At 49.2% G+C, this 120,595-nt stretch overlaps 3 protein-coding genes, 1 long non-coding RNA gene and 1 other non-coding gene across 6 annotated transcripts; 1 reads left to right on the plus strand and 4 right to left on the minus strand.

The window, feature by feature from the left end:
- Positions 1 to 9,918: 9,918 nt before the first annotated feature.
- Positions 9,919 to 73,528, minus strand: ARFGAP3 (ADP ribosylation factor GTPase activating protein 3). Its single transcript, XM_064368155.1, has 16 exons — positions 73,369 to 73,528; positions 66,182 to 66,300; positions 56,496 to 56,568; positions 50,338 to 50,469; positions 49,089 to 49,172; positions 46,438 to 46,525; positions 43,491 to 43,550; positions 39,047 to 39,093; positions 37,698 to 37,837; positions 31,928 to 32,056; positions 31,357 to 31,479; positions 24,854 to 24,985; positions 22,344 to 22,467; positions 20,320 to 20,410; positions 12,713 to 12,834; positions 9,919 to 10,983 (listed from the first exon to the last, which is right to left on the minus strand). Exons 1-16 carry the CDS (start codon positions 73,435 to 73,437, stop codon positions 10,966 to 10,968), a joined length of 1,551 nt encoding a protein of 516 aa, XP_064224225.1. The 5' UTR covers positions 73,438 to 73,528; the 3' UTR covers positions 9,919 to 10,965.
- Positions 49,300 to 49,405, minus strand: LOC135271359 (U6 spliceosomal RNA). Its single transcript, XR_010339457.1, has one exon. It is a non-coding gene; the product is annotated as a U6 spliceosomal RNA (small nuclear RNA).
- Positions 73,529 to 83,903: 10,375 nt separating the features above from the next.
- LOC135271317 (translocator protein-like) lies at positions 83,904 to 93,890 on the minus strand. Of its 2 annotated transcripts, none has more exons than XM_064368346.1 (4): positions 93,834 to 93,890; positions 88,012 to 88,222; positions 86,252 to 86,390; positions 83,904 to 84,337 (listed from the first exon to the last, which is right to left on the minus strand). In XM_064368346.1, exons 2-4 carry the CDS (start codon positions 88,191 to 88,193, stop codon positions 84,149 to 84,151), a joined length of 510 nt encoding a protein of 169 aa, XP_064224416.1. In that variant the 5' UTR covers positions 88,194 to 88,222; positions 93,834 to 93,890; the 3' UTR covers positions 83,904 to 84,148. The 2 variants fall into 2 exon arrangements, with proteins under 2 accessions (XP_064224416.1, XP_064224417.1); XM_064368347.1 differs by lacking the exon at positions 93,834 to 93,890 and adding an exon at positions 89,761 to 89,825.
- Positions 93,891 to 94,612: 722 nt separating this feature from the next.
- LOC135271318 (uncharacterized) lies at positions 94,613 to 96,846 on the minus strand. The gene is made up of 2 exons (XR_010339425.1): positions 96,108 to 96,846; positions 94,613 to 95,422 (listed from the first exon to the last, which is right to left on the minus strand). It is a non-coding gene; the product is annotated as an uncharacterized LOC135271318 (long non-coding RNA).
- A 1,944-nt stretch (positions 96,847 to 98,790) lies between these two features.
- Positions 98,791 to 116,754, plus strand: LOC135271291 (tubulin--tyrosine ligase-like protein 12). Its single transcript, XM_064368314.1, is given in 16 exon segments — positions 98,791 to 98,839; positions 99,312 to 99,511; positions 101,426 to 101,490; positions 101,492 to 101,572; positions 103,855 to 104,053; positions 104,789 to 104,951; positions 105,041 to 105,174; positions 108,140 to 108,216; positions 109,858 to 109,974; positions 110,083 to 110,277; positions 110,632 to 110,743; positions 111,903 to 112,054; positions 112,535 to 112,616; positions 114,828 to 114,896; positions 115,487 to 115,625; positions 116,208 to 116,754. Coding segments are annotated over 16 exon segments (1,986 nt in total). The 3' UTR covers positions 116,360 to 116,754.
- The last annotated feature ends 3,841 nt before the right edge of the window (positions 116,755 to 120,595 follow it).

Consider the following 120,595-nt stretch of genomic DNA (forward strand, 5'->3'; position numbering starts at 1 on the left):
ACAGGGCCAGGCGCGGTGGCTCACGCCTATAATCCCAGCACTTTGGGAGGCCGAGGCGGGTGGATCACGAGGTCAAGAGATCGAGACCATCCTGGTCAACAAGGTGAAACCCCGTCTCTACTAAAAATACAAAAATTAGCTGGGCACGGTGGTGCGCGCCTGTAGTCCCAGCTACTCGGGAGGCTGAGGCAGGAGAATTGCTTGAACCCAGGAGGCGGAGGTTGCGGTGAGCTGAGATCGCGCCATTGCACTCCAGTCTGAGTAACAACAGCGAAACTCCGTCTCAAAAAAAAAAAAAAAAAAAAAGAGTGGGGAACATAGGGTTAAGAGAAAATCAATTCACATTATAGTTGGAAGGACTGAAGCCGTTTCTTCAGAGGAGCTAATTTTTTTTTTTTTTTGAGACAGAGTTTCGCTCTTGTCACCCAGGCTGGAGTGCAATGGAGCGATCTCGGCTCACTGCAACCTCCACCTCCTGGGTTCCAGCAATTCTCCTGCCTCAGCCTCCCGAGTAGCTGGGACTACAGGCGCGCGCCACCATGCTCAGCTAATTTTTTGTATGTTTAGTAGAGACGGGGTTTCACCATTTTGACCAGGATGGTCTTGATTTCTTGACCTCGTGATCCACCCACCTCGGCCTCCCAAAGTGCTGGGATTATAGGCGTGAGACACCGCGCCCGGACCTATTTTTTTTTAAGATGTAGTCTCACTCAATATCACCCAGGCTGGAGTGCAGTGGTGCGATATCAGCTCACTGCAACCTCTGGATTCTCCTGCCTCAGCCTCCTAAGTAGCTGGAATTACAGGCGCCTGCCATAGAGCCCAGCTAATTTTTGTATTTTTAGTAGAGACGGGTTTCACCATGTTGGCCAAGCTAGTCTTGAACTCCTGACCTCATGATCCACCCGCCTCAGCCTCCCAAAGTGCTGGGATTACAGGCATGAGCCACCACACCAGGCCAGAGGAACTAATTGTAAAAGATGAGAGGCTGACAAAACTAATGTGTGACCAACACGTTCTGCCTCAATCTCTTTAAAATCAAAAGGACACTTAACCATATTCACTGGGCTCTTGACAACAAAGGCCCTTTGCTAAATAGAGAGTAGAGAGAAGAGATGAACAAGGCAGGCTGCAAACGGAAGGAGGCAAGAGAGAGAATCTTGGAACATTCCAAGTGCTCAAGTTGGGAGAGGTCAGTTCTGAATGACCTTGAGGCTGGAGAAGGTGGCATTTGAGGCTGGCTTGAAGATTCAAGGTGGGTAGCATTCATCCATAGGGGAGCAGGGGAGGCAGGGGAGGCAGGGGAGCAGTGAGGTCGTGGCCAGCGTTATGAACTCAGAGCAGCTTTCAGGAACACAGGCCGAGTGCCAGGCAGGACATGAGGTACTCGGGCTAGGAGACGACCTCCTCTGGCTGTGATTTGTCATTTCCTCCATCTCTAACTTGCCCGGGGGACTCCTGCCAAGCCAGAGGAGCAGGGCACGAATGGAGGCAGGTCCTGCTGGAGATGGGCATGCGGAAGGGACTGAGACAGAGCACCCCCGGCTGCTGTTAGAGAGCTGTTCAGTCAGCCAGGCGTGGTGGCTCACGCCTGTAATCCCAGCACTTTGGGAAGCCGAGGTGAGCAGATCACCTGAGGTCAGGAGTTTGAAACCAGCCTGGCTAACATGGTGAAACCCTGTCTCTACTAAAAATACAAAATTTAGCCAGAAACGGTGGCATGTGCCTGTAATCTCAGCTACTCAGGAGGCTGAGGCAGGAGAATCACTTGAACCTCGGAGGTGCAGGTTGCAGTGAGCCGAGATAGTGCCACTGCACCCTAGCCTGGGCGACAGAGCAAGACTCCATCTCAAAAAAAAAAAAAAAAAAAGAAAAAAAGGTTTTCAGTCATCATACCTGTTACCCACTAGTCGCCCAGTCGGTCGGGTCTGCCCAGGTGCTGTGACTCACCTTGCCGGCTCTGAGGAGATGCTTAGTGGCCCCGTGCAGGGCACAGGCTGGAGTGCTGTGACTGTGTATTCGGCTTTTGCTCTGCTAATCGTCCAGTCCATTAGGGGGGTCTGTGGCTCCCCAGATTTCCTTCTTGCTGTTTTGTTTTTGTTTATGAGACAGAGTCTCCCACTCTCTCTCCTGGAGTGCAGTGGTGCCAGGTAAGAAGCCCTGGACTGTGACCCAGTGTCCCTGAAGGCCAGCCCCCCAGCCTCCTCCCACAGCCAGGGCTGGGGGCCCCTCTCCCAGCGGAGACAGCACATACAACCCCCAACCCTAATGACTGCTCTCTCTACGTCTCCCCCCAGTCCTCCTCCACCTCTGCCTCTAGGCATATGCCTCAGGAGGAGAGGCTTCGGGAGCTGGGGCGGAAGGCTGAGCTCCGAGCGGAGCAGGTGGAGGCGCGCTGGCAAATCCCGGATGCCTTGCAGGCCCAGCTCACCACCATCAGCTGCGCACTTTCCCAGAACCATGGGCTCCTGGAGCAGCTGGCTGAGCTGCAGGCGGCTTTAAGGAGTGGGTGCGTGGCCCCACCTGCGGAGCCTGGCCTCCTCCCTAGCCCTCAGGGTCTTTGTTCCCCACCTGTGAAATGGGGCGTTGTATCCCTCACGTAAAATGGTATTTTGGGCCAGTCGCGGTGGCTCAAGCCTGTAATCCCAGCACTTTGGGAGGCCGAGGCGGGTGGATCACAAGGTCAAGAGATCGAGACTATCCTGGCCAACATGGTGAAACCCCGTCTCTACTAAAAATACAAAAATTAGCTGGGCGTGGTGGTCGCACTCCTGTGGTCCCAGCTACTCGGGAGGCTGAGGCAGGAGAATTGCTGGAACCCAGGAGGCAGAGGTTGCAGTGAGCCGAGGTTGTGCCACTGCACTACAGCCTGGAGCCTGGCGACAGAGTGAGACTCTTGTCTCAAAAAAAAAAAAAAAAGAAATGGTATTTTGAGGGCACCTGTGAGCCAGAGCCTTGGGCCGATGGCATGGGGTAGGGGAGATGATTTTTCTAACCTGCCTCTACCCTTCCAGGTGCCACAGGAGGCAGAAGGCAAACACCCAGTTCTGGGGTCTCCGGCTGCAGTGGGTGGCCACCAATTGCTTCTCTCTGTCCAGGACAAGGAGAACATGGAGGGAGCCAGTGCACTGCAGCTGGAGCAGCGTGGCAAGAAGGAGCTGCAGAAGCTGGGGAGCTGAAGGAGACAGTAACCCTGCCCCATTCAAGAAGGGCTGGGAGGCGGGTACCAGTGTCTGGCAAGGGGAGGTGTGGGGCCAGAGGCAGCTCCAGTGTGGGAGATAGTGACCCCAGCACCTTCCAGGGCAGTCTTGTGACTGTTTCTTGCTTCCTGCCCTCTGACTTTGAGAGATGGGTAGCCCTGGGCTCTCCCCAGATCTGAACCTCATCATCCCAACTAGAGGCATAGAGCTGCCCAGTCATAGGGAAAGTAGTAGAAGAGGCTCCTTAGATTCAGCTGGACCCGGGCGTTGGCTCAGGCACCGCCCACCAGCAGCAGGTGGTCATCATTCAACTACTTGGCATCTCTAAGTCTCGGGTTCTTTAACTTAAAAACAGGAAGTTAGTATGAGGTTCAGTGGCTCACGCCTGTAATCCCAGCACTTACGGGAGGCCAAGGCAGTCTGATCACAAGTTCGGGAGTTCGAGACCAGCCTGGCCAACATGGTGAAACACTGTCTCTACTAAAAATACAAAAAATTAGCTGGGTGTGGTGGCACGAATTCGTAATCCCAGCTAATCGGGAGGCTGAGGCAGGGGAATCTTGAAACCTGGGAGGTGGAGGTTGTGGTGAACCGAGATTGTGCCATTGCACTCCAGCCTGGGCGACAGGGCAAGACTCTGTCTTTAAAAAGAAAAAACGGAAGTTAGTATCTTCCTTGCTGAGGATGAAATGCGATAATACATGGAAAGCATTAGGAACGTGGCACACTTAGCAGATGGTGGTTGGCTCCCTCTGTGTTTCCACTAATCTGTGGCCCATGGTTCAAATGGTGGGAAGAAGGGTGTGAGATTTGAGGCTGGGGAAGGAGGCATGGGGCTCTAGGCAAGGGAGGCAGTCACTGAGGCCTGGAGCAAGAGGCCAGGGGTCTGGGCAGGTGAAAGAGCCCTGCAGACCCTTCACTACCTTATTTATGGGCCCAGAGTCTGGAAGCCAGCCACCACCTGCCCTCACGCCCAGGGTCTTCCTGCAGGTGAAGCTGAAGAGCCAGGAGGCTCGCAGTCTACAGCATCAGCGAGACCAGTACCTGGGTCACTTGCAGCAGCACGTGGCCGCCTCTCAGCAGCTGAGCCCCGAGAAGGAGGCGCGGCATAGGCGGTTACTGCTGCAGGCCCAGCTCGTGGACCAGCTCCAGCAGCAGGATGCTCAGGCAAAGTGGTGGCCGAGTCGAGTTGCAGGAGACCCAGGGGAGGGAGTTGCTGAGGGCGGGGCCCTGAGGGGACAACCTGGCAGACTCCGTGCCTTCTCACTCTCTTTCCTGGCCCCTTAGGAGCTCCTGGAAGCTGCCAACCAGCAGAACCAGCAGCTCCAGGCCCTGGTGAGCCTCATGGCTCTCCCTGGGGAAGGTACAGGAGACCGCACAGAGGAAGAGGAGAGCCCAGGAGGAAGCGGGGACTGTTAGCCGCATAGAATTGAGGAGTTGCAAGTGACCTTTAGAACATTATGCTGGTCATTACGCCAACGGGGTGTCCACACCAAGTTCAGTACCAATAGGGTGACCTCCTGGGAGCAGGGGGCCACCAGGCCGCCTAAGGACAGGTGAACTGGCCCAGGTCCGAAATGGGGCAGGTCGGTACCCCACCCCCGTGCTGATTAGTAGTGGGGCTGCTCCTGGCAACATATCGGGACCTTGGTTCTTAAAAAAAAGAAAAGTTCACGTGTGGTGGCTCATGCCTGTAATCCCAGCACTTTGAGAGGCCAAAGCGGGCGGATCACGAGGTCAAGAGATTGAGACCATCCTGGCCAACATGGTGAAACCCTGTCTCTACTAAAAATACAAAAATTAGCCAGGAGTGGTGGCGTGCCTGTAATCCCAGCTACTCTGGAGGTATACAAAGACTCCACAAAGGACAGCATGGTGACTGATTCCCAGCACTAGAGGTGAGGTGGTCAGCCATGTGTAGGTGTGTCTATATGTGAGAATTGATAGATATTTATAGAACAGTGCAGGGCATACACAGAGGGGGCACAAGTTTTTACCAATGGTCATGCATGGAGGTGTCAGTGCACCACGACACCCAACTAAGTCACAGATGAAGGGGGCTGGCTTTGGGACTTGGGGAGCCACTGTCAAGTTACAGAGCAGCTGTCTAGGCAGGCTTGGAAAGGGAGATCTCTGAGACGGGGTTTCGCCATGTTGGCTAGGCTGCTTTTGAACTCCTGACCTCAGGTGATCCACCCACCTCAGCCTTCCAAAGTGCTGGGATTACAGGTGTGAGCCACTGCAGCAGGCTGAAGACCCCGTTTCTACTAAAAAAATAAAAATAAAGAAGATAAAGGTCGGGCATTGTCAAGACCAGACTCGCTAACATGGTGAAACCCCATCTCTACTAAAAAATACAAAAATTAGCTGGGCATGGTGGCTCATGCCTGTAATCCCAGCTATTTGAGAGGCTGAGGTAGGAGAATAGCTTGAACCAGGACACGGGAGGCGGAGGTTGCAGTGAGCCAAGATCGTGCCACTGCATTCAAGCCTGGGCTACAGAGTCAGACTCCATCTCAAAAAACAAACAAACAAACAAAAAAAACCAGAAGATAAATTAGCCTGGTGTGGTGGTGCACACCTGTGGTTCCAACTACTTAGGAGGCTGAATGGGGAGGATCGCTTGAGCCCAGGAGGTTGAGGCTGTGGTGAGCAGTGATTGCGCCACTGCACTCCTGCCTGGTAACAGAGCGAGACTATGCCAAAAAAAAAAAAAAAAAAAAAAAAAAAAAAATCCCAGCTCCCTGGCCAGGCGCAGTGGCTCACACCACCTGTAATGCCAGCACTTTGGGAGGCCAAAGCGGGTGCATCACCAGAGGTCAGGAGTTCAAGACCAGCCTGGCAAACATGGTAACACCCTGTCTCTACTAAAAATACAAAAATTAGCTGGGTGTGATGGAGGGCATCTGTAATCCCAGCTGCTTGGAAAAGACAAGGAGGAGGGAGATTACATCTTGATTTCCCCTAAACTTTAATTGAAATTCAGCATTTCCTTCCGTGGTGAATTTTGCTGGGAACAAATCTCATTAGTGTTAGCAGCACCTGTTACCTTGTTACCAACAGAAATCACAGATATTTTCACATCACACTGCAGCTGTTGCAGACATCTTGAGATAATGTTTTTGCTTATTATTACCTCAAAATTATAGTAATTAGAGCCAACTCTGGATCTTGTTATTTAACGTGCCAGTAGAGCATATCACGTAATATCACAAATATTTTCATAACCTCTATTTTGATGTAATTTATATCCATTGCTCTCTGTATTCTATTTGGGCACTTAAAAATCTGAGAAGTCAGCTGGGCGTGGTAGCTCACGCCTGTAATTCCAGCACTTTGGGAGGGCAAGGTGGGCAAATCACAAGGTCAGGAGTTTGAGACCAGCCTGACCGACATGGTGAAACCCTGTCTCTACTAAAAATACAAAAATTAGCCAGGCATGGTGGTGTGTGCCTGTAGTCCCAGCTACTCAGGAGGCTGAGGCAAGAGAATTGCTTGAACCCGGGAGGTGGAGGTTGCAGTGAACCGAGATCACGCCATTGTGCTCCATCCTGGACAACAAGAGTGAGACTGTCTCAAAAGTAAAATAAAGTGGGCTGGGCGCGGTGGCTCACGCCTGTAATCCCAGCACTTTGGGAGGCCGAGGCGGGTGGATCATGAGGTCAAGAGATCGAGACCATCCTGGTCAACATGGTGAAACCCCTTCTCTACTAAAAATACAAAAAATTAGCTGGGCATGGTGGCACATGCCTGTAATCCCAGCTACTCAGGAGGCTGAGGCAGGAGAATTGCCTGAACCCAGGAGGCGGAGGTTGCGGTGAGCCGAGATCGCGCCATTGCGCTCCAGCCTGGGTAACAAGAGTGAAACTCTGTCTCAAAAAAAAAGTAAAATAAAGTAAAAAGATTCCCAGCTCCCCTGCTTGTTGGCTCTATGACTTCACTGTGTCTGTTCTCCATCTATAAAAATAGAAGGGAGAAAAAGTACCTACCTGGTAGGTTTCGGCAATTCTAGAGCTACTCTCTGCAGTGCAGTGACCAGGAGGCTCAGTGCACCTGCAGTAAACACTAGTGGCCATCATGATTCACCCACAGCTGCAAGTCATCTGGGACTGGGAAGTCCCCAGAATTTGAAGTCCCTGTCCCTAGCAAATTTCCCTGTGCCAGGTTCTCCTCTCTCAAGAGACTGCTTTTGCTATAGCACAAATAGATGGTAATGGATTATCCCACAAATGACTCTCTCCTGAAGCTGTTCAGCCTGGCTTGCCCTTTCAGGAAGCAGGTTGAAGTTTCTCCGGAAAGCTGCTCAGAGGTAGTATCTCTCCAGGTGTTGCGACAAAGGCCCATTGAACGTGCCCTAATCTAGCACTGACTCTCTCACTTCTTTTGAGCCTGTGCAGCAGCCGTATTCGTTGCCAAGTGTGACTGGCAGAGCCTGGTGGTGGAACACCAAAGTGGACGTTTCAATAAATGCCCGTCGCGTGCCTGTGTTAGCCTACGCACACTACATGTAGCCCTAAGTTACTTCATTAATAGGCCTGAACTAGTTCTGTAATATTAGGGATTGAAGAATGAACGATCCTATTTTTTTTTCAGTTTGTCTAGCTCATTTTCCACGGTATCCCGTGCCTAGAATAGTGCCTGGCACAGGAAGATGCTCAGTAGGTATATTTTATTTTATTTTATTTTATTATTTATTTTGAGACGGAGTCTCCCTCTCTTGCCCAGGCTGGAGTACAATGGCACAATCTCGGCTCACTGCAACCTGCGCCTCCCGGGTTCAAACGATTCTCCTGCCTCAGTCTCCTGAGTAGCTAGGATTACAGGCATGTGCCACCACGCCCAGCTTATTTCTGTACTTTTTAGTAGAGACAGGGTTTCACCATGTTGGCCAGGATCACCTCATGATCCACCCATCTTGGCCTCCCAAAGTTCTCGAATTACAGGCGTGAGCCACCGCACCCGGCCTTTATTTTTTATTTTTGAGACAGAATCTTGCTCTGCTGCTCAGGCTGGAATGCAGTGGCCAAGATCTTGACTCACTGCAGCCTCTACCCACTGGGCTCAAGTGATTCTTCTGGCTGCAGGAGGCCCTGTGGCAGGCACGGGGCTGCGAGGTGGGGGCATCTGATCCTGTCTCTGCCAAGTCTAGATCGGGCTCCTCAAAGGGCCCAGAGCACAGATCCTCGTGGAGATAAATGAAATTATAGTCGTAGTAGAAGTCGCCTACAAACATATGCCCCGGCAGGCCTAGCTCTGGGGCCTCCTCCTCAATGGCACTGCCATGCTGGCTGGCGCAAGTGATGAGGTGGGTGAAGGGCATGGGGCCAGGTGGTGTGGGATGAAGTCAGCCTGGCTGAAGAGCTCGTGGCTGGAGGAGCCCCTGCCTCAGCCTTCAGGGCCCAGTATGTCCAGGGGCCGCTGACAGGGTGGCAGAGAGCAGGTGACTGCCCTGGTTCGCTGCTGGGCCTCATCACAGGGACACTGGTGTCATTGGTGCAGAGGACACTTTGGTGCTGAGTGCCCTTCCTGTGTGTCACTGAGCACTGCAGGGAAGCCGGGGGAGGGGGCTCAGGCTGGGAGGTGGGCTGCCAGGGGATGCTGGGGCAAGGCTGGGTAATCTGTCCACTGCCCGATGTCAGAGTGGCAGAGACCCTAGCCAGTCCTCTTTGGCCCTGCCCAGCTCAAGGCCATGGCTGTGGCCACAGCTCATCAGTGGCTTCCTGATCCCTGAGGCTTTGGAGTCAGGGGCTGGACCCTGGAATGCCCCAGGCTCCCTCCCACCAGGCAATAAGGGCTCCAGGAAGGCTGTCTACCTCCCAGTAGCCCAAGACCAAGGGTGGAGCTGGAGGCGGGCCCTTTCCCACCCTGAGACCAGCTCCCCACAGCCCAGGTGGCCGGACAGGGCACATGGCGGATGCAAGTGGTCTCAGCAGGGGGCCAGGGATGGTGTTCACAGGCAAGCGGTGCCAGGGTGGATGCAGAGCACTGCCTGGCGGGAGGGGCCCCCACACCCCTGCCTACCACCTCTTGTTGCCCAGGCTGGAGTGCAGTGGTGTGATCTCAGGTCACTGCAACCTCCACCTGCCAGGTTCAAATGATTCTCCTGCCTCAGTCTCCCGAGTAGCTGGGATTACAGGTGCCCACCACCACATCCAGCTGATTTTTGTATTTCTAGTAGAAACAGGGTTTCACTCTGTTGGCCAGGCTGGTCTCAAACTCCTGACCTCATGATCTGCCCAACTCCCTCCCTTTTTTTTTTTTGAGACAGGGTCTTGCTCTATCACCCAGGCTGGAGTGCAGTGTCGAAATCACAGCTCACTGCAGCCTTAACCTCCTGGGCTGAAGGGATCCTCCTGCTGCTGCTTCCCGAGTGGCTGGGATTACAGGCACAGGCCACTGCGCCCAGCTGAATTCTTTCTTTTTTGATAGAGGTGGAGTCGCAATCCTCTCGCCCCAGCCTCTCAAGGTGCTAGGATTACAGGTGTGAGCCGCTGCACCTGGCCCAACGTCCTCATTTTCAGCCAGGGCCTCCCGCCTTGCTCCTGTGCTGCAAACAACATCCCAATTCATGACAACTGCACATCAGCCCCAAACATGCATTAAATACACGCCCATATACAGCTGCTCACAATTCAAATGTCCATCAATGTGACACCACAAACCCTGATTCGCAATGATGTGTTACAAAAGCTTTCAGAAAAAAGTGTAGGCAACACCATCTGCTGCAAATGTTTATTATACTTAGAAGTCTACAAATTTGAGCTGTTAAGAAAGATTCACAAAATATTCAATCAGAACCACATTTTTGTCTTATCAAATTTCAAATATATTTTACTGTGCTGAACAATATATTCTAAGGCTGTCTAAAACACAGCTAAATTATTTTTCTTTATTTATACATATTCTGTAATTTTTGAAAAGCAAGGTTTAAAACTATTCACAAAAGTACCCAATTACAATGACTTCTGCCATACGCTGCACTGTTTTCTGTAGCTCCATCTTCTTGCCTCATTCCATTTTAATTCTGTATACCACGTTGATTTATAAATACCCTTAGGGAGTCCTCATCTTACATCTCTCATCAATTCAAACAGCAACACTTGTCACAAGGTAACATCAATTCCCTTGGCAATGTGGAAGCTTACGTTTGTTAAAAGCACTCACTGAAAAATATTTTTAAATTTATAGATCATATAAAATAAACGATTTACAAAGAGATGACTTTAAATATTATTTGGAAGTCATCTGAATATGTAGAAATAGAAAAGAAGCAATCTGTCAATAAGACACCAGTCACGTTTGGCCTTTTGTTCTGGCCCCTCGCTCCCTTCTGGAGGAAGCATGCGTGTGTGAATGTTGTGTCTGAAGGCCCAACCCGCGTCTGCTGATTCTGGCAGCCCTGAGCCCATGCGTGGCATGGACGCCTCTCCTCCTCTCCCGGATGAAGGCTCCTGGTTCACGGAGCAGGAGGAGCCGATGTCTCCAGGCCCTCAGTGTTGAAACCAAAGGTTCCAAGAAAATAAAGCAAGGATATACCCAGAGATGCCAAAAGGAGAGCATTGGGGGAAGTAACGTGAAACAGAAATCACAGTGAAGCTCCTACTACATCAGAACTCAGAATTTCTCAAAAGGAATACTAAGAATCAGAAATATATACCATACGAAAAAGTAGCAAAACAATCTGGTCTTCATCGCTGCCTGTGATGTGGTCACTGGTTCATTTAAAGAGGACTTTCTCCGGGAAATACACATCATGACCTCAATATTAAGAACCGTAGCGATCCTGAAGAGAGAACCAAAACAGAAGTTTACGAGCATTCAGCTTCGATCCCTCACTCCTGTGCCCCGAATGATCAGCATCACTGAAACTGACACTGTCACCAGTGTTGGGCATGTGACGTGCACACTGCCCCCCGAGGGTGTGCTCATGTGGAAGCAGCCACTGCTGCCACTACCCAAGGCTGAGGGCAGGTGTGGGCTTCAGAAGCCAACAGGATTCACATCCTGCCTCGGGCATCCATGTCCACAATCCTGGGATTGGGAGGCAGGGAGCAAGGTGTCTGGGTGGGAGGATGCTCAGTGGGCCAGAGGCTACTTGCTGAGCCCTGTGGGAAGCAAGTGTGATGGGGAGGACAGGGGAACACATTTGGTGTCTGAAACCCTGAAATTTTGGTTCAGCTGCTAATCTTGCAGAAGTGACCTAATCTTCTGTACCTCAATTCCTTCACCTGTAAAATGGGGATATAAAAGGGATTAATCTCTAAAACAGGGATGACCATCTATAAAATAGGAATGTTACCTATTTGGAGACTGATGTGGGCTTAGCTGACCTAAGGGACATGAAAGAGCTCTATGAATTTTAACTTTAGGGCCAAATGAAAGGGAAGACTGTGCTAGCCATAGCATGAAAACGGCTATATCCAGAGTCTGGGGGCTAAGGGAACTCTCCAGAAGGGGAGGCACCTGCAACCAGAGCAGCATCTGTCTGGGGACCAGGAACCTCCTTTAAAGGCACCAGAGTCCACATTGTTTCAGTTCTGCTTCCTCTAGCTGCGTTTTACATGAATAGAATCCTTCTTAAATAGCCTGACATAAACAAGAAGGTGCAAAGAAACGAGCCATTCATATAATCAGAAATGGCCTCGGCTGTTATGTGCACGCATCGGCCATGCTTGGCTTATGTTTTCACTCAATAGAATGTGGTTTTAGAAGAACTTTTAATTACATGGAAATGCTCATAACATTACAAAGCAAAAGCAAGATATAAAACTCTATATACAATACAATCCCTTTTTAATTTTAAAAAGATACGTATATCTTTATCTATGTATAGAAGAAAATCCTTAAAAATCTAGAGCTAAAAATATACCAAAATATTAACAGAGATTATCTCTGTGATGTGGCATTATAGATAATTTCAATTTCCTTCTTAGTACTTTTCTGTTCCAATCTAGGAAAAAAAACTGAACAATGATCATGATAATTCCTATAACAATTCCCCTAGAGTCATACATTAGAAAATGTTAAACAAGGGCAGGGCGCGGTGGCTCACGCCTGTAATCCCAGCACTTTGTGAGGCCGAGGCGGGTGGATCACAAGGTCAAAAGATCGAGACCATCCTGGTCAACACGGTGAAACCCCGTCTCTACTAAAAATACAAAAATTAGCGGGGCATGGTGGCGCGTGCCTGTAATCCCAGCTACTCAGGAGGCTGAGGCAGGAGAATTGCCTGAACCCAGGAGGCAGAGGTTGCAGTGAGCCGAGATCGCGCCATTGCACTCCAGCCTGGGTAACAAGAGCGAAACTCCGTCTCAAAGAAAAAAAAAGAAAATGTTAAACAAATATAAAATTGTAATTTCTGGTTTTCATAATGTCCTGGGTTATATTGTAGCAAAGATATAAATCCAATAACAAACTATCTAATTTTCCAGCAACCGAAGATTGAAGCAAGTCTCACTTTCAAAATGATGACATAGCGTCATACTCAGCAAGCACCGTCCCATTTCACTGACCTGAATGGAAGTCATAACTCCATTAGCAAAGACGGAGAGTTTCCCAGCGACGGACCTCACTCCCTGCTTGAACTGTGCCATGTCGGGGGCGTTGGGCAGCACGTTGGAGAGGCTGTAGTTCCCTGCACACACAGAACAGACGCTGGCTCATCACCGCCTTGGCCAGGGTTGTGGCAAACCCAGTGCCTGGAGTGCTCGGTGGCTTTAGAGAACCTGGATCTCTCCCCTCCTGCTGCCTCACAAGGGGTCCAGCAGTGGGATGGAGACTCAGGCTGAAGAGCCAGCCCTGTCATGATCCACATGAGAGACCCCACATGAGAGAAGATGCAGTATGGGGGACTTAACGCCACCATGGGTTCAAATCCTGGCACTGCCACTTCCAGGCTGTGTGCCTCTAGAGAAGTTCCTTGCTCTCTCTGGGCCCATTTCCTCAAGGTGCTTAACAGCCCTGGCAGGTAAGTACCCAGCAAAAAGCAGATGGGCCAACATGGGTGGCCTGTTTTGCATTGCCTCCTCCCTCTTTTGGCAACAGTACTCTTCCCTTCCTCCAGGAACCACCTCTCCCTTTACCCCGTCCACAGGCGTGGGCACAAGACCCAGGCCTGACCAATCTGAGCCTTCCCTGGGATTTACTATCCTCAAATGAGAGGAGCCATTTGCTTGCTCTGGGGTTATTGGCAGGGACAAAGCAAAGTAGCAGCCATCTGTGACTACGACTGCCCCTCCCACTCACTTGGGGGATGGAGGAAGCTTGTTACAGTACAAGAGAATGGTGCTCCCTCAGGGAGGTGGGCCAAATGGACCCGTCACTGATGCTGTCCGACTGTGACTCGGTGACCAAATTCGTCTTCCCAGGTACAGAAGTTCACACTTCCACCTTCTTTGCTAGGGCCAGTGTCAGTAGGTTACTCGGGCTTAAGTTTTGGTTGCCCTGACAAAAACATCACCGTAATTGCTACCAATGTGGGTAAAGTTCCTCAGAGCTATCACACATAAAGGAGGTCTGCCACACTCCTAGAGCTGTCAGTCAGCAGTTCATAAACATCTGTGTCCCAATTGTAGTAAGACATGGGAAGGGCTCAGTGAGCTGAACACAAACCCTGCAGGTCCTCAGGGGCAGCCACACCTGGCTACTCCCTAAGCCCCACATGGTGCCAACTGCTCCTTACAAAAAACAGAAACCCAACCAGGCACAGTGGCTCACACCTGTAATCCCAGCACTTTGGGAGGCCTAGGCGGGAGGATCACCTGAGGTTAGGAGTTCAAGACCAGCCTGACCAACATGGTGAAACCCCATCTCTACTAAAAAATACAAAAAATTAGCTGGGCATGGTGGGGCACACCTGTAACCCTAGCTATTTGGGAGGCTGAGGCAGGAGAATCACTTGAATCTGGGAGGTAGAGGTTGCAATGAGATGAGATCATGCCACCCCACTCCAGCCTGAAACCCTTGGTCAAGTCCCTCTCTTAGAACAAAATAGAACTGACAAGTTACCCTGTAATGTGTCCCTTGGAAGAGACACTGCATTTGCCCACAGCACTCTTCCCATGCCCACCACAGATGCAGGTGCTCCATCTCCACCTCCAGCTGACTGTGTAAAATCTTGTAGGCCTTCACCAATGAGAGAGTGGAATTTCAACAGTGATGGGATTGGGGTGCTGCATCTCTTCTGAGGGCTACCTGGGAAGGCTGGAGGGGCCAGGTGCCCATGGTCAAAGACAGCCCTAGTGTGCTCAGGTTACACAGTGAGCTCCAGGAAATGACAGCTCCAGCCACCTGCTCAGGAAGAGAGTCCTTGGCTCATGGACTCTCTCCCCGCTATCTGTTCCCAGAACACTCACAGTCTGTACTGAGGACATCGCCACAGACCTGCTTTTCCACAGCTTACCACCTACTGAGAAAGCAGGCAATTGATACCATCACTAAAGTGTGACCTGCATCATCTGAAGGGGACACAGAGCAAACTCAGTTGGGCAGCTGGGAGGTAGCTGCAGGGGTCCAGGTGTTTGGGGCGGTAGCCAAGCCTGAGCAGGCGGCAGTGGGGATCAGGAGGGATCAGGCTGAACATCCTCAGGAGGCAGGTGTCACGAGGCACACTGACTGACTGGCTAAGGCAGGCTGGGAAGCCGGCGGATTAAAGATGACTCCCAGGTTTCTACCTGAGCAGCCAGGAAGAAGACAGCGGCTCCCCTCTGGGAAAGAGGGGATGCTGAGCTACACAGGGGTCCGTGGTTGGAACTAACAAACAACCACAACTGACGTTAGCTGTGCTCAGTGCAGGTGGGCAGGGGGTTCTGTTCATCACAGTCACTTGCAGTCCAAGCCCATGGGGCCACCTCTTAATTCAAGCTTCCTTGGCTACTACCATAGGGAAAGAAACATGGCAATGCACAAAGCTCTTTTTTTTTTTTTTTTTATTGAGACGGAGTTTCACTCTTGTTAACCAGGCTGGAGTGCGATGGCACGATCTCAGGTCACCGCAACCTCCGCCTCCTGGGTTCAGGCAATTCTCCCGCCTCAGCCTCCTGAGTGGCTGGGATTACAGGCACGCGCCACCATGCCCAGCTAATTTTTTGTATTTTTAGTAGAGAAGGGGTTTCACCATGTTGACCAGGATGGTCTCGATCTCTTGACCTCGTGATCCACCCGCCTCGGCCTCCCAAAGTGCTGGGATTACAGGCGTGAGCCACCGCGCCCGGCCACAAAGCTCTTAAGTCTTGTGCTGGAGGCGGAACACATCGCCACTGCAGACTGGCACTGGCCAGGAGATGCGGGAGGTAGTGGGAGGCGTGCTCCAGCCTATGCTGGCCAGTGGGTCATTCATCACCCCTCTACCCATTCATCCTCAAACACCTGCAGGAGGCTTCCTCTGCCAGGCTCTGTCAGGTGCCAAGGGCACAGAAATGAGAACTGATGGTCTGCTAGAGGAAAGTGATAGGAAGGTCTCATCCTCGGTGTAAGGCACAAGAGTGGTGCAGGGGGGCCTAAGTAGGCCCCCTCTGTGAAAATGGGAGAGAAGAGCATTCTGGTCTGGGATCTCCACAGGCTCAACAAAGCTGGAGCAAGCCACAGCAGTAAATGATGAGAAATGTGGCTGGAAAGGCCAATGGGAACCACGGTCCTGGAGGTGGGTTTTGGGTGGAGAGCTGTGCTTAGAGCTGATGGCAGGATTTTCAATAAGGATGACTGTGTTTTGAAAGATCCCTGTGGGAGGAGTGAGGAGAGGGTGATCAGCAGTCAAGACTGGAGGCAGGAGGACCAAGCAGGGGGTTGTGGCCGTGCTTCAGTTCTGGGGAACCCAGGAGAGACGCCGACCATATGGGTCTATGGTGTGACGAGAGAGGTGGAGGGTCCAGGACAACTCCCAGCCTCCTCAAAATCAGTTTTGTTTTCTGTTTTGAAACAGAGTCTTGCTCTGTCGCTTAAGCTGGAGTGCAGTGGCACAATCTCAGCTCACTGCAGCCTCAATCTTTCGGGCTCAAGTGATCCTCCTGCCTTAGCCTCCTGAGTAACTGGGACTACAGATGTGAGCCATCGCACCTAGCTAATTTTTTTATTTTCTAAATTTTTTGTAGACATGGGGTCCCACTATGTTGCCCAGGCTGGTCTGGAACTCCTGGGCTCAAGTGATCCTCCTACTTTGGCCTCCCAAAATGCTGGGATTACAGGTGTATATCACTGTGGCCAGCCAAACAACGAGCTTAACAACAAAAAGTGCTCCAATAGCTGCTTGTCAGACAGGCGTGGCAGATGCCAGTTTGCTACATACATGCCATTCTGGATTTTTGACTGAATCTCCATGGGTGGCAATAACCAAGCCAGATCACCTGACCGTAGACTGAGTGCGGTGCTCTGGAGGCCAGATTCCCGGACCCTGGGCCAGAGCAAGGAAGAAGACAGTGGTCAAGGGACCCCACAAACAACCAGCCATGTGACCCCCACAATGCACACAAGAAACGGGAGCCTGGGGTGTAGGAACAAAGGGTCTGCAGGTGTCTGCACTCCCACACAGACGTTCTCATTCAAACAGTCAGAACTGGCCTTCTGGAAAGAAATATGCTGAGGGGCAGTTGGGTTTCAAGCTTTTTGTTGTATCCTGACTCTCACACAGCTCCCTCCGCTCTGTCATCTGGTGTCTGAGTGCCCCATGCCTGCCTGAGGCAGTGCCCAACTGATGGTAGTCCCCCAGCTCCAATGAGCGTGCCCCATGGGTGTGACCACAGGGACGGCTGCTGTGCCAGGTCAGGTTGGCTGCAGGTGCTTACATGTGCTTCCCATTCCATCCTTCAGCTACAGTGAAAGAGAGTGCCCGTGAGAATGGCCACAGGGCTCCTGGGCTAGACACACCCCAGAAAGCGGCTTACCTCACCAGAAGCATTTCAAATTTAGAAATTAAGGAATACCAAATTGTTTCTTTTTTCTTTCTTTTTTTTTTTTTTGATACAAGGTCTGACTCTATTGCTCAGGCTGGAGTGCAGTGTCACAATCTCAGCTCACTGCAACCTCTGCCTCCTGGACTCAAGCCATTCTCCCACCTCAGCCTCCTGAGTAGCTGGGACTACAGGCATGTACCACCATAGCTGGCTAATTTTTGTATTGTTTGTAGAGATGTGCAATGCGTCCTCCTCAGCCTCCCACAGTGCTGGATTACAGAGGTGAGCCAGCACACAGAAGTTTCCTTTCCCCTCCCCTCCCCTCCCCTCCCCTTCCTTCCCCTCCCCTCTCTTCCTCCCTTCCTCTCTTCCTCTTTCTCTCTCTCTCTTTTTTTTTTGAGACAGAGTCTCATTCTATTGCCCAGGCTGGAGTGCAGTGGTATGATCTCAGCCATTGCAACCTCTGCCTTCTAAGTTCAAGTGATTCTTGTGCCTCAGCCTCCTGAGTAAGTGAGATTACAGGAGACCGCCACCATGCCAGCTAATTTTTTTTTTTTTTTTGAGTTGGGGTCGTGCTCTGTCACCAGGCTGGAGTGCAATAGCGCGATCTCGGCTCATTGCAACCTTCGTCTCCTGGGTTCAAGCAATTCTCCTGCCTCAGCCTCCTGAGTATCTGGGACTGCAGGCAAGCACCACGACTCCTGGCTCACTTTTGTATTTTTAGTAGAGACGGGATTTCACCATGTTGGCCAGGATGGTCTCGATCTCTTGACCTAAACATCCATCCGCCTTGGCCTCCCAAAGTGCTGGGATTACAGATGTGAGCCACCATGCCCAGCCTAATTTTTGTATTTTTAGAAAGGATGGGGTTTTACCATGTTAGCCAGGCTGGTCTTGAACTCCTGACCTCAGGTGATCTGCCCACCTCGGCCTCCTAAACTGTTAGGATTATAGGTGTGAGCCACCATTCCTGGCCCAGAACAGTTTCTTAAAACAAGCTTTTGCTTGAATAGGAAAGTATTAAAGACAAAAGAAAAAAATTTTATAAAAGAAAACAAGCTTTATGGAGGCAGACAGATAAAACTCTTTGCTGAAATATGCTCTAAATAATAAAAAGTAAATATTTAATAGAAGTTGCTGGTGCCTGTAATCCCAGCTATGTGGGAGGCCGAAGGAGGAGGATTGCTCAAGGCCCAGAGTTTGAGATCAGCTGGGGCAATGCAGTGAGACCCCAGCAGGGGCAGGGCGGTGAGGGTCTCTAGGTGGCCTCTCACCCCAGGGTGCACCTTACAATGACCACGAGGTACCAGGGACCAGGGTTTCTCTGGCACCCACACAGGGTCAATAACATTTAATGGATCTTTGTTCTCTGAAAGGGAACAGGAAAGTAAACACAGGCTGGCCACAATTTTCATTCAATAACTGGAAAGGCTGCTCTCATATGATTTCCAAATATTTTTTTAAAACAAACAATGCTTCAGAGTAAAATTTCTATTGACTTAAATTACAAAAACATACATCACAGGGAGTCGGGGGACTCAACAATGCAGGTCTCTGGACTGGTCTGTCAGCTGTGCCAGGGTTCCTACAAGGTGACCCAGCACCGACTCGTGGGGCAGCAAGGCTAGGACTTCTGGGGGCCTCCAAAGGTGGCCGGAGTGCCTCTCTGCCAGGGTGACCCTGACAAAAGGCCAGGACGCTGAGAGTTTGGAGATGGGAACACAAGCTGGTGAGCCCCACCTGCCCTCACCAAGACTCACTGCCAGGAAATGCTCAGTCAGCAAGGGACGGACTGACTGAGGGAAACGAGTCCCCTCTGTTCAAGTCTGGGATGAGGCACAGGGTGTGCTCCTCCTGGAGAGTAGCTCATGGGAACCTGGCCCTGGGTGCCCACCCCCGGACACCCCCACACCCTCACTGGCAGCAGACGTGCCGGGGCTGTTCCCCTACGGCCCTGGCCTCTCCTTGGGCTGCCCGGCTCTCTGCCAGCTGCTCTGCCAGCACACACCCTTGGCTCACTTGGGGCCACCTGCCTAGGATGCTCCCTCCACTCCAGCACAGTGCCTTGGCAGTGCCCACTGCACGCCGGGGGCCAGTGTGTTTCTATAACATCCCCAAACCGCAACCCAGAATGTCCCTGACACTCAGGCCTTCTCTGTTGAGGCTGTTTCTCTTTGGACTTCAAAAACAGTTGTTATCTGTGACTGTAAGGCCAAGTGGTCGCCCAGATTGGTCACATCATGGCCTTCCTAGAGCCACACCCAGCTCCTCTAGGCCTAGAAATGAGGTGTGCCAAGGGTCCCCGGCCTGGAATGCCTGGCCCCTGAGAGTCCTCCCTCCCCTTGGCTCTCCTGCTGATAAATGGCTTCCTGAAATGACCTCAGAGGATGCTGCCCCTTTCATGTTAACCACAGGGACCTCTCCTCCCACTTGTGTCCTGGCAGAGGCCTGTGTAGGGCACTCTCGCAAGGCATCTCTCCGTCTGGGGATGCAGAAGTAGAAGCAGAAAGGCCGGCTCCCTGAGGCCCATCCCTGAGCTCACAGGCTGCCTCATCCTAGGCCATCCCAGCCCTGGGAGGACCAGACACCTCTTCGCTGGGGTCTGAATCCTGAAGAGGGATACAGGAGACAGACAATTCCTCTCCCCCTGCTCATGCCCAAAGCTGTGTTCTGTCTTCCTGGAAGACGGACACTGGTAGAGTCGCATGCTTCTATCTGCCTCTGCCCATCCTTGGGGCCTGCTGCGTGCTAAACACTTGGTGGCACTTCACATTTCTCATTTAAGCCTCAAAACAACCTTCTGAGGTGGTTTTATCGACCCACGTTACAGAGGAGGAGACTGAGGCTAAAACCGCCATGACACACTCAAGGCCTCACAGCTAGAGGAGGGTCAGGGTCACACGGGAGCCCAGGACTGTCCACCTCTCAGGTTAAGACACCACGTGGTATTTCATAGCACGTCCACACTCAGCTAGAAAACACTCCACTATGATAGTGTTTTAGAAGGATGACTTGCCAGGCAATGTTGGGGATGCTCCTTTAATTTAATGACTTAAGTCTCCTCATGCGTGAATCCTGGAATAGTAACTTCTGCTCTCCCTGTCTTATGGCAGAGATCAGAGCATCAAATATTGGTGGCTAAAATATCTTGGAAAAGGAAACGGTCCTATCTAGACAAAATGTGTTTATACCGTAGACACGACGAAGACCAGCTCTTGTTCAGTGCCCCCTACCTGCTGCCTGCTTCCTCTGCTCCTCGAACAGATCAGCCGAGCTTATGGAGGAACTCGCTGAGAGCCTCTCAAGGCGGGCCCTCGTCTCATACTAGAGAAGACAAGGAAAAGGAAACGTTAGGCTCCAAAGATTGTCGGAAGTTTTGCAAAAAGAATCACCGAAGAGCTGTCATTTGAAAGGCTCTTTCTCTCTAACAGGTACTGAATGCCACTGCCAAGGCCGGGTCCTGGGGGACAGCACAAAGCTCATGCCCTGCATGGGAAGCAGGTCACAGGGGGACAGATGGACACAACACCTCAGCCAAGATGGCCAGTGCAGAGACAGCGAGAGGGAGGGATGGAGGGAGGGCGGCATCTCTCTCCCGGTGCTGCTTCTAGCCAGCTGTCAGCAAAGGCCTCTCTAAGGGGCTCTTTTCCAAGCCCCATGACACTATTTTAAAACTGAACTTGAATGTCAACTTTGAAGCCAGGCAGATTTTATGGACTGTGGGAACAGCAAGGGGCAATTCTACTCTCGAAATGATAGTGAAAAGTTATACTTGCAGAAGTCTGAACTTCTGCAAAACACACTCAGCACATTTTAGGAAACCATCGTCCATACAGTCAGAGGCACACTAGCAGTTCAGGGTGAGAGGGAAGACTCAAACCTCCCCACTTCCACTTGAGTCTTACAGCTTAGCAAGGCTCCACTATGATGAGTTCATTAACATTTTTTTTTTTTTTGGAGACAGTCTCACTCTGTCATCCAGGCTGGAGTGCAGTGGTGTGATCTTGGCTCACTGTAACTTCTGCTTCCCAGATTCAAGTGATTCTCTGCCTCCGCCTCCCAAGCAGCTGGACTACAGGCATGTATCATCATGCCCAGCTAATTTTTGTATTTTCTGTAGAGATGGAGTTTTGTCATGTTGGCCAGGCTGGTCTCAAACTCCTGGCCTCAAGTGATCCACCTGCCTCAACTTCCCAAGGTGCTGAGATTATAGGCATGAGCCACAGTGCCTGGCTGAGTCCATTAACATTTCTGAGAAAAGCCAACAACCTGAAAATAAATAGATGCACTTCCCAGAAACATATCTGGCCAGACACAATGGCTCATGCCTGTCATCCCAGAACTTTGGGAGGCCAAGGCAGGCAGATCACCTGAGGTCAGGAGTTTGAGACCAGCCTGGCCAATATGGTGAAACCCCATCCCTACTAAAATACAAAAATTAGCCAGGCGTAGTGGTGCACGCCTATAGTTCTAGCTACTTGGGAGACTGAGGCAGGAGAATTGCTTGAACCTGGGAGGTGGAGGTTGCAGTGAGCTGAAATTGTGCCACTGCATTCCAGCCTGGCCAACAGAGCAAGACTGTATCTCAAAAAAAAAGGATGGGCCAGACTCAGTGGCTCACGCCTGTAATCCTAGCACTTTGGGAGGTCAAGGCGGGTGGATCACGAGGTCAAGAGATCGAGACCATCCTGGTCAACATGGGGAAACCCCGTCTCTACTAAAAATACAAAAAATTAGCTGGGCATGGTGGCGCATGCCTGTAATCCCAGCTACTCCGGAGGCTGAGGCAGGAAAATTGCCTGAACCCAGGAGGTGGAGGTTGCGGTGAGCCAAGATCGCGCCATTGCACTCCAGCCTGGGTAACAAGAGTGAAACTCCGTCTCAAAAAAAAAAAAGGAACATATCTATGTGCTTCATTTCACTATGGTTAAAAGTTATTAAATCAACTAGAGCTACATCAAAAATTGTTTGAAATATATTCAAAAGATATTGGATAATGGCTATTCAAAACAGCAAGAGAAGAATAAGAGAACTGTGAGGTACAGTCCTTGTTTTGTAAACACGCCTCTTGCTGAGGCAGCAAGCACGTGATCACTTAGACAGACCTTGGTTCGAGTCCCAAATCCAGTACCTTCAGGCCAGAGGGCCTCTGGCAGCCTGAGCCCAGCTCACTCAGGATCTCCTCCCCCAGTAATGCCCACACCCACACTTCCTTTCTGGATTATGGAACACCCAAAGAAACTCTCTGGACCCTTACATCAGCCTGGGCTTGTCTCCCAAAGTACATATCTGATGAAATGGCCTTGACATTCCCAAACTTCTTCTGGGCCTCATCTGTATTTTCACCTGGCTCATAATCTGGCTTGCGGCGAGCAGTAGGTCTACAGTGAAAAACAGCCAAAATCGGTTAAACTAATTTGAGGTGAAACAAATGTGTTTCAACTCATTTTATTTTTTAAAAAGCCAACAGCAGTAAATTTTGTAAAAGGCCATTTTTAAAAGCCTGAAAATTCTAATGAGAAAAGAAATACAGCCAAACGATACAACATTTCCAGGAATTTGTTTAAAATGGGTCTGTTATTTCACATTTCAGTTCAAATATGTCGCTTCACATTTCAGATCAACTGGTAAACACTGACTACATTGTCTGGAATGTCCGAAGGACACTGCTATCTCTACATGATATATATTGTACAGGATATAAACTGTCCCAGTTACCTGGGACAATTTCAAGTTACACCTGTTATCCTAACATATTAGTAGTGCCCCCTTGTACTCTCAGAAGTCCATAATCACCAAAAACTGGAGACAGTCTTTTAATAGGTGAATGGATAAACTCAGCAATAAACAGGAATGAACAAAAGAATGAATGAGTCGCTGGGCGCGGTGGCTCACGCCTGTAATCCCAGCACTTTGGGAGGCCGAGGTGGATGGATCACGAGGTCAAGAGATCGAGACCATCCTGGTCAACATGGTGAAACCCCGTCTCTATTAAAAATACAAAAAATTAGCTGGGCATGGTGGCGCGTGCCTGTAGTCTCATCTACTCAGGAGGCTGAGGCAGGAGAATTGCCTGAACCCAGGAGGCGGAGGGTGTGGTGAGCTGAGATCGTGCCATTGCACTCCAGCCTGGGTAACAAGAGCAGAAACTCCGTCTCAAAAAAAAAAAAAAAAAAAGAATGAATGAGTCTTGACCAAGTATACTAAGAAAAGTTAAACCAGGGTAGAAAGGCCAATTACCATGTGACTCCATTTATATGACATTCTGGGAAAGGCAAAATTGTAAGGCCAGAAAACAGACCTGGGGTGGCCAGGGGCCGAGGGAAGGGGAGGGGGGACTATAAAGGACATGGGGAAAATTTAGGGGTAATGGGAACTGTTCTGCTTCTTGGTTTTGGTGCTAATTACATGAATGTATGTGCTTGTCAAAACTTGCAGAACTACAGGTTTAAAAAGATGAATTTTGGCTGGGCGCGGTGGCTCACGCCTGTAATCCCAGCACTTTGGGAGGCCGAGGCGGGTGGATCACGAGGTCAAGAGATTGAGACCATCCTGGTCAACATGGTGAAATCCCGTCTCTACTAAATATACAAAAAATTAGCTGGGCATAGTGGTGCGTGCCTGTAATCCCAGCTACTCAGGAGGCTGAGGCAGGAGAATTGCTTGAACCCAGGAGGCAGAGGTTGCGGTGAGCCGAGATCGCGCCATTGCACTCCAGCCTGGGTAACAAGAGCGAAACTCCATCTCAAAAAATAAATAAATAAATAAAAATAAAAATAAAAAGATGAATTTTACCATATGTAAATAATACCTTAAAATTGGGGAAAAAAGTGAAACCTTCCTGGCCTAGGCCACCCCTGACCCATGGATCAGAATCTTCAGGGAAGAGGCCTCCACATACACATTTCTTGCAAGGTCCACAGAGGATTCTGATGTGCACCTCCTATTTAGAATCAGTAATTTAAAATCAACACAGGCCAGGCATGGTGGCTTACACCTAGAATCCCAGCACTTTGGGAGGCTGAGGCAGGTGGATCATTTGAGGTCAGGAGTTCAAGACCAGCCTGGCCAACATGGTGAAACCCCGTCTCTACTAAAAATACAAAAAAAAAAATTAGCTGGGCATGGTGGTGCGTGCCTGTAATCCCAGCTACTCAGGAGGCTGAGGCAGGAGAATTGCCTGAATGGAGGTTGTGGTGAGCCGAGATAGCGCCATTGCACTCCAGCCTGGGTAACAAGAGTGAAACTCCGTCTCAAAAAAATAAAATAAAATAAAATAAAAATTAGCTGGGCATGATGGTGTGCAGCTGTACTTCCAGCTACTCGGGATGCTGAGACAGGAGAATTGCCTGAACCCAGGAGACGAAGGCTGCAGTAAGCCAAGATAGCGCCACTGCACTCCAGCCTGAGCAAAAGAATGAGACTCCATTTCCAAAAAATAAAAATAAAATAAAATAAAAATAATATTCCTGAAATAGTAGAACAAAATCATTTACTAGCCTTACGAAAGTTTTTTTTTTTTTTGAGGGACAAGGTCTGTTCCCCAAGCTGGAGCACAGTGGTCCGATTGTAGCTCACTGTATACGGCTTTGAACTCCTAGGCTCAAGTGATCCTTTGACCTTGGCCTTTTAAAGTGCTGGGATTACAAGAACGAGCCACTGTGCCCAGCCCCTTATGAAAGATTTTCATGTCATCATCTTATCAGTAAATTTTTCCCAGAAATGCATGGATTCACTATTATAACCCCACAGTTTTGTCATACATACCTCTCTGAATAGCCTGTGGTTTTCAGAACTGTTTCAGTATCTTTGCTGGTCTCTTTTTTCCAATAGGAATCTGAATTGTCATCCCAGCTAGAGAAAGAACTGCTCCTTAACTCCACTGGTTCATCAAAGTACCTGTATGAGCAAGAGTACAACAGTGACTTGGGAAGCCCTTGCTGACATTCGTCCTGGGCTCTCTCACTTCTACGGATGTGGGGGATGCCTCCTTGAAGTTAGGGGCAGCCATGTATCTAGGTCTGGCCAATGAGACAGAAGCAGACACGAGGTGTGTCATGCCTGTGTTCAACCTTGCCCCATCCTATCTTCCCTAGCTACATGGAAGAGATTGTGCCTTCCAGGTGCTACAGTCTCAGGCAGATGAAACCTCCATCAGTCCGGATAATCAAGGTGACACACGTAGGACAGGAACCCTAGAGAACCACCTGTACCCTCAACTGACTTTACGTGAAAAAGAAATCAACTGCCATTGTGTTAAGCCCTTGAGATCTGGGAGGATGTTTGTTACCTTAGTATAACCTGGCCTATCCAGAAAACAAAGGACATCTTTAAATGTTATCCACCACAGGTTACACATTTCATTTTCTTTAGGTCTCGTTCTGCCTGGTTAGGCAGTCACAAATAACACTGCTGGGCCTGGAGAACTGACTCCATACAAGGAGCTTCTCGTTGGCAATCCCTTCCATGTTACGCACATTGAATGAAAATGATGTAAATGATGCTAATTAACCTCCTCCTGGAGTTGGATACAAAGCTACAGATCATGGATCACTGGACCATTCTGCAGACACTCTTTCAGCCTGGAGCCTACAGCAAACTTGATCTGATTTGCAAGCATCTCTGGAGAGCCTGGCCTTGAGATCAGTTTACACTTTAATTAGCCAATTATCACTGAGCAGGGTATTGCTCAGAGAGCAGCACTCAGTGGCAGCTTTTGGCCCTGTGTGATTAGAGAAAAATCTTTGACCAAGAGCAACAAAGTCTGCCTGGAACAGGAGAGACTGACAAGTGAGGTGGGTATGCCACAGCCTTGAGAAAAAGTGACCATCGACCAGCCAGGCACAGAGGCTCACGCCTGTAATCCCAGCACTTTGGGAGGCCGAGGCAGGTGGATTGCTTGAGCCCGGAGTTCCAGATCAGCCTGAGCAACATGGCAAAGCCACATCTCTACAAAACTGCAAAAACAAAAAAAACATAATTAACTGGTTCCTGACCATCTCTGGGGATTAAAAGAAAAAAAATTAATGGGCATGGTGGCACACCTATAGTCCCAACTACTTGGGAGGCTCACCTAAGCCTGGGAGGCCGAGGCTGTGGTGAGCTGTGATCACGCCACTGCACTTCAGCCCGGGAGACAGGATCACCTGAGCGTGGGAGGCTGGGGCTGAGGTGAGCTGTGATCATGCCACTGCACTCTAGCCCAGGTGATAGAGTGAGATCCTGTCTCAAAAAAAAAAACAAAACAAAAAAAACCCAAAAACAAACAAACAAAAAACAGTGACCGTGCCATGCCAGAATTCATGACAGCTTAGGATGGAAAAGCAGTCTGATCCGATATACACACCTCATGGAGGCAGTCCAAGAAGTTCAGAGAAGAGAGGCAGATCCCAGGGAGGTGTTAGGAAAGGAAGGGTGACAGAAGAGCATAGAGGCCTTAACAGACATCATCCAGGCTTTCTCCAGAGGGTAAGGACAGGAGGCACACAGGAAACAAGGTGAACACCAAGCTCTGTGCTATAAGGAGCTGCACAAAAGACGGAGATCATAGGAGGTCAGAGGGGCCAGTAGCCAAAGGCCAATCTAAGAGGGAAGCAAGAACCCTAAGAGCAAAGAGGCCAGGGACCTAGGTGAGCTAAGATCTGAGTGGAGGGAAATGCTCAGAACAAATTTACTCTTTCTTGGCAGAGAACAAAACAAAAAAGAGACAGAGGATAAGCTTGCTGTTTAGAACAGATGGTATGATATTACATCCTTAATAGAAAGTAGAATTTCTAAATGTGGCTTCTGCCTTCTCTGGCAAGAAGGTCATTAAGAACAAATCTTGTTACACTAGCATCTTCTCCTTGGGAAAGAAAACGCAGTGTTCAAAGTGTATCTGGATTTCAGTTAGAAACCAACCAGACTCTCCCTATGGTTATGAGTGGATCTGTACTGTACCCAGGCTCTGCTTCAAGGAACAGAGACAACTGATCCCCTTTCAGAGAAGAGAGATCACGACACCGAAGGAACTGGAAGTTACATTAGAGGAAGGTTCAAAAGATGTGGGATGTGTGCTAGCCTGGAAGGTGATATTCACATGTTTGAGGGGTTTATTTCAAGGGACCATGAAAAAACTAAGATCAATTCAATGAGGACTTTTAAAGCCACTTAATAAGCACCTATGAGGAGTCAGGCGCTCTGCTAGGGGAAGACAGGGCAAGAAGGCACATTCAGCTTCTGCCCTCATGGGGCTTGTGAACTGGCTTATGGAAGGGAGGCTAACTTGAGCACAGAAGCCTCAGAAGCAGTGTTCATGAAAGGCAGAATTTCTCATGGAGCTGCCCTGGGACCAAATGGCTGCCTTGAGGAGAAGGAAGGATGCAGTAGAGGCTGGATGGCCCTGGAGTGGGAAAAGTGGGTGTCAGCACTGGACTGGTGCAGGGTGAGGGTGGGTTGGAACTTCCAGGTTCTTTACGACTCTGAGATACTGGCACTTAGAATTTTGTAGATTTAGCAACACTCTAAGGAAATAACATTCTTCATTCTTATAAGCCACTGTGTTTATAAGAAATATCCTGAAATTAGGGGAATCCGATTACTTTGAAGTGACTGGACTATTCAGAAGTCTGAGAGAGAGAGAGCCATCAGCCTGGGTCCCCCTGACCAGCATGAGCCTGTGAGGCAGCAGTCTGTGCATGGGCTTGTGGCACCTTCTCTTCCTTCTCGTTGCCCATGAGAGGCTCTCTGTTTTCATGCTAAGCAGGAGCAACTCAGCGCAGGGGACAGGCAACTCACTAAGGGGACAGACAGACCACCAGCCAGGCCTCCAGTTGACCCTTGGAAGGATGGGGTGAGTGGGATGACTAATGGCCACTAGTCCCTGCCCAGAAACACACAGACTTTACTTCCTCATCTCCAAACCTTTATTAGCTTTCTAATGTTTTGACTGTATAGCTCTCAATGCTTTTTAACTTTTCTTTCTCTCCTCCAACTCTGCCTTTACCCAATGCTGAAAACATTCCTTAAAATCCCTTGAGAAGAGCACCCTAACATCACATTCTGTCTGATTTACAGCTATAGACAGTTGTCTATTCTAATGACAGTCACGCTGACTTTATAAGGCTGAGCAAATTGTTCTAGTTTCATTATCTTGTACTCAAGATATAATTATACTCTTTATACCCTGGAAATAATGGAACTCAATCATAAAAGAAAAATAAGGACAGGTTTTACCTTATTTTTAATAGAAACAGAACTCTTTCATAATTCATAATATTCAAGTTCTAATGGGCTAATGAATCATTTGAAAGCAGTAAGAGCTCTTCATGGAACTAATATCTTTGCTTTCAGAGTCCATGTTTATTTTACCTCAGTTGCCAAAGTACCTAATAGTACCCCCATTCTACTAATGGTGGTCACCCTACCAAAGAGGACTAGAGAGGGCATCTGTGTTCCTATTAGACAATCTGCAGGTCACAAGAAACGACACACCCAAGTCTCTCTGGCAAGAGTCCAGGAAGTTTGGTCTAGATAAATATGCCATCTGCTCCCAGGTTTTAAACCATAAATCACTGTTTCATAGCAACAGTGGCTGCTATGGCTAACTCTTTTGATTAAGCCCTTGAAGAAGGAGAAGTCTGAAAGATTGCTGAAGCCCCTACAAGGCAGATAAAGCCTCACAGCAGCCTGTCAGTGGCCGGGAGCCAGTGAGAATCTCTGAAGTTTTCATTAGGCACCTCACTTAGACCTCCCTTACCAACCCAGCTACCAAGCAACAGTACTGATTTAACTTAAACTTTCTCTTTTTTTTTTTGAGACAGGGTCTTGCTCTGTTGCCCAGGCTGGAATGCGGTGGTGTGATCTAATCTCACTACAACCTCTGCCTCCCAGGCTCAAGTGATCCTCCCACCTCAGCCTCCCAAGTAGCTGGGACTACAGGCATGTGCTACTATGCTTAGCTAATATTTTTGAATTTTTTTTGTAAAAATGAGGTGTCACTATATTTGGTCTGGTCTTGAACTCCGTGGGCTCAAGTGATCTTCCTGCCTCAGCCTCCCAAAGTGCTGGGATTACAGGTGTGAGCCACCATGCCCAGCCTAAACTTTCTTTACGTTCCTACACTATCATCTGCAGAGGTTGCTAATAAGCAGTGAAATAATGAAAGATGCTGTAGAGAAGCCACACAGGCAAATACAGACCCCGTACTGCCAAGAGTTTCCTCTGACCCAGACTCAGTCCCTCATTTAATATTCATATTTGAAATGATTTCACATGCATGGTTTCCAAATCAAATAAAAAATTTAGTTTTATTCTGTGTAAAATCTATTTATGTACCTTTAAAAGGCATGATTTTGGTATCACTTCTGAGTGAAGTGAAACTTGGTGCATTATAGAGGCTGCAAAGGATAGGCAAATATAAAACCACCCAAGTCTCTGAAAGTACCAACATGGAACACCACTAAACTACATTTTTTTTTTTTTTTTTTGTAAAATCCCTGGACTTGAAATAATTTGGAGCTAGACCTAGAGACATTGTTAAGGATAGTATTCTTTATAAAGTTCCTTGTCTAAAAAATAAAATAAAATAAAAAAAGTTCCTTGTCTATAAACATTGATTGGAAAATTTATAATTTCACAATTAGATTCTAGTTAATATATTTATATCTGTTCTATATATGAAGTGCGTGTGTGTGTGTGTGTGTGTGTGTATATATATATATATTTTTTTTATACAAATGAAAACCTCTCAAGCTATCAGACAACTCTAATGTCCTTGGAGACATAAGTGATGGAGCCTTCTGGTAAGCACCGCCCATTACTGACAGGCACATCTTCCATTTTCATGAACTCCTAACCCAAAGGTGGTCCTCAATGTGGTTAGTTTAACTACCTAACAATAGTAATTAAACATTTAGGATCATGACTGTAATCCCAACACTTTGGGAGGCTGAGGTCAGCAGATCACTTAAGGCAGGGGTTTGAGACCAGCTTGGCCAACATGGCAAAACCCCAAAACCTTTACTATAAATACCAAAAATTAGCCGGGTGTGGTGGCACATGCCTGTAGTCCCAGCTACTTGGGAGGATGAAGCACAAGAATTGCTTAAACCTGGGAGGTGGAGGTTGCAGTGAGCCGAGATCATGCTACTGCACTCTAGCCTGGGTGACAGAGTAAGACTCCATCTCAAAAACAAACAAACAAAAACATTTAGACTGAATCACATGTCTCTTAAACTGAGTTTCTATATTATCATATAGCAGCTAAGAGCCAAGCACCATTGTAAATGTGCTATGGTATTTGCAGTATCCTCACACAACCCTAAGGGGTAGGTAATACTAGGGTCCCTAATTCACAGATGAGGAAGCTTATAGCACAAAGAAATTAAATAACTTGGCCTAGGTCACACATGAGTGAGAGCCAGGATTCAAACCCATGACATCTGGCCCCTGGGCCCACATTCTTACCCCTCTGTTCCTGAGCTGTGCTGTGCCCTTTCCAGTGAAATCACAGGTTCATTTGGTGTCTTTTTAGCAGACCTCCCCACTGGGCTGGGCAAGTTCTTGAGGGAGCCTTACAAAGTGAATTGACTCAAGTTTAAACGTGTTCTCTTTGCCCTGACAGGCCACTTGACCGTGAACTACTTTCTACAGTCTGCTTCACACTAGAGTTATGCGTCTTGTCTCCATCAGATAGTGAGTGCTGAAGGAGAGGAACCTAGGCTTTACTCTGGGATCCCCTCAAAGTGCAATCATGTTCCTCATTAGTCAATACATACACAGAGAGAGTTTATTTAACACTCTATTCTGCCAACTGGAGTTTTCTGAAACTGGCATTCTGAAACACAGAAATCTGCTGAAGCCCTGAGAAAGAGCAGTGTAATATTCCAACTGCTGGACTAAAACTAAATAACATATACCTTCAGAATTAGGCAGATTTCTCCAATTTCATAATTTAAATAAACACATCTCTCCTACCTCTAATTTTAATCACAGTTGCTGATTTTATTATCAAACATTTTAATATTAGCAAACATTGTCCTTTCACAAATGTTTCTCTAATTTTTATTCCAAAGAATAGCCTTGGCTCCAGCTAAAGCTTTTAAAAACAATGAAGTAAATTCATTTGGAATTTCTCCTAATGCAAATAAACTAATAAATCCATACTATTCACTGCTTTTCAAAATGACACTTTAACAATGATTTTTAATAGAATACCTTGAGCTTTAATAAATCCATACTATTCACTGCTTTTCAAAATGACACTTTAACAATGATTTTTAATAGAATACCTTGAGCTGGAAGTAAAATATGAATCATCACTGTCATCATTATACTTTTTCCTTGGTTTTGCCATGATGGGTGATTCTTGTTCTATGGTCTGCATATCTGAAGTCACTGAATGTGAAATACCACTTGAAAAAACAGAAAAATATATAAATCAGTAAGTTCACAAACTTTTGTTTTTCCAAAATAAAAAAAGCATTAATCTATATTTTGAACAAAGACAAATTTATGAGAGGGGTTAAAAACATAAGCAATAAAACAATGTGCAGCTATCAAAAGTGTTAAAGTTCTGTGAGGACTGTATCTACACAAAATACTGTCACAAATACTGGTTATGTTCATGGCTTCCACTCTGCTGTGTGCTTCATGAAGAGTCAGACCTTTTTCCTTTTTTTAAAGACCCAAATTTGAAATTTTGCATGTCATACTGAATAACAGCAAAGCAAAAACAATTAGAGAAGATAAGGAATAACAAGAAAGTATCTCTAAAGTTGAAAGTAACACAGTCCAAGAAAAATCCACTGATGATTTGTAAATTGGCTTCGATTCTAACTCCGAGAAAGCAGTCTCACATACCTTCTGCAATTTCCAAATCCCATGCCAAGTCTGTCTGAGTCAACATTTGTTTTGCCACTCATGTTCACCTTTTCGTCTTTCTTCATTTGAATTTCAAGATCCTTATAGGCTAACCGTAGTGATGAAACACTGCCAAAAAACCAAATGCTCCTTAATTTAGCTTTAATCCTTTGTTCTTATATTAAAATAGTAAGCAAAATAAAACATGAAATGTATACTTTTAGCTTCATGATTTTTTTCTATAATTAGCCATTATGAAGGCAAGTTGGCATTTTTTCTACCTGCCTTTTTTGACTGGACGCTTAAGAAAATTTGAATGAGCTTACAGCCACTTTCTCATTGCTGCTCAACCTGTATCACTGTTCAAGTTTAGTTTACATTACCTGTTATTGAATAATAACATAATGTTTACCCAAATCACTTCTATATGGGATAATGAAAAGCAGGATTTCTTACTTGGACTAATATTTTATTACACTTCCACATTACATATCAAAGCATGAGGTTAGTCTCACTAGTCTGTCTTGATTTAAGATAAATAAATAAACATATAAATTTGACTTCACAAGTACATCAATTAAGGAGCAGTTACATAATTGTAAAAGGATCCTTCAGTTCACAAAAGAATTTCTTGTAGGAGACCTCTAGACAATCAGGCTTCTGAGAGCATTTAAAATGGGATAGTCACTTATCAGCCAATAGTATCCAATAGTATCTTTAGCACTACTAGTCATATACTGCTCTTTTTTTTTTTTCTTTTTTGAGATGGAGTTTCACTCTTGTTACCCAGGCTGGAGTGCAATGGCACGATCTCGGCTCACCGCAACCTCCGCCTCCTGGGTTCAGGCAATTCTCCTGCCTCAGCCTCCTGAGTAGCTGGGATTACAGGCACGCACCACCGTGCCCAGCTAATTTTTTGTATTTTTAGTAGAGACGGGGTTTCACCATGTTGACCAGGATGGTCTCGATCTCTTGACCTCGTGATCCACCCGCCTCGGCCTCCCAAAGTGCTGGGATTACAGGCGTGAGCCACCGCGCCCGGCCCATATACTGCTCTTCTATTTAAAATCAAATACCTGCTACAAGCAGGACACCAAAGGGGTAAAAAGATGTACAAAACATTGTCCTTGCTCTCAGATTTCTAAAAAATACAATAATGACTTAATTTTTCATAAAGAAAACTATGCCTGTATAGCAAGAACAGTGGTATTGTATCATATTTTAGTAAGACAGCAACATTTCAGGGCCCTGAAAAATGATATACCTACCTTACAAGGATTTCTAAGTTATCATCCACTTTACAAAAGCATGTAAAATGTCACGAATTCATGGTAAAAGAGGCATTGTATAAATTCCTAGTAATATAAACAAATTTCTCTGTAGTAACAGGGAAGGACAACAGAATTTCTTTTTTTTGAGACTGAGTCTTGCTCTGTCGCCCAGGCTGGAGTGCAGTGGCATGATCTCAGATCTCTGCAACCTCTGCCCTGCAGGTTTAAGTGATTCTTCTGCCTCAGCCTCCCGAGTAGCTGGGATTACAGGCGCCTGCCATCATGCCCGGCTAATTTTTGTATTTTTAGTAGAGACAAAGTTTCACCATGTTGGCTAGGCTGGTCTCAAACTCCTGATCTCAGGCAATCCACCTGCCTCAGCCTCAAAAACTGTTGTCATTACAGGCGTGAGCCACCATAACTGGCCCAGAATTTCTTACTAGGAAAAAGTAATCTTGCTTTTGCTGTTTCTTTTCTTTAACGAGTCTAGCAAGATTTCTTTGGTCTGTTTTCACATGGCAGTTTGTTTTCCTTACTCTTCCTACAGAACAGGTTATGGCTATTTTATTCCTTAACAAATAAATACTACTCTTTCAAGCATAATTTTTGGAGGCAAAGAATAGCTCTGTTTAAAATCATGAATACATATAATTATAGCAACAGATTCCTATGGAGAAGATGAATGGGGATGAAAAGGTTCTACTAGAAAGATGAGAGATGGGAAAGTTTTCCTTCCTAGGTAATCTGACATGGGACTGGGTCACTCACTAAAAGCATGCACTTTTACATCCAGGCTTATGAGAATATCTCTCTGGAAGCACCAGCAGAGTTAAGAAGTCAGAACACCCCAGCACTTTAGGAGGCCAAGGCAGGCGAATCATTTGAGGTCAGGTGTTCGAGACCAGCCTGGCCAACATGGTGAAACTCTGTCTCTACTAAAAATTAAAAAAAAAAATTAGCCAGGCATGGTAGTGGGCGCCTGTAATCCCAGCTACTGGGAGGCTGAGGCAGGAAAATCACTTGAACCCAGGAGGTGGAGGTTGCAGTGAGCCAAGATAGCACCACTGCACTTCAGCACAGGCGACTGAGTGAGACACTATCTCAAAAAAAAAAAAAAAGAAGAAGAAGAACACGGTGTTTCTCAGAACTCCAGGAGTGTTTATGGGTATTGGCTCAAGGGAGGACTGCAGCTCGAGGAGCTCTGCCTTTTCCTTCTTTCCTTCCTTCCTACCAAGTGGGCACACTGAGTATGGGCTGGGAAACTGCTAGAAGGAAACCAGGACACTGCATGGGCCATTTAGTTTCATACTCTGACAGTACAAGAAACAACACTGCTCTGACAGTTTACTGAGCTGAAATAACTTTTATTTACAGCCATTAAGAAAAGTAACTTGCAGTCGGGTGCAGTGGCTCACTCCTGTAATCCCAGCACTTTGGGAGGCTGAGGTGAGCAGATCACAGGTCAAGAGATCAAGACCATTCTGTTCAACATGGTGAAACCCCATCTCTACTAAAAATACAAAAACTAGCTGGGCATGGTGGCATGCAACAGTAATCCCAGCTACTTGGGAGGCTGAGGCAGGAGAATCGCTTGAACCTGGAAGGCGGAGGTTGCAATGAGCCGAGATCGCACCACTGCACTCCAGCCTGGCAACAAAGGGAGACTCTGTCTCAAAAAAAAAAAAAAAAAAAAAAATTAAGTTGCAAAACAACACTCATGTATTAAAGGATAAAACAGCTGTACTTTCTACAGGTTTGAGTGGCAGTGGCGGTAATTAAGGCACAGTGGTGTGGTTGTTCTGAACAAGGCCACAAAAGTTGCCGAACTGACTTCTCAAATCGAATTCATAAATCCTCTGATCTGCATCTTTGTTTTTGTGATGTATTAAACACTCCTAATGAAAGATACAAGTAAAGGCTGATTGTTGCTTCTCGTTTTCAGGAAGATTAGCATGTTAATATTTGAAGTAACAACCATACTTCACTGCATCCAGCTTACCTGCAGCTTTTCAATCCAGCTTATCTGCAGGAAGGGAGCTGATCAGGCCCGATTTTACACATGCTCTGGGAAAACTTCAAGCATGAGTAATCTGGACAGAGCCTACTCCCAAATACCAAAAGAAGCCATTGAAACACTCAACTCTAACTTTTCCCTTTACCAGGAGCAAAAACTTAGTAAGAGAAATAACGTCTGTGACAAGCCAATATAAATTTTTACACAAAGCATTTCAAACCATATTCAACCTAAATACAGTTCAGTGCTGCCCTCTATGTTCTGTGAGTTAAATGACAAGGAGAAATAACTACCAATTTCAAATTACTTGGGCTTACCTTATAAACACCTTAGCGATCTATCAGTATGAATAGTAAGACAGTATGAAAAGTAGTTGCACTTACTGAGCACCTACGCACCTACTATGTGTCAGGTACTGTTTGATGCACTTTAACGAGCATCTACGCTATTAAACTAATCCTTAAAACAACCTCATAAAATAGGTGTTACTATTTTCTTCATCAGTCTATAGTAACTCAAGCTAAAACAGAAAAAATACACATGAAAATAAGAGAAAACACCATTAAAAAAATGCATAAAAAGTAGGAATCCAGGTTACTTTTCCTTTCTGAGGGCATGCACCCCCTGCCTTCCTTCTCTCCTGATCTTTAGTACGCCGTCACAGTTACTAGAAGGCCATCTTTCTCTTCTGACTTCAACACAAGAGGAAAGCTCTCAAGAGCCTGACAAATGTCTACTGAAAATCAGTCTCTTCACTGGCCTCCTGGCTTCCAGTGTCCTCCCCACTCTTCCTGGCCTGGATATCACTACCAAACTCACTTTCCCGAGATGCCCCTTCATCACAGCACTGCTTAAGGAGCTCTTCCTGACTCTCGGGTAAGTGGACAACCACAGCCTCACTTTAAGGTGCTCCACATTATCGTTCCAACTCCTCCACTTCAGGCAGGCCCCTGACACACGATAATTCCACCTTCTTCATTCTCGGAAACTCTTCCTTCTCTCTCTTCAAGATCCAAGCTCAGAACCTCTGGAGACACCACCAGAGCCATAGTCTTCCATCATATATTCAGAATTGAGTCACAGAGTCCAACAGGGCTTCACATTATAAATAATCTTTTCATTATGGAGATATAATTCACATACTGTAAAACTCACCCTGTTAAATACATGATTCAGTGGCTTTTAGCACATTCACAAAGTTGTGCCACCATCACTACCAACTCCAGAACGTTTTCAGCAGTCCAAAAAGCTGCCTGCACGCATCAGCAGTCACTCTCCCTTCTCTCCTCCCCTCAGGCACTGGCAACCACTAAGTTACTTTCTGTCTCTATGGATTTGCCTATTCTGGATATTGCATATAGACAAATCATCATGCGATCTTTTATGGCTGGCTTCTTTCTTAGCATAAATTTTTCTACGTTTATCCATGTTGTAGCACATGTCAGGACTATATCCCTTTCCGTGGCTGGGTAATAGCCCACCGTATGGATGTACCACATTTTGTTTATCATTTATCAGTTGGTAGACACTTGGGTTGTTTCTACTTTTTAGTTATTAGGATTAATACCACTGTGAACATTCAATTCATGTGCAAGTTTTTGTGTGGTTGCATAGATATATGTTTTAATTTCTCTTGAGTATATACTTCGGAGTAGACTTGCTGGGTCACATGGAAACTTTACATTTAACTTTTTGAAGGACTGCTAAACTGTTTTTCACAATAGTGGCACCATTTCACACTGCCATGAGCAATGTATGAGGGTTCAAATTTCTCTACATCCTAGCCAACATTTGACATCCTGGCCAACAGCTGTTACTGTCTTTTTTTTTTTAGATGAAGTTTTGCTCTTGTTGCCCAGGCTGCAGTGCAATGGCGTGATCTTGGCTCACTGTAACCTCCACCTCCCAGGTTCAAGCAATTATCCTGCCTCAGCCTGCCGAGAAGCTGGGATTATAGGCGCCCACCACCACGCCCAGCTAATTTTTGTATTTTTAGTAGAGACGGGGTTTCTCCATTTTGGTGAGGCTGGTCTCAAACTCCCAATCTCAGGTGATCTGCCCGCCACAGCCTCCCAAAGTGCTGGGATTACAGGCATGAGCCTCTGCGTTGGGCCCTGACTTTTTTATTACAGCTGCCGTAGAGGGTACATAGTGGTATCTTATTGTGGCTCTAATTTGCATTTCTCTAACTCTAATAATGTGAAACATCTTTCATGTATAAACATCTTGATGCATCTCTGTCTTTCCCTTCTCACTGATGTCACCCCAGTCCTACCCTTATAGCTTCAACCTTTACAGCTTACAGCTTCATCTCTTTCCCTTCCAATCCATATGACAGTGCAATATCAGTTTTCATAAAACTAAATTTTGCATTACCCTTCCCTCCCTCCCCACCAAAAATACATGGCATTTGGAAAGCAAATCTTGGAGTTCTATAATAGTTTTATTTCCTGAAAATGTATTAATATAATGAAATTGAACTTACATTGACTCTTCTTTAGGTGCTGCCTTGGCCAGGTCTTCCTGCTCCTTCATTTTATCCACAGCTTGAGCTTGTTTTTCAATTTCATTAAAGCATGTATTTGCCAGTTTCTGAGCTCCCAAACTTCCTTTTTTGGCCCCAAGCTAGAAGATGCATAAGACTATAGTCTACACGAGCTGTCAGAAAGCTTTTGTAACTACAACTAACATTCCCTGAGGGTTAGGACCTGCCAGGCACTGTGATGAGCACTTTACACTTGTTCTGTGGCTTAGTCCTCACAACTCTGTGAAGTTACTATTATAGGAGTCCCTCAGCATGGGGGGGTTGGTTTCAGGATCCTGTAGATGACAAAATCTGCAATGATCAAGTCCCTTATATAAAATGCCATAGTATCTGCATTTAACCAATGCATATCCTCCAGTATACTTTCAGTCATCTCTAGATCACTTTTATACCTAAACAATGTACATGCCACAAAATAGTGCTACTTCTGTGTTTTATTTGTATTATTTTTATGTTGTATGGTTACTTTTTATTTTTTACTTTTTTTGAGACACGGTCTCAAGCTGTTGCCTAGGCTGGAGTACAGTAGCATAATCTCGGCTCACTGCAACCTCTGCCTCCTGAGGTAAAGCAATCCTCCCACCTTAGTCTCTTGAGTAGCTAAAATTATAGGCACAGGCCACCAAACCCGGCTACTTTTTGTATTTTTTATAGAGACAGGATTTCATCATGTTGCCCAGGCTGGTCTCGAACTCTGGGGCTCACGTGATCCACCTGCCTCGGCCTCCCAAAGTGCTGGGATTACAGGTGTGAGTCACTACACTTGGTCTATTATCTTTTTCCCCCCAAATATTTCAGATCTGCAGTTGGTTAAATCAATGAATACAGAACCCCTGGATACAGAGAGGAAAATAAAGCTCATAGAAGTTAAGCAACGTGACCAGGATCACACAGCCAATAAATGGCAAGGCCAGGATTCAAACACTGCACCTGCCTCCAGAGTTAGTGCTCTGCAACACAACACTGTATCTGAAAGCTCACCAGAGGACTAACCTCTAAGCCTCACGAGACATCATTGCTTATTGAACCACACAAGCAGGAGAGAAATCCCCAGGGAATCTTTGTTAATTTTTTTCAGAATTTTGTCATAGAAAAAATGTTAAATAATCATTCTAGAAAAAATTCACTAAGTATAACATTAATCTCTCTGAACAAAACATAGACTTCTTATATCAAAGCCACATTTATTATAAGATGGTTCAAAAGAATAAAATTAAAATGACAAAACGGCTTTTTAGTTTTAAAGCTTAACTACCAGATATTTTATATATAAAGTATGAAATACTCACGCCTTTTTTAGCTTGATTTGGTTTCTTTTTTATGATAGAGGAAACCTCTGCCAAAAAATAAAAATTAAAGTCAGACCAATAGAAATAAATTTTCTTTTTTAGTGTGTCTTTTAAAATTCTAAGACAGTGCACTTTATTAATTAAGAGATAACATTTTCTACATTAGTCTGTCATCCAGAAGACTCAAGTTGATGATCATATTTTAGATTAACAGAGCTTCCTCAAAATGGAGTCCTCAGTATTTCTATGCAGTCTCCAAACTCAGAGAAGATGGATTTTTTTTACACCACACAGAAGAGAAATAAAGAGCCTGAGCTTGCCCTATATTCAGTACTACCTCAGCCTCCCGGTGCCCATCACCACGCCCAGCTAATTTTTGTATTTTCAGTACAGATGGAGTTTTGCCATCTTGATCAGGCTGGTCTTGAACCCCTTACCTCAGGTGATCTGCCTGCCTTGGCCTCCCAAAGTGCTGGGATTATAGGTGTGAGCCACCATGCCCGGCCCACATTCAGTACTTTCTTCAGGAACATTTAAAAAAGTGTACTACAACAATTTTTTTTTTAAGACAGGGTCTCGTTCTGTTGCCTAAGCTGAGTGCAGTGGCATGACCTCCCAGCTCAAGGGATCCTTCCACTTTGGCCTCCTGAGTAGTTGGGATCACAGGTGTGCACCACCACATCTGGCTTTTTTTTTTTTTAAGAGATGGGGTCTTGCTATGTTGCCCAGAATGGTCTTGGACTCCGGAGTTCAAGTGATGCTCCTGCCTCAGCTTCCCAAAGTGCTGAAATTATAAGTATGAGCCACCATGCTGCAACTCTTATTAAGTTCTACTCGTCAAAATCTTTAAAAAACTTTTTAAAATTTTTGTTATTTTTTAGAGACGGTCTCACTCTATCACCTAGGCTAGAGTGTAGTAGTGAAATCAGAGCCTACTACAGCATTGAACTCCTGTACTCAAGTGATCCTCTCGTCCCAGCCTCCCTAGTAGCTGGGAATACAGGCATATGCCACCATGCCTGGCTTTTTTTTTTTTTTTTTTTTTTTGTAGAGATGGGAGGATCTCAGTATGTTGCCCAGTCTGGTCTCAAACTCCTGGCCTCAAGTGATCTTCTGGCCTTGGCCTTCCAACTTGCTGGGATTACAGGTATGAATTATCATACCCAGCCCCAAAACTTTAAAAATTATTATAATTTCCCATTTTTATTTTAGATTCAGGGAGTACATGTACAGTTTTGTTATAAGGGTATATTGTGTGGTGCTGAGGTTTGGGCGTCTCTTGATCCCATCACCCAAGCAGTGAACACAGTATCCAACAGGAAGTTTTTCAGCTCTTGCTCCCCTCTCTCCCTCCCTCCTTTTGGAGTCCTCAGTGCCTACTGTTCCCATCTTTATGTTTGTATGAACCCAAGATTTAGCTCCCATTTATAAGTGAGAACATGTAATATCTGGTTTTCTGTTTCTGCATTAGTTTGTTTAGGATAAATGGCCTCCAGCCATGTTGCTGCAAAGGACATAATTGTTCTTTTTTACAGCTGCATAAAAATTGTTTGAAAATTTAAAGTTAGCAGCCTGGACAACATAAGGAGACTCCATCTCTACCAAATACATACATACATACATACATACATACGTACATACATATGCAAGCCCAGTATGATGACACCCACCTGTGGTCTCAGCTGCCTGGGGGGCTGAGGTGGGAGGATCCCTTGGACTGGGCTGCAGTGAACTGTGATTGTACCCACTGCACTCCAGCATGGGCAATAAAGTAAGACTCTATCTCAAAATAAAAGTTAGCTAGGCAGTATGTATACAATTAAAGCAGTCAGTGATGTGCTTTTTCAACTTGGCTTATATACAGACTTTATCACATTAGCCAAAATAAATATAAAGCATTCTCGGCTGGGCATGGTTGCTCATGTGTGAAATCCCAGTACTTTGGGAGGCCAAGGTGGTCAGATCGCCTAAGGTCAGAAGTTTGAGACCAGCCTGGGCAATATTGTGAAACTTTTGTTTCTACTAAAAATACAAAAAGTTAGTTGGGCGTGGTGGTGCACGCCCAACTGTAATCACAGCTACTTGGGAGGCTGAGGCATGAGAATCACTTGAACCTGGGAGACCCTGTTGCAGTGAGCTGAGATCACACCACTGTACTCCAGCCTGGGCGACAGAGTAAGACTCTGTCTCAAAAAAAAAAAAAAAGAGAAAAGAAAAGAAACATAAAGCTTCTCTTATTTTAATAACAGCACTTTCTAAATTGCATAAAAATACTTTTTTTATAGAAAGTTTCTTAAAAATCATTTTTTAGGCCGGGTGCAGTGGCTCATGCCTGTAATCCCAGCACTTTGGGAGGCTGAGGCAGGTGGATCACCTGAGGTTGGGAGATTGAGACCAGATTGACCAACATGGAGAAACCCCGTCTCTGTTAAAAAGACAAAATTAGCTGGGCATGGTGGCGCATGCCTGTAATCCCAGCTACTCAGGAGGCTAAGACAGGAGAATCACTTGAACCTGGGAGCTGGAGGTTGTGGTGAGCTGAGATTGTGCCATTGCACTCCAGTCTGGCAACAAGAGTGAAACCTCACCTCAAAAAAAAAAAAAAACAAAACTTTTTCTAAGTACATTTTACTCATAGGTTATATATTGTCTTTAGAATTATGTTTAAGAAACCCAGCTTGGTTGGTTCTTTAAAAAAAGAAAAGAAAAGAAAAAAGAAACCCAGCAAAATTAAAGTCTGAATTTTTTCATATAAAGATAAGAATGTGCTTTGATAGGAAAAGAGCATAAAACCACAAACAGCAAAAGATTACAATGTTTAGCTGTAAGTAGAAAATATTGTCATTTATTACATTTCAAGTGTGAAAAAGATGTTTGTGGGAGTTTTTCTTTTCATCACTTTCTTTTAGATTTGTATTATAATAGTCACATAACCTGCTTCCAATCTCTGACAAGTCTAATACATGATGAAAATGTCAGGAATATTTCTTTTTTTTTTTTTGAGACGGAGTCTTGCTCTGTCACCAGGCTGGAGTGCAGTGGCGCAATCTTGGCTCACTGCAACCTCTGCCTCCTGGGTTCAAGCGATTCTTCCGCCTCAGCCTCCCGAGTAGCTGGGACCACAGGCACGTGCCACCGCACCTGGCTAATTTTTTTGTATTTTTAGTAGAGACAGGGTTTCACCATGTTAGCCAGGATGGTCTCGATCTCTTGACCTCATGATCCACCCGCCTCAGCCTCCCAAAGGGCTGGGATTACAGGTGTGAGCCACCATGCCCGGCCAGGAATATTTCTTTTGTGTGTGTATGTGTCTGTGTGTGTGTTCATGTTTGTTTGTTTTTTGAGACAGTCTCGCCCTGTCACCCAGGTTGGAGTGCAGTGGCACGATCTTGGCTCACTGCAAACTCCGCCTTCTGGTTTCAAGCAATTCCTTGCCTCAGCCTCCTGAGTAGCTGAGATTACAGGCGCGCACCATCATACCAGGCTAATTTTTGTATTTTTAGTAGAGATGGAGGGTTTCACCATCTTGGCCCGGCTGGTCTTGAACTACTGACCTCGTGATCCACCCGACTTGGCCTCCCAAAGTGCTGGGATTACAGGCGTAAGCCACTGCACCCAGCCTGTCAGGAATATTTCTACCAGTTTAGTTATTTTTCACCAAAGCAGCTGCTTTCCAACGAATGCAATGTAATATGCACCAATTAAAATATAATTCCTTGATAATGAAAAGTTTAAGACTAAGTTCGCCTATGATAAAATTAGAAAGAGAAGAAAATGCTGAGTTCTGAGTAAAAAGGAATGGTATAGGTGTTCTGACCACTGTTTATTTCGGGAATGTGAGCCAGCCCAACATAAACTCGCCAATCAAAAACACCAGCAACCATATTGGCTAAATGTACACATTGCTCCCTTTTTTTTTGTTTTGAGACAAGGTATCACACTGTCACCTAGGCTGGAGTGCAGTGGTGTGATCACGGCTCACTACAGCCTCAACTTCCCGGGCTCAAGTGATCCTCCTGCCTCAGCCTCCCAAGCAGCTGGGACTACAGGTGTGTGCTACCACACCCAGCTAATTTTTTTTTTTGGTAGAGACAGGGTTTCACCACGTTGCCCAGACTGGTCTCAAACTCCTGGGCTCAAGCAATGCAACCACCTCAGCTTCCTAAAGCGTTAGGATTACAGGCCTGAGCCACTGCACCCAGCCACATTGCTGGATTTTATATTATCAAGCTGGTTAAAATGTGGCATCTTTGTTGGAAGCTTGAGAGATGAATAAAAAACATATATATAGCATCTTTTGCTTAATGAAATCTGATTAACAGATTCGGTCATGATGCTGTATTACTCCATCAGGTGAGACACCTAGGCCAAATGCAAGAGGATTTATTTTTTTCTTAATGAGTCATATACTTCAAATCAGAATGTAGGCTTTTAAGTGTATTACCTAAAGTAGCCTTCGTTGGTACATTAAGACCTTCCACACTTGGTCCTTGTTCTTGTCCACCTGAAAATTCAAAACATTGATATTAGTGCAGAAAATAAATTCACCTAATTTGCTTTTGAATGTATAATAATTCAACTTGCTCAGTGCTATATATCTTATCCAATTTTGCCAATGATCACTTATCTTTTTAGTTCCATATTCTATTTTATTGTTGTAAGAATTTTGACGTAAAAGTCCATTAAAGTAGAAGTGTATTTTTAATCCAATGGCTTTATAGAATAAAAATGTTAGTGGTCTCTTCAACTGATAGGATTCAAAATTCTACCTTATGATCTGGTGTTTCAAAGTGACCTGTCATAAGATACTTAGTACGTCTGTGTACTATATACCCAATGTATATTAATATTTGGAAATTCTAATACCAATTACATTGATGATAGAAATCTAAATTTTCAGTTGCCAAGAAATCTGCCTTATTTATTCTATTTTAACTAAAAAAGGATCCTGGTTAGCAACTCTATTAAGCCTTCATTAAAGGCCAGATACAGTGGCTCATGCCTGTGATCCCAGAACTTTGGGAGGCCAAGTTGGGCGAACTACTTGAGCTCAGGAGTTTGAGACCTCCCACCTTGACCTCCCAAAGTGTTGGGATTACAGGCATGAGCCACCACGCCCAACCGTACTTTGAGGTCAGGAGTTTGAGACTAGCCTGGCCAACATGGTGAAATCCCATCTCTACTAAAAAATACAAAGATGGGGGCCAGAAGCGGTGGTTCACATCTGTAATCCCAGTACTTTGGGATGCCAAGGCAGGCAGATCATGAGATCAAGAGTTCAAGACCAGTCTGGCCAACATGGTAAAACCACATATCTACTAAAAATATAAAAATTAGCCAGACATGGTGGCAGCCACCCGTAATGCCAGCTACTTAGGAGGCTGAGGCAGGAGAATTGCTTGAACCTGGGAGGCAGAGGTTGCAGTGAGCCGAGATCACGCCACTGCACTCCAGCCTGGGTGACAGAGCAAGACTTCATGTCAAAAAAAAAAAAAAAAAAAAAAACCTGAACAAAGATTAGCCAGGCATGATGGTGCACACCTGGAATCCTAGCTACTTGGGAGGCTGAGGCAGGAGAATGGCTTGAACTCAGGAGGCTGAGATCGCTCCACTGCACTCCAGCCTAAGCAATAGAGCAAGACTCCATCTAAAAACAAAAAAAATTAATGTAGTATATCCATTCAATGGAATATTATTTAGCTATAAAAAGGAATGAAGTACCGATAGCGGTTATAACAAGAATGAACCCTGAAAAAAATTATAAGCTTAAAAAGCCACTCATAAAAGACCACATATTGTATAGTTCTATATAATATGAAACATCCAGAACAGGCAAATCCATAGGTACAGAAAGGAGACTCATGAATGCCAGGGGCAGAGGGAAATAAAAAGTGACTATTAATGGCTATGTAGTTTCTTTAGGCTGTTGAAAATATTCTTTTGTTCTTTATTTTAGAAATAAATGAGATGGGATTTTTTTTTTTTTTTTAAGAGAAGGGGCCTTGCCATGTTGCCAAGGCTGGTCTTGAACTCCCTGGGCTCAAGCAATCCTCCTGCCTCAGCCTCCCAAAGTGCTGGGACTAAAGGTGTGAGCCACCATGCCCAGCCAGAAAATATTCTGAACTTAGATAGCAGTGACTGTGTGGCATAACCTTGTGAATATACTAAAAACCACTGATTTGTATATTTTAAAAGGGTGAATTTTATGGTAAGACAATTATTTTTAAAATGTCAGGCCCAATAGTGGTTTACAGGAAACTCTACTGTTTCATTTATGTAAATATTTAAAAAATAAGCTCTGGTTAAGGCATTTAAATAGGCCAAAGAGGATGAGTGAACACAATGATATTTTATAGAAAAACAACTGATCACATGTTCATTTATTGGAGTCAGGACCTGCTCTGGGCACTGAGAAACAGCAGTGAACAAGAATACACAAGCAGAGCATTTCACGTCCCATACTGCTATTTGTTAAAGTTCTTTTGTTTTCTCCTTTCCACTCTGTAATCTAAGTTCACTCAAGACTGCACTGTATCACCCAGTTCTAAAGCATGAAATTCTAGGTGAAGCCTCAGGCAACAGGTCTTCTTGATTGCTTAAAAAATTTCTGGGCACAGAAGATGAAAGTACTGTTGCAGGTGAGAAAAAAAATGAAATTCTAAACAATAAGCTTTTATAAACGAACTCTTGAGCTATGAATGACAATTACAATAAAAAAATCTTAGGCCAAGACAGGAGAATTGTTTGAGCCCAGGACTTTGAGACCAGCTTGGGCAACACAGTGAGGCCCGGTCCATATAAAAGAAATTTTTTAAAAGTTTCAAAAATCTTGTTCTGGCTGGGTGCGGTGGCTCATATCTGTAATTCCAGCACTTTGGGAGGCCGAGGCAGGTGGATCACTTGAAGTCAGGAGTCCAAGACCAGCCTGGCCAATATGGTGAGACCCCATCTCTACTAAAAATTAAAAAAATTAGCCAGGCATAGTGGTGCATTCCTGTAATCCCAGCTACCTAGTAGGCTGAGGCAGGAGAATCACTTGAACCCGGAAGTTGGAGGTTAAAGTAAGCAGAGATGGCACCACTGCACTCCAGCCTGGTGACAGAGCAAGACTCCATCGCAAAAAAAAAAAAAAAAAAAAAAAGACAGAAGGGTCTACATTTTAATAGGTTTCAGGTGTTTTGTTTCATTTTATTTTGTAGAGATGGGATCTTACTATGTTGCCCACGCTGGTCTCCAACTCCTGGGCTCAGGCGATCCTCCTGCCTCAGCCTCAAGAAGTGCTGGGATTACAGGCATGAGCCACAGGGCCCAGCCCATCTTAATTTTTAATAGTTTCATAGCATGCTATTGAAACATAGAATAGTATTACATGACAATTCTAAGCACTCCACCTTTGTTATTTTCTGAAGTGGTTTCCACAGGCCTTGATGTTAAAGAAGCTGGTTCTGCTATTGCTGATGCCCATGCTGTGTCATTTGCCTGAAACAAGGTGAGGAAAGTCATTAGCAGATGAAGCAAGAAAAGAGCCATGAAAAACAAATCCAAGCATGGGAGAAACCTAACAATTTAAACATCCCATTCTGAGTCCCTGGTAACGGAAAGGAAGGCCTATCTATTTTTTTCTTTCTTTCTTTTTTTTTTTTTTTTAGAAATGGGGTCTTGCTCTGTTGCCCAGGCTAGAGTGCAGAAGCACAATCATAGCTTATTGCAGCCTTGACCTCCCAAGCTCAAGCGATGCTTCCACCTCAGCCTCCTGAGTAGCTGGGACTGCAGGCATGTGCCACCACGCACAGTTAATTTTTAAATTTTTTGTAGAGAAGGGATCTCACTATGTTGCCCAGGCTCCTCTCAAACTCCTGGGCTCAAGCTATCCTCCCACCCCAGCCTCCCAAACTGCTGAGATTATAGGGATAAGCCACAATGCCTGGTCTGTTCTCCTCTTTTTCTTTTTGATAACCAGTTTTGGTAACTATTGACTGTGACAATGCTAGTAAGTATGTGCAAATTATAATAGCAAAAAAAAAAAATACAAAAAACAAAAAATAAGGTTTAACAACTTATATAACTTTATGTAGTTTTAAATGGAAAATTAAAGAATAAGCTGGCCACAGTGGCTCATGTCTGTAATACCAGCACTTTGGGAGGCTGAGGCAGGTGGATCACCGGAGGTCAGGAGTTCGAGACCAGCCTGTCCAACATGGTGAAACTCCGTCTCTACTCAAAATACAAAAAAATTAGCTGGGCATGGTGGCGCATGCCTGTAATCCCAGCTACTCAGGAGGCTGAGGCAGGATAATTGCTTGAACTTGGGAGGTAGAGGTTGCAGTGAGTTGAGACCGTGCCAGTGTACTCCAGCCTGGGCGACACAGACTCCATCTCAGAAAAAAAAAAAAGAAAGTTAAAGAATGGATTGAGCAAGAGTTCAACAAATTGTGCCCCTCAGTCAGTGGGACTGGGCAGAGGTAGGGTAGCTGGCAGAACATATGATGCTCTAAGACAGAGGTAGGCACATGTTACCTTAAAGGGCTAAATAGTAAGCTGGGCATGGTGGCTCATGCCTGTAATCTCGGCACTTTGGGAGGCCAAGGAGGGCAGATCACCTGAGGTCAGGAGTTCAAGACCAGCCTGACCAACATGGAGAAACCCCATACTACTAAAAATACAAAATTAACCAGGTGTAGTGGCACATGCCTGTAATCCCAGCTACTCGGGAGGCTGAGGCAGGAGAATCGCTTGAACCTGGGAGGCAGAGGTTGCAGTGAGCTGAGATTGTACCATTGCACTCCAGACTGGGCAACAAGAATGAAAACTCCATCTAAAAAAAAAAAAAAAAAAGGGCCAAATAATAAATATTGTGACTTTTTAGGCCTTACTTTCCTTAGATCTAAGTGATCTGAGGAAAGGCCATAGAAGTACTGTGGATTGCTGTCACTGCTGCTATCAGGTCATAAAGATGAAGATAGTGACATTTAGAGCACTTACTGAAGACTTACTTTGTGCCAGGTACTAGTACTTATATCTATATTAACTCATTCAATAGCTTTGAGATATATACTACATAAACACCAGAGCTAGTGTACTGAGAATGAAACCCCTATTAAAAATGTCTTCATTTTTTTGTCAGTTTCAGAGCTCTGAACTGAACTGTGGCATATTGTTAGTAATAATTTCTCAGTTCTCCCTGGCAGTTAGATAAGACATGCAACTAAATTCCAGCTCACAGGACATAAGTAGAAGGATGGGAGCTCCCTCTAGACTTTTTCTGTAAAAACATAGGGCATTTGTGGCTGGGTGAGGTGGCTCACAGCTGTAATCCTAGCACTTTGGGTGGTCAAGGCAGGTGTATCACCTGAGGTCAGGAATTCAAGACCAGCCTGGCTAATGTGGTGAAATCCCATCTCTACTAAAAATACAAAAATTAGCTGGGTGTGGTGGCGCATACCTGTAGTCCCAGCTACTCGGGAGGCTGAGGCATGAGAATTGCTGGAACCCAAGAGGTGGAGATTACAACGAGCTGAGATCGTGCCATTGTACTCCAGCCTGGGCGACAAGAGCAAAACTCCACCTCAAAACAAAAACAAAAATTAGCTGGGTGTGGTGGTGCACACCTGTAGTCCCAGCTACTCAGGAGGCTGAGGCAGGAGAATTGCTTGAATCCAGGGGGCAGAGGATGTAATGAGCAGAGTTTGTGCCACCGCACTCCAGCCTGGGCAACAGGGCCAGATTCAGTCTCAAAAAAAAAAACGAATAGGGCATTTGCTCTCAAGGATGCTTGTCCTCTTCCTTTAAGCTGGGAGAGAACTGGAGCAGCTGCTTTAGACGCTGAAGGGAAGCCATATGTTGAGGACAGCAAAGTCAGTCCATCAGTTAACAGCGGATAGCCTAACCTTGGAATTGCTGATAATGTCATTTCTCTCTTAAGTAGTTATGTTTGAAGACTTTTTATTACAACAGCTTAGCCTACATCCTAGCATTTTAAATGTGTACCTTTGTAACTGTCAGAGTAAGCGCACTTTAAAATTATGTGAAGCATAATACATACCTCAGGAGAAACATGAGAGGTAAAAAAATCTTCCTCCTTTGGTGGAGGGGACGAAGGTGGAATGACACAACTATCAAGCCACAGCTAGAACAAAAACACAACACAGGGCTAAGCATTTCATCTGGCCTGTAACGGGTTTTATTTGATACCCTTCACTTTCCTTATAGAGACCTGTTTCCTAAAGATTGGCACTTTCCATTCTTTTTTTTTTTTAAATATAGAATGCTTCACGAATTTGCGTGTCATCCTTGGCAGGGGCCATGCTAATCTTCTCTGTATCGTTCCAATTTTAGTATATGTGCTGCGGAAGCGAGCACAGCACTTTCCATTCTTATAAAATCAGTAACATGCCTACAGGGGATCTCTGAGTGCGCTTTAGTAATCTATCATCCAGTAAATTTTGCTTCCAAACCTTGAGGAAGTCAAGTACCTCAAATACACAAACCATATCTGAAAAGGAAAGATCAAAGACTTCATATCTAAATGTAGGTTCCAAATGATAATCAATCCTCATTTTTCATGGATTTCATATTTAGGAATTTACCTACTTGCTAAAATTTACTTTTAACCCCAAAATCAGTCCTCATGGTGTTTTCAGTCATTGGGAGAATAGTGCAGCAAAAAATGACTTCCCTGAGAAGCACGTTCCCCAGTTAAGGTGGAACAAGACACACTCTGCCTTTTTGTTTCAGTTATCATAAACAATGTCCTTTCTGTAGTTTATTTAGTGCTACGTCCTTCATATTTCTGTGCTTTTTACTGAGGATGTCATTGTTTAAGATGGCTCTCAAGTGCAGTACTGAAGGGCTATCTAATGTTTGTCCCCATGAAGCACATGAAGGCTATGATGTGTCTTATGGAGAAAATCCAGGTGTTAAATAAGCTTCATTTAGGGCTGAGTTATACTCCTTGGCTGTGAGTTCAATATTCATGAGTCATCAATACATAATTAAAAAGGCATCTTTAAATAGAAACACATATTAAATAAGGTTATGTATCAGTCAGCTGACGAAAATGAGACCAGAAGCTCATAGAAACCTAATCCTGTATTTCTCCTAGGAGCAATGCTTCAGTATTCACTAATCTGGTGCTCATGCAGAACATAACTATTTCAAATAATAATAATCTACTGTACATTATTTCCTTGTAAGACAACTCAGGTAGAAAAGTTTTATTATTCAAGATAAAAATCACTTTCTACTAAGCAAACATGTATCTAAAGGAAACAATCCAGCCTCTAGTGACTTACATCAGTGCCGTGCTTCCGCGTTGCTTGGGAAGCGAGTGATCTGATTTTCTCCCTATAGAGCTGAGCAGCGCGACTGTTGTACTTGGCATTGGTGTCATTGGTGGCACACCCATGTTGATGAAAAAAGGAAGACTACAGAGAAAAGCATGCAGATTAATATTTTGGTAAAACTAGCTATGCTAATTGCATTATAACATGAAATAACTAGTCCTCATTTGCTCAATAAACCACCTCTGTCATTGTGAAATTTATTTGGGGAGAAACTTTCTACTCAGGACTACTTTTAATTCATGAGCAATCAATTTCTTTTCTTTTCTTTTCCTTTTTTTTTTTTTTTTTTTTTTTTTGGTGGCGTGACTTGGATATGTCTACTTTTTTTTTCCCCCCTTTTTTTTTAAGACGGAGTTTTACTATGTTGGCCAGGCTGGTCTCAAACTCCTGACCTTGTGATCCGCCCACCTCAGCCTCCCAAAGTGCTAGGAATACAGGCATGAACCACCATGCCCAGCCACTTTTTTTTTTCTTTTCTTGAGACAGAGTCTTGCTCTATTACCCAGGCTGCAGTGCAGTAGCTCCATCTCGGTTCACTGCAACCTCCACTTCCTGGGCTCAAGCGATCCCACCACCTCAGCCTCCCAAGTAGCTGGGATTACAGGCATGTGCTACCACACCTGGCAAATTTTTGTATTTTTTGTAGAGATGGGGTCTTGCTATGTTGCCCAGGCTAGTCTTGAACTCCTGAGCTCAAGGGATCCACCTGCCTTGGCCTCACAAAGTGCTGGGATTATAGGCGTGAGCCACTGCTCCTGACCCTTTTCTTTGTTTTTGAGACGGTCTGACTCTGTCATCCAGGCTGGAGTGTAGTGTGGCATGATCATGGCTCACTGCAGCCTCCAACTCCTGGATTCAAGCAATCCTCCCAGCTTGGCTTCCCAAAGTGCTGGGATTCGAAGTGTGAGCCACTACACCCAGTCCACAATCAATCTCAATTTGGATTCTACTAAATCAGAATTTTTGACAAATTAGGAGCTACATTAACATTTACCTTTTTCAGCACTGTTTTGTCATTAACAGAGACTACAATATAGGTAAGATGATAAAACAAGTATTTAAACAATTAGAAAAAACTGCTTTCACCCACTTCATGAGGATCCATGTATAGACATAAATTATAGAATTCAGATATTAATTAAAACAGGTTTTCTAAAAACCTATACAAGTGATCCTTTTTTTTTGAGACAGAGTTTCACTTGTTACCCAGGCTGGAGTGCAATGGCGCGATCTCGGCTCACTGCAACCTCCACCTCCTGTGTTCAAGCAATTATCCTGCCTCAGCCTCCCGAGTAGCTGGGACTACAGGCACGTGCCACCATGCCCAGCTAATTTTTGTATTTTTAGTAGAGATGGGGTTTCACCATGTTGACCAGGATGGTCTCGATCTCTTGACCTCGTGATCCACCCACCTCGGCCTCCCAAAGTGCTGGGATTATAGGCATGAGCCACTGCGCCCAGCCAGTGATCCTTTTATTAACAATTGACTAATAATGATATTGGTCACCCACATGTTCCAGATCCTGTCCCAAGTGCTTTATGGGCATCATCTCATTCAATCCTCACACCAACACTTCAGACAGTCGCTATTACTATCTACACTTTACAGATGGGGAAAATGAAGCCTCAAAGGTTCGACAACTTGCCCCAGGTCACATGGGTAGTGAAGGACAGAGTCAAGATTCAAATACAAAAAGGATGGTTCCAAGCCCATATCTCATAGCTCCACTGGGTAAGCTGAATGACCACTGATGTGAGTCTTCCCTCCCCATGTCCCCTTAACCCCTGCTGGCTTGAAATGAGAATGCTCCTTTCTGGAGTTTGGAGGGTGACTCTGCAACCTTGGGAAGGCTTAGAAATAAAGACAGGTAAGTCAAACCTACAGTGCTAAGTTTAGGAACAAGTTTGTAAACACCATGATAATGGGCAAAGGTTTCTAATAAGATGCTTGAGGCTGGGCACAGTGGTTCATGCCTGTAATCTCAGCACTTTAGAAAGCCAAGGCAGGAGGATTGCTTGAGGCCAAGAGTTTGAGACCAATCTGGGAACCAAAATGAGACCATGTCTCTACAAAAACATAGAAAATTAATTAAAAAATTAATAAGAAACACTGGCCGGGTCCGGTGGCTCATGCCTGTAATCCCAGCATTTTGGGTGGCCGAAGTGAGCAGATCACTTGAGCCTAGGAGTTCGAGACCAGCCTGGCAACATGGCAAAACCCTGTCTCTATTAAAAATGTAAAAAACTTGCTGTGCGTGGTGGTACTTGCATGTAGTCCCAGCTACTTGGGAGGCTGTGGGAGAATCACCTGAGCCCAGGAAGCTGAGGCTAGCTGCAGTGAGCCATGCTTTTGCCACTGTACTCCAGCCTAGGCAACAGGAGTGAGACTTTGTCTCAAAAAAAAAAAAAAAAGAATATATGGCTTAGCTATTTCAAGCTTTTTTTTTTTTTTTTTTTTTTTGAGACAAAGTCTCACTCCTGTTGCCTAGGCTGGAGTGCAGTGGCAAAAGCATGGCTCACTGCAGGCTCAACCTCCTGGGCTCAAGTGATTCTCCTGCCTCAGACTCCCAGGTGGCTGGGACTACAGGCATGCACCACTATGGCTAATTAAAAAATGTTTTTGTAGACTTTGTTGTCCAGGCTGGTCTTGAACTCATGGGCTCAAGTGGTCCTCCTGCCTCAGCCTCCCAGAGTTCTAGGGTTACAGGTGTGAGCCACCATGCATGGCCAGGCATATATTTTTCATTAAGAGGGGCAAAAATTGTTTCTTGAAAAGTAAAAAAAAAAAAAATCTTGGCCAGGCGTGGTGGCTCATGCCTGTAATCCTAGCACTTTGGGAGGCCGAGGCGGGTGGATCACGAGGTCAAGAGATCGAGACCATCCTGGTCAATATGGTGAAACACTATCTCTACTAAAAATACAAAAAATTAGCTGGGCATGGTGGTGCGTGCCTGTAATCCCAGCTACTCAGGAGGCTGAGGCAGGAGAATTGCCTGAACCCAGGAGGCGGAGGTTGCGGTGAGCCGAGATCGCGTCATTGCACTCCAGCCTGGGTAACAAGAGCGAAACTCCGTCTCAAAAAAAAAAAAAAAAAAAAAAAAAAAATCTTAGTTATTACAATGGTTTGTGGCCTTCCAAAGGTCGCCTCTACTTGATAAAATTGTATCCCTTAGTATTTAATTTCTCTTATTAGGGAAACATTAGATCCAATTTATTTTATTTTATTATTATTTTTTTAAAGACGGGGTTTCACCATGTTGGTCAGGCTGGTCTTGAACTCTCGACCTCAGGTGATCTGCCCGCCTTGGCCTCCAAAGTGCTTGGATTACAGGCGTGAGCCACCACACCCGGCCTAGATCCAAATTAAATGGAAAATTATCTAATTAATTTTTCTGCTTAGGGACAATGATGAAAAAAGATTGAGAAACTAGCATTTTGAAAACTGCTATCTTAGACTTACAACTTTAACAATTTAATTGATAAGCATACGTGTGTGTGTGTGTATACATATACATATGTGTGTGTGTATATATATATAATTATTATTATTATTATTATTTTTTTTTTTGAGACAGAGTTTCGCTCTTGTTACCCAGGCTGGAGTGCAATGGCGCGATCTCGGCTCACCGCAACCTCCGCCTCCTGGGTTCAGGCAATTCTCCTGCCTCAGCCTCCTGAGTAGCTGGGATTACAGGCACGCACTACCATGCCCAGCTAATTTTTGTATTTTTAGTAGAGACAGGGTTTCACCATGTTGACCAGGATGGTCTTGATCTCTTGACCTCGTGATCCACCTGCCTCGGCCTCCCAAAGTGCTGGGATTACAGGCGTGAGCCACCGTGCCCGGCCTATACATAATTATTATTATCTTTTTTTTGAGACAGGGTCTTGCTCTGTCACTGAGGCTGGAGTGTGATGGCATTATCACAGCTCACTGCAGCCTTGAACTTCTGGGCTCGAGTGATCCTCCCACCTCAGCCTCCTGAGTAGCTGAGACTATAGGCAGGCACTACCATGCCTTACTAATTTATAAGTTTTTTGTATAGATGAGGTCTTACTATGTTGCCCAGGCTGGTCTCATACTCCTGGACTCAAGTGATCCTTTCACCTCAGCCTCCCAAAGTGTTGGAGTTACAGGCATGAGCCACCATGCTGGCCATAATTTTTATTTGAAATGTATACAAATTTGAACAAAAAAAACAAAAACAAAAAAAGAAATGTATACAAATTTGATTTCTTATACTTTAGCATATAAGAAATGTCTAAAAGAATTCCATTTACTCAACCTACACTATTCTGGCCTGATAAAGAGGCTACCAGTGCTTTGCAAGATTTGGCTGGTTAGATTTGTAAGGCTGCCAGTTCAGTGTTTCAGATAATCAAATATATTGAATTTGTAAATAAAGTTTAAAGTGTTTGAAAATCCTTCATCAGGTTTGTAAATGGAGTTTAAGGAAATCTGTTCTTATAAAATTATAAACTAAACAACACACAATATTAATATTTGTGTTTAGAAATTAACACACAATATTTGCTATATTTGAAGATGTGAACAATGGGTTTTTTGGCTAGGCATGGTGGCTCACCCCTGTAATTCTAGTACTTTGGGAGGCCAAGGCGGGCAGATCAGTTGAGGTCAGGAATTCAAGACCAGCCTGGCCAACATGGTGACACCCCATCTCTACTAAAAATATCAAAAGACCCGGGCATGGTGGCGCATGCCTGTAGTCCCAGCTACTCAGGAGGCTGAGGCAGGAGAATCTCTTCAACCAGGGAGGCAGAGGTTGCAGTGAGGCGAGATGGCACCACTGCACTCCAGCCTGGGCAACAGAGCCAGACTCCATCTCAAAAAACCAAAAACAAACAAACAAAAAGAATGAGTTTTTTTAATCTGTAGATTTAAGAAGTTAAATGTTAATTCAAATACAAGCATTCCATCCTAAGCACAAAGTCACCCCAGATATTAAAAAACTATTGTCATAAAGAAGCCTCCAGTTTCTTCATGCCCTTACTTCCTGTTTTAATTTTCTTAAAGCACTTACCACTGCCTGTTGTTTTCCTGTGAACATATTTCTTTGATTACTCTCTGAATACCTCTGTCTCTGAGAGGGGATCTTGGTTATTTTAAATTATTTTTTAGAGATAAGGTCTCACTCTGTCACACAGGCTGGAGAGCAATGGTGCAATCTCAGCTCACTGCAACCTCTACCTCCCAGGCTCAAGAGATCCTCCCACCTCAGCCTCCCAAGTAGCCTGGACTACAGGTAGGCACTACCATGCTTTGCTAATTTGTGTATTTTTTGTAGAGATGGGGTTTTGCCATGTTGTCCAGGCTGGTCTTGTATTCATAGGCTCAAGGCAATCTGCCTGACTCAGTCTCCCAAAGTTCTAGGATTACAACCATGAGCCACCGCACCCAGAAGGGAACTTGTTTGTCTTGTCTGTCACTGTATCCCCAGCACTTAGTCAACATTTCCTGTTTATTAGGTGTTTAACAGATTTTTGAATAAACAAGTGAAGTGGGTCTAACTTCAAAACCCATCAGGCTCTCTTCGTCATGTCATAGGGTCTCCCAAACTTGCAAGTATTGAACTCTGTTTGTTTGTTTTTGGGGATGGAGTCTTGCTCTGTTGCCCAGCTGGAGTGCAGTGGTATGATCTCAGCTCACTGTAACCTTTGCCTTCCAGGTTCAAGCAATTCTCCTGCCTCAGCCTCCCACGTAGCTGGGATTACAGGGATGTGGCACCATGCCCAGCTAATTTTTGTTTTTTTTTTTTTTTTTTTAGTAGAGATGGGGTTCCACCATGTTGGCCAGGCTGGTCTCAAACTCCTGACCTCAAGTGATCTGCCTGCCTTGGCCACCCAAAGTGCTGGGATTACAGGCGTGAGCCACAGCGCCTGGCCTGTTTGGTTTTTCTAAATAGAGGGTCTCACCATGTTGCCTAGGGTGGTCTTGAACTCCTGGGCTCCAGTGATCCTCCACCTTGGCCTCCCAAAGGGGTGGGATTACAGGCATGAGCCGCCACGCCTAGCCTGAACTTCTTTACTATTATAGCATAACAAATATTTAAACAAGAAAGAAAATAATGAGTTTGAGATGAACTTACTGCATTGGCGTTTCCTCCAACTTGCATGCATCGCAACTGAAACCACGACCAGTTAGAATCCAACTCTGTAGATCTAAATGGAAAGAATATTACTAAACGTTAATACTTTTATCCTCAGGATCAAAATCAGTGAGCTTTTGAGAATAAGTTTTCCTTAAGCTTTAAGATACCAAAGAAGTCTAAGTTTGAGTCAACAAGGACCCACACTTTTGGGATGCTACCACACTTTTGGGATGCTAGGATTCCAGATTGGATGATGATTGGTGCAAGCAACCCCTGGCTCCTCTAATCCTTCCTGGAATGCAGGGCACAGGGACATAACAAGTGTCACCAGGCTGCTGGAACAACATCAACTCTTTGCCTCTCATCCTTGGTTGGATATTATTTAAAATTTGGTAATGTGTCTACTCAAAACAGATGCAATGTTTGGATGTTTTCAGGTTGGTGATCTATTTTGTTCAGTTTGATCCTACCAGAAGCTTGGAGGATGCTCATTCTCTTATCCAGGTAGACGAGACCTACCCAACATCACCACCAGCAGGGAGAGGAGAAAACACAAGATTTCATGCTCCTTGAAGTGAAAGCTACAAGCACTTCCTGCCCCTGCCACACCTTATGCCTGACTTATCTCCACTGTAAGATCAAATCAGAAACAAATAAAGGCAGTGACTATAGCCTCAATGATGCACATTCACCAAGGAGTCGACCATAAGCAACAATGTTAGAATCCTTATACTGAATCCACAGAAATGAGCAAAAAGCAGAGGCTGTCTGTTATTCAGTAATAGCTTGCCCTACACTAATTGTAAAGGAATGTGGATATTTTAGAATGGGTATAGGCAGAATACCCTTTACAAAATGGGCAAGAAAGAAAGAAAAGATGGGCTGGGCGCAGTGGCTCACGCCTGTAATCCCAGCACTTTGGGAGGCCGAGGCGGGTGGATCACGAGGTCAAGAGATCGAGACCATCCTGGTCAACATGGTGAAACCCCCGTCTCTACTAAAAATACAAAAATTAGCTGGGCATGGTGGCGCATGCCTGTAGTCCCAGCTACTCAGGAGGCTGAGGCAGAAGAATTGCCTGAACCCAGGAGGCGGAGGTTGTGGTGAGCCGAGATCACGCCATTGCACTCCAGCCTGGGTAACAAGAGCGAAACTCTGTCTCAAAAAAAGAAAAAAAAAAAAAAAAGAAAAGAAGCCTCAGGTCTACCAAAACCTTCCTTTGTGCTGCCCTTACATTTATTCCTTCCTTCCTTGTGTCCCTCCCTCCCTCCCTTCCTTCCCTCCCTCCTTTCTCTCTCTCTCCTCTCTCTCTCCCTTTCTCTCTTCTCTCTCTCCCCTTCTCTCTTTCTTTCTGAGACAGGATGTCTCACCCAGGAGTGGAGTGGTAAGATCACAGCTCACTGAAGCCTCAACCAGGCTCAAGCAATCCTCCTGTCTCAGCCTCCCAAGTAGCTGGTAGCCACCATGCTTGGCTTTTTTTTTTCCCCAATAGATAGGGTCTTGTTATGTTGCCCAAGCTGGTCTAGAACTCCTGGGCTCAAGCAATCCTCCCGCCTCAGTCTCTCAGTGTTGGGATCATAGTGTAAGCCACCACGCCCAGTCAACCTATCTTTTCTTTTTTTTTTTTTTTTTAAGACTGAGTCTCACTCTGTTGTCCAGGCTGGAGTGCAGTGGCACGACTTCAGCTCATTGTAACCTCTACCTCCTGGATTCAAGCAATTCTCATGCCTCAGCCTCCCGGCGCAGCTGGGATTAGAGGCATGCAGGACCACGCCAGGCTAATTTTTGTAATTTTAGTAAAGATGGGGTTTCACCATGTTGGCCAGACTGGTCTCAAACTCCTGGCCTCAAGCAATACCCCCACCTCAGTCTCCCAAAGTGCATACCATTATTAATCCAGAGCTTGACTTATAGACAAGCTCAGTAACAACTTCCCAGCAGCCCTTTGTTTATAAGTTGCTTGACTACTTCTATAAGGTCATGAACAGTGTTGTCTTTCTACACTAACACATAAAAAGGTTCTCCCCTGGTGTCTACTGAGCTGGAGCCCAGATTCTGCTCTGGCCAGCATCAACGTGTTCTAGGGCTCACTATGTGCCAGGCTGTATGGGATTCTCTTGCTCACTCCTGCCAACACCCTATATGGCAGGTCCTAGTATTCTCACCTCCACTTTCAAGAGACGGAAGTAAGACATTTGGAGGTAAGGAAGACACCCAGGGCCAGGAAGGGATAGCTCAGTTTTGGACCCCCACCATCCCGGCTCCAGCATCCTCAGCCTCGGTCCTCACCTTGTCCTAATGCTGTCTCCTGCTCTGCCCAGGCTGAGTCAGCCTCCCCGCAGGCCTCATCCCTCCAGGGCCTCAGGAGTGAAGTATTAGCTCCCAGCCTGGCAGCTAAGATGCTCCACAATATGACAAATCCTCTGCTTTCACCCTTATTTCTATTTATTTGCCTATACAAAAACTAGCTACAAAGCATTTTGCTTTTTCCTGCTTCTATATCTGAAGGTCCAAGTGCTGACCTCAATTTTCCCTGCCTTGTCTCCATTATCTTTTGTTGTTGTTGTAGAGATGAAGTCTCACTATGTTGCCCAGGCTGGTCTTAAACTCCTGGGCTCAAGCTATCCTCCCACCTTGGCCTCCCAAAGTGCTGGGATTACAGGTACAAGCCACCGTGCCCAGCCTTGTCTCCATTATCAAAATCTCATCAAACCTTCCAAGTTCATTGCAAATGTTACCTCTTTTAAACTTTGCCTAATTTTCTAACCAGAAGTGGGCACAGTACTTAGTTTCCGTGTCTCATGCAGAACTTTACAGTCTACTTATTTATGTTGTATTTAAGCCTGTCCCTAATCCCATGTCAACAAGATTGACGCACGGCTCCCATTCACCTTTAATAAGCTCATAAAACAGGTAACGGCAAACTTGAGAGGAAACAGAGCTAGAGGGGAGGAGCAGCCCAAAACATGGATATCCCAGCAATGGAGGTAAAAAGGGGCAGAGGTCAGTGCAGTCAGGTCCACTCTGGGAGCAGTCAGCTCCCCAGGCAGCTTGCCCTTTCCATATACTCCTAACCTGCCTTCCCCCTTTTGCTTGGCAAAAGCCATAGTTTATAAATTATTTTCCTCTGTAAAATTATTGACTTGAAATTCTAGTTAAAAAAAAAAAAAACTCCACTTAAATAAGCACACCACCCATGCCACACAGGTAACAGTGATCATGCCTGGAAAATTCGCACGTGCGCTTGTGTGTGTGTGTATATCTGGCAGTGGGAGGAGAAGAAGAAGAGAAAAGTATTCTAGAAAAGGGACCTTATATACTTTGGGACTGCTTGGATTTTTTCCCAATTAGCTAGTGTTTTTTATTTTTGGAGTCAGGGTCTTGTTCTGTCACCTAGACTGAAGTGAAATGGAGAGATCATAGCTCACTGCAGCCTCAAACTCTAGGCTCAGCCAGGCACTGTGGCTCATGCCTGTAGTCCCAGTACTTTGGGAAGCTAAGCAGGTGGCCGCAAAAGTCATAGAAGTCTGTTGCAAGTTAACAAACTATCTCTGTGCCTGTTACCTGAAACGCCCCCCTTATGCCCCTCTCACCCTATATAAGTCCCTCATTTTGTAAGCTCAGGGCTGCCTCCTCTGATTGTTATGGAGCAGCCCTGCAGCTGAATAAAACTTTCTTGCCTGATTTTGGGTCTATTCTCCTTTCTCTCGGCTACGCTTACAGTCAGGAGTTCAAGCCCAGCCTGGCCAACATGGTGAAACCCTGTCTCTACTAAAAATACAAAAATTAGCCGGGCATGGTGGCGCACACCTGAAATCCCAGCTGCTCGGGAGACTAAGGCAGGAGAATCGCTTGAACCCAGAAGGTGGAGTTTGCAGTGAGCTCAGATAGTGCCACTGCACTCCAGCCTGGGTGATAGAATGAGACTGTCTCGAAGAAAAAATATATATAAGCTAGCAAATTAAAAAAAAAAACAAACTCCCAAGTTCACGTGATTCTTCCACCTTGGCCTCCCAAAGTGCTGGGATTATAGGTGTGAACCACTGTGTCCGGCCCCCCAATTTTTTTTAATCAATAAAAATGTTTGAAGAGTAGCTGTTCTCTGCCTTAAAAATAAAAACCATACTGAGTACCTTCTCATCCTTGACTTTCTCTTGCCCAAATCCTAGATTCCTGCCCTAAGGTCCTACCATGAATTTTAATTGTTGTTTTGAATCATTCACAAGCACTGTGATTCATACAGTTCTATTTATCTGACTTTTAAAAGGTCAGTGATTAAACCTGCAATGGCCCAAAGTCAGTCCTTCCCTCAGGGAGGAACACGTCATAAAACCAGGATTTCCTGGAATGGCTTAAACTGGAAGCATTCTTTAGTGACAAGGAAGGAGAGCCAGATTACAATGGGCGAGACTTAGCAGAAAGAAAGGGAAAAAACAAAGTAAAGACAGAAGGAAGAGAAGCAACTAGGTATTGCCTTGAGTCTAGTCTTCATCTGCTCTGGGCAGGGTAGGCAACCATGAGTTAACTGGTAATGATCAATCTGGAAAACAAAGTACACTAAAAATAAGCTCTGGTTGGAGTAATCCCAGTACTCTGGGAGGCTGAGGGGGAATGGATCATCTGAGGTCAGGAGTTCAAGACCAACCTGGCCAACATGGCAAAACCCCATCTCTACTAAAAATATAAAAATTAGCCGATGTGGTGGCACATGCCCATAATCCCAGCTACTTGGGAGGCTGAGGCAGGAGAATTGCTTGAACCTGGGAGGCGGAGATTGCAGTGAGCCGAGATTGTGCCACTGCACCCCAGCCTGGGTGACAAAGAGAGATTCTGTTTCAAAAATACAAGACAAAACAAAACAAAAAAACCCAAGCTTAATTCAATGGGGAAAAGACAGTCTTTTCAACAAATTGTGTCAGAAAAACTAGGTATCCACATGCAAGAGAATGAAGGTGAACTTTTATCTGACATCATGAAAAAAAAATTAACTCAGAATGGATCAAAGACTTAACCCCATCTCTACTAAAAATACAAAAATTAGCTGGGCGTGGTGGTATGTACCTATAATCCGAGTCACTAGGGGGGCTGAGGCAGGAGGATCGCTTGAACCTGGGAAGCAGAGGTTGCAGAGAGCCAAGATCATGCCACTGCACTCCAGCCTGGGAAACAGAGTGAGACTTCATCTCAGAAAAAAATAAATAAATAAATTTTAAAAAATAAATAAAAGAAAACAGCAAGCAAAAGCTTCATGACATTGGATTTGGCAATTTTGGATATGACACCAAAGGAACAAGCAGCAATGAAAACAAAAAAGGCCTACAGACAAATTGAACTTCATGAAGATTTTTTAAATTTTGTGCATCAAGAGACAACATAAAAAAATGCAGTATCAACAGAGTAAAAAGGCATCCCACAAAGCTGAGGAGAGTGTTTCAGGACTGTAATCCCAGCAATTTGGGAGGCTGAGGCGGGAGGACTGCTTGGGGCCAGGAGTTTGAGATCAACCAGGCAAACATAGTGAGATCCTGTTTCTATTAAAAAAAAAAAAAAAAAAGAAAGAAAGAAAGAAAAGAAAAAAAGGGCAACCTGCCAAACGAGAGAAAATATTTGCAAATCATGTATCTGATGAGACACTAATATCCAGACTATATAGAGAATCCCTCAAATTCAACAACAACAAAATAAACAACATGACTCAAAAATGGGCAAAGAGGCCAGGTGCAGTGGCTCATGCTTGTAATTCCAGCTCTTTGGGAGGCTGAGGTGGGTGGATCAAGAGGTCAGGAGACAGAGACCATCCTGCTCAACGTAGTGAAACCCTGTCTCTACTAAAAATATAAAAATTTGCTGGGCAGCTGGACATGGTGGCTCATGCCTGTAATCCAAGCACTCTGGAGGCCAAGGTGGGCGGATCACCTGAGGTCGGGAGTTCAAGACCAGCCTGACCAACATGGTGAAATCCCGTCTTTAAAAAAAAAAAAAAAAAAATTTGCCGGGCATGGTGGCAGGCACCTGTGTAGTCCCAGCTACTCAGGAGGCTGAGGCATGAGAATCTCTTGAACTCAGGAGGTGGAGGTTGCAGTGAGCCAAGATCATGCCACTGCGTTCCAGCCTGGGCAACAGAGTGAGACTCTGTCTCCAAAAAAAAAAAAAAAGGCAAAGGACTTAAATAGACATTTCTCCAAAGAAGATATAAAAATGGCCAATAAGCAATGAAAAGATGACCAACATCTCTAATCACTAGAGAAATGCAAATCAAAACTACAATGACATACCACTTCACACCCATTAGGATGGCAACTATCAAAAAAAGCCCAGAAAATGACAAATGTTGACAAGGATGTGGAGAAACTAGAACCCCTATACACTGCTGGAGGGACTGCAAAATGGTACACCCACTGTGGAGAACAGTTTGTTAGTTCCTCAAAGTATTAAAAATAGAATTACTTTATGATGCAGCAATTCCACTTCTGGATATATGCCCAAAAGAACTGAAAACAAGGTCTCAATTGGGTATGGTGACTCATACCTCTAATCCCAGCACTTTGGGAGGTCAAGATGGGAGGATCACTAGAGCTCAGGAGTTTGAGACCAGCCTGGGCAACTTGGCATGACCTCGTCTCTATTAAAATTTAAAAAAAAAAAAAAACAAAAACAGCCAGGCATGGTAACACACACCTATAGTCTCAGCAACGTAGGGGGCTGAGGTGGGAGGATCAGCTGAGCCCAGGAGATCAAGGCTGCAGTGAACCCTGACTGTGCCACTGTACTCCAGGCTGGGCGACAGAGCAAGACACTGTCTAAAACAAGCAAATAAACAAAAAGAAGAGAAACAGTAAACAGGGTCTCAAGAGAGATATCTATACATCCATGTTCATGGCAGCATTATTTACAATAGCTAAAGTGTGGGAGCAAGCTATTAACAGATGAATGGATGCGAAAATGTGATCTATATATATCTGACACTAAAATATTATTCAGCCTCAAAATGATAGGAATTTATGACAAATGTTGCAACAACGATGATCCTTAAGGATATTATGCTAAGTAAAATAAGCCCATCACAAAAAGACAAATTTGTATGATTCCACTCAAATGAGGTACTGAGAGTAGTTAAAATCATAGAGACAGAAATTGAAACAGTGGTTGCCAGGGAATAGGAGGAAAAAGGAATACAGAGTTAGTGTTTAAGGGGTATATAATGTTTCAGTTTTGCAAGATGGAGAGTTCTAAGGATGGATGGTGGTGATGGTCACACAGCATTACGAATGTATTTAATACCACTGAACTATACACTTAAAAATGGTTAAGATGGTAAATTGTATGTGTATTTTACCATAATAAGAAAAAATTGGAATAATAAATAAACTTGCCTTGAATGAATTAAGCCATTCATTTTGGCAACTAAATCCCTCAACATTTATAGAAAGAAACAAGGACAGAATAATGTATTCAAAATATTCTGGGACCAGAGTCTAAGAAAAAGAAGAAAATATAGATATTCTGAAACCAGTCAAAACCAACAAAATAACTCTTTTTATTTCTAAATAATTATCTATGGAATTATATGGCTATAAATATTTAGCCCATCATGCCTTTACAAACTGATTTCTAAAAAAGGAACTCTGTATGTGATAAAAGATTTTTCAAATATATCTGCAAAATTATGTTGTAATTATTACTACAAAGTTTTTGTGCTATCATACAAAATATCTCATTAAGAATTATAGGCTGGGCCGGGCGTGGTGGCTCACGCCTGTAATCCAAGCACTTTGGAGGCCAAGGTGGGCAGATCACCTGAGGTCGGGAGTTCAAGACCAGCCTGACCAACATGGTGAAACCCCGTCTTTAAAAAAAAATTTAAAAAAAAGAATTATAGGCTGGACATGGTGGCTCACACCTGTAATCCCAGCACTTTGGGAGGCCGAGGTGGGCAGATGACCCGAGATCAGGAGTTCGAGACCAGCCTGATCAACATGGTGAAACCCTGTCTCTACCGAAAATACAAAAAATTATGTGTTTGGTGGCGCACACCTATAATCCTAGCTACTCGGGAGGCTGAGGCAGGAGAATCACTTGAACCCAGGAGGCAGAGGTTGCAGTGCACCGAGATCGTGCAATTGCATTCCAGCTTGGGCCACAAGAGCGAAACTCCGTCTCAGAAAAAAAAAAAGAATTATAATAGATTTTATCCTATAAAAACAAATGCTCCTTTATAATAATCACGTTGTATCACTATTCCTTAAGTCATAATATAAGACTGCTTGCCACAATCCCAAATGGGCAGCCTAGCTGGTTCCTTCCCTAGAAAAGGATGCAGTAGGGAAATCCCTGGATGTCTCGGGGAGGCAGCAATGACTGGGAACTAAGCCATGGCTGTTTGAAGGTGCCCTGCAGAAGTTGTCCTGGCAAGGGCCTGTGGCAGCTAACTTGCAGGACTTGCTTGGCTTCCAAGCCCTGGGGATCTTTTCATTATTTCTTTTAGTATTTCAATTTATTTCACTTCACAAATAGCCCTGCCTCCCACTGGACTGTAGGGTTATCCCACCAGACTGTCCGTTCAAAGGTGGTGACTTCCGACGCAAAAGGCCCTATATGGGCTATCGCCATAGAGTATCAGAACTAGAAGATAGTGTCAGGCGCGGTGGCTCACGCCTGTAATCCCAGCACTTTGGGAGGCCAAGGCGGGCGGACCACCTGAGGTCAGGAGCTCAAGACCAGTCTGGCCAACATGGTGAAACCCCGTCTCTACTAAAAATAGAAAAATGAGCTGGGCATGGTGGTGGGTGCCTGTAATCCCAGTTATTCGGGAGGCTGAGGCAGGAGAATTGCTTGAACCCAGGAGGCGGAGGTTGTAGTGAACCAAGATTGCGCCATGGCACTCCAGTCTGCGTGACACAGCAAGACTCCGTCTCAAAAAAAAAAAAAAGAAGTAGAAGATGCTTTACTCACTGTGGGGGTCAATGCAGACCAAGTCTTCAGATAAAAAGAGAAAAAAGACCTTCATGTTATAAACATTTGAAATTGCCACTAAAAATCATTCACTCAGGCTTTGTGATATTGGTGTCCTTGGGAGCCAGAGCTGTAAGATTATGCTGGAAGTGAAGCCCTGATCAAGGAGAGCATCTCATCATTTACATAAACTCTCTACTTTGGTGGACACAGGACAGACAAACAGTACCTGATTCCCCTTCTCCCATGAGTCTGTATTTTGTAATGATAAATTATTAGAAAATAATTGTCATAAAATCAAATTTCTTTCCTTTCCTTCTTTCCTTTCTTCTTTCTTTCTTCCTTCTTTCTTCCTTTCCTTTCCTTTCTTTCTCTCTCTTTCTCTCTTTCTTCTTTCTTTCTTGAGACACGGTCTCACTCTGTCGCCCAGGCTGGAATGCAGTGGCATGATCATAGTTCACTGCACCCTTGACCTCCTGGGCTTAAGTGATCCTCCCACTTCAGCCTCCTGAGTAACTAGGACTACAGTCATACATCCTCACACCACAAAATTTTTTATTTTTTGTAGAGGCTGAGGTGGGAGTTCACTTGAGCCCAGTGACCTATGATGGCACTACTGTAGCCAAGGTGAAAGAGCAAGACCCTGTTTCAAAAAAAGAAAAGAAAAAAGGAAAAAAACACCCATGTAACAGTGTTATTGCTTTCACACCAATGAGAGAAGATTCACTTACCGAATAAAACTCAAGTGAACGCCAAGTGACCGGTGGGACCCTGAGCAATCAATGCAAAGGAACACTCCATAGGTTATACTTGCCCAGCTGGGATTTTTGGCACCACAATCAAAACACACCTGAAAGAAAAATGTTAAATTCAGTTACTAATTAATTTATGTTAGCCAATAAATTATCCTGTAAGATAAGTTAATGATTTAGCAGCTCACCTAGTTTTTAAAAGCGTCAAAATTCATGTTCTTTTATTATTATATATAATTATATTAATTATAAATTAGTATAGTTAATTATTATATTATTTATGTATTTATTTAGAGACAGAGTCTCGCTCTGTCACCCAGGCTGGAGTGCAGTGGTGCAATCTCAGTTCACTGCAACCTCTGCTTCCCGGGTTCAATCGATTCTCCTGCCTCAGCCTCCGGAATGTCTAGGACGACAGTCTCGCGCCATTACGTCTACCCAATTTTGTCTTTTTAGTAGAGATGGGGTCCAACATGTTGGCCAGGCTAGTCTCAAACTCCTGACCTCAGGTGATCCAACAGCCTTGGCCTCCCAAAGTGCTAGGATTGCAGGCATGAGCCACTGCACCCAGTTTACTAAGTGATTTATATAGCATATTATAGAGTATCATGTATATATTGTAACAATGCACATTGTACATAGTGAAGATAATTTAGGTTTGTGTATCACCTCAAGCGTCAGCAGGGATCCTACCAGTCATGTAAAGGAATACTATTGAGGGGAGCAGCCCTGCTTGGGAACACTCTAGCCCTACCATCCTTCCGGGCAGTGGCTATACCAGACGGCAGGCTGCTGCACATATTTCTTCTCCCCCAGTCACAGGAGGAGGTTGTGGCAGCCAGATTCCAAGATGGCCCCAATGATCCCTACCTCCTGTATTCACATCTTGTGTAATGTTCACCCTCATTTTGCCAAGGTGATCTGTGTGTCCACTAGAATATGGCAGAAATAACCATGTCGTTTTTGAGATTGGGTTACAAATGACACTGTGGCTTTTTCTTCCCTCCCCACCCTCTTTTTCTCTCTCCCCCTCCCTCCCTCCCCACCTTGGATCACTAGGCTCTAGGGAAAGCCAGGTGCCATGTCTTAAGGACACTCAACTCAGGTAGCCCTGTGGAGAGGGTGAAGTGGTAAGGAACTGAGGCCCTCAGTCCAACAGCCAGCAAGGAGAGGAGGCCTGCCAACCACCACGTGAGTAAGCTCTCAGATGACCTCAGCATTGGCCAACTACTTGACTAGCAGCCTCATGAAAGACCCTGAGTCAGAAGCAGCCAGCTAAGCCACCCCCAAATTCCTGATCCTCACAACTATCTGTTGTTTTAAGATGGTAAGTTGGGGGTGATCTGATACATAGCAATAAGTAATTAATACAGAGAGATATTCCTTTATGAAATGCTGTGCCCTTCTCCACCTCCACCACCTCTCTCTGTCCAGGTCACTTTGATAATGCTTAGACACATGATCATAACCAAGGATTATGTCCTCTGCCCACTGAGAGCACTGAGAGCTCTTACAGGGGTAGAATCTTTCCCTTTTGCCAATCTTTATGCCTTTTTCTTTCTTTTTTTTTTTTTTTAAGAGACAAGGGCCAGGTGAGGTGGCTCACACCTGTAATCCCAGCACTTTGGGAGTCCGAGGCGGGTGGATCACAAGGTCGGGAGTTCAAGACCACCCTGGCCAAGATGATGAAATCCCATCTCTACTAAAAATACAAAAAAATTTAGCTGGGCCTGGTGGTGCACACCTGTAATCCCAGCTACGCAGGAGGCTGAGGCAGGAGAATCGCTTGAACCCAGGAGGCGGAGGTTGCAGTGAGCCGAGATCGCGCCACTGCACCCCAGCCTGGGTCACAGGGTGAAATTCGATCTCAAAAAAAAAAAAAACAAAAAAAAAAGAAAGGAAAAAAAAAAGGGGGTGGGGGACAAGGTCTGGCTCTGTCACCAGGCTAGTGTGAACAGTCCTAGCTTGCTGCAGTCTCAAACTCTTGGGCTCAAGCCATCCTCCCACCTCAGCCTCCTGAGCAGTTAGAACAAGTGTACGCCACCATGCCGAGTTTTTTTCTTTTTTTTTTTGTAGAGACAGGGATATTACTATGTTGCCCAAGCTATTCTTGAACTCCTGAGCTCAAAGAATTCTGCCCTCCTGACCTCCCAAAGTGCTAGGGTTACAGGTGTGAGCCGCCAGGCCTGGTCCCCATCACCTTGCTTTCCTCTCCATTAGCACAGAACCTGCACATAGTAAATGCGCAGTATTTGCTAAATACTTGTGTACTTTTTAATCTCACACACAGCCTGAAAAATAGGCTAACCCATAGTAAGCATTCAGTAAATATTTGTTATTGTTAACAAAGAGAATAACTTTAAAAACTTACTGCCAGCTCAAAAATTATTACTAGCCCCTTCAACAATGACACTGATGCCAAACATTCTTCATCAACAGGAGCACAAAGGTACTTTAAAATACACATTGCTAACTAGCAGAGTGATGTATGAAGTGCACTGGGCCCTTAAAATACACAGTACTTGTTGTGGAAAGTAATATTTATAATTCATTTAACTCAGAATAGGAAAAAAATCCTCTAATAGAATGGTTTTTAATCTTTCTGCAGGAAAAAAATGTATATTAGATATGTAATGCTGTCTCATCTTGAAATTCTTTGTGTTTTTGAGACAGGGTCTCACACCGTCACTCAGGCTGGAGTATATGGTATAATCTCGACTCGCGCCGGGTGCGGTGGCTCACACCTGTAATCCCAGCACTTTGGGAGGCCGAGGCGGGTGGATCACGAGGTCAAGAGATCGAGACCATCCTGGTCAATATGGTGAAACTCCGTCTCTACTAAAAATACAAAAAATTAGCTGGGCACGGTGGTGCGTGCCTGTAATCCCAGCTACTCAGGAGGCTAAGGCAGGAGAACTACCTGAACCCAGGAGGCGGAGGTTGTAGTGAGCCGAGATCGCGCCATTGCACTCCAGCCTGGGTAACGAGCGAAACTCCATCTCAAAAAAAAAAAAAAAAAAAATCTCGACTCACTTCAACTTCCACCCACCTCAGCCTCCCTAATTTTAATTTTTTTTTTTTTTTGGTAGAGAAGGGGTTTCACCATGTTGCCCAGACTGGTGTTAACTCCTGAGCTCAAGCAATTTGTCTGCCTCAGCCTCCCAAAGTGCTAGTATTACAAGTGTGAGCCACTGCGCCAGGCCTCATCTTGAAATTCTTTTTTTTTTTTTTTTGAGACAGGGTCTCGCTGTTGCCCAGGCTTGAGTTAGTGGCGTGATCTCGGCTCACTGCAACCTCTGCCTCCTCGGTTCAAGCAACTCTCCTGCCTCAGCTTCCTGAGTAGTTGGAATTTCAGGTGCACACCACTAAACCCGGCTAATGTTCTGTACTTTTAGTAAAGATGGGGTTTCATCATGTTGGTCAGGCGGGTCTCAAACTCCTGAGCTCAGATCATCCACCCACCTCGGCTTCCCAAAGTGCTGGGATTGCAGGCGTGAGCCACCGTGCCTGGCCAAAATTCTTAATATCGTTCAAACAAGGGCCCTACATTTTCATTTTGTACATTTCACAAATTATGTAGCTAGTCTTGATCTCCATTTTATTTTTTATTTATTTTTTAAATCAACATTTTCTTAATTCTGATTGCTTTTACTATGTGCTTTTAAAAAATTTTTTTTTTTAATTTTTAAATTTATTTTTCTAGAGATGGGGTTTCTCCATGTTTGTCAGGCTGGTCTCGAACTCCCAACCTCAGGTCATCCGCTCACCTCAGCCTCCTAAAGTGCTGGGATTACAGGTGTGAGCCACCGCGCCCAGCTTCATGTGCTTTTTTATACAAAGAACTTTCATATAAATTATCTTAAACTTAGAGTTTCTTTCCGATTCATTTTGAAAATGACAATAGCATTCATTGTGCTCATGTTAGAATTAGATCAAAATTACCATGTGCCGGCATATGAAGAGTGGCTTGTGGGAATGTCTGTCACTCAGATGGGCCATCACCCCTTACGGGCACATGGTGGAGATGAGGGAAGGCCAGACTAGAAGAAACCTGGGTCTTTTGGATCGTCTCTACTCCTTTCTCACTTCTTCACCATTCTCCCCACTGAGCTTGAACATGGGAATCTGCTGACCATCCTTGAGCTCTAAGAAGACCTCATCAAGGCGCCACCTCTGAATGGCGCCACTTCTGGATGAGCTGACCTGGAGATGGCCCTCTGACTTGGATCCAGAGATAGGAAATCTTCAACTTGGCATCAGCAGTGTCCACAAAGTCATGCTTGTCAGTGAGTTTGAGAATGCCAATGTTGAAGGAGGGCCCAGAGCTCCTTGTGCCTTGGGATGGCTACGCACATGCTCCAATGCCAACTAGTAAAACGAAGCCCTGGAGAAGTCTTTTGTATGAGGTAATACACAGGGCCAAGCCCCAGGTACCAAATACACTGCTGAAAAGGATCATTTTCCTTGAGGCACTGGCATCCTGCTTCCTGGATACTTTTGCTACCTCACAGCACAACTCTCTTGAAAATCATCAAAGGCAAGTTATCCTATAAGCAACAAAAGCACCATGCTACAGAGAGCGTGAGGAGTCCTAGGTATAGGGTGGTGGTGGTAAATCTTGATCTCCATTTTAGAGAAAATTAAAGAATTACTGGATTAAGTATGACAGCTCAGAAGTGGCTATTCTTAGTAATTCCTTAGTGGAAATGTCCACAGTGGGGACTGGATCCCATGCGGTCTGTTTCCCGAGCTACTCTTCCCCCTCCACCACACTGTGCTTCACAGCAGAAAACACACCACCTGTTGTCCTGCATCTGCTCTTCATCTGTTCACTAGACTATAAGCTCCCTGAGGACAGGAGCATATCATCAGTGTACACACCTTTAATACTTTACACAGTGCCCAGTACATCATAGGTGCTTAATGAATACTTGTTGAGTGAATAACCCAATCTACATAAAACTAAGGAATGGTATACCAACAAAGGATTTCACAACGTAGAAAACTGACCTTGGCCAGGTGTGGTGGCTCACGCCTGTAATCCCAGCACTTCGGGAGGCCGGGACAGGCGGATCACCTGAGGTCAAGAGTTCGAGACCAGCCTGGCCAATATGGTGAAATCTCATTTCTACTAAAAATACAAAAATTAGCCAGGCGTGGTGACACACACCTGTAGTACTCCCTGCTACTCAGGAGCCTGATGCAAGAGAATTGTTTGAACCTGGGAGGAGAGGTTGCAGTGTGCCAAGATCGCACCATGGCACTCCAGACTGGACAACAGAGCTAGACCGTCTCAAAAAAAAAAAATAAAGCAAAAGAAAATTGACCCTCATGAGTTAAAACCTTTGATCTAGAGTAAATCATCATACATGAGAGGAAGAAATTGGATACCATATTCTATTTTATATTTCTTTTTTTTTTTCTCCCTCCCAGGCTTACCCTCTGCAACCCAGATACCATATTCTAAAAGTAAACCAACTTGTTTTTCTTTGATTACCTTTCCTGGCTCATGTATCTTAGAGCTCCCTTTTATGACCTGAATTTTATAATGCTATTGTTACCTTTAGGTAAGGGTTTCAAACTAATGATCAAACAAAAGGTCTCAACGAAGAAATATAGCACATTACTGTGAAATGTTACCAGGAAAAATTTTTGCTCATTGTTTTTATTAATCTTATTACAGAATATAAAATTTTCCACAGGTATGTTCTTCATAATAAAAAAACAGCTGTCATTTATTGAAGATTAGTATATTCAGTTCCTACTCTAAGTATACTTCTTGGATTATCTTATTTAATTTTCACAATAACCCTCTGAGTTAGGTCCAGTTCATGCCCTCATTTTCAGATGAGGAGAAAAGGGACAAAGTGGTCAAGTAACCTCTCCAAGGGTGACATATCTAGAAAGTAGCAGTCTGAACAATACTTTACAAGCCTGCCTCTCAAAAGTGCCTACTGACATAAAGACACTGACTTCTTACTTAAAACTCTCTTTGAATTAAAACCCAGCACTTTGGGAGGCCAAAGGGGGCAGATCACGAGGTCAGGAGTTCGAGACTAGCCTGGCCAACATAGTGAAACCCTGTCTCTTCTAAAAGTCCAAAAAGTTAGCCGGGCGTGGTGGTGGGTGCCTGTAATCCCAGCTACTCAAGAGGCTTAGGCAGAAGAATCGCTTGAGCCCAGGAGGCAGAGGGTGCAGTGAGCCGAGATCGTGCCACTGCACTCCAGCCTGGGCGACCGAGCAAGACGTAAAAAAAAAAAAAAAAAGACTCCCCTGTACCATCAAGACTTGAAACCAACAGAAACACCTATTTTGTAACACTAGGGAACTTTCTATGCCAGCATGTCGAGGCTCAGGACCATGCTCAGTAACAGCTGTTCCCTTCGGAAGTGACAGTGGGGACCAGACAGAACTCGTGTCACAGGAAGGGCAGGGAGAGTCCACGCCGACACGACAGCCCTTTGCACTCTCCAGGTTCCTCTCCGACCCGACTGTCACCTTAGCCCCCTGCGTCACCCCAACACCTCCAGCAAGCTCCCCAAGCTGTAAAAGTTCTAGGGAGAAAACGGCCTCCGTACACAAAAGAAAGAAAGAAAAAGAAAACCCCCATCTCCAAAGAGAGCCAAGGAGAGGAAAGAGGCTGTGGTGAGCCTCCCTGGCCAAAGAGACAAAAGCTAGATGCCAGGGCGGAGACTACTTGGCACTTTATCAGAAGGGAAACTGAGGCAGACACCGCAGGGCCAGGGGAACCAAGCTGGCTCCAACAGGCGGGGGTGAGCTCCAGGATGGCTTCCGGCGAGCCGCGCTCTCCAGCAGCCGGGGTTTCCGAGCTGGGAGCCCCCTCCTCGCAGCGCCCCTGAGGATGCCTCAGCTCCAGCTCAGAGCCCCCAGTGCTCGCTCCCAGCCCAAGAGCTCGCTGGGGCGTGTGCCCGCGCCGCCGCCCCTGGAAACCCCCGCGGCCCGCGTCGTCAGGACCCCTGCGCTCCGGCCTCCCGCCCGGGCCTCCCAGCGGCCCGTCCCGGCCAGGCCGCCGCGGCTCCACAGTGCGACGTGTCACAGGCCGCGCGGGCCCCGCCTCCCACGCCGCGGCCACTGGCGACCGCAGGGGCCGCCAGCCGAGTCCCGCAGGGATGCCAGGCAGGTCCGCACTCGCCCGCGGCCGCTACCTTGTTAGTGGGCACCGAGCGGAGGCGCTTGAAGATGGTCAAGATGTCCTGCTTGCTGGGGTCCCCCATCGTCACCTGAGAGCTGGGGCGCAGCTGGCCCCTCCAACCCGGAATGGCAGACTAGGAGCGGTTGCCGCCTCAGCAGGAGCGACGAGGCCGCGGGGGCGGGGCTGCGCGTGACGGTCAGGCTCCGCCCAAACCCCGCCCACTACCGGGCCCGCCCACCGCCGGAGCGCAGGCGCCGCTCGCTTTCCCTCCCCGCTATCGCTTCAGGCGCGCTGCTAAGCCGGGTCCCTGACGCTGTAGGCGCGTGCGCAGAAGGCTCGCGCGCCATTCGCTGCTCGGCTAGGCGCCCTTAGCGCTGGGCGAGGCCGGGCACGGGTGGAGCTGGCTGCCACGCGCACGGCCCTAGGACCCACCAACCTTTCGCCTGATCGGTCGCCATTTCGCCTGACGGGCTGCTTCCATGGAAAGGGTAGAGGCGGAGACCGAAGGGGAAAGGGCCCACGCGCCATCCATCCTTCTGGGAGTGCTGGCGCCTCGACGCCGGACCTTAGCTGGTCGACTTCCTTTTTTCTTCTTTCTTTCTTTCTTTCCTTCTTTCCTTCTTTCCTTCTTTCTTTCTTTTCTTTCTTTTCTTTCTCTTCTTTCTTTTCTTTCTTTCTTTCTTTCATTTTGAGGCAGAGTCTTGCTCTGTTGCCAGACAGGAGTGCAATGGTATGATCTCGGCTCACTGCAACCTCTGCCTCCCGGTTCAAGCGATTCTCTTGCCTCAGCCTCCCGAGTAGGGGGGATTACAGGCACGAACCATCATGCCCGGCTAATTTTTGTATTTTAGTAGGGATGGGGTTTCTCCTTGTTGGCCAGGGTGGACTGCAACTCCCGACCTTAGGTGATCCGCTCACCTCGGCCTCCCAAAGTGCAGGGATTACAGGTGTGAGCCACCGCGCCCAGCCTCTTTTTTTATCCTTGCCCCAAGCTCAGCGCAGGCCTTGGATGGAAAACTTCATTGTTTGTTTGTTTTTTTCGAGACTGAGTCTTGCTCTGTCACCCAGGCTGGAGTACAGTGGCGTGATCACTGCTCACTGCAACTTCTACCTCCCAGGTTCAATTCATTCTCCTGCCTCAGCCTCCCAAGTAGCGGGGATTACAGGCGTCTGCCACCATACCCGGCTAATTTTTGTATTTTTAGTAGAGACAGGGTTGTTGGCCAAGCTGGTGTCGAACCCCAGCACCTAGAATAATGCCTGGCACATAGTATGCATTTAATAAAGATTTGTGAAATGGGCTTAGAATGTAGAAAGCTACAAAGGCTGTCACTCCCAATATCGTGATGAGAAAGGCTGGATCATCTACCAAATTGTAACTTCCATTGAGCCCATCACAGAGCTGAGGTTGCAAGGCAACCAAATAACCTGAACTCCAAAGAGAGACAAGAAAAGCCTCTCCAAAGACAGGGAGAATACAAGATTCCCTTCACCTTTGGCAGAGCACAAGAGAAAGAGGTTACTGCCGAACTAGTTGACGACAAGAAATTAGCTATAATTTTAATTAAGTCTTAAAGGCCAAGTGTAGGTTGACATGTGAGTTTGGACTAGCTGGAGGCCTCAGATACAAAGGGAGTTCACATTCATTCCTAAGCCCTTTTTAATAAACCTCCATCCGAAACCATACTTCACAAGAAAGATGGGGACTGCCAAAGAGCCTGGAGAGAGACCTCTCTGTGGGATAGGCATCCAGCTGCTCAGGAACAGGCACAGACCCCACCTGCTTTCTCTGGACCCTTCTCTTCTAGGGCATGGTGACTCACGCCTGTAATCCCAGCACTTTGGGAGGCAGAGGCGAGCGAATCACGAGGTCAGGAGGTCGAGACCATCCTGACCAACATGGTGAAACCCTGTCTCTACTAAAACACAAAAAAGTAGTCGGCTGTGGTGGTGGGCGCCTGTAATCCCAGCTACTCCGGAGGCTGAGGCAGAGGAATTGCTTGAAACCAGATGGCAGAGGTTGCAGTGAGCCAAGATTGCGCCACTGCACTCCAGCCTAGCAACAGAGTGAGACTCCTACTCAAAAAAAAAAAAAAGAGTCAAATGGAAACACTAGAAACAAACAACAAAAACCCCACAGTATCAGAGACGAAGAATTCCTTCACAGCTAATAAACATAAAAATAGGTCAATAGTGGCCAGGTGCAGCGGCTCACACCTGTAATCCCAGCGCTTTGGGAAGCCGAGGCAGGCGGTTCACCTGAGGTCAGAACTTCGAGACCAGCCTGGCTAACATGGTAAAACCCCGTCTCTACTAAAAATACAAATATTAGCCAAGCATGATGGCACATGCCTGTAATCCCAGCTACTCGGGAGGCTGAGGCAGGAGAGTCACTTGAACCCGGGAGATGGAGGTTGTGGGATCGTGACACTGCACTCCAGCCTGGGCAACAGAGCAAGACTCTGTCTCAAAAACAAACAAAAAAAAGAGGCCGGGCGTGGTGGCTCATGCCTATAATCCAAGCACTTTGGAGGCCAAGGCCGGCGGATTACCTGAGGTCGGGAGTTCAAGACCAGCCTGACCAACATGGTGAAACCCTGTCTTTAAAAAAAAAGAAAAAGACAAGACAAGAAATTGTAGTTTAAAATGTTCCAATAGCTTCACAATTTTTTATTTTTATTTTTATTTTTCGAGACAGAGTTTTGCTCTTGTTGCCCAGGCTGGAGTGCAATGGCATGATCTTGGCTCACCGCAACCTCTGCCTCCTAGGTTCAAGTGATTCTCCTTCCTCAGCCTCCCAAGTAGCTGAGATTAAAGGCACCCACCACCACACCCAGCTGATTTTTGTATTTTTAGTAGAGATGAGATTTCACCATGTTGTCCGGGATGGTTTCGAACTCCTGACCTCAAGTGATCTGCCTGCCTCAGCATCCCAATGTGCTGGCATTACAGGCGTTGGCCACCACCCGGCCCAGTATTGTCCTTCTTGTAGAGTATTTGCATTCTGACAGGGATTTATCTCTGAGGTTTTTATCCCCCAAGATAGGGAGGATATGAGGCTTTATCTTGAACCAAGTTTCCTAACTCTTCATTTCTAGTCTGGAGAAGTAGGAGAATGAGGGTCTTCCAAAAGTACCCAAAAATATTAAGAATGACAGAGAATGAGCAGGAAAAGGAGGAGAGCTTGAAAGACCAAAAGTGAGGCCAAGGATGAGATTTGTGATCTGAGGGATGGTGGAACACAGAGCGGGCTGGCAGAGAACAGGCAGGTCCACACTGCCTTCCATGTCACTCTCTTTGCCGTTTGTCCTTCATGAAGAGATCCTGGTATAGCTATGGCCAAGTGAAGCAGCATTGTGTTTATTTCGTTCATTTAAAGTTTAATAGGAGCTTGCTGAAAGTCAAATGCCACCCTAAAGAGAAACTAGACACGGTCACACAGTCATATGACGAATCACAAGTGAGAGTACGCACAGATTCTGTCCCTTGCCCTGGAAGACAACACCAGTAGACTTTGCTTAGTGCCAGACGAAAACAAGTGAATGCTATCTCTTTGACATGTTCTTTCTGTATAAGTCAGATGCATTTGAAATGAACTCACTGGGGCTTGGCATGGTGGCTCATCCCTGAAATCTCGGCACTTTGGGAGGCCAAGGCAGAAGGATGGCTTTTGGCCAGGAGTTTGAAACCAGGCTGGGCAACATAGCAAGATCCCATCTCTACAAAAAATTTAAAACATAGCCGGGCATGGCGGCACATGCCCAGTAGCTGAGGCAGGAGGATCACTTGAGCCCAGGAGGTCAAGGCTGCAGTGAGCTATGATTGCATCACTGCACTCCAGCCTGGGTGACAGAATGAGACACTGTCAGTAAGAAAATAAAAAATAGGGCCGGACGCGGTGGCTCAAGCCTGTAATCCCAGCACTTTGGGAGGCCGAGGCGGGTGGATCACGAGGTCAAGAGATCAAGACCATCCTGGTCAACATGGTGAAATCCCGTCTCTACTAATAAGAAAAATTAGCTGGGCATGGTGGCGCGTGCCTGTAGTCCTAGCTACTCGGGAGGCTGAGGCAGGAGAATTGCCTGAACCCAGGAGGCGGAGGTTGCGGTGAGCCGAGGTCGCGCCATTGCACTCCAGCCTGGGTAACAAGAGCGAAACTCCGTCTCAAAAAAAAAAAAAAGAAAAAAGAAAATAAAAAATAAAAGAAGGCCAGACACAGTGGCTCAGGCACAGTGGCTTATACCTGTAATCCCAGCACTTTGGGAGACCAAAGTAGGTGGATCACTTGAAGCCAGGAGTTCGAGGCCAGCCTGGCCAACATGAGAAAACCACGTGTCTACTAAAAATACAAAAATTAGCTGGGCGTGGTGATGCATGGCTGTGATCCCAACTACTCGGGTGGCTGAGGCACAAGAATTGCATGAACATGGGAGGCAGAGGTTGCAGTGAGGATAGACTGCACCACTGCGCTCCAGCCTGGGTGACAGAAGGAGACCCTATCTCAAAAAAAAAAAAAAAAAAGAAGAAAATATTGACATATGAAACCACACAGATGAATCTCAGATGAGTCATCTGAAGCGAAAGAAGACAAGACAATCGCAAAAGGCTACAGATTGCATGATTCCATTCGTATGACATTCTGGAAAAGGTAAAACTCTAGAAACAAAACGTATCAGTGGTTTCTAGGGACGCAGGGTGTAAGGAAGGGTTGACTACAGAGGATCAGAGGGAAATCTGGGGAGGTGATGGAAGAGTTCTATGTCTTTTATTTTAAGAGATGGGGTCTTGCTATGTTGCCCAGGCTGGCGTGCAGTGACTATTCACAGGCACGATCCCACTACTGATCAGCACGGGAGTTTTGACCTGCTCCGTTTCCGACCTGGGCCGGTTCACCCCTCCTTAGGCAACCTGGTGGTCCCCCACTCCCAGGAGGTCACCTTATTGATGCCGAACTTAGTGTGGACACCCGATTGGCATAGCGCACTACAGCCCAGAACTCCTCGACTCAAGCAATCCTCCCATCTCAGCCTCCTGAGGAGCTGGGACTACAAGTACGTGCCACCGTGCCTGGCAGAGTTCTATATCTTGATTGTGGTGATGGTTACTTGATATGGTTTGGTTGTGTCCCCACTCAAATCTCATGTCGTGAAAGGGACCTGGTGGGAGGTAACTGAATCATGGGAGCAGTTACTCCCACGCTGTTCTCATGATGGTGAGTGAATTCTCATGAGCTCTTACAGTTTTACAAGGGGTTTTTCCCCCTTTGCCCAGCATTTCTCTTTCCGGCTGCCATATGAAGAAGGATGTGTTTGCTGCCCCTTCTGCCATGATTGTGAGTTTCCTGAGGCTTCCCCAGCCATGCAGATGTGTGAGTCAATTAAACCTCTTTCCTTTATAAATTACCCAGTCTCAAGCAGTTCTTTATGGCAGCATGAGAATGGACTAATACATTATGTAACTGTATACATTCATCAAAACTTCAAGAACTATACAATAACAGGAGTGCATTTGGCTGGGTGCAGTGGCTCACACCTGTAATCCCAGCACTTTGGGAGGCTCACGGGCCTCAGAGTCTGGGAGCACAGCGTCCTCCTCCCACCTGTGGGTCAAAGCAGGACAGGATGGTGTCCCCAGGGCTGAGCACTGCCCCAGGCCCTGTCATCACCCCTCAGCACCATCCGTGCAGTAATGAGTCTCTGGCTTAGCCAAGGCCTTCGTTCCTGGCATGGAGAGTTTGTTCCCAGCTGCGTTTCCGGGGGTGCTGGGGGAAGGGTTCCGTGGAGCGAGACAAGGTGTCCTTGGGAGCAGGGTTCCACAGGGAAGCGTTTGGGAGCCCTGTGTCACATGGGGCAGGCGGATTTCACTTCCAGGGTCTCTGCTCTTATGCATCAGGATGCTCCTGGGACGGGTGTGGGCCCCACACTGCACCCACAGGGCTCTATGTGACAAGTGCCCAGGAACAGCCTGAGACCACCGCCCGGCAGGCCCGCCTTGTCCCCATCCAGCTCACCCAGAACCTTCACCAGCAAACTTCCCGCTGAGGTCCTAGAAGGAGTCGCCATCTTCTGCTACCGTTTCCTGTCCCATTTGCTGAGGGTCACAGACCCCGATGGGGAAGTCAGTCCCTGTTTTCCCAGGGATTGCCCTGCTCGCTGGGCACTCCTCAGGGTCCCGCCCTCGTCTGAGATGGGCCAGGATCCTCCGGCGATGGGGGCCTGGGGCTGGGGCTGATGGCGGACGGCAGAGCGTGCGGCTGAAAAGGATTCCAAGGAGACCTTCGGGTTTAAGTCAGATGCACCTACCAGATGCCACCTACCAGGCTCTACAGTCAAAATATTGGCTTTTTCTTATTTTTTAATCTATGGGAGAAAAATGTAAAATTCTAGTTCTTTTCTAATTCTGTTTCTGAAAGTTGGAGTCAGCTGCCAGCATTTTTTTTTGGCTACAGTGTGCCTGGGCCCAGCTCACGGGCAGTGGGTGGGCCTAACTCCCCAGGCAGATGGGAACTGCTTCCAGAACCTTCCAGTACACAGGAGGGTGGGGCTAGGCATGGCGGTGTCTCCTCTTTGAAATTAAGAACAACCTTTCTTGTAGCAAAGATGCACCTGATGATGGTGCCCTCCCCGTGTTGTCTGGGCCCCTATTTACAAGCATGCCTTGCCTTTCCTGGGGGTAGCCACGCTCTAGCCCCTGGGGGGCCTGTTGCAGGGGCAGGGTGGGCCCATCGCCCTTGGTGGCTCCTGGAGAGCTGCTGACATGCTGTCCCCTCACTTGGTTTGTGCTGCAATAAAGGCCATCTTCTCACTCTCCTGCCCTCCTTGCTCTTTGGATCCTGGAGCCACAGGCTCAGCATGGCCTGTCACCCCTATTGTCACTGAAAAGCCCCAGAAGACCAAGAAGTCACCTTGAGAAAGTGGGAGAAGAAAGAAGATGGCCCTTAGACAGCAGGCCTCCACCCCAGTGTGATTCCCTACGCTGGTTCCAGTTCCGAGCTGGCTGGGAGCCTGGATCCTCGTGTGGCCCCGGAGCCCTGGCGGCCCTGAAGATAACAGCCTCCCCGCACCTGCCTCCTCATCCTGTAGGAGGATGGTAAGAAACCCTGGCTGCTGGGGCGTCTGGAGGGCTCTGTGGGCCACTGCTGGGCAGACGCATGGATGCCATCGGGGGTGGCAGCAGCACCACATGGTGACCGGGGAGATTAAGATGCAGAAGGCAGAGTGGCCCCGAGGCAGGCTGCATGGACCGCACTGCTTCTCCCCGGAGCCTCCCTTCGAGGGGAGGCCTCAGGACTGATGCCCACATAGACTCTTGTCTTGAAGCGCAGTGGCCGGTGCTCTCACTGGTTCCCAGCTCACTTAAAACCCGCTGCCCAGGAGATAGGCCAGCCCAGGGAGGCACTGGGACAGCCCCCAGAATCAGGACCACATGGTCCAGGCTTTCCATGATTGCAGATGCCTGTTCTCTGTCCCCACATGTCCTTGTACCTCTGCTCACTGCAAATGGACACCCCCAAGGAAGGCCGACAGCCAGGGACTCCAAGAGCCAGGATAGCAGCCAGCTCCACATGCTGAGGCAGTTGCTGTGGAGATGTGTATCCCACTAAATGCTTCTTCCTGGTACTCATCCGCACCCTAGTCACTGCGTTAAGAATCCATCCAAAGCCAGAATTGACCAGGCACAGTGGCTCATGCCTATAATCCCAGCACTACGGGAGACTGAGGCGGTTGGATCACTTGAGGTCAGGAGTTCTAGACCAGGCTGGCCAACATGTTGAAATCCCATTATTAAAAATGCAAAAATTAGCCAGGCAAGGTATTGCATGCCTGTAGTCCCAGCTACTCGGGGGGCCGAGGCAGGAGAATCACTTGAACCCAGGAGGCAGAGGTTACAGTGAGTTGAGCGTGCCATTGCACCCCAGCCAGGGCAACAGAGCAAGACTCTGTCTCAAAAAGTAATAAACCCATGCAGAAACATCAAAGCCTTAAGTCCCTACTGGACGATAGCATCTTAGAAAAGAGGGAAATAGGCTGGGCAGGGTGGCTTACACCTGTAATCCCAGCACTTTGTGAAGACAAGGCTGGCAGATCACAAGGTCAGGAGTTTGAGACCAGCCTGGCCAATGTGATGAAAATACGATGAAACCCCGTCTCTTCTATACGAAAATTAGTCAGGCACGGTGGCAGGCACCTATAGTCCCAGCTACTTTGGAGGCTGAGGTAGGGGAATTGCTTGAACGGGGGAGGCAGAGATTGCAGTGAGCCAAGATTGTGCCACTGCACTCCAGCCTGGGCAAGAGACCAAGGCTCCATCTCAAAAAAAAAAAAAAGTGTGTGGTGTGGAAATGCTGTTACGAGCAGGGGAAACGTCGCCAGGCTGTTAACAGGAAGCCGGCAGACGAAATGCTAAATGAGTTCTCCTCTCGCCCGTTTTTCCAGGGCGTTTTTGTGGCAGTACATGTTTTGTGGCCAGCAGGAGCTATGTGGGACATTTGCTACAGATGAATAACCCCACAAGTTGTGGAGATGAGAAACAGTCACATGCATGCCTCACTGGAAAGACCCCAGAAGTCTGGGGCTGGGTTGCACTTTCTTCGATCCCTAAGTGTCTGGCACGTACTCAGGTGTCCCTTGACACTTCGAAGGACACCCCTGTGCCCTGCGGGGATGGTGCACGCTCACCAGCATGCTGGCACAGGAGACAGCCTGGCCTGTAAATTTCTTAATAACAAGGACCTCTCTGTCATCCACGGCTTGCAGTGATGTCTGCACATAGCTTGGAGGAATTCAACTCTGAGCATTTTGGAGAACCTCAGAAGTAAGTTAATAAAAGGAATATGGGCCAGGCGCGGTGGCTCACACCTGTAATCCCAGCACTTTGGGGGGCCGAGGCGGGTGGATCACGAGGTCAAGAGATCAAGACCATCCTGGTCAACATGGTGAAACCCTGTCTCTACTAAAAATACAAAACATTAGCTGGGCGTGGTGGCGCGTGCCTGTAGTCCCAGCTACTCAGGAGGCTGAGGCAGGAGAATTGCCTGAATCGAGGAGGCGGAGGTTGCAGTGAGCCGAGATCGCGCCATTGCACTCCAGCCTGGGTAACAAGAGCGAAACTCCGTCTCAAAAAATAAAATAAAATAAAAATAGAAGGGATATACAGCGGCTTTCCGGCTGGCTCCTCCACACCAGTGAGCATCGGGAAAGCCATGTGGGCTGAGGGCTCAGCTGAGTGCCCATGGTTAAGAAGCTGCTGGGTCCTGCAGAGGGTGATCTGTCTGGCAGTATACTCTGTCAGAGTCAAGGGAGTGGGAGGCTGGGGCTCAGGGTGGAACAGCTCAGCCCTGGGCAGGAGCCATCCCTTCCAGCAGAAGAATGCAGTCAACTGTCTTCGCGCATCTTTTTCCCCAAGCTGTTTTCTTGCGCGTGTGCATGTGTGTGTCAAAGTGGACGGTATAGACAGTGTGTGTGTGTGTCTCTGTGTGTGTCAAAGTGGATGGTATAGACAAAATCTCCCTATGTCTCTATGTTGCCCAGGCTGGTCTCAAACACCTGGCCTTGAGCCTCCGTCCTCGGCCTCCCAAAGTGCTGGGATTACAGGTGTGAGCCACTGCGCCCGAGCTTTCGTGAACATCAGGTTGCGTCTGAGCGTACGGGTCAGGGGAGGACATAAGAGCAGGGGGAGAAAGGAGCAGCCTCGGGCTGCTGGGTGATGACGAGCTGTCTATGGACATTTTGCCAATTTGGATGAACTTAGCCACCAAAAACAAAGAAAAAGCCCAGCAGGTCAGGCCTGGTGGAGGGGAGGGAGCCTCAGGCTCCCACACAGGTCATCCAGACAGTACTAGTCACCCACACAGCTGAGTGCTGCGCAGGTGTGGTGCCAGTAGCAGGACAGGAGTGCTGCGTGTGGGACTCATTTACCCCAAACAGCTGCCTGGAGAGGCCATGGGTCGCCCAGTTGGAAGCCGGGGTGAGGGAGAGACTGGCGGTGACCCCCCCAATCCTGGCCGCTCTGGGCCAGCAAGGAGGCCCTGACTGCTTGAATTGGGACCTAATCTTTCCTGCCTCTGACACCCCCTTGAGCCAACTGGGTGCCTGTGGGGCTGCCCCTGGTGCAGCGAGGCTGGCATAAGCCTGGGTACCTGGAGGATGGGGCAGTCAGCACCCCGAGCTCTGTCCTGGACAAAACCAGCGGAGGGCCACGTACTGGGCAGGACCAGGCATCGGACGCTGGTTATGGGCCTGGCCGTTCAAGGGCCCGGGCTGAGCATCCCGGAAGCCATGGGAAGCAGACAGGACCCCTCCCTCCGCCGACGCCCACAGCCCCAGCTGGGTCTGAGCCCGTGTGGGCTCCAGGATGGCACCCAAGACTGCTCCGTTCATCTTCTGCAGGGCTCCAGGAGCGTCTGGGGAAGCGTGGGGCAGCGCCCCCTGGATCCAGCCCTGTCTGGAGAAGGCAGCACAGGCAGGTCCCTCTGAGATGAACTCCAGCACAGCCCCAGCAGCTCCTCTTCCCCATGGCCAGGGTCCCACCCAAGCAAAAAGGCCATGGTAGAGGAGGTTAAAACTTTATTTGGCTTATAAAATTCCATGTTCTGAGAACATGCTCTGAGCGTGCAGAAAGCGCAGGATGCTGCTCCCGGGTGAGGGCTGAGGCCGGGCCACCTCTGAAGCTGCTGCTGACCCCGTGGGCTCAGACCGGGACAGAGTACCAGGCCCAGTGGTGGTGAGAGCGTGATGGCCACCACCTCTGATGGGGTCTGCTGGTGCTGCTGCAGTCCCTGGCGGGCTGGACACTCACTCTGGCAGCCGCCGGCCCCCACGCCGGCCGCGGTTGTCCCGCCATATGCAGTAGTTGAGTGTAGTCGCAAAGGCCAGCCAGGCCAGGTAGGGGTAGAGCAGGCGGGCAGCCAGTGGGCTCACCCGGTACCAGGACACGGTGGTGGCTGCGGCCGCGCCACTAACCAGCAGGAGGTCTACCAGGGCCTGCAGAGATTGGGGGAGGAAGGACAGGGAGGCGTGAGGCACTACATCCACCCAAGTGCGTGTCCCACAGCCAACCCCCGCTGGATTAGGGAGTCAGGAGCCTCATTCACCCCCACTCCACCCTTGAGAGACCCGGCCAAGCCCCTTTCTCGTCTCAGCCTCAGTTTCCTCATCTGTAAAATGGGAACACTCATCCCACCTGACTCAGGCCATGTGTGGAGTGCACATGACATGCCTGAAGTGAACTCGGCTCCTTCAAGGGTGCGCTGGTGGCTTAGGAGGCCTTGCACGTTCCTTCCCCTCTCTGAGCTCAGAGCCTTCGCTGAGGGCAGCCCCGACCTCCCAGCGTTACTACTACAGGGCCCGAACAAAAACTTGCTACTGGCCGGGCGCCGTGGCTCACGCCTGTAATCCCAGCACTCTGGGAGGCTGAGGCAGGAGGATCCTTTGAGGCCAGGAGTTCAAGACTAGCCTGGACAACAAACTGAGACCCCTGTCTCTACAAAAAGTTTAAAAATTAGTCCAGCACCATGGTGCACACCTATAGTCCCAGCTACTTGGGAGGCTGAGGCGGGAAGATTGCTTGAGCCCAGGAGGTTGAGGCTGCAGTGAGCTGGGATCACACCACTGCACTCCAGCCTTGGTGACAGAGTGAGAGACCCTGCCTCAAAAATAAATACTCGCTGTAAACCATCAAGTACTGTCCCTAAGAGGTGACAGTGGGGCCACACGTCCTGTGGTTAACTCCACACCACGGACTCAGCAGATCTCTCTTTAAAAAGGGGTTGCCAAGGCCGGGCGCAGTGGCACACACTTGTAATCCTAGCACTTTGGGAGGCCGATGTGGGCAGATCACGAGTTCAGGAGTTCAAGACCAGCCTGACCAACATAGTGAAACACCGTCTCTATTAAAATACAAAGCCAGGCATGGTGGCGTGAGCCTGTAATCCCAGCACTTTGGGAGCCTGAGGCGGGCGAATCATCTGAAGTCAGGAGTTCATGACCGGGCTGGCCAGCATGGTGAGACCTGGTCTCTACTAAAAATACAATTAGCTGGGCGTGGTGGTGCACGCCTGTAATCCCAGCTACTCATGAGGCTGAGGCAGGAGAATCACCTGAACCTGGGAGGCGGAGGTTTCAGTGAGCCGAGATCATGCCACTGTTCTCCAGCCTGGGTAACAAAATAAGATTCTGTCTCAAAAAAAAAGAGGCTGCCAGACACAGTGGCATGGCCTGGAGTCCCAGCTACTCAAGAGGTGAAGACAGGAGTATCGCTTGAGCCCAGGAGGTCGAGTCTGCCCTGGGCAACATAGTGAGTCCTCATCTCTTAAAGAAGTTTAAAACTTAAAAAAAGAAAGAGTTGGCCGGACGAGGTGGCTCACACTTGTAATCCCAGCACTTTGGGAGACCAAAGTGGGTGGATCACCTGAGGTCAGGAGTTCAAGGCCAGGCTGCAAAAATTAACCACGCATGGTGGCGTCTACCTGTAGTCCCAGCTACTCAGGAGGCTGAGACAGGAGAATGGCTTGAACCTGGGAGGCGGAGGTTCCAGTGAGCCAAGATCATGCCACTGCACTCCAGCCTGGGTGACAGAGTGGAGACTCTGTCTCAAAAAAACAAAGAGCTGTCATATAGAGGAGCCAGTTTCCAGCCTGCTGCCTCTGAGGGTCACCTACACAGTACCAGGCATCACGTGGGTTTTCCTACACAGTGGCCCCTAAACCCAAGCCTGCAACCCCTTCTGCCTTCATAGCGTCCCTCACTAGAGGAGAGTCAGTGGAAGGGAGGCTCCAGAACATGGCTCTCGCCTCCCCGGCCCTGCCAAGAGACACTGACCCTGTGTCATGTGTGATGCCGCACGTCGTCCAAGTGTCAGATCCGGGGATCAGGGACACATGCCGTGGCCACACTTACCCAGCCCATTTGTCGGGCACCAAAGAAGATGGGGGGCCACGCCCAGTTCAGGGCCAGCTGCCCGGTGTAGAGGCCCAGGGGAACCACTGCCTCCTCTGTGAAGCCGCCCAGCTCTTTCCATACCAGGTAGGAGCCATACCTGAAACAGAGGCCGCAGTTCAGAGCACCATTAGGAAAAAAACCAGGAGCCTTGCCCACCTTTAAGTGGCACAGTGATGGCTCCGGCGTGACCTGACACTGACTGCTGTGTGATCTCAGGGAAGTTGCTTGACCTCTCTGGCCCTTCATTTTTCATAGGGTTGCTCTAGGGATTGTAGTTAGCACATTGGCAGTGCTTCATGGGGTACCCGGCATACAGGACACTCAATAAATACCTGTCATTTTCATCACTGTCACTGCTGTGAAGGGGAAGCACATGGTGTGAGCAGGTAGAGGGGAGGCTCTTAACCTAGCCAGGGCACTGCATGGAAGTTGGGACATTTGGGCTGGGCCTTAGAGGATGAATAGGAGTTTTCTAAGGGAGAAAACCAGACATGCAAAGGCTTTGAGGCAGATGTGAGACGCTGAGTCAGTCTTCGTGACTGCAGAGTAAGGTCCAGGGGTTTGGGGGAGTCCTGGTCACGGGAGGTATTAACACAGGGCAATGATAATGCCAGGAATAGTAGCCGATGCCCTCCAGCACTCACAGGAGCCAGCCCTACCGCTTCCCAAGCGTTCACTCATTTCATCCTCATGACAATGCCGTAAGGCAAGCAGTGTCAGCACCCCCTTTACACAGGAAACTGAGGCACAGGGCGGTGAGGTGACTGAGATCTCTTGGCAGGTCCTCAGTGAATAAAGTCAGGACAGCCAGGGCCAGAGCCCAGGCGCTCACCCACTAAGGAGGGGTTTACCTTATCCAGAGCCACAGGGAGCCCCCAAAAGTTCCCCCGAAGAGAGGCTGGTGGAGTAGAAAGGCCAAGTGGGTGTGGGGAGCCAGTCTGGGCAGGGCCTGGGCCGGGAGGGGTAGGGCCCAGGTGACACCCAGATTCCAGGGCCTTATTCCCATCAGAGCCGGGCACCTGGCCTGGCTTCTTCTATCCACCCCCTGGAGTGCCTGGCACCTGCCTCCCCACCCTGCACTGGGCTGGCACAGAACCAGAATGCAGGGAACATTCCAGAAGGAGGGTGGGAAGCTGACCACGCCTCCTGGATGCAGTTCTCAGCTACAGCCACCAAGGGGCGCCCTACCCCTCCCAGCACATCCTTCCCTGTTGGAATTCCCCTGGTCTAGTCCCAGGGCCTCAGGCCAGACTGAGCCTGAAGCGGGCTGTGGGAAGTCCACACTTGCAAGCCCTGTGTCCTTGGGAGGCCCCTTATCATGGCGGCATTGAATAGGAATGAGATGAGCCGGGCTCTGGGCAGGAGTTCAACAAAGGAGCTGTTCCAGGGGCTGTCGCTGCCGTTGTTAATCTTGGAAAGCTCCATGCCACTGCCCATGCCCAACCTTTACACACTACGGGCCTCCGCCTGGAGCTATGACCACGGCAGGGATGCCCGGGTGGGGTGAGCATCCGACCTGCCCCTCCCAGGGGCCCAGGAGGAGAAAGTTCAGTTGTGCAATCTGCCGGCCTGCAGCTTCCCCACCCTGGCTTGCCAAATGTGGCTGGGGAAACCATGCTGTGGCCTGGGGCCTGCCTGGAGGAGACCCTCTGTCCTGGGCAAGCCTCTCTTTGCAAAGGGCCAGGCTCATCCCCAGGCTGGCACCCATGCCCACCTACCCCATGGCCGAGTAAAGCGTGCCCCAGACAGGGCCCAGCATCCAGTGGGGCGGGTGCCACGAGGGCGTCTGCAGGGTGCCATACCAGTGGAGACCCTCGCCATGGACAAAGTGGGAGCCCACGAAGCACCCTAGGCTGGGTGCCAGTGTGAAGCCCACGGCAGGCACCCAGGGAGGGGCCATGGCTGTTGCAGCTGCTGTTCCAGGGAGCTCTGAAAGAGAAGACAGGGCTGGGTGAGGACATTCCTGAGGCCACAGGGTCAGGCCTGTGTCTCCTCCAGCATCCCCAAAAGGCCTGTCACCCACAGATCAACCAAACAGTCAGCTGATCAGGAGGCACAGAGATGGGCAGGGCAGGCGTGGCTGAGTGAACGAATTTCCAGCCCTGCTCCCTGCCCCAGCTGCCTGGCCTCACCTGTGCCCACCCTACCTCAACCTTGGGTCTCCTGGCATGACCCCTCCTCTCTGCTGCCTCCTTCAAGGCCAGTTTGGGTCCCCTCTGCCAAGAAGCCTTCCCAGCCTACCTCCCTGGGCCAAGTCTCAGCCCTGGGGGCCCTGCCAAGCCAGTGGTTTACATTCCAGCACTTCAGGTTCATCATTCATTCATTCACTCATTCATTCGGTGACTGGTATCAGAGTTTGACTCAAATCCCTTTCCTCACTGCCTCACTGTGACCTCAGGCAAATCACACCAACTTGGGGCCTCCGTTTCCCCCTCGGTAGGGAGGATATCAATGCTTACCTACCTTGAGCACAGCTCAGTGCACAACAGCAAGGAGGGGACCCCACTAAAACCATTGCCCCTTCCCCATGCACCAGAGACAGAGCAGCCCGCCTGGGGCCACAGTGCACTGCCCTGGCGGCAACGCGGCTCCCACCCTGACCTCATCAAAAACTAAGGGCTAAGCTCCCACTCACTCTGATTCTAGGTGGAGAATCAGGTGTTGTCTGCTCGTCTGAGACAAGAAGCCACACAACCCGATTCAGCTCAGCCAACTTGCAGCAAGGCCTGTTGGGGCGAGGGCCAGGACCCAGGCGGCACAGGGTCGGGGAGGCCCTGCGAGGTCACAGACTGGGGCTGAGGGAGCCTGGACCTCAGAAAGGGTCACCCTGACCAGGAGGAGATGCCACGGGAAGGACAGTAAGCACTTTCACCCCAGAGGAGCGCAAGAGACAAGCAGTCCAGAGGACACGGAGGCAGCCGAGCTGAGGGGAGGTGGGGGTCAGCAGAGACTGTGCTGGGGCAAGTCGGGCAGCAGCGGCAAAAAGGGCAAAGGGCAAAGCCAGCCCCAGGGAGAAGGGGCAGCTGCTGGCCTGGGATCCATGGAGCTGTGTGAGCACAGAAGCAACCTCAGCGCCCAGCAGCTGGGGACTGTTAAAGACTGGCTGCCCCACAAAACGAGCTTTTGAAGGCTTTTTAGTGATGAGAAAGTTGTTCTCAACATAACATGAAGAAAGCAGAATATAACATTGACTACAGAATGACCCCAATTTGGGCAAAAAATGGATAACATAGGTATGCATTTTTTTTTGTTTTGAGATGTAGTCTTGCTCTGTTGCCCAGGCTGGAGTGCAATAGTGCCATCTCAGCTCACTGTAACCTCCGCCTCCCAGGTTCAATTGATTCTCCCATCTCAGCCTCCCGAGCAGCTGGGACTACAGACATGTGCAACCACACCCAGCTAATTTTTGTATTTTTAGTAGAGACGGGGTTTCACCGTGTTGGCCAGGCTGGTCTCAAACTCATCACCTCAAGTGATCCACCCTCCTCAGCCTCCCAAAGTGCTGGGATGACAGGCGTTAGCCACTGCGCCCGACCTATTTTAAAGGAACAATCAAAGTGTCAGGCATCCAGCAGATTCCGGTGCTGCCACTTACTGTGACTCACTCCCTTCCTTGGACCTCAGTTTTCCCACCTGTTGAATGGGCAGTTACCCCATCCCCCAAGGTCACTGTACAGATGAGCAGAAAGGATAGACATTCTTGGGGGCTGAGCATGTGACCTAGGTCCGGGCAAGAAATGTTCCTGTTTTCTCCCTCCCTCTCCCTCCTGCCCTGCCCTCCAGCTTCCAGGGCACATGTGCTCATGAGGTGGGGGTGGGGTCTGATGTCACCACACACAGGAAAGGCCTCCTTCCCCGCGGTGGGAGGTACCGCTGAGCACTGGCCCTGCACCAGCACTAAGTGGGTGTGGAGCTCTGGACTGCAGCGCTGGGAGCACCTCCCAGCTCAGCCTCCCACTACATCCTCTCAGGCAAGCCCGGGCCGGCTCAGCCTGCTGCTCATCTGGGCAACCGAGACATAACCGCTGCTCTGCTGGAGTCTGCGTGAGTCCACAGCTGAGTGACATTGTGTGGGAACCATAAGGAGCCACGTTCAGCCTTCACTGGAAACGTGCCGAGCCAGGGTGCCCGTACGTGCCTTTTCCCAGGACGTGCCCAGTTGAGGCCCACTTGCCCCAAACTGATGGCCCATTCTCACTCTCACACGTGTCCCTGTCCAGGTGAGCAAGGATAATGCCACCAGCATGAGACACATGGACATCCAGAACCCCTTGCTACGACACAGTACAGACGGGGTCTCGCTCTGTTGTCCAGGCTGGTTTTTCACTCCTGGGCTTGAGATCCTCCCATCAAGGCCTCCCAAAGGGCTGGAATTACAGGTGGGAGCCTCTGCGCCTGGACTTAACTAATTTTAGATTTGGAGAAAAGTGACAAAAGTAGTACACAGCCCCCACATGCCCTTCACCCAGCCTCCCCTAAGAGTGCGGTTGTCCAAACCAGGAAGTGAGCATTGGCAGGACACGGCCTAGGGACCTTTCCTGAAATCCACCAGGTTCCCACTGGTGAGCTCTGCCTGCCCCGGGATCCCACCCAGGATCCCACGTGGAGCTTGGTGGTTCTTCACCTTCCTCTCCCGCAGGCGCCAACGTTTTCCTCATAGTTCCTCGCCTGTCGTGACCTTGGTGCTTTTGGAGCGTGCTTGGGGGGGCACTCATTGTGGAGAACGGTCCCCTCCAGGTTTTCCTGTGGTTGTACTGGGGCTTTGGACCAGACCCATCACTGCCCCAAGGGATCTCATCTCCAGGGCCTCCGTGTCCCCATCTGTGAGGTGGTAGTCAAGCCAGTGGGTTTCAAGGTGTCTTTCTGTTCTCAGAGACCTCCCTATAGAAGGTGACCCAGAAGACCGGGCACGGTGGCTCCCGCCTGTAATCCCAGCACTTTGGGTGGCTGAGGCAGGTGGATCACTTCAGGTCAGGAGTTTGAGACCAGGCTGGCCAACATGGTGAAACTCCATCTCTACTAAAAATACAAAAATTAGCCCAGTGTGGTGGCACACACCTGTAATCCCAGCGACTCAGGAGGCTGAGGCAGAAGAATCGCTTGAACCCAGGAGGCGGAGGCTGCAGTGAGCCGAGATTGCACCACTGCACTCCAGCCTGGGCGACAGAATGAGACTCCAATCTCAAAAATAAAAAGAAGGCAACCCAGAAACAGAACAAGGAATGTGCCCCTTCTTTGATCCCCCTGCCCTAGCTACACCCAGCTCCCCTGAGCCCTGTCTTTCCAGCGAAGCCACCACTGTCCCAGGGACGTGTTTTCAGGCTTTTTTTCAATGACTCATGGCTAACCGTCCTCATCATAACCTTTGTGCGAATTTTTCATTACAAAAGTAACCAGTGCAACAGCCCACAGGTCTGGAAAACTTCACAGCCAACCCGGCCATCGGGTGGCCTGGGAGAGGGTGGAATGAGGGTGGGGCATCCAGGGGGAATTGGTTCTGTTAAGAAAGACTGCTTCCCTTTCCTTCAAGGTTCAGGGGTTAAGGTGTTTTTTTTAGTAAAAAATAAAGAACCAGCCTGGCCAACAGGGTGAAACCCCATCTCTACTAAAAAGACAAAAATTAGCCGGGCTGAGGCAGGAGAATCACTTCAACTCAGGAGGCAGAGGTTGCAGTGAGCCCAGATGGCACCACTGCACTCCAGCCTGGGCGATGGAGCGAGACACTGTCTCAAAAATATATATAAATAAAAATAAAGAAGAAATGAAGAATGACTTCCTTAGTAGTCTAATGGTTAAAAAATTAAAAAGTCTACTATTTTAAACAAAGAGCGCACATCCAGGCATTGTTTGCCCAATTGAAAGTAAAGAAAACGTAGATAAGCCAGGAATGGTGGCTCATGCCTGTAATCCCAGCGCTTTGGGAGGCCAAGGTGGAGGATCACTTGAGCCCAGGGGTTCTGCAGGGGACTGCAGTGAGCTATGATTGCATTGCTGCACTCCAGCCTGCGTACCAGAGTGAGACCCTGTCTCAAAAAAAAAAAAAAAAAGAAAAGAAATGAAATGAAACAAAACAAAACAAAACAGAGATTCAAAAATGAAATAATGAAAAAGCTAAAGTGAAAAGTAGGCTCTCTCCCTGTCAGCCCAAGCCCCTCACCCCACCTGGAGAACCCACTGTCAATAGTTTCTGGTAAATCCAGCCAGACATGGTGCCTCATGCCAGGCACAGGTGTGTATACATGACAGGACACACACACACACACACACACACACACTCCCAGGAAAGAAAGTGGCCTTCGGGGCACGGTGGAGGAGGCAGGCTGGGATCAGACTGCACTGGTCCAGGCCGTGGCTCCACCATGCCAGCTTCGTAACTCTAGACAATGACTTCCTTGGTAAACCTCAGTTTCCCCCAGTTTCCAGCACTCCCCTGGGGGCCCAGGATTCCCGAAGAGCCTCCCCGTGGGGCTGCCAGCAGTCAGGTGGAGACTCAGGGGCCGCCTGCCCCTGCTGGGCTGAGACTGGCTCTCCTGCCCTTGTTACACGGCCCCTTTCACCGCCAGTGGAAACCTGCCTCACGCTGCCCTGTCCCAGGCCCCATTGACTCCACAAACGCCGGGCCTCGCCCGTGTTCTGGCAGCAGGCCTTTAGGGGCAGGGCCTGCTGTGTGCCAGGCGAGCTGAGCGGTTGCTTCCTGTACACCACCACCCTTGATGTCCTCGCCCTGCCTGAGCTCATGCTGGGACAGCCTCAAGTCCTGTCTCTCCTGCCATCCAGCCCAGGGCACATGGCTGGTATCGGGTATGGCCAGGCCATGGCAGGTTGGCCAGAGGGGCTCCAAGCCCACGCCAGGCCATGGCCTCTGGAAGCTGCCCCCACGAGCAGCGTGTTCACATCAGGAAGTGCCCGCTTCTCCCACCTGGGCTCCCGTTTCTTTGCAAGGGCCAAGGGGAACAGACAGGTCCTAGAGGCTGCTCGGCTCACAGGAAGCTCAGTCCAAGCTGCAGCGCACCTCGGCCCCGCACTGGGAATCCAGGGACAGGGGGCATCTAACCGGCCGTGGGCAAACAAAAACTTCCCCGATCTGAGCTATTCTCCTCCTCTATGAAACGGGATGTCTCGGGGAATCAGGAGCCCGAGGTCTCCCAGACATTCTGAGACCCTCAAGGGAGCTCCGCGTGGCATTGCCTATGTGCGGAATGGGCGGGAAAGGGAGCATCTGCCAGTCCTGGGACCGCGCTTCCTGCAGGAGAAGCCGCGCTGCCAGGAGCGGGACGGGGCGGGGTTGTCCAAGTTTCCCCTCCCGAGCCCCGGACTGGAGGCCGCCGGCGCGGGAAACCCGGCTGCGGCCCGGACTCGGCTGCCCGCCGCTCCCGCCCCTGACCCGGTAACCGAGTCCCAAGTGCTGCCCCGGGCCGCCCCCTCGTATATCCGGTCCACGGCTCCGGCCTCAGTTTCCCTGTGTCCCGCGGCGCTGTCGGAGTCGCACCCGTGCGGGCCCCACTTCCCGCTGCCCACTCTGGGTCCCGTCCTCACTCACCGGCGGCGAGGGCGCGCTCCGGGAAGGGCACCGCCGGGCAGAAGTTAGCCAGGCCGCTGTCCCGGGGCTCGCCCCGCTCCTTTTTCAGCTATTCACAGAATATGTTATCAATTTTCTGTCACTCTCTCTCCCTGGAGAAACGAATATTATTTTGATTCTACAGAGAAAATAAAAGAGGTATCCTGAAAAATAAAAAGGGATTTGAGTTTTTTTCTTTCTGTGTAAGAATTCAGACATTAGTAGCACTGAATCTTGTCAGATCAATTCCCTGCAGAAGGCTAAAGCCTGCAGTGGTCCAGGATCCGTAAACTCTACAGATGTGGGAAAAGAATGATAAAGGGAAGCTACTAAATATTCCTTTACTAAACTGTGCATGCAAAGCATGTCGATTGCCCCTGGTTTTAACTATCTGCACCGTAAATAAGAGATCTATCAGCCAAGTAGTTAGAGGTGAAAGACTCTCCTATTATCCTTTTAATTCCAATAAAACTATTCAACCAATTTTATTCACTTACACTGTTAATAAATTAGACCCTATCCTTTAGAAACCTTGCTCAAGTTGAAAACAGAAAAAAAGGGTCATATCTTTCAAATTTTTCTCTCCAATTTCTACATATTAATTAATCTTATGCACTGGATTTTGAACTATGGAAACAAATTTTATTTTTGTGTTTAGTCAAGTAAAAACACTATGTAAAGGAAAACTCTAGACAGAGTGAAACTCCATCTCAAAACACCAAAAAAAAAAAAAAAAAAAGAAAGAAAACTCAGAGAATGCGAACTTGCTATGCAGTTTAATGTTGATTCCAGAATATATCCGTTGCATAGGAGGAGGGCAAGGCATCCATGCTAGCTAGTTGAAATACAAGTTGAATTTGTAAATTAAGGAAATCAGGGTAATCCAGACCTCACCGTGTAAAGGAAACTGAACAAGAAATTTAGGATGAGTTTGGCATAATTTGTAGTACTCTAATCAGAGGAATCAATGCAATCAAAAGCACATTTTTATTCACACTAGTTGGAGAGAAATGTCCAAATCAAAGTTGTAGCCATACACATTTCCAATCAAATTTCTCTGGTGATTGGCACCTCAAATTACACTGCTTGTGTTGAATGCATGTGAGATTACACATGAATTAGCCTGGCATGCTGACTCATGCCTGGAATCCCACCGCTTTTTGAGGTCAGGGTGAGATTTAGGTGGCGTGGGGCAGGGTGGGGAGACATTGGGGCAGGGTGGGGAGTCATTGGGGCAGGGTGGGGAGAGATCGGGGCAGGCTGGCTGGCACTGCAGTTGATCACATCTTTATTCTCCCATGCCGCTTTTTGAGTGTCCTGGATGTTGGTCTTGTATGTCTGCCTGTGGTGACTCCGAATCCTTCCGGGGATCGGCGGGGACGTTTAGCGGGTAGGGGCCCCTCAGCTCTCCCCCACCTCCATTCCTGGGGAGGGACCAGTCGGAGACTTTGGCTGCCAGCTGTGGGTAGGGAACAGCTGCTTGCTGCAAGGGCTGCAGCATCCTTGGGCTGGGTGTCCTCCCATTCCATGGGGGAATCCGAGGAACTGCGGAGGTGGTCTTTCCCCAGCACCTAGTACATAAAGATTGATCCAAAAAATCATAAAACAAACAGATGACCTTTTCTACTTACAGGAATAAGATAACATTTTACAACTGTCAAAGCAAGCGATAAATCTTGAGGACAACAATTTCAAATGGCATGAGAATAATCACAAGCTTCAGTGAATACTTGGCAAACAAAGTGATAAAACTAGCCCAGTACAAAAACTTCAAGAAACACAATGTCTAATAAAACCACACAGCCTTCACCCAGCCATAATATTAGGTCAGTGAACCAGAAATAGACTTTTGCAATATCAAACTCCTTTCAGTTCCTTCTTTCCCTCAGCTCAACTGCTTCCAGGGGGGAAAAACGTGTCTGGGCTCAAACTCCATGATGGCGGAGACACTTAGGGGTCTCTACACTGGAGTGATCCCCACACTGGGTCAGGCTTCCCAAAGGGAAGGACGCCTCCTGCAGGGCTGTGTGCGCTGGGCACTCCATGGCCCTTGGAGTGGAAACTCACAGGCACCTGGGCCTTGTCAGCCCTGTTCATTTCTGTCAGGCTCCTGCTATGGACATTTCCCTTTAAGGCCCTGGGACTGCAGTCGACGGAAGCGAGGTTTCCCTGAGTCTCCAGGGGCCTCGAGATAGATGCTGCTCCCCCACTGCTACAGGGGCCCCCTTTCTCCTCCTCCTGCCCCTGGGTCTCTACCTCATCGTCCACTTCCATCGCTTCCAGCTCTTCTTCCGCCGCCCCCGCCTCCGCCTTTGGGGTCTGGCCCGGCGCTGTCCCCACGGTGTTTCTGCTGCCTGCAAAGTTGTGTGGAGGCAGCACAGGTTTCTTTCTCGATGGGGGCCTCCAGACCCGGGGAGGAGGGTCCCACTGTTGGTTGCTGGAGCTCAAGATCTTGCAGGTGACTACTATGCAAAGTCGAAGACCCGGCTCGGGGGACAAGGTGAAGCGATGAGAGTTTAGCCCTCCCGGGGCAGGCGCATGCGCAGGAACTGCGGGGTGAACCTGGTGAGCTGAAGAGTCTTCGTGGACATTAGGTGACCATGGTGGGGCAGGCAGACGCGCAGGAACTGCGGGGTGAACCTGGCCGGCTGAAGAGTTTGTGTGGACTGGAGGTGACCCTTGCAGTTGCCACTGCTGCTGGAGCCTGCGGTGTACCCAGGAACAAAATACACTTAGTAAAAATATAAAATAAAAAAAAAAGACGAAAGAGAAAAGAAAAAAGAAAAACACACTTAGTACATTTCCCATGTTAGGAAAGTTGTGCACAGACCAATACAATGGTCAGAAATGGAGAGGGTAGTCCTGAGTCACCCACTAGTCTGTGTCCGGGTGGGGCACTGGGCAGCTGGGCTCTTATGACATCTCAATGGGGCTGGTGACAGAGCAGGGCCGGTTGCCTCTCCGGGGGCTCAGACACACCCCTTCCCCTCTCCGGGAGCTCGGACACACCCCCTCCCCCTCTCCGGGGGCTCGGACATGCCCCCTCCCCCTCTCCGGGAGTCTGGGAAAAAAGCCCCATCAGAACCTACCCTGATACCATTTTGTCCCATCCAGGCCCCACTCCCTACCTACCATTTTGTCTTCTGCAGGCCCCACTCTGTGCCTGTCATTTTGTCTTCTGCAGGCCCCACCCTGTGCCTGCCATTTTGTCTTCCTGCCTACTACTTTGTCCTATCTGGGCCCCTCTCCCTGCCTACTATTTTGTCCTATCTGGGCCCCACTCCCCTCCATTTTGTTCCATCCGGGTCCCACTCCCCTCCATTTTTTCCCACTCACCTTGGGCACAGCCAATCAAACACCTCCACTCCCTATAAAACCCCGTGCCTGAGAGGAGTCCGCGTGACTTCTCCGGCCCCTCCTGTCTGGACCACAGAACCTCACCCGGGAGCCTGAATAAATTCCTTCGCATTGGATTATCTTCGTGCTGGCCTCAGTTTCTTTATTTCAAACGTGGCAAGAACCCAAGAACAAAGCTTACAAGTGGTGCCGATACCCGGGAGGAGTTGTAAGACCCCTCCTGGGGGAAACTGATTCCTCCACTCAACGCCGGACCGGGGAGCACAAGGTCAGGGTCAGGATTTGGAGGGAGACATCCCCACTTTCCTGAACCCTCTCGTTGTCGGTGCTCGTTAAGCATGGCCTGGGACGCTTAGCCGCTCTTCCGACCACCCCCGCAGCAGCGATTAAGGTGTGGGTATTCAGAAGCCCCATTACCCCCGGCTCATACTAAATTTGTTGTTTTAAATTAGCCCATTTGGCATAAAAGGCTCCCGTTTATTTAAAAAAAAAAAAAAACTGTATTTTCGGCTTCTTTCTTTTTCTGTCTCTCTCTTAGCTTTCTCTCTTTCTCCCTCTCAAAATGGTGGCCGTACCACGCCCTTAAGATGGCGGCCGCTTCACACTCTTAGCTTTCTCTTCCACCTAAGATTGCGGCTGGACCGCACCCTTAAGATGGTGGCAGCTTTCTATTTTTAACTACTTTCTCCCGCTTTCTACTTTAACTCTATTTTTCTCCCTTTCTTCCTAATTCCGGTGCGAGTGAGTGAGTGAGTGAGTGAGTTTATGTGTAGTCCCATGGCCTGACAGCTACGGGGCTTGTGTGGGCCTCAACCCGCCGTTCCACGGGAACGTGGCCGGGAAGGCATCAGACTGGTCTCCCGTTTGGGGGGCACCCACTCTTTGTCTGTCAGTCTTGTATGTGGTACTGTCTTTATTGTAACCTCTAATTTTGCCATGTGGCAGATAGCCCTAGCCCTGTCTCTTTTTATTTTCTTCCTTGTTATAATCATTATAGCCTGTAGGTTTTCTCAGCCACCTCCTCCGGGAAAGGAACTCTTCTGCCCGTGTTGGGTGTAGTACTGTTCCTATCCCTTCCTCACCTTCGACTGCCCCACAAAAGCCAACTATGGGGAACCGGAAGTCCCGCTTAGACCCCAAGTCATCATTAAGATGCCTAGCCCAAGACCTACCCAAACTAGGGCTTTCCATAAAGAAAAGAAAAAAAATGCCTTCTTTACCATTCCTCTACACTCTTGAGTCTTACTTTCTCTTTAAAAATCCTTCAGTCAGCTTTCCTCTCACTTCTCTACTCAACTTGGCTACTTTGTTTCCTCTTCCATCCCATTCCCCCTCCCCCGCCCATTCCTGTCCTAAGCTAATGGATGCATTTGTTACACCTCAGGAGGGCCTCTAACCTTTCTCTCTCTAGCCCAGACCTTGCCTTTTTGTAAATGGGAGTTCAATAGTGACAGCTGAGGGACGACAAAAAGCGGCCTATGCAGTAGTTACAGATTCAGCCACCCTCGAGGCACGTCGCCTCCCCAATGGACCTACCGAATAAGGCCACCTTAACTAACCGACTCAGGCCCTCGAGATAAAGATGACTGTTAATAACGGTGGTAGTAATGAAAGTAGTAATGCTGATGAAGGTAGCGGTAGTATGTCGTAGGTGATGATGGAGGCGATAGTGATGATGGTGAAAGTAGTAGTGATCATAATGAAGGTTATGGTAATGGTGATAATGCTGAAGGTAGTGATGATAAAGGTTGCAGTAATGACAGTAGTAATGATAAGGGTGATAATGAAGGTGCAACAATCCCCCCCGTCCTCCATCTCCTAATTCCAACCTAGCCTCTCCCGTTAGTGCACACATCCGCTCACGCAGCGCTCCTAGCGACGAAGCCTCCCTCCTTTGCCCCCTCCGCGAGGTGGCCGGAGCAGAGGGTATTGTCCGAGTGCACGTTCCCTTCTCCCTCTCTGATCTGTCAGCCATTGAGAAACGCCTAGGATCTTTCTCCACCAATCCTACTGCTTACACCAAAGAATTCCGCCACCTTACTCAGGCATATGATTTAACCTGGCATGACACATTTGTAATCCTATCCTCCACCCATACCCCAGATGAGCGTGACCGGATTTTTACAGCAGCCCGGGAACACACTAATCAGGTACATCTGACTAACAACCAGATGCCAGTAGGCGCGGCAGCAGTCCCCGAGGCCGACCCTAACTGGGATTATCAGGACGGTTGGGATGGCTGCCGCCGCCGAGACCAGATGCTACAGTGCCTCCTGGCGGGCATGCAAAGCGCAGCCCAAAAGGTAGTCAATTACGATAGGTTAAGGGAAATAACTCAGGGACTTCACAGCTGGGGTGAAGCCAAGCCAGGCTTCAGGCAGGCTCTCTGTCCTCAGCCTCACACTGTCCCCTGGGGATTTGGAGTACTGGAGTGGAAGCCTAAGGTCTTAGCCTCTCCCCAGTCCTAAACTGCAGAAAGCAATAGCCTCCCCAGACCCACCTTGAGGACAAAGGAGAACCGCATGCCCCTTGTCACGGGTGCATGTGACCCCTGGTTTGCTCCACCCTGGGCTATCTGCCTCCAGCCTTCGCTCTCGCTCCTCCCTCTGCCTGGAGTTCCTTTCCATCCTCACCACACAGCCTCATGTTTAAATCTTCCCCTTCGAAGTTGGCCTCTGATGATGGTTCCTCATCCATGAAGTCTTCCCAGGCCCTCCAGGCCCCAGAGCAATTTACCTGATACTCTTCAGGTGGCCTAGACCTTACTCAGCTCCCTGGGCAAGGCCACGAGTGTCATCCTCATGCCACCACAGGGCAGGTCCTGCCCAGTGCACAAGAGCCGCCTGTGCCTGAGGAGTTAGTTTCCAACTGCCGTTTTTGTTTTTGAGTGCAGTGGCATGATCTCGGCTCAATGCAAACTCCACCTCCCATGTTCAAGCTATTCTCCTGCCTCAGCCTCCTGAGTAGCTGGGATTACAGGCGCCCGCCACCACGCCCAGCTAATTTTTGTATTTTTAGTAGAGACGGGGTTTCACCATGTTGATCAGACTGGCCTCAAACTCCTGACCTCATGATCCTCCTGCCTCAGCCTCCCAAAGTGCTGGGATTACAGGCGTGAGCCACCACACCCAGCCTTTTCAACTGCTGTTTTTAATCCAGTGGGAACTAGGTCTTAGGGAGAAACTGGTCTCTGTTGAGCCTCTGCTGTGTGCCAGGACTTCATGCACGCTGTTGATTTCATTCCATCTGTCCTGAAGAAACTGAGTCTCAGAAGCGTAACAACGGCACCACGTGCTTACAGAGCATTTGTTGTGGCCGAGCCCCACTCTGAGCTCTGGGTATGAGTCATCTAATTCTCCCAGGAACCCTCAGAGGGAGGTTCTGTTATTCCCACTGTGTGGATTAGGAAACACGAAAGGGATAGTTAATAACTTTTTCAAGGTCACTTGTCTAGGAAGTGGTGAAACCAAGATTTGAACCCACACGGCCTGGCTCCAGAATCTGCCCAGAAGCCCCCCGTGCCGGCTCGTGGCAGACAGTACGAAAGCGTGGCTGGGCCAGGGACCCCTGTGGTCCACACACACCAGAAGAGGTCATTTGCCTGCCTGACTAGCCACACAGGCAGGACCAAGGCCCTTATCTCCCTGTCCTGCCTTGACCTGGACCTTCGCTTCCTGTTGGCCTTGATTTGGTGGGGCCGGGTTGGAGGAGGCTTCTCTGTGAGTTGCCTCAGCTATCCTAGTGTTGAAAGGTTCTTGTGGGGAGGGGGAAAATAGGGTGTCCCCCCTGGTCACCAAGATCCTGACTCCCATTGACCTCCAGTGTGACTGGAGCCACCCTCTCTTATCTTTGGGGCCTCTCTTTCCCTGTAATTCGAGGGGGATGGACTAGAGACACCTCCAGTGAGTCCTCACGGTCCCATCTCCATGCACAGTGTCCCGTGGGACAAAGGGCTCTGGATGACAGCTCAGGCGATGGTGGGTACATCAGGTCCCTGTTCTGACCCTGACTTCTCTAGGAGCATCAATCTCCCCTCCCGTAAGACTGTGCAGTTGCATTAAACAGGTCCCACTCTTCTGAAGGAGACATGTTTGTCCTTGAGGCCTGGGTGTGGCACGTTGGGTGGCTTTCTGGAGCAGAAGTCCCAGCCAGTGGTGAAGGCATTAGGGGTGGGGTCTCCTGCCCACAGCCCTGCTGACCCGAGCTCTGGCCCCCAGGTTTTCGATGCTGGGGAAGTGTTTGGGATCATGCAAGTGGAGGAAGTGGAAGAGGAGGAAGAGGAGGCAGCCCAACCCCGGGAGCGAGCTGTGCTACAAGGTCATCGTGACCAGGGAGAGCGGGCTCCAGGCGGCTGACCCCAACAGGTAGGAGCCTGGCCAGGGATGTCACCACGACCTTCACTTGGTGAAAGGTGGGAGACGCAGTAACTGCAGACGCTCCTGGGCCCTTCACCACTACTGGACATCTTCCTCAGGACAGCTTTGTGGTGAGCACATGTGGCCAGCAGTGTGTCCATCAGGGCTTCAGAGTAGTGTTCATGGCAACACAGGGCTTTGCTGTGGAGTCTGGGTGGACTGCGGCCTGGGAGCACCTCCCAGCCGCCTCATTGCCACAGTGGGCCTACTACAGGGGATGAGGAGTTCCAGTTTTCCTCAAGGTTACCCTCCAGGTTAAGGGTACAGGTCAGCCTTCCTCCTCCCTGGTCACAGCCCTTCCCTGGTCCTGCTGAATTGGAATCTAGGATGGGCCCCAGAACACCTGAGGACCCGAGACTCGGAGCAGGCCTGGCCTTGCCGAGGCCACAGGGTAGTTAGGGCAGAGCTGAGACTGTACCCCAGGCTTCCTGCCCCCAGGGACCAAGAGTGGCTATCCCTAGGACAGGCCTTCAGGCCCCTCTGCCAAAGGTTTTGTGGAACCTTCGAGAAACTTGCTGGGCCCCTGTGTCCATGCACAGCTCTTTGGGCAGGGGTCTGGTCTCTTCTGCAGAGCTTCTCCCGCGTCCTCCTCCAGCTGTGAGTGGGCAGTAGCAAGCCGCCCCAAGTATGGGCAGCCCAGCACCTCCACCCGTGCGTGCTCAGGTTCACCTTCCCCTTCAAGTTCAGTGAAGTGAGTTCTGTGACACTCAGGCCCAGGAGCAGGTGCGTTAGATGCAGTGGCTGCCTTGGGAGCTCCCGGTCTCTGTGGGGCCTGCAGCCACATACCCCACTGCCAGCCATGTTTAGTGGGGGCCAGGGATCCAGGGTCTTGGATTTGGAGGCTGAGTGTTCATTTCAGCCCCACCTGCTTCTGAGCCTTTCTGCTTCCAGGCCCTCGTCCCCCTGAATCTCCACAATTGCCAGGCCCCAACAAGCTCTCCGTCCTCACCCCATCCCTATCTGTGTGCAGCACGCCTTGCTTCACTTGCCCAGGGTCACCCCGAAGGCCTGGCTCTGCCCTGCATCACATGCTCATCCACTTACTTAGGATGGGCCAACCAACAAACCTAATACAAGCACAATAAGATAAATACTCCTGAACTTGCTCCCAGCCTGAGAACTGGAACATTGGCCGTCCCTTTCACTTTAAAAGGGGAACAGAGCTGGGGTCTGCTTTGCCCATCAGGCACCTGTGGGTTGTGTGTTCAGTGCCTCCTGATCCAGCAGGGCTCTGGGAGGATTATGGTCAGCCCCGTGTCCTGGAGGGTAGGGACAGCTCACCCTGTGCCACAGCCCCAGCATGCTTCCCGTGGGAGCTGTGCTGCAGGGTTCCTGTGTGCGGGGACTGGAAGCCTCTCCCACAAAAAGTCCTTGGTGCTTGCAGAAGACCTGGCTGCATGGGTGAGCCCTGTGTGGCAGCCTCCGTGTCGTCTGCCTGTGCTGGCCCCTGCATGTATGGCCTTTGCTTTTGTTGAGCAGCTGCACTGTGCCAGGCCTGCAGGCAGCAGGATGGGCAGCATGGTCAGGTGTGGTGGCTCATGCCAGTAATCCCAGCACTTTGGGAGGCCGAGGCTGGTGGATCACCTGAGGTCAGGAGTTCAGGACCAGCCTGGCCAACATGAAGAAACCCCATCTCTACTGAAATACAAAATAAGCCAGGTGTGGTGTTGGGTGCCTGTAATCCCAGCTACTCGGGAGGCTAAAGTGGGAGAATCACTTGAACCTGGAAGGCGTAGGTTGCGGTGAGCCGAGATCGTGTCATTGCACTCCAGCCTAGGCGACAGAGTGAGACTGTCTTAAAAAAAAACAACAAAAAAAGATGGGCAGCATAGGCCTGGTCCACAGTGGTCCAGGGTCCAGTTGAGGACTTCACACTAGTGACCACTGGCATGTTTATTACGAGTGCTTAGTGGACGGTAGGTGTACCACATATTTGATCTCATCTGCTGCTGTGACAACCTGGTGACAGACCATAGAGACCCGTGCTACCCTGCTTGAGAAGCTTAAAGAGGCGGAGGTGCTTGCTCAGGATCACACAGGGAGTGAGCAGCAGCGCCAGCCCCTGACCCAGCCCCCCTGGAGTCTAAAACTGGGCATAACTACAGCACCTGGTAGACCAAATCTCTGGAAGCTCCAGTCCTGGTGCCAGCACAGCCCTGGGCCTCTTCCTCTCCCCGCCTCCCTTTGCACTGTGTACGCCCGGCAGCCTCACGGGTGGCCTGTGCCCGCAGCATCTTCCTCATCGACCACGCCTGGACGTGTCGTGTGGAGCACGCACGCCAGCAGCTGCTGCAGGTGCCTGGGCTGCTGCACCGCATGGCCAACCTGATGGGCGTCGAGTTCCACGGCGAGCTGCCCAGCGCGGCGGCTGTGGGCCTGGTGCTTGAGGAGATGTGGAAGTTCAACCAGACCTACCAGCTGGCCCATGGGGTGAGTGAGTAGCTGGGCCCCAGGCACAGGGAGGACGGGCATGGACACAGACCTCTGCTGCCCTGCGCCATCAGGGTGGGTGGAGGGCCGGCCAGAACAAGCCACTCACTTTCTCCTGTGGCTTCCTAGGGAGCACACTGTGCTGGGGACTCGGGTCCAGCTGACCTCCGAGCTCACAGGACACGGCCCTCTGACTCCTAAACTAAAAGGGCCCAGATGACTCAGCCACCTCTGTCCTGGCTGCTCTGATCCTGTCACTCTCCTAAAAGCCCTCGACTGTTCCTCACCCACCGCTGCTGGCCTCTCCGGACTCACCCCATGCTCCAGCCCCTTACCACTCTTAGTTTGGGAAAAGATACTTGTTTCTCATGATTTTAGCTTAGATGTCACCTCCTCCAGGGAGCCTTCCCTGAGCTCAAAGAGTACGCCCCCTCCCTCCATGCCCACAAACCCAGACACACCCCTACGGGTACTGAGCTGAGTGCCTTGTTTCCAAATGCCCTTTTACCATGAGTTGTCACTCTACATTATCCAGGCCTGGGTCTGGTCTGCAAAGGCAGGGCTGCTGTCCCAGAGCCCCTAGCTTAGCTAAAGGGCCTGGGGTACATGTGAGAGGGCCTTTCTGAAGATCAGAGAGATGGCTGTGGGCTGATGGGTAGTCGATGTCTGGGTTCCAGAAGGGAGTTCCCATGGTGGACGGGTGGGCAAGGGGTGCCGTGTGTGCTCTGTCTGCAGACAGCCGAGGAGAAGATGCCAGTGTGGTACATCATGGACGACGAGTTCAGCTCGAGGATCCAGCACGCGGACGTGCCCAGCTTTGCCACGGCCCCCTTCTTCTACTTGCCCCAGCAGGTGGCCTACACACTGCTGTGGCTCCTGAGGGACCTAGACACTGGCGGTAAGTCCAGCGCCCTCCCGCCCTGGAGGACAGGCCTCGGCCCGGTGTCCTGTCATCCCACTCTGATGGGCACACGTGTCTTGGCACAGAGGAGGTGACCCGGGACTTTGCCTACGGAGAGACAGATCCCCTGATGCGGAAGTGCATGCTGCTGCCCTGGGCCCCCACCGACATGCTGGACCTCAGCTCCTGCATGCCCGAGCTGCCCGCTGAGCACTACCAGGTGCAGCCCTCCTCCACCCCCAGTGTGTCTGCCTGGTAGCTTCCAGAATGTTCTCTGTCCAGACACCAAATGTTATCAAACACCAGCCAGGTGCTAGGCCCTGAGCCAGTTACTGTGGGAGGCGTAGAGAGTTTTGGGAGCCTCTGAGAGACGAAGGGCTCAGAGAGTGAACACAAGCTGCCTGTGGCTGCACAGCTGGGGCTCCAGATCACAAGATGCCTGGTGAGGATGGTGCTGGTCTAAGTCGGTGGTGATTGAACCAACTATGCCCAAAACAAGGAGGTCAGTCTTATTGGTCCAAAGAGTGCTTACAAGCCTCTGTCCTCAGAGGGTCCATGCTGCTCCCTCGGGAAGGAAGGGGGCTGTGCAGTTGGTCTTGGCTGTGAACCCTGCTCGGCCCCCTGTCCGTATCTCACAAAGGCACAGGAACACCCAGTGTTCATACATCACATGCCTTTCTCAGCAGGCCTGCAAGTTACTGTCTTGGTCACTGTTATTGATAACAAAGGTGCTTTTAGTCTTGGTCAGGGCCCCGTGGGACTCATCTGGCCCACTCAGAAGTGCCTGGCTGGAGGTTGGAGCTCATCCGGGCCCCATACGAGGAGGCTGGCAGGTTAGGGAGCCAGGGTTGGCAAGCCCCCAGTGCTGGGGGAGGAAGAGGAATATAGCCACCTCCAGAACCAGGCAGGGTTGGGTAGGGGGTTCCTGACCTCTGACCCCTGTCTCCTCCTTCCCCTGTCTTCTGATGTGCTGCTGCTTCCATAGGCTTGGACCAGCCCGCAAGGGAGCCTGTGCTTGGTACTTCATGGGCGTGTACTACTGTTCCTTATAAGTTTACAGTTCTGTTTTTATCTTCATTTTACTGAGGATGAGGAAATTGAGACACAGAGAGGTTAAGTCACTTGCCAAGGGTGGAAGAACTGGAGTCCAGAACCAGGGGGACCTGGTAGCTTGTGGGCTGAGGCTGCAGGCTTGTCCCACAGGGACTGAAGTTGCCTTTCTTGCACACCAGGCGCAAAGTGCCTCAGAGCATTGCGGGAAGGGTTAGACGAGTTGACTCACATGAGAGTGGGTGTGCAGAGTGTGGTGTGTTTGTGTGGGCACTGCCAACTGCAGGGGTGGGCTGTTGGGGGGCCTCCTGGCACTTTCAGTCTAAGTCAGTGGCGATTGAACCAACCTTGCCAAAAACAAGGAGGTCAGTCTTATTGGTTCAAAGGCTCTTTATGAGCCTCCTGGAGCCCCTGCACCAGGAAGGTGCTTAGTACACATTTACCTGACAAAGCAAATGCCTTTGTGAATGCAGCTGGAGGGAGAAACACTTCCTGGTCTTGGGGTTCTTTGTTAATGGGACATGAACTGGAGTTCATGTTTTTCCTTGGGAACTTCTGTGTTGACCAGAAAGAGGAGGAGATAAAAGACCAGGCATCCCTGTTTTTTCCCATTTGACCCTTCACAGTCGGGTCTGTGGTCTGGGCCTGGGGTTGCCTATGTCCATTAGCTGTGGCTGGGTAACAAGTAACTCCAAAACTTAGCACGTTAAAACAGCAAACATTTATTATCTCACATGATTTCTGTGGGGCAGGAGTTCAGGACTGGCTCAGCGGGGTGCCTCTGACCTCAAGTTTCCCTCGAGACACACAGGCTGCCTGTCAGGCTGCAGACCTGCTTCCACATGGCATGCGTGCGTGCCTGCTGTGTGGGTGCTGGCTGTTGGTGGGAGGCCTGGGCTCCCTGCCTTGTGGGCCTCTCCATAGGGGTGCTCAGGTGTCCCCAGGACGTGGCACCTGATTTCTCTCAGAGCAGCTGATCCCAGGGAAAGAGCAAAGAGAAAGCCTCAGGCTTCATGGCCTCCTCACAGAAGCAACCCTGTTTCTTCCACCTTTTTCCTGCTAATTAGAAGCAATTCCTTAGGTCCATCCCACCCTCAGAGATGGATGCCGCTCTGCCTTTGGAAGAGAGTGTCAAAGTTTGAGGGCATGTCTTAATCATTTTCTTTTGAATTGTTTTAAAGAGATGTGGTCTTGCTTTATCCCAGGCTAGAGTGCAGTGGCACGATCATAGCTAACTGCTGCCTCTAATTCCTGGGCTCAGGCAATCCTCCTGCCTCAGCCTCCTGATTAGCTGGGATTCTAGGCAACCGCCACCAAGCCCTGCTAATTATTTAATTTTTCTGTAGGGACGGGATCTCACTATGTTGCCCAGGCTGGTCCTACATTCCTTGGCTCAGGCAGTCCTCCACCTCAGCTTCCCAAAGTGCAGGGATTACTGGCTTCAGCCACCATGTGCAGACACATGGGCATGTGTTAAATTATCACACCGCTGAAGCTCGGGACAGGTCTCAGGGCTCCTAGAACCAAGTGGCTCCTCCCAGGAGGGTTTTGGCACCCTCTCACCCCCAGTGATTTCCAGGTAGCATTGAGAAGATGTGCAGCAATTTACCTTGTTCTTTTGACACCAAACTAGGACTGTTCAGCACCTCAGGGCTCTGGAGCCCCAGAATCCCGGGGTGAAGGGGTGGTTAGAGGTTTTGGGGTATTGGGAGTGAGGAGCAGCCATTCGATGGCCTGTGAGGCCATAGAACTTGGCGCTGGGCAGGGAGACTTGTGTCCCCTCCCTCTCTTCCTTTTTTCTTGGAGACGGAGTCTCACTCTGTCGCCCAGGTTAGGGTACAGTTGTGTGATCTCGGCTCACTGCAACCTCTGCATCCCGGGTTCAAGCGATTCTCCTGCCTCAGCCTCCCAAGTAGCTGGGATTATGGGCATATGCCACCACACCTGGCTAATTTTTGTATTCTTAGTAGAGACAGGGTTTCACCATGTTGGCCAGGCTGGTCTTAAACTCCTGATATCATGTAATCCACCTGCCTTACCCTCCCAAAGTACTGGTATTACAGGCATGAGCCACGGTGCTGGCCTGTCCCTCCCTTCCTTAAGCTCATCTCTGCCTCTGGTGTGTTTCCTTCTAGGCCATTCTGAAGGAAAACAAGGAGAAGCTACCACTTGCCATCAGCCAAGTGGTGTACCCCGATGACCACGTCTTCAAGTACGTAGCCCCCTTTGCTTGTCTGGGACTTGTCCTCAGTCACTGCCTCCCAGGCTTCGTGGTTCCCACAGCCCCAGAACATGGGCACCCAGTAAGTCAGCTGTGTCCTGTCTGGGCACAGCAGGGATGAGTGCAGGGAATGGAGCTCTTAGGATCCAGAGGAAATGCTGCAGGAAGTGCAAGAGTGATCAGGGCTTCCTGGAGATTTTTTTTTTTTTTTTTTTTTTTTGAGATGGAGTCTCCCTCTGTCACCCAGGCTGGAGTGCAGTGGCATGTTCTTGGCTCACTGCAACCTCTGCCTCCCGGCTTTCAAGCCATTCTCCTGCCTCACCCATGAGGCCAAGCGCAGTGCCTCATGCCCATAATCCCAGCACTTTAGGAGACCAAGGTGGATGGATCACTTGAGGTCAGAGGTCAACATCAGCTTGGCCAACACGATGAAACCCTATCTCTACTAAAAATACAAAAAGATTATAGTGGTGGGCGCCTGTAATCCCAGCTACTCAGGAGGCTGAGGCGGAAGAATCGCTTGAAATCTGGGAGGCAGAGGCTGCAGTGAGGGGAGATCAGGCCACTGCACTCCAGCCTGGGCGACAGAGCGAGACTCCTTTTTAAAAAATCACCCTTGAAAGTTAAAAATAGAAAATGCTGGCAGTGGGTGAAAGGCCCCCTGGGTAGGAGCATTGGCCACCGCTGGTCCCATCCCACCCTTGTCCTCTGGGTATCATGGGGTCACGTTACCAACTCTGCATGTCATGGGGCTGCTCCAGTTACCCGGTTGTGCTCATTCATTCCTGGAAACTGACACACAACCAGACCCATGCATGCCAGGAGGGAGCCTTTGCTGGCCGTGAACATGCTGGGCACCTAGAACAGGCATCTGGGCTGCCAGAAGGGCCCCTCCCAGGAGTCTGCAGGTGTGGCTGCTGAGTTAAGGAAGGCCAGGCCCCCAGGTTCAGGCAGGACCCCTCGCGGAAGCAGTCAGGTGAGGACGCAGAGATGCAGAGCAGGTTCCGCCTCAGCCTTCCCAGGAGCCCCTCCCCGAAGCTCCCAGACACTTCCCTTGGCTGCCCAAATCTGACCCAGATGGAAACAGGCAGGCTGTTCACTCTGCCCTCTCTACCAGGCCCAGGGGCTTTCCTCCCTGCTGGCCTCTGCCCCAGCCGGGCAGCCCAGGGACTCTTGCTGAGACGTGAATCTGGTGGGGACCTGACAGGGGCCTGAGTCCCTCCACCTACTCCGGGGCAGAGGCCTCACCAAGGCCCTTGGTGTGTCCATGTGAGATTGGTGGCCCCAGCCTCATCCTCTTTTTTCTCCACGTGAGGTGAAAGAACTAGCACAAATAAACACCCAAATTATGCCATTTAATTTTAACGACAAATGTGAGGTAGCCTGCGTGGTCCAGCCCTGCAGATGGGGAGCCAGGTGTCAAAAGGGTACGGACTGCCCCCCTCCCTCGGCACGCTGGAGGGAGTAGGGTCTAAACCCGGCTGTCCAACATCGTGACTCGAGCCCAGGACTCACCTCAGTCTCATTAGCTTCAGAACAGGGAGGGGAGTCCCCGAGCCAGGGCTGGTGCTCCATCCAGTCCTGCTTAGACGCGTGAGGGCCGCAGTCACCCAGCTCAGGCTCTCCCCGCAGGGTCTACACGGACATGCAACAGGTGGTCAGCAGCCTCACCCACCCATGCTTCACCGTCACCCCGAGCGAGGCAGACGCCGACATCCTCTTCAACTTCTCACACTTCAAGGACTACAGGTGAGGGCACTCTCGCCTGCAGGGGCTCTCCCAGTCAGGGCCTGTAGGCTTGCCGGCCTCCAAGTCTCGGCCTCCCCTTAAGCTGGTGCACCTGCCTCCGCCCTGCAGGAAACTCAGCCAGGAGAGGCCGGGCGTGCTGCTGAACCAGTTCCCCTGCGAGAACCTGCTGACCGTCAAGGACTGCCTGGCCTCCATCGCGCGCCGGGCGGGCGGCCCCGAGGGCCCACCCTGGCTGCCCCGGACCTTCAACCTGCGCACGGAGCTGCCCCAGTTTGTCAGCTACTTCCAGCAGCGGGAAAGGGGGTAAGCCTCAAACACGGCGTGGGCACGCTCCATGGCCCTTTCCCCCGGCCCACGTGTCTGCCTGCTCCTCCATGAGCACCCACTGTGGAAACTGTGGTGCAGGAGCCAAGCCGTGGGCACCGAACATCACAGCCAGCCTCGTGGACTGCAGGAGCTCTCCACTGCAGCACAGCCCCCTGGGCTCTGGCAAACCTCTCCTCATTTCCCAAGCCCTGGCCTCTGACAGCTCCTCTCTGGCATGCCCTCAGCTCCCGAAGAGATGTGGGCTGCCCTCTTCTGCCACTGGGTCCTGGGGAGGCACCATCTCTGAACACAGGCCCCAGGCACCACCCAGACAGTCCTTCTGCTCCCCAGGGGTGAGGACAACCACTGGATCTGCAAGCCCTGGAACCTGGCACGCAGCCTGGACACCCCCGTCACCAAGAACCTGCACAGCATCATCCGGCACCGAGAGAGCACTCCCAAGGTGGGTCCCGCAGCCCGGGGCCCTGGCTGGACAGTGAGAGATGGGACGAAGGGGGCCAAGTGCCATGGTCCTCACAGATAGGTCCAGGCTAGGCAGGGTGGCTCACACTTGTAATCTCAGCACTTTGGGGAGCTGAGGAGGATCACTTGAGTCCAGAGGTTTGAAACCAACCTGGGCAACACACGGAGGCCTTGTTTCTACAAGGAAATAAAACTGAATGAGCCAGGCATGTTGGCACGCACCTGTAGTCCCAGCTATTCGGGAGGCTAAGACAGGAAGATCACTTGAGCCCAGTAAGTTGAGGCTACAGTGAGCTATGATCGTGCCCCTGCACTCCACCCTGGGCAACAGAGCAAGACCTTGTCTTTAAAAAAAGAACTGTCCTGGGTGCTTCTGATCTCAGAGACCCTAGCACCTAGTGTGCCGGGTATGGCTGCCCAGCAGGGTGAGGTAGCCAAGCCTGGACAGGGAGCCTCTCAAGCCGTGGTAAAGAGTCGTAGTGAGGGGACATCCAGAGGCAGTATTGGGGCTGCAAGACACAAGATCCACTTGGGGTGTACATGGTCAGAGACTGTGGGAAATGCATCACAAGGACAATTGTCATGCAGAGTTCAGGCCATGGGATGAGGGTGGATGGGTGAGAATTTATATTCCATTTCCATTAAAAATGAATGTAAAGACTTTGCTGCAGGTGCGGCAGCTCACACCTGTAATCCCAACACTTTGGGAGGCTGAGGCAGGCAGATCAGCTGAGATCAGGAGTTTGAAACCAGCCTGGCCAACATGGAGAAACCCTGTCTCTACTAAAAATACAGAAATTAGCTGGGTGGGGGTGGTGGGCTCCCATAATCCCAGCTACTCGGGAGCCTGAGGCAAGAGAATCGCTTGAACCCAAGAGGTGAAGTTTGCAGTGAGCAGAGATCGTGCCGCTGCACTCCAGCCTGGACAACAGAGCCAAACTCTGTCTCAAAAACAAAACAAAACAAAACAAAAAAACAGACTTTGCGGCAACCTAGGCAGGTTTGAAAAGGCAAAAGGAGGAGTAACGTGCAGCCACGTCTGTGCCCCTCATGGCTTTGTGTGCTCGGGAGCCCCAAGGGGCTCTGTCCTGGCCCAGGGGAGGGGAGGCGAGGGCTGAGCTTGCGCCTGTGTCCTCCAGGTTGTGTCCAAGTACATCGAAAGTCCCGTGTTGTTCCTTCGAGAAGACGTGGGAAAGGTCAAGTTCGACATCCGCTACATCGTGCTGCTGCGCTCGGTGAGGCCCCTGCGACTGTTCGTGTATGATGTGTTCTGGCTGCGGTTCTCCAACCGGTGAGTGGAGGGCTGGCCGGGGCCAGGGTCGGGGAGCTGAGGGACTGGGTGGAGGTAGTGGGTGGGCGATGGGCCCTTTTTTGAATCAGAAGGTGTTGATGACACTCGTCCTCCGTCACTTACCCAGTGAGTGGCCCTCGGAACCCGTCTGCCTTGGTGGTCGTTGGTGGTGACTTGCCCTACCCCCCTCAGAGTCCTGGCATTGCCCGCAATGGTGGATGTGAGCATTCTTCGTGAAATGGGCACCAGTGTGAGAACCAGGTGCCGTTTTTATGGACCTGCAGAGACTTCACAGCGTCTCACTCACCTCCACCCCAGCTCGGTGGGGCCAGGGGCCTCCCCCACCTCCACAGACGAGGGAAGAGGCTCCTGCCCCAAGCCCTGAGCCCCTAGCTGGGAAGGCTGAGTGGACAGTGCCTCCCTCGCAAGGACGAGGCCAGCTCAAGAACCCATACATGTGTCCGCGTGCTTGTCTTCCAGGGCCTTTGCACTCAACGACCTGGATGACTACGAGAAGCACTTCACGGTCATGAACTACAACCCGGATGTGGTGCTGAAGCAGGTAGGGCCTGAGGAAGCCGTAGAGCAGATGCACGTGGAGGCCAGTGCAGACCCAGACCCTGCCACGCCTACACTGCCTCCTGGGAGGACTGGCCTCCTGGGCCTGTCCCAGGAGCTGCCTCCTGAGTTCCTGCTATGGAAGGCGATTGTTAGCACTGCCATGATGAGCCAGGCTGGGTTCTGTGTTGTCTCAGGTAGGCCTCCCCACGGCGCAGAGGGGCACTCGCTGTGTTTGCGATGACACGGATGCAGGTGCTGGTGGGTCCAGAAGCAGGCTGAGACAATGGGTTCCCAGCTGGGCTTACTCCTTACCGCCGCTTCAACCGGAAAAGCAGCCAGGGCAGGTGGAAAAGCAGAGATTCATGCCGGGAGGCCCCACCTGGTCTGGCTACCTGCTGGCCCGTGACCCTGCCTGGGTCCAGGGCCTCCTGTCTTCCCTGATGCACAGTGCTGAGCACTGCCCCGTGCGGCCAGCACTCAGTGAATGGCAGCTGCAACATCTGAGCGCCTGGAGCTCAGGGGCATCTGGACAAAGGCCCTTCGAGAAACTAGAGCTGGTCAGCCAGAGCACCTGGGCCAGGTAGACACAGCCTGCACAGAAGCGAGAGGCCAGCTCTGGGTACAGGAAGGAAGGAAGGAAGTCCTGGAAGTCCTCTCTGAGCTGGCAGGTTATGAGTGTTTCAGATACATAAAACACCTACCCCACCCTGCCTGTCACCAGCCCGCAGGCGCGTGGACTCCTCCTGCACCCAGCGCCAGCCTTCCCCTGCTCCTGAAGGCTGTCATTCCCAGCCCCGTGTTGATTCTTTTCAGCATGAGTATGTCCCTGACCATTCAAGCTGCTGTTTTGCTTATTTAGGTTTTGTGTTTCGTTTTGTTTTGAGAGGCAGGATCTCACTCTGTCACCCAGGCTGGAATGCAGAGGTGTGATCTCAGTTCACTACCATCTCAGTCTCCTGGGCTCAAGCGATCCTCCCGCCTCAGGCCCCTGAGTGGCTGGAACTACAGCCACACACCTCCACGCCTAGCTAATTTTTTTGTATTTTTGTAGAGACAAGGTTTCGCCATGTTGCGCAGGCTTATCTCAAACTCCTGGATGCAAGTAATCTGCCTGCCTCTGCCTCCCAAAGTGCTGGGATTACAGGCGTGAACCACGGGCCCGGCCCTACTTGGGTTTTTATATAAATATCATCTTTTGGAACAGATCCTTCTGCAGCTTGCTTTGTTGGCTGAGTGGCGTGTTTTGAGTTTCAGGGTTGTTGCTGAGCATGGCTGCAGTCTGTGATCCGAGGTCTTCGCTAACGATAAACCATGACGCAGGAACACGCGTGGAGGCACCGCCGGGCCGTGCCCGTGTCCGAGGAGTCCTCTAAGAGGACTTGGAGAAAGGGCCCTGCCGTGCCGTGGTGGCTGTAGCACCAGCGCACACTCCTCACAGGGGCCGGGTGGTCCTGTTGCTTCTGTCCCCCTTGTCCTTACCTGTGTTGAAGCCTTCTCACTAGGACCCAGAGCCCCCAGCAGGGCCCTGAGACGTGGTTGGAAGTCACCCTCAGGGTCTCGAGGGTGACTTAGAGCCAGCCGTACTGTGGGGGTCATCCCGAGAGTCCTCTCCTGGAGCCCTGTGCCTGGGGACGTGTGTCCAGCACAGCGTGGATGGCAGGCTTCCTTAGGGACCTGTCCTGGCTTGTCCTTTTCTGGGAGAAACCTGAGCCAATGCTACCTTCCTCGGGTGTGTTTTGGGTAAAATCATGCATCCCTCGAGCACTCTGAGCCGGCGCTGAGCCAGGGAACAGGTGGGCCCTGCCTGCGTCGGAGTCTGAGCTCTGCCTCCTCTGTGCCATACCAAGCTGAGTGTGAGGGTGGGTACCACCCCAGGGCCTGCAGTTTCTGGAGCCCTGGACATTCTGTGTCTTGTGTGAGCCTCGAAGCAGCCTGGCAAAGTCAGTTTACTAGGCAGGGCACATTTTTCCATTTCACAGAGGAGGAAACAGGCTCAGAGAAGTTAATCCATTTGTCCAGAGTCACACAGTAAGACCCAGAGCTAGACTCCATCTCCTGCCTCCTGTTAGTATGCTGAGGGACTGGGACTGGCTGCTTGCTCCTGGAACCCCCACCCAGTGTCAGAAGTTCCTGGTCCTGGCAGTGGCAGCCTTCCCGCTCCGGGCCCAGTGGAGGCCTGGGCAGAGCGTGATAGGCCCTGTGTCTGTTGCAGGTGCACTGTGAAGACTTCATCCCCGAGTTTGAGAAGCAATACCTAGAATTTCCCTGGACAGACGCCCAGGTAAGTCCTGTCCTGCACACCACCTCAGACCAGTCGGGTGGGTCCCAGGCTGGGGGTCTGCAGGAGCTGCCTCCCTCCTTCTCAGCTGGCATGGGCTGGGAGGGGCCTTTGTCCCCTACAGTTGATCCTTCTCCAGAGGCTGGTGAGACAGCGTGGGTTCCCTTCCTGTCTACCCTGGGTCTTTGTGGGTGCTCCTGAGAGGGAGAGAGTGACCTGGAAGGGCATGTGGGGCACCCCTGGGACAGCCAGAGGGTGGTAGCACTGCCTGCCCCCGAATCCCAGGTGTTTGGGGTGTGGGCTGGGCCCGCACTTCCGACAGCGGCATTCTGGGTGCTGTGTTGAGCTCCTTGGGGTAGTGGGGAGCAACGGGGGTCTGAGGCAGGAGACGGGCAGATTTTCGGAAGGTGGGTGCCAGAAGTGAGAGTGCAGGTGTTGGGTGGAGGTGGCCTTGATGAGGTCTACAGACAGGAAGCTATGGGAAGGGGCGACTTGGGCCATGTGGGGTCTGGGGCTCAGGCAGGGGCAGCAAACCCCCTCTGTTGAGAGGCTGCTCTGAGCAGGCCTCATAACTCAGCCTCCTCCATCCCCAGGCTGAGATCTTTCAGGCCTTCACGGAGCTGTTCCAGGTGGCCTGTGCCAAGCCACCGCCCCTGGGCCTCTGCGACTACCCCTCATCCCGGGCCATGTATGCCGTCGACCTCATGCTGAAGTGGGACAGCCATCCAGATGGTAAGAGGGGCTCCCCATCTCCTGATCCAAACCGCCAGGCACCCCCTCCGCCAGCCAGCCGTGTACCTGGAGAAGGCAGGGGCCGGCCCCAGGCTGTCTTCTGGCTTGAACAGGCCAGAAATCAGGGTTGGGGAAAGCTGTGGCTCGGCCCACAGGGAAGGGAAGTACCTGCTGCAGAGTGCAGAGGGGAAGGGCCGCGGGTTGGGCCTCTGTGTCAGGGTGAGCTCACGGGACAGGGGACCCTCGGGAAAGGCACCCTGATCATCCCAACCCACAGACCCCTGGCTGTCCCCGCTCTTTTTTTTTTTTTTTTTTTTTTTTTTTTCCTAAACTGAATATCCAAGCTTAAAGGGACAGACTCTCATCTTAGGGCTGGAGGCAGCCCCGGCCTTTCCTAGAGAAGCAGACGTCTCCTAAAGACCCCAGTTCCCCAGTTCCGGGCCCAGCTCTGCCCTGCCCATCCCCTGGGAATCAGAGCTCAGGTCCTCGGCCTCCCCAGCCTTTGCTGGGTCCCCAGGCCCCTGCCCTTGCAGGAGCGGAGGCCGACGAGCCTTCACACTCTGCCGCGCTCTTTGTTGTCAGGAAAGCGGGTGATGCAGCCGCAGATCCTGGAGGTGAACTTCAACCCTGACTGCGAACGAGCCTGCAGGTACCACCCCACCTTCTTCAACGACGTCTTCAGCACCTTGTTTCTGGACCAGCCCGGTGGCTGCCACGTCACCTGCCTTGTCTAGACACTCGCTGTCCTGTGCTTGGGGCAGGATTCCAACCTCAGTTCTCGGAGCTGCTTCTGCAAAGGCCCCCACGCCCCTCCCCACACCGGCCCTGGGCACAGCCTCAGCCCCAGGCCTCTGTCCTCCTGAGCCCCGCTCCCGGCCTCAGAGTCTGGGAGCACAGCATCCTCCTCCCACCTGTGGGTCAAAGCAGGACAGGATGGTGTCCCCAGGGCTGAGCACTGCCCCAGGCCCTGTCATCACCCCTCAGCACCATCCGTGCAGTAATGAGTCTCTGGCTTAGCCAAGGCCTTCGTTCCTGGCATGGAGAGTTTGTTCCCAGCTGCGTTTCCGGGGGTGCTGGGGGAAGGGTTCCGTGGAGCGAGACAAGGTGTCCTTGGGAGCAGGGTTCCACAGGGAAGCGTTTGGGAGCCCTGTGTCACATGGGGCAGGCGGATTTCACTTCCAGGGTCTCTGCTCTTATGCATCAGGATGCTCCTGGGACGGGTGTGGGCCCCACACTGCACCCACAGGGCTCTATGTGACAAGTGCCCAGGAACAGCCTGAGACCACCGCCCGGCAGGCCCGCCTTGTCCCCATCCAGCTCACCCAGAACCTTCACCAGCAAACTTCCCGCTGAGGTCCCAGCAGGAGTCGCCATCTTCTGCTACCGTTTCCTTTCCCATTTGCTGAGGGTCACAGACCCCGATGGGGAAGTCAGTCCCTGTTTTCCCAGGGATTGCCCTGCTCGCTGGGCACTCCTCAGGGTCCCGCCCTCGTCTGAGATGGGCCAGGATCCTCCGGCGATGGGGGCCTGGGGCTGGGGCTGATGGCGGACGGCAGAGCGTGCGGCTGAAAAGGATTCCAAGGAGACCTTCGGGTTTAAGTCAGATGCACCTACCAGATGCCACCTACCAGGCTCTACAGTCAAAATATTGGCTTTTTCTTATTTTTTAATCTATGGGAGAAAAATGTAAAATTCTAGTTCTTTTCTAATTCTGTTTCTGAAAGTTGGAGTCAGCTGCCAGCATTTTTTTTTGGCTACAGTGTGCCTGGGCCCAGCTCACGGGCAGTGGGTGGGCCTAACTCCCCAGGCAGATGGGAGCTGCTTCCAGAACCTTCCAGTACACAGGAGGGTGGGGCTAGGCATGGCAGTGTCTCCTCTTTGAAATTAAGAACAACCTTTCTTGTAGCAAAGATGCACCTGATGATGGTGCCCTCCCCGTGTTGTCTGGGCCCCTATTTACAAGCATGCCTTGCCTTTCCTGGGGGTAGCCACGCTCTAGCCCCTGGGGGGCCTGTTGCAGGGGCAGGGTGGGCCCATCGCCCTTGGTGGCTCCTGGAGAGCTGCTGACATGCTGTCACCTCACTTGGTTTGTGCTGCAATAAAGGCCATCTTCTCTCTCTCCTGCCCTCCTTGCTCTTTGGATCCTGGAGCCACAGGCTCAGCATGGCCTGTCACCCCTATTGTCACTGAAAAGCCCCAGAAGACCAAGAAGTCACCTTGAGAAAGTGGGAGAAGAAAGAAGATGCCCCTTAGACAGCAGGCCTCCACCCCAGTGTGATTCCCTACGCTGGTTCCAGTTCCGAGCTGGCTGGGAGCCTGGATCCTCGTGTGGCCCCGGAGCCCTGGCGGCCCTGAAGATAACAGCCTCCCCGCACCTGCCTCCTCATCCTGTAGGAGGATGGTAAGAAACCCTGGCTGCTGGGGCGTCTGGAGGGCTCTGTGGGCCACTGCTGGGCAGACGCATGGATGCCATCGGGGGTGGCAGCAGCACCACATGGTGACCGGGGAGATTAAGATGCAGAAGGCAGAGTGGCCCCGAGGCAGGCTGCATGGACCGCACTGCTTCTCCCCGGAGCCTCCCTTCGAGGGGAGGCCTCAGGACTGATGCCCACATAGACTCTTGTCTTGAAGCGCAGTGGCCGGTGCTCTCACTGGTTCCCAGCTCACTTAAAACCCGCTGCCCAGGAGATAGGCCAGCCCAGGGAGGCACTGGGACAGCCCCCAGAATCAGGACCACATGGTCCAGGCTTTCCATGATTGCAGATGCCTGTTCTCTGTCCCCACATGTCCTTGTACCTCTGCTCACTGCAAATGGACACCCCCAAGGAAGGCCGACAGCCAGGGACTCCAAGAGCCGGGATAGCAGCCAGCTCCACATGCTGAGGCAGTTGCTGTGGAGATGTGTATCCCACTAAATGCTTCTTCCTGGTACTCATCCGCACCCTAGTCACTGCGTTAAGAATCCATCCAAAGCCAGAATTGACCAGGCACAGTGGCTCATGCCTATAATCCCAGCACTACGGGAGGCTGAGGCGGTTGGATCACTTGAGGTCAGGAGTTCTAGACCAGGCTGGCCAACATGTTGAAATCCCATTATTAAAAATGCAAAAATTAGCCAGGCAAGGTATTGCATGCCTGTAGTCCCAGCTACTCGGGGGGCCGAGGCAGGAGAATCACTTGAACCCAGGAGGCAGAGGTTACAGTGAGCTGAGCGTGCCATTGCACCCCAGCCAGGGCAACAGAGCAAGACTCTGTCTCAAAAAGTAATAAACCCATGCAGAAACATCAAAGCCTTAAGTCCCTACTGGACGATAGCATCTTAGAAAAGAGGGAAATAGGCTGGGCAGGGTGGCTTACACCTGTAATCCCAGCACTTTGTGAAGACAAGGCTGGCAGATCACAAGGTCAGGAGTTTGAGACCAGCCTGGCCAATGTGATGAAAATACGATGAAACCCCGTCTCTTCTATACGAAAATTAGTCAGGCACGGTGGCAGGCACCTATAGTCCCAGCTACTTTGGAGGCTGAGGTAGGGGAATTGCTTGAACGGGGGAGGCAGAGATTGCAGTGAGCCAAGATTGTGCCACTGCACTCCAGCCTGGGCAAGAGACCAAGGCTCCATCTCAAAAAAAAAAAAAAGTGTGTGGTGTGGAAATGCTGTTACGAGCAGGGGAAACGTCGCCAGGCTGTTAACAGGAAGCCGGCAGACGAAATGCTAAATGAGTTCTCCTCTCGCCCGTTTTTCCAGGGCGTTTTTGTGGCAGTACATGTTTTGTGGCCAGCAGGAGCTATGTGGGACATTTGCTACAGATGAATAACCCCACAAGTTGTGGAGATGAGAAACAGTCACATGCATGCCTCACTGGAAAGACCCCAGAAGTCTGGGGCTGGGTTGCACTTTCTTCGATCCCTAAGTGTCTGGCACGTACTCAGGTGTCCCTTGACACTTCGAAGGACACCCCTGTGCCCTGCGGGGATGGTGCACGCTCACCAGCATGCTGGCACAGGAGACAGCCTGGCCTGTAAATTTCTTAATAACAAGGACCTCTCTGTCATCCACGGCTTGCAGTGATGTCTGCACATAGCTTGGAGGAATTCAACTCTGAGCATTTTGGAGAACCTCAGAAGTAAGTTAATAAAAGGAATATGGGCCAGGCGCGGTGGCTCACACCTGTAATCCCAGCACTTTGGGGGGCCGAGGCGGGTGGATCACGAGGTCAAGAGATCAAGACCATCCTGGTCAACATGGTGAAACCCTGTCTCTACTAAAAATACAAAACATTAGCTGGGCGTGGTGGCGCGTGCCTGTAGTCCCAGCTACTCAGGAGGCTGAGGCAGGAGAATTGCCTGAATCGAGGAGGCGGAGGTTGCAGTGAGCCGAGATCGCGCCATTGCACTCCAGCCTGGGTAACAAGAGCGAAACTCCGTCTCAAAAAATAAAATAAAATAAAAATAGAAGGGATATACAGCGGCTTTCCGGCTGGCTCCTCCACACCAGTGAGCATCGGGAAAGCCATGTGGGCTGAGGGCTCAGCTGAGTGCCCATGGTTAAGAAGCTGCTGGGTCCTGCAGAGGGTGATCTGTCTGGCAGTATACTCTGTCAGAGTCAAGGGAGTGGGAGGCTGGGGCTCAGGGTGGAACAGCTCAGCCCTGGGCAGGAGCCATCCCTTCCAGCAGAAGAATGCAGTCAACTGTCTTCGCGCATCTTTTTCCCCAAGCTGTTTTCTTGCGCGTGTGCATGTGTGTGTCAAAGTGGACGGTATAGACAGTGTGTGTGTGTGTGTGTGTGTCTCTGTGTGTGTCAAAGTGGATGGTATAGACAAAATCTCCCTATGTCTCTATGTTGCCCAGGCTGGTCTCAAACACCTGGCCTTGAGCCTCCGTCCTCGGCCTCCCAAAGTGCTGGGATTACAGGTGTGAGCCACTGCACCCGAGCTTTCGTGAACATCAGGTTGCGTCTGAGCGTACGGG

This window comes from Aotus nancymaae, unplaced genomic scaffold, assembly GCF_030222135.1.
Source record: "Aotus nancymaae isolate 86718 unplaced genomic scaffold, 86718_ANA_hifiasm-v0.15.2.pri h1tg000076l, whole genome shotgun sequence".
Lineage (NCBI taxonomy): Eukaryota > Metazoa > Chordata > Mammalia > Primates > Aotidae > Aotus > Aotus nancymaae.

Excerpts from the sequence above, each read along its gene's own strand:
- ARFGAP3 (XM_064368155.1), bottom strand. The coding sequence starts at position 73,437 with ATGGGGGACCCCAGCAAGCAGGACATCTTGACCATCTTCAAGCGCCTC. Across the intron at positions 56,569-66,181 it reads GTTCACTTGAGTTTTATTCG|ATCTACAGAGTTGGATTCTA; the intron begins GTAAGTGAATCT and ends CTTTCCATTTAG. Across the intron at positions 46,526-49,088 it reads CCTCTCATGTTTCTCCTGAG|GCAAATGACACAGCATGGGC; the intron begins GTATGTATTATG and ends ACCTTGTTTCAG.
- LOC135271317 (XM_064368346.1), bottom strand. The coding sequence starts at position 88,193 with ATGGCCCCTCCCTGGGTGCCTGCCGTGGGCTTCACACTGGCACCCAGC. Across the intron at positions 86,391-88,011 it reads ACGCTTTACTCGGCCATGGG|GTATGGCTCCTACCTGGTAT; the intron begins GTAGGTGGGCAT and ends CCTCTGTTTCAG. Across the intron at positions 84,338-86,251 it reads GTGCCCGACAAATGGGCTGG|GCCCTGGTAGACCTCCTGCT; the intron begins GTAAGTGTGGCC and ends CAATCTCTGCAG.